The sequence below is a fragment of the Lathamus discolor genome, chromosome 4, assembly GCF_037157495.1.
Source record: "Lathamus discolor isolate bLatDis1 chromosome 4, bLatDis1.hap1, whole genome shotgun sequence".
Classification (NCBI taxonomy): domain Eukaryota; kingdom Metazoa; phylum Chordata; class Aves; order Psittaciformes; family Psittacidae; genus Lathamus; species Lathamus discolor.
Window position 1 is genome coordinate 49459685 of NC_088887.1, and position 143818 is coordinate 49603502.

Here is a 143818-nt window from a genome sequence, read left to right on the forward strand (position 1 = left end):
TGGCATACCACCTCAGCTGCTGCATGGTGGGAAGCCAAATAAATCATTATACAATTAATGTAAGTCTGACACACATGGGAGAAACTGTGTAATTAATTGTGACTAATGCAACTGTTACACTACAGAGGAGAAATTGGGATTGTTTTGCCACTTATTGTAAAGAATTGCCAGAAGGTAGCTTATTACCATACTAACTGCTGCCATTTAGTCATCAAATCACAAACTATCTGCAGTCTGGTTTAGACATTTTTCACCTTAATGCACTAATCTCACAATGCAGATGCCAAATACTGTTTTGAAATTATTTAGATTAAATTCTTCAAAACTCCACAAATGACATGGTCATTGAGAACTCAGTCCAACAACATTCTCTCAAGATGACAGAATAATTTAATGATATTTTCTCTGATTAGGAAAACTGACCAGAGTTATTAACCATTTTATAACAGGGACATATACAGATATGGGAACATTTCCTGTGCATAAGCAGGCATTACCTACATCCCAGCTTTCCTGGACTTCCTGTTACATGGATATTTAGGTGAAGATATATTTAAGCACATACCTACAGCTGTTTACTTAGATGTATCACTTTAGCCAACCTTCAAATGAAGCTTATTTGTATACACAGTAATGATAACGTGGCTGAAGATGATAGCAACTTATGAGAAATAGTACATGTCTAATAAGTGATAAGTAAAATGTGAGGTCAACACCCCAGCTATCCAAAACACCTGAGGGGAAAATAAGAGGGAGGAAAATGAGGAGGCCAGTGCATGCCAATTCGCATAAGTGGAGGTGAGAACTATGAAGTATTGCTGTGTTAATTATAGCCTGTCTGATCTCTCAGGGTCAAAGGACTTAACAATACTTTTTTGAGTTTGTATAACATCCTATCTATCTCTCAGGAATATTAAGGAGCCAGGAATGCGTGATACATTTGTCTCTCCATTCTCAAGTTTATGTAATGACTGTCTGGATTTTTTATTTTTTTCCAAGAAATAAGTATATAAACAATTAATTATGCTTAGCACTTAGATGCACAGTGATGTGATGGGCAGTGCATGAAATTTCTAATTACATTACAAATGAAATCAATTTCTTTGTTATTGCATAAAAGTGAGTCATTGACAAGTTTATTCATCTGACAAAAAGTTTCACAGAGTTTGTTCTTCTCTTTCTCTCTGTCTCTTTATCTTCAACAATGGACAAAGTTACTTGAAAGTGTTTTCACTGAAGTCATTAAGGATTTTCACAGGCCCAGTCTTGTGATGACAAAGACCTGCAGTCAAAGAACACTGCCATTGTAGTGTGTGGTCATTGTTATTTACTGTCTTTGCTGTAGGCCTGTTGAAAGCAGCCCCTAAAGTGACAGCAGATGTTGTTACAAAAGTCAGTGACATATCCCACCGGGAACTGCTTAGGAAAACTCTCCTTCTGGTCCTGTTAATATGAATCAACCTGGTAATCAATGCCAACGATGACTGTCAGATACAAACTAGCATATGTGGGAAAGAAAGTACTTAGAAAAAAAACACTGAGGTGGAAAATTTAGCTAATCTTGATACTATTCCTCAGGACAGTTATGAGCAAGTCTGAGGTCTGGCAACTTGAGTAGAAAATATTGGGAAATGAACCCTTTATTACTGGCGTCAGATCTTGTGTTTTCTTTAGGGAACAGACTGATTTTCACAGATAGAGTTAAAATGGCATGTGGGAAGCAGCAAAGGTTTTGTCTATATTACCATGGGTTATCTGATATTCTTGTTACTAGTTACATAATAAAATAATAAAGTGATATTGCTTTATTTATGTTAAGTTGTCAAGGAATAATACTCTCTAATCTTTCCGGTGTGCCTCCCAGCCTTTGTGACTAACAAAGACAATTGCCTTGTTCATTATTTGTGCAAGCATCTCACCACCTGTGTTACGAAATCTCACTCCACAAAAAATTCCATTATGAAACAGTTTCCATTAAGAAATACGTTCTCTCTCTTTTCCATAGAGATTGCACGGCTGTAATGAGCACAAGTTGGAATCTTTGTTCTGCACCTTGTGCACGGTTCCTGCTCCAGAGGGTTTTCACTTCCAGTTGTGAGCTGTTTATGGCTTGTGAGCTAGATAATGCCATAGCAGCACAGATTATCCTGACCCTTTGTCATCTCTCAAGACTATACAAATTAATACCCTGCGATAATAATAAATGCAGTTCCTTGATTTGCAATGCTGTCAAATATTGATTGTAAATCTCAGTAAACAAAGATTCATCCAGATGTAGGACAGCAGATATCTCCAAGCAACAAGGCACAAAGGGTAAAAAAAATTACAAAGAAGAAATTTTGGCATTTTTCACAATGTAGCTGATAAAGAAAGTAAAACTTTGAGCTTTGAAACTTGCAATTTTGCGCTGTTATCTGAAATCAGATGGCTGATGCTTGTATATGCTTGTATTTTCAGATTATGAGTCTTCTTTTGGGGCTGTTATTGTGCAAGATACTGAACCAATTACTTATCTGTGTAAACCATGAAAGGTAACTGCTGGCTGGTATTTAGAATAATATAGTGAACAAGACTGTAGTCTAGGAACCAGGGATCCACATGCAGGTGATTAGAGGCAGCAAATAACTACAGCTCAGTTGGCTGTGATATCTGCAAGTGTTCATCTCCTAGAGACTGTTTCTTGCCTCTTTTTTTTTTTTGATCTGGGACAAGGGATGTCACATCTGTAGGCTCATTTCCGTCCTTTTCTGTTTTGTTGCCAAGAGGGCAAGCTACATCCCGGGGTGTGTCAAATACAGTATAACCATACTCTTAAAAGGGGTGATTATCCTGCTCTGTTCATCATTGCTGTGGCCTCACCTTGAGTCCTGTGAGCAGCTCCGGGCCCCACAATTTAAGTCACAATGTGAAAGTCATTGAGTGTGTCCAGAGCAGGGCAACAAACTGGTAAAAGGGCTGGAAGAAATAGTTGAAGACTTCGGAGTTGTCTAGTTTGGAGAAAAGGATACTGAGAGGAGACCTCATCACTTCCTGCAGCTTCCTGAGGAGTGGAAGCAGAAAGAAAGGTGCTGATCACTTCTCTCTCATATCCAGCAACAGGACATGTAAGAATGGTTCAGAGCTACAACAGGGAGGTTTAGACTGGAATTCAGGAAGAATTTCTTTACTAAGAGAGTGGTCAAATCCCTGGAAGAGGATTTCTAGAGATTTGATCAGTGCCCTGAACTTGTCTATGTTTAAGAAGCATTTGTATAATACTCTTAACAACATGCTTTAACTTCTGATCAGCCCTGAACTATTCAGGCAGTTGGATTAAATGATTCCTGTAGGTCGTCTCCAACTGAAAAACTTGTCTTTCCTTGTATCTTGTCTTCTCCTCTCTTCTCTCCTCTCCTTTCCTCTCCTCTTTTTCGTAGTTGAATTATCTGAATTAGAGCCTTTTCCCAAGCAGTTTGAAGCATCTTTCATAGCCAGGTTTTCCTGTTATGTGTAAAGATACTTAATAAAGGAGAGCTGATGCTAGCTGTCTTTAATGTTTTTTACTGTGGTGCAGTAAAGTCAGTAAACCTAGATTTTACTTTCTGCCATCTTTTACTCAGTGTTTGAAGGCTGTATTATTGCTACAGTACATAATTTTGCAAAGTTACCTCATTTTGAAACTTTGAATATATTTTCATCTTAAAGATTTTACAATATAATAGAAAGACTTTGCACAACTATCATTCTCTCTTGTTTCAAGGCTAGACAGGCTTTGTGCTACTTTATCAACCCCCAGAGTCATCTACACATCCATCATGCTAACAGGACAGTGGACAAGACTGGCAGCATCAGAAAAGGTTGGGAGATTAACCTCTACTTATGCAATGAAAATGGCATTTAGCTTTAAATTATGCTCCTACCTCAAGCTTGTGAGTCTAAAAGTCACCAATGACTCATCATTAGTTGCTGGCAAATATTTTGGAGCTGCTTCTCCTCTGTACTACACAGCTGGAGACACGTACTCTTAGTATGACAAGGGAACTTATCCCCTCTGGTGCCCCATGAATTTTGGGGCCCTCCTTTAGAGAACTTGACAATTTGAAATAAACCTTTTTCTGACCATATTGACTGACTTAGCTAAATGCTCACAATTTCTTATCATGGAAAGACCTGATGTCATTGTCTCTTATGAACATATTTCCTAAAACAGAGGGTTTCTCATCAACTTTCAATCGAATAAAGTTTTGCACTTTTCAAAGGGTTTCAAAAAAGTCTAATGCCAAAGGTGATATCTGGGAAAGGTGGGAGCCAGAACACAGAGATGAAATAAACTCAGGGAGGTCTCACAGCTAGACATGGTAACAGACACAGAGGTTCCTGATGTGCAGACCACTGGCCTGATCTCTTGATGACATTGCCTTCATCTTCCTTGACCCAATATCATTTTCAAAGCACCTTATGTGTTCTTTCTCTTCTAAAATTGAAAACTATCATGTCCTACCCAAATCAATTAAAATTAAGACAGAAACACAAGGCAAAGCCTTACTGATACCCAATGTCTATTTTTCTTTTACAAGATCTGTCAGCCCATGGCCATTAAGGTTTTCCTCAGTTTCCCCTGTTTTTTTAAAAATGGTGTGTAAAACTATCCTTCTCTAAGTAGTGTTGCCCAACCTGTGATGCTGTCTGGGCTAGTAACAGCAGTTACATATTTTTATTGGCAGTTCAGGCCTCGTATCAGTGGCAGACGAGAGCCTTGTAAACCATTTCATTTCTAATCTTTCTCTAGTTCTGCATATAATTATGCATGCATAAAATGTATGGTAAATGTCTATATTTCCACACATGTAGTGTATAGTGTACCTGAACTCCTCTTTTTTACCACTTTTCATGACCACAGGGGCATTAGGTACATGTCCATGTGATAACAAGAATTTTATTCTATTGTCTCCTTTTCCTTTTTGGCATCCCTTTTTCTCATATTATTCATCTCTGGTTTTGTATTGGTTATCTGATAACTTGCATCACAACCAGTACTTTTAAAAAGCTGTGAGATGTCTGCAGCATGAGTTGTATGCATCAGGGTATGCAGTTTTCCACAAATTTAACAAAAAAAAAAAAAAAAGATAAATACATGATTTATACCACTTAACTTCTCCTGAAGCCTTTTTTAGGAGAGTGTTAATTCCTTTAGCCACTAGGTTGCTAATACCTCCTGTTGTCTGTGATTTCTGCCTGAGCAGTATATGTACACCAAAGAAACGTAATATGCTATCAAACTTAGTTGTGTAAATGTAAGTCAGAGGCTGTCAGCCAGCCAATACAAATACTGACAGATCATTAAAATTAGCATTAAATGTATCAATGCAGACAAGCTCAAGTAAGAACCACAATTAAGCCTTTATGTTAAAATTCAAGTTTAAAATATTCTTTTTATCCAATACTTTCCTTGTCCTTTTATGAATTTAATTCTTGTGGTAATGAGAAATATTTCTGAATAGAAAATTAAATACACTTATCAACATCAAATTCTGCCATATTGTAAGTAGCAGCAAGAGGCTGACTGTCCTTGTGCCCACTGCATTTGACACAGTTATCACTCTGCAGTGCTTACTCCCACCAAACACACACCTTTTATATTTCTTTTCCTTTCTTCTTTCCCCATCAACTCTGAGCCCAATGGCTGCTTTTAGCAGTGCTTTTAATGGCTCCTTTGAAGTCTGACACTCTATTACAAGAGCTAAATTGAGAGCCATTCAACTCCCCCTATTTCATTTTCACTATAAAAATAAAGAGTGTTAAATGCAGGGAAGCCTGGTGAAAGCCCTATCCAGACTCACAGGGGACTGATTGTATTGATGGCTGCTCTGTGAGGTGTCAGTTCAGTGCCCCATCTCCCTGCCAGCCAGACTAGGGGATACAGGAGGTGCCTCTGGCTGTAGTCATTGTCTTTCCACAGCTTCTGTTGTCCTAGCTGCTCTATTGGGTTTGGTCTGCATTGATAGCAAAAATATTTTCCATTTAAACTTGTCTCATCCTAAGTGGCCTAGCACATTGCTTGTGACTACTTTCCTGTCTCAGACTGCTTCCCACAGCATCCTTCTGTCTGCAGTGAAAAGTCCTCCTCCAAGGCTCTGCACCTCACTCTGACACGAGTCAAACCTGAGGAGAGACCACTGTGTTCCAGCACTACAGTGAAAACAGCTGTTCAGTTGACAGGCTTTCTGTGTTCAGTTCAAATAATTGATGCTCAGTTTTTCACAGTAAATCCTCACTTTAGGGGGTGAAATTAATGATTACTGTATAATCCTGCAACTGCCTTAACCAGATGACAATAATGGGATTGTAAATGAAAAACAAAAGCAATGCAAAAAGTATACTAAATGGTCACTAATTACACCAAAAAGTGCTATGCTGCTATGAGCCAGAACTTTATTATTGTGCAAGCAAAAGAAAAAACCTTACTGTAAAGTCATAAATATTTTTTAAAACACCAGTAAGTAGTTGCACATCTTTCAGCAGGGGCAAGATCTTCTGAAGCCTTTTTCAACAGAAAGTCTGTCTAGGAAAGATTAAAGATTTCCAGGAAGCAGCAAATAGCTGACAATGACCATAGAAGCCATTCCTAAAGAGAATGAACCTTATGCTCCTGAACTTCTAAGCGATAAAGAATCCACTAGAATGATAATGTGAAATAACTTCTAAGTATCAGTGCAAAGGACTCTGCTGTAGTTTCCTCATCCTCTGCCAAGGTTAAACAGTCATTATGCTGTTATAAACACTTCTGTTCCAGAAACAGCCTTGAACACAACTTTTAATGAAAAAATACACAGGGAGATTGAGGAAATCATAGCTTTTATTCTCTGGAATACACTCGCTTCAAAGTAAATTTGCCAACCGACATTGCAGGACAGTCAGAATAAGAAGAGTTGTATGCCTGTTTAGGCCACAGAAGCAAGGTAGTCTCAATCACACCATATCTTTCTAAATCAGGTTTGGTAAAAATACAAGTTCCTGTATCGTACTATTGAAAGATAGATTTGGGCAAACCCGCCTGATGAGAATATTCTCTAGAGAGTAAAACAACCTGCTGGATCAAGTTTCAGGCTAGAAAAATTAATGGATTTTATATTGCAAAACCCATCAGCAAAGTGCAGCTAAAATGCAGTGTATGTGATATATACATATCTACCAAGCACATGGAATCACAGGAGAAGAAAAACACATGGCCCCTTCAGCTGGAAGAAAAAAAAAAGAAGGTACACATGGCATGAATTCCAGCTTTATTCAAAATGAAAAATTACTATTGCACTTCTTCTGAGTTTCTACTTAGATCAGTAGAAATCAGTTTTTCAAATTTATTATTTCACTTCTTAGCTCACCAAAACCTTGACCTCAGATGGAGCAAACATACTAGCAAATACTATTTTTAACCTGTGCATCTAGGTACTACTAAAGGGTGTAAAATGAGCAACTGCCTTCAGAAACTGGCTTTGTAATAAACTGTGGGCTGTCTTTCCTATGCCTTCTATGTTCTGCAAAACTGTATGAGAAAAACAGTGGTCTTTACAGTCAAAAAAGGGCACTACTTTCTTTCTAACAAATTAGCATTCTTATTTTGTAAAATCTCATGTAAATTTAATAAGAAAATACTAAGAAAATATAGAATAAGAAAATCAATAGGCATCACAGAAACATGGTGGGATGGCTCCTATGACTGGAGTGTTGGAATGGAAGGTTACAGGCTCTTTAGAAAAGACAGGCCTGGCAGGCGGGGAGGGGGAGTTGCCCTTTATGTTAGGGATAGGCTGGAGAGTATGGAACTCTGTCTGGGGACACGTGAGCAGTCAACAGAGAGTTTGTGGGTCAGGGTTAAAGGGAAAACAGCCATGGGAGACATTACTGTGTAAATCTGTTGCAGACCGCCTGATCAAGGAGAACCTGTGGATGAAGCACTCTACAGACAGGTAGGAAAAGCCTCACGCTCGCAGGCCCTTGTTCTCATGGGGGATTTCAACCACCCTGACATCTGTTGGAACGATGGCACTGCACGGCACAAGCAATCCAAGAGGTTCCTCGATTGTGTGGAAGACAACTTCCTTCTGCAAGTAATAGAGGAGCCGACAAGGAGAGGTGCCATGCTTGATCTTGTGCTCACCAACAGGGAAGGGCTTGTTGAGAATGTGGTACTCCAGGGCAGCCTTGGATGCAGCGATCACGAGATGGTTGAATTTGAGATCCTCAGGACAGTGAGAAGAGTGTGTAGCAAGCTCACTGCCCTGGACTTCAAAAGAGCAGACTTTGGCCTCTTCAGGAGCCTGCTCAGTAAGGTTCCATGGGATATAGCCCTAGGGGACAGGGGGGCCCAAGACTGTTGGTTGATATTCAAGGATCACCTGCTACAAGCTCAGGAGTGCTGCATCCCAACTAGAAGGAAGTGCAGCAGGAGGGCCAGGAGACCTCCTTGGATGGATAAGGAGCTGCTGAGGAAAATTCAAAGGCAAAAAGAGGCTTATAAAAAATGGAAGCAAGGACAGGCAGCCTGGGTAGAGTACAGGGATGTTGTCTGGGAAGCTAGGGACCAGGTTAGGAAGGCTAAGGCCCAGTTAGAATTAAACCTAGCCAGGGATGTTAAGGATAACAGGAAGTGATTCTACAGGTACGTAGCAAACAAAAAACAAACTAGGGACAAAATAGGCCCCCTGAGGAAGCTCTCAGGAGAACTGGCTACACAGGATTTGGAGAAGGCTGAGGTTCTGAATGACTTCTTTGCCTCGGTCTTCACTGGCAAAGGCTCTGACTGCACCCAGGTCTTAGAAGGTAGACGCAGGGACTGTGAGAATGAAGACCTTGGGCCCACTGTAGGAGAGGATCTGGTTCGAGACCATCTTAAAAATCTGAATGCACACAAGTCCGTGGGACCTGATGGAATCCATCCGCGGGTCCTGAAGGAGCTGGCGAATGAAGTTGCTAAGCCACTGGCCAGGACCATCATGATTCAGCATTGAAGTTCAACCACAACAAGTGCAAGGTCCTACACCTGGGTCGGAGCAATCCCAGGCACAGCTACAGATTGGGCAAAGAAGAGATTCAGAGCGGCCCTGCAGAGAAGGACTTGGGGGTGCTGGTCGATGAGAAAATGAACATGAGCCGGCTTCAGTGTGCACTCGCAGCCCAGAAAGCCAACCGTATCCTGGGCTGCATCAAAAGGAGCGTGACCAGCAGGTCGAAGGAGGTGATCCTGCCCCTCTACTCTGCTCTTGTGAGACCTCACCTGGAGTATTGTGTGCAGTTCTGGTGTCCTCAACATAAAAAGGACATGGAACTGCTGGAACAAGTCCAGAGGAGGGCCACGAGGATGATCAGGGGACTGGAGCACCTCCCGTATGAAGACAGGCTGAGAAAGTTGGGGCTGTTCAGCCTGGAGAAGAGAAGGCTGCGTGGGGACCTCATAGCAGCCTTCCAGTACCTGAAGGGGGCCTATAGGGGTGCTGGGGAGGGACTATTCGTCAGGGACTGTAGTGACAGGACGAGGGGTAACGGGTTAAAACTTAAACAGGGGAAGTTTAAATTGGATATAAGGAGGAAATTCTTTCCTGTTAGGGTGGTGAGATACTGGAATGGGTTGCCCAGGGAGGTTGTGAGTGCTCCGTCCCTGGCGGTGTTCAAGGCCAGGTTGGATGAAACCTTGTGTGGGATGATTTAGTGTGAGGTGTCCCTGCCCATGGCAGGGGGGTTGGAACTAGATGATCTTGAGGTCCTTTCCAACCCTAACTATTCTATGATTCTATGAATGTGCTTTTCTAATGATCTACTAGATGTCATATTAACTCCTGAGCTACAGATCATGGGAAAACCAGGTTGGTTTTCTTTGCACGGTTGCCTGGTTTATATATGTTTGCAGTTACTGCTTGGAGCCACCTGTGTCTGATTAGGACTGTCAAGTAACCATAGCATCCAAATACATTCAGATAATAGGATGTTCATGGTTTTGTAAATAAAGATGTCGGGTTTTCAGAGAAGAGATCATAACCCCTAGAACTGTAATATTGCCCTTTCTCAATGTTTTGGTTTTTATTTTGCCTCCACACTGTTATTAAATTCATATGAACTTGAATGATACTTCTATTTGATGAAAACTTGAAATATAAATGAATTCATGCAGCTGGGAAGAAATCCTCTCATGAGTGTCACATCTGAAGTATTAAAATATGGGAATTTGACCTCCCTCTCAAATGAGACAAAATTATTGAGAGGTGTTCAATAGTATTTGTAATACATACTAATGCAGAGAGAAAAGACTCACTGTAGCTCAGGCCTTTCTTCATATGGTATTTGAACTTGCTGCTCCTTTATCCTCCAGCCAGCTGAAGAGCTGCTGGTGTCAGGCTGCATACCTGTGTTTGAAAGGGCTTCGCCATCGACTGCTCGCTTGGCTGGACTCCTTGGCTACTGCTCCTGACATGATTCCCTCCCCCCAGCCTGTCCACCGTCTCATCCTTTGAAGAGAAAGTGTTTTCACCTTCACTTAAATGCCCTCATTGCCTTTGAGCTTGTCTCATTGCTAAAACTGTCCTAATAACAGCATTTCTCCTCACTGTGCTCATATGGTCCTTGTTGCCTCTTGAAATAGCAGGTCACACAATATAAGGCTTCAACAGCAGGCTTAAGCACATTATGAGTGGACAATTGTGGCTGTCTCCAGACATCATTCAACCCCATCATAACTGCAACCCTCTTACAGCTAAAATGCTGAAGTGAACCATTCCCACCAGCCTAGGAACGGGCTCCAAGGGGAAACACTGAGCACAGACACAGCAGAAATCTGCTGAAGGTGGTGACTTGGGTTTTTGAGCTGATCTGCAAAGCTCCCCAGCTGCTTGGGGAGAAGCTGGTTTGCCTCTGACAAGAGCAAGAAAAGGTCATGTTTTGTGTCTGTTGCACTTTGTATGTTTCTGCACCTCTCAGAAGCAAGCCAAAATGGGTCTCAATTACAAGTCTCTTGAAGAGGGATTTGAATGCTTTTCTCATATAATAACAGCAGAACTAGAGAGTGGTGTCATGGGAAAAGCATATACAGATAGACTGCTGTTCCCAACTTTTCTTTCTCTGATGAAAGACAATGCCAGAAATCACTGACATTTATGCTGCAGAGTCTGGGTAAATGGGTAAAAAAAGAGTACTTATGCAAACAAAAGTGTATAGGTAAATAGAGAGAAACAGAAAGAAACAAAGAGACAGACAGATGTATGCATGTGTGCATGTATAGTCTTGAACAGCATGTATGAAACAGACAGATGTTAATCTTGATTTCTAGAAAGCTGAGTTGATGAGAGAATGGCGTTTTTTTTTTTTCAGGGTTTGTGTAGAGGGTACTCCCTATATGCCAAATGTAAGACAGGCTAAGCAGGATTACTCAGAGGTGCTGAGCACCCCATCTTCAGCAGTGACAAAGAGTGCTGTGGTGTATCAGCCCCTGTCCTGTGCCTGAAGACCTCCATGCACTGCTCTGTCCTGGCATAGGCACCTGGTCATAGGTGATGCTGTTTGCAGAAGTCGGAGATCCCTCTTGATTCCTGCCTCCATTGGGAGCACAGGGGATGTCTGACAAGGGAAGAGGTGTGGGACCTCCTGTGAGTTTGCAGCGGGATGCATACATGGTACCTGGCCATCAGGGACATCTCCAACAGCACATCCAAGCATGATGGGAAAAACACTGCCTTTCGGTGTCAGCCGTTCAACAGCTGCATCCCTCTGTTGCTAGTCCTCCTCCCCAGTGAGCCCCTGACAGAACCTCTGGCAGAGACCAAGGCTGTTTCTGCCATTTGAAGGCACCATGAAGGGAGCACAGCCTTAGGTTTGCACAACATAGCAATAGTCTAATACAAAAGTTGATGCATCTGTACCATGGAGCATCCAGCTCTGCTTATGTATACAAGTCTCCTAAAGACAAACAGGTGTTTTCTTACAGTAATGCAATTTCATTTTCTAATCAACTGCAGCAAGTTAGTATTTTCTGATCAACTGAAGTTTGTTGATGATACAAAACTTCATTCACTTGAGTCGACCCAAATTCCGCAGCAGCAAAAGTCCAGGTAATGCCATATGGGCCTTGTCACTGTGTGCAGAGACATAACATTACGGCCAAGCATGGTGGAAGTAAGCATGCTAAAGAAAATAAATCATGCTATTTCTACCCCTGTTAAAACATGGGAATTAATTGACTGTGAAAAGCTATCTTGCATGGGCTATATTTTACCCTCATCTTCTGCTCTCTGAATCTTAAACACCTGTGCTCTCTAGCACCTCCTAAAATAAGATTGATCGATAGTCTCAAACACTTAGCTTACACGAGCAGAGTACCCAGTTCTAAACTTATCCTAAGGAGAGACAGATTCCTACAGATACTAACTGCACTGCTTGCAAGGATTTGTTTGTTGTGGATGCCTAAGTCAGGTATAAAAACTGTACAAATGTGTACACAATGAAAAGAAGAAACAAGAAGTGGAGCAGTTACTTCAGAAATCCGAAAATTCTTCTCTCAGGAAGAAAAAGGAGCCTATGGGTAAGGGCATGTAGAATTCCAAAAAGCTGAAATCGCACAAAAGCACCCCAAAGATGCTTTCCCTGGAGCAGACTCCATGGCACAGAAGATAAAAGTTGTTGCACAACACACAGCACCAGGAAAGGAGGGGGAATCTCCATCACCCTGTGCTTCCTGTGCTGCTGCTCCAGGGTGGATGGAAGGGTACAGCTGGGACATGAGTCCTGTGTGTCCCCATTGTGCAAGGGCCAGCAGGGTCCATGCTATACTCATATGCAGCCCCCCAAAAGGGTGTTTATTCTTTCTCACTTATTTGCAGCCAGATTTCTGCACTTCAACATCCCCATGTAGCTATGAGTAAGCCCTTTATCACATCTCAGTCTTTATGTATTAATCCCCCCAGCTCCTGCAATAAGGAATGTCTAGTGTCACCTCTTAGTGGATGCACAGAAAGGCTAGGGGAACTGTAGACCCTCTGAGAGAATCATGGATCCTAATCTGGTCTCCATAAACAAAAGACCAGTGCCTTTGCTGATGGGCCAGCTTTCCATGCAGTAAAGCTACATATACTCACTCCTGACGCTGTGACCCCAGCTCTCAGGGATGGCTACGCTGGATCAGAAGGGTGGTTCCTCCATCCCAACACCCTCCATTTGTCAGCATCTGCATCTGAGGCAGTGGACAGAAATTGTTGTTTTCTGCCTCAAAGTCCTCAGGCTTGGAACTACATGAATTACAGAGAGAAAAAGTTCAATTTCCTGCAGTTTCTGCCTGCTGTCGTTACCTGTTGTAAAAAATGAAAGTGGTTTATATTGCTTTGTGGAAGTCTACATGTTTTTTACAAGAGAAGAAACTACCTTACGCAGCATGGCAAAAGGCAGTCTTTCACCTAGAAAATCATACTAAGCTCACAAAGAAAAATACAAATATCTGTGAGGAAAGCCAGCTTGTTTATCTACTCTTCACCTTGAAACAGCTTATAGCCTTCAGTGCGCTCACTCTCCAGCAGAAACTTTAGCACTGTTTTTCTTAGGTTCTAGACTTTTAGAGGGCCTTTTTGTCTGACAGTCAACAAGCATTGCAAATAAACACTCTCTTCCTCAGCTTGTCATTTTTACAAATCTCTCTCAAATGAAATGCCTTCACACAGACTTTGTTGATACAGAAAAGAGCAATACTTAAAACACACGCGAAACTCATTTGACGCAGAGTCTCCTGGTGGATCTTGCAAAAGTACTATTTCATTTTGGGTTTCAAACATCTCCAGTAAAGCAAAAGAGTCATTTTTGCCAGTGACACTGGGTGTCCCATCTGTGCAGATCCTATCTGTCTTATTTAGATCACACAACCTAATATTACTCGCTGCCATGCCTTTCAGTTATTTTCCCTGTTCTTCAAAACTTTCAGAGCCCACTGTCAGAGCGCTGAGCAATGGGAGACCCAAAATCTCTTCCATCATACCAGAGTTTTCAGTGTGACACTGAAGAATAAAGAGGTCTGCATTCAGTAGCATCACAATTGTCATAAATTGTGAACAGCAGAGTGTCATGGTATAACCCCAGCCAGCATCACCCAGCCACACACTCACTCCACCCCAATAGGAAAAGTGAGAAAACTTGTGGGTTGAGATAACAAAAGTTTAATAGGTAAGAAAAAGCTGCACACACAAGCAAATCAAATCAAGGAATTCATTTACCACTCCCCATGGGAAGGCAGGTGTTCAGCCATCTCCAGGAAAGCAAGGCTCCATCACACGTAATGGTGACTTGGGAAGACAAACACCATCATTCCAAACATCCCCCCTTTTCTTCTTCTTCCACAGCTTTTATTGAATAAATATAAAATATATAATATTTTTTATAATGGAGCATGACACCATAAGGTGTAGAATCTCCCTTTGGTCAGTTGGGGTCAGATGTTCTGGCTGTGTCCCCTTCCAACTCCTTTTGCACCTACAACCTACTCACTGGTGGGTGGGGTGAGGAGCAGGAGAGGCCTTGTCACTGTGCAAGCACTGCTCAGCAATAGCTAAAATATCCTTGTGTTATCAACACGGTTTCCAGCACAAATCCAAAACACAGCCCCATATTCGCTGCCTGAAGGAAATCAACTATTTCAGCCAAAACCAGCACACCAAGAAATCTCTGATTTGTGCTGAGAGATTACTCAACTTTACATTGTATTGCTAGTATCCATGCAAGTGTAATCCTAGTTCTTTTCCAGGCTTGTGGGAAGGGGAGCTGAGAAGCACTAAACCTAGGACGTTCTACTGCACTGCTTGAAAATTTCATCACCTGCAAAAATATTTTCCCTTTTGTGGTAGTAAAATGACTATTATATGCAATATCTACATGTAATGTTAATAGATACGGTATCTGTAGAGCTCAAACCTGTCTTTTTTTTTTGTTGCATTTTTTAAGACTTATGCCTTTTGCCTGTTTGCTTTTCCCGTACAATCAGGTTGCAAAGCAGATCTGATAACACAGTCCAAATTTGCTTCAGCATGTATTTGGGAAAATTGCTGTTTTTTTCACTACAGCAGCAATGTTAGGTGCAATGTAACTGCCTGGAACTACTCTCTTCTTGCAACAGGCACCAGCTTACCAGGCAGAGTAAGCCACTTCCTTGTAATGTCAGCCTTGTATTTTTAAGCTGATATGTTCGAAGATTATCATAACTAGCAATAACAGTGCAATTTACATAAGCCTGATGGAGAGCTGTTAGAAAAAAAGATTGCAGGCAAACCCCTGCCTGGTTTCTGCAGTGCTCCTTGTCCCACGCAGCCTCCTGCCTCTTGAGTTACAGACATGGTCAGCAAAGATGTACATGATGCAATTTGCCCCTGTCCTCCATGGCAGCCTGCAGTGTGTGTGCCAGCCCTTTACTTCAGCATTTAGTGGCTACATACAAGCATCCCGTGGCTGAGCAGCATGCAATAGAAGTGCTTATTATTTTTGTTTCAGGTACTAGACAATTTAAGTCCATTACATTCAAGAGCCTACAATTATTTCCCACCCCTCCAGAACTCCAGAGTACCCCCTTTACCCAGGGCCCTTCAGGTCTAAATCCTAGCAAGGTACTGACTTACACCAATCAAATATTTTCTCTAACTCAATAATATTTTGACTCCATTATCCTCCAGCATTATGTAGCAAACTATATTGGGAATTGTCTGTCAGTTTCTTCCACAGCTTCTGGAAGAGTGTGCCGTGAGGTTTCTGATACATTCCGGAAGGAAACTCCATGATAAATAACAGCACAATATATCCCTAGCCTTGAAGAAGATACACATTCCTACTGCAAAGGAGTATGTTTCTAGGTACAGAGTTTGCAACTCATTTTTGATGTTCCAGGACTCTCTACATTTTTCCTAGAGGAGAAATACACTCAGAAATTTAACTCAACAAATTTAAACTAAAAAGTATTTAATCTAATGCTTCAATATAGAATAAAAAACTTGAAATATCATTTGCTTACAGCTTTGGTCATTGGTGCAAAGAATATGGTTGAGATCACTTTTTGGTACCAAGTTCTTCACTCATGAAGAGCATTGGTTTCAGGCATACATCTCTTTCAACAATTGAGGCTATTTTGTATTATATTTATTTAAAAACGGAAAACTCTCATTCATATCAGTAGTTGGACATAAATAACATTAGTGTAGGCACAACCAGTTCTGATAGCTACTAGTACTTACTACTATTTTCTTTTTAGCTGAGATAGGTAGAAGACTCCTGTATCAATTCAATACTTATAGTTTTTGTGTGACTTGGTTTTCCTTATACACTGCAACCAAAATTGTAGCAGGTTTTGTATCTAGTCAGTCTTTTCATTGATATCAGGGAAATACTGCCAAAACTGGTGATTTGATGACTAAATATTCCCCTATTTCTCTTTTTACTTCTCTTGAGTTCAAGTCACTATTCAGCTTAAAAATTTCCAGTGTTATAAATGTATCAATGCCATTTTTGCTGGCATGACAGAGCTTTATTTGAAGCACCATTGCACTTCCAGGCTGAAATTTGTTTTGGGAGTCAATACAAAAGCAGCTATCCCTCTGTTTAACCCAGGCCGTGTTTTCAGAGCAGCACAAGCCAGGTGTCCTATTTGCTGGCCCAGACAGGTTGGCAAGAACAACCCTGGCATTTATGAACATGACTGAAAACACCTAACATGTATTTTGATTTGAGAGCTGTCAAATCTGCGTCAGAGGGCATTCACATGTACATCTGGCCATCATTATATTCAGGTGACTGACGGGTAACTTAGCTAGTCAAGACAACATCTGCACAGCATGGTTCAAAGCAATTTTCAATTTGGCGACCAAAGCAATTCCCACATTCCCAGCATTGTGACTGCTGTTTTCTGGAGGGTGTTTCATTTGCCCCAGGAGGACAGTGAACTCATTTATGCTGGTACACAGCAAATTAGAAGGTGTCTGTCACTCCTGTGCCCCACTTGTGTGAATTTGAAGGCCTCTGCCTCAGTCCTGCATGAGGCCATCAGACACATGGTGCATACTCCCTGCACAGGAGGCAAACTAGCACATCTGCTATGGGGTATTTTTTAGATGGAAATTTCACACATGCGGGCAAAACAGTACTTGGAAAAATACCTGTAGACTCGAAGGAAAGTAGGAGTCTCTCTTGCACTATGCTTAAATCCTCCCACATGTCATTACCTACCAATCACTCGGAGCCTTGCACTATGCTGCTGGAAATGATAAGAAATGGAATCATGTTTCATTTGAGATTTGAAATAATGCATAATTTCACTTAATATCAGTAACTTCTTATAGGAGAAAGAACTTAAAGTACTATCACAGGGAAGGTATTAAAATCTGAGTGCCCTGACATTCCCCTCCTGCATCTTTTCAAAGCATGCTGAGCACAGCAAGAAAGGAAAGGATTCATTACTCCAGACAGCTACCTGCAGTCTGCCCTCAGGAAGAAGGATGCATTGTAGGCATATTTCAAACACCTACCCTAAAGAGTCTGCTATTACAAACTGAGTTAGCATTTTATTTTCTTTGGAGGCTTATCTGTGCACCTCTCCCATTCCTGATGATTCATACACAGCAACGTAATGCAAAAGACAAGCACATTTCATTAGCAAAAGACTGTAATCCTATTTTGCTAAAGCATGACTCAGATCTAGAAAACTCTACCAAAGAAACAGGTGCTTTGGCAAGAAGATACACAACTCCTGAATTTCAGCAGTGGGAACACTTCAAAAAGAAACTCTGGAAATTTATTTTCTCCTGGTTGTGTAGGCTGTAAGCTAGCCATGAAGTTTTCACCCAAGATACAGCATCTAATCCAACTGGAAGATGACTGTATTTCTTTATTCTTTGCAAGTTTAGAAGTACTTAAAAAGAGAAGTTAAAAGGACCTGAACCACAGCATTGAGTCCTACCAATAAATCTGGCCACTATTCAACAAAGCTGGGAATGCTGAGTCACCACCTTGTATAAAACCATTTGCTTTGATTCTTAATTCTGCCTGCAAAATTAAAAATCATGTCAATCTGCAATATTTCCTAGAGTGCCAGGGAGCTGAGGGCTGAGAATGGATTTGCTGAGGAACGGCACATGATTGACTAGAAATAGCCAAACTAGAGGGTGCTTTTTTGCTGCAAAGTTGGTAATAGGTTTATCAAGATCTTAAAACTCCTCTGTATTTTTGCAACTGTAAGAGTTCTAAAAATTCTATGCTCAATTAACAGGGTCCCTTCCAACTGAAGATGCTCTATAATATCATGCTTCTTGTCTTCGAATCTCCTGCAAACACAGGGTGGCTTTTGCACGCATTCTTCAGTTTTCTAGGGATTGACAAAATCAACATTGTATTTCCAATTGCAGTGAATAATTGTAAGGAGAACTATTAATAGGAGGCATATTCCTGTTTTAACATTGCATATCTGCAAGCTTTGCCATCCATTGGGCCAGACTGCTATGAGACAGTATCCGCATGATGAAGGAACTCCATGTATGTTTCCAAAGTGTAACAGCTAATGGAAGGCAAATCTCACTGAAAATGTAGAGAGCACAACATCTATTTGTCTACTTTGTTTTTAGAATGTACAGCTTAGAGCAGACAAAACCAAGGTACATCTCTTTCCTTGGCTACCCTTTTATTTATCATGGAAAACACTTCCAGCAGATGCATCTGCCCAGAGTACTGAAGAGAATTAGATGCTCTTCCTCTGATGCTTTTGCAGTTTCTCCTCAATTTGGGAAATTGCTGGATTAAATCTGTGCTCTCTCTGAAGTCTCAGAGCTCCCCATTTTCCCCACCCATATACCAGTATGGGACAGCCAGCACAGGTCTATTGGAGTATTTTAGTATGGGCTAGAAATAAATGACTTAGCACCTAATCCAAACTCCAACACACATCCAGCATGAGGGGGGTGAAGAAATGTCATATCAATCACAACGTCTGCTAGAATAGCAAGATCTAGGATTACATATACATCAACATGTATTTGGTCAGGATTGTATTTAGAATTTGCAACACACCAGCATGAATCCTAGACTGGTTTGGGCTGGAAGGGACCTTACAGATCATTTAGCTCCAAACCCCCTGCCATGGGCAGGGACACCTTCCACTAGACCATTGCTCCCAGCCCCATCCAGCCTGGCCTTGAACACTGCCAGGGATGGGGCAGGCACAGCTTCTCTGTTCCAACGTCTCACCACTCCCCTAGTGAACAAGCATTGTTTTTTCTGAGGTTTCCCACCTAATACCAGACTGGACTGAGAAGCTATGCTTTCACATCCACTTTGGAGAACAAAGCCCACTAAACTGAATTCCAGAAGAAAATGCTACTTTCTTTCAGAAAGCACTATAAAATCTTTTTGTGAGTCATCACCATCAGCTGCAAGTTTAAATTAAATAAAAAAAAAAAGAAAAAAGAAAAAATAAAATATGATAAATGCTACTTGTGTACAAGAAAATTCACTTCAGGGCATGGGGTTTATAGAAATGAAGGTGCCAGTAGGTTAAGTATCAATCTGTAAGTGTTAGTGTACCAGATTAATGAAGCATCTGTGGTGTTTGCCCAGATTTGCCTTTCCTGTCAGCAATTTATCCAGTTTAGCATTCTAGAAAATTAAATCTTAACAAATGCTGTTATACTTCTTTTTCACACTACTGTTGCAATCTATATTTATTTAAACGGTGTTCCTAATTTCTGACATTTTCCCTGGGGCCTGAAGAACAGGTGTTCAGATACAGCTAAAAGCTGTCAAAAAATGGAGCTGGCAGTGATTTTAACAGATACAGGGCTAGGGAAATACAAGAAAGTTGTAATTTTAAATAATTAAACACCACATGGAATTTGTAAAACTACCTCATGTTACTCAGAGGATATCTTGATTCAGATTTCATTGTAAATTCAAAATGGGATGTTAGCCATGGTGGGACTGATACTGGAGGCTTGAATTTGAGTTCTCTTGAATCATCTCTTTGCTAAACTGAGGAATGGATCTGAATCAAAACCTGTCAAGATTCCTTTTGTTTCCACTCCTGGGCCCAGAATTAGGGGAACACTTTTGCTAGAGACTGCTTAGCCTGTGGTAGGAAGAGTGGTTCATTATGTAGCATTGTTTCTCCTTACCCTCCTGACTTTCTGGACACAACCGGTATGTGGGAGGAATCTTTATCACCAATTTTCTCATCAGGTAGCAACGCCAGTTTGTTGTGTGGCTAATTCACAGCATACACATGCATACTGGAATAACACGAGTAGCTGCAACCTGTTATTGGTAGTTGGGTCTGTAACAGAAGATACGTATTCAACTATCTGTTCCTTGTGGTAAATTTCAATATGCCAAGACTTTTGCTCCTCAGTTAGGTAAGTTTGTGAAGATTTATCTACTGCAGAGCAAGGTCTGCTCAAAACCATAGGAAAAAAAGAGGGACAGTGAGTTCATGCTTTTGAAAAATGGAAAAAAAAAAAAATAAATCCTTGAATACTTTCAAGGAAATCACTGCTTCTCGCCAGCTGAATCACCATCAAGTGTTGGCATATCTCATGGGCTAATCAAGATGAATGAACGCATAATTCAACATCCTTCCAAAAAGATATTTTTAACAGGATGCAAACCCTCCAAAAATATTTTTGGGAAAACCACCAAGTGACAGTAAAGTAATGAATACATTCTACTGCTGATCAATGAAAATAAAAGATAAATAAACAGGAGTTATCTTTTTCATATTCTGGTTTTCTGACATTTCAACCAGTTCTAGTACACTGCTAATATAGCACAACTGATATTAAGAGAATTACACTAGAACAGAGAGATTATTACCAACAAATCAAGAGACCCTGAACTGGTGTTAGGGAGAATGTAGCAGTCCCTTGGTTGGACTACTGCTATACTTTGGATCATGGTGAAGACTACAATGACTGGCAACTGATACACGGTTGGGCCTTTTGTTTTCCCCTAAAGGGCTTTGGTTTTGGACATCACTATTAACTTCAGCAATACTTGCAGTAGGCAATTCATTCTGACATCTAAAAAACAAGTGCTCTCAGCTGCAGTCATACCTCGGTAATAAAGCACTCTTCAGCTGTTAGCCCAGTACTTCTTTCATTGGTCAGGAAAACAGAAGTGATTTGGAGCATGCCAAATAGGTAGGCTGATGCACCAGCCTTGCAAATGAAGTAAACCAGGAGCTGAGACACCTGGTGGAAAAAATCTGGGAGGCTGCTCTTTGCTCATACAGCTCTGGAACTCCAGTATTTCTATGTGGAATTTCACACACTTCTTCTGCAAAGAAGGAAAACCTCTCACCACTGCCATGCTTCTGGAGAGGTGGGCTTTCTGTACTTTCTGTTTTTCAAGTTGCGTCTATGTGCACTAGTGTACACATAGGAGTGTAGAATGTTTAGCACTGTAAACATTCACCATATGACTGTTAAAAGCAAGAACAGTGAGGTTTGAATTGAAAAGTGGGACTGAAATAATCAAGAAAACAGAGAATAAGGTTACACTTCTTACCAGCTACAGGAAATACAGAGCTAGAAGCTGCTGGTGCTGAAGTGTGCCCAATAGGCATACTGTAAAGCAGCTAATTTGAATCATTAACCTATCATAAGAAGAGCATAGAACTGCTGGAACAAGTCCAGAGGAAGGCCACGAGGATGATCAGGGGACTGGAGCACCTCCCGTATGAAGATGATAGGTTGAGAAAGTTGGGGCTGTTCCGCCTGGAGAAGAGAAGGCTGAGTGGAGACCTCAGAGCAGCTTCCAGTATCTGAAGGGGGCCTGTAGGGATGCTGGAGAGGGACTCCTCATTAGGGACCGTAGTGATAGGAAAAGGAGTAATGGGTTAAAACTTAAACAAGATAAGTTTAGATTGGATATAAGGTGGAAGTTCTTTACTGTGAGGGTGGTGAGGCACTGGAATGGGTCGGCCAAGGAAGCTGTGAATGCTCCGTTCCTGGCAGTGTTCAAGATCAGGTTGGACAGAGCCTTGTGTGGGATGGTTTAGTGTGAGGTGTCCCTGACCATGGCAGGGGGGGGTGGAACTAGATGATCTTAAGGTCCTTTCCAACCTTAACTATTCTATGATTCTATCATCACTTACCTGTGTTAACATACACACGTGCATAGCAACTGCTGTAATACTGAGCCAGTAATTCCTCAGTGAGCCATCTTCCAGGGAACAGTAAGCCATGCACTTCAGAAACTGACTTAAGATGCTGTCTTTGATCTCAGAAAAGAGCACTCAACCTGCTCTTCCTGGCTAATTAGAAGTGATGAGCTGCTCCTAAACTGCTCCTAAACTAATACATATATTGCAAATAGACACATCGTGTCTCAAACACAACACCCTACAGAACTACTACAAGGTCTAAACCAAAGAACTCTTAGAGCCACCTGTGCTTAGAGCTTTACAGGACAGTGCTGTTTGGTCAATTTTCAAATTTGTTCTATTATTCTGACTGAATGTCCATTTTCACAGCAAAGCCATAGAAAATGAAATAACACTGCCCTTTCTTAACAGAACAGCACTATATAGCCTTATGCTGCCAGACCAAGTACACCAAAGTACAAAGATCCCCAAGACAGCACAGCCACTTAAAATGCTTTCTCCAAAACCCATGGAGTCAACAAAAGCCATATAAAATAACATCCTGAAGCAGGGACAAATGTTTGAGATAACTTGAATGCAAACATTAGAGAAAAATCAGTTACAGCAGGGAATCAGTGATGAAGTAGAAAGACAATTAAACCCTCCTGCTCTTGGTCTTATTCGATGGATCAAAATGCTATAATCAAGATTTCCCCCTCCTCAAATTAGACTAATCCCACATTTTTTCCTTAAAATACCTAGGCTTTGCATCTAATTAAAAAAACCCCAATATGACTGCATCCTTATGTGAAAACTGCTGTCACTATTAAAAAATGAAATCTTCTGGTGTAAAATATGCTTTTATCATAGAATTACAGGATAGCTTGGGTTGGAAGGGACCTTTAGTTCATCTAGTTCCAACCCCCCTGCCATGGGCAGGGATACCTTCCACTAGACAAGGCTGCTCAAAACTCCATCCAACCTGGCCTTGAACAGGGAAGGGGCTCATCAGGCATTCAAACACACTGTAACATTAAATCACAGAGTAAATCATTTCAGGATGAATATGAGAGCCAATGTGAATGATGCCACTGGAATGCCTACGGTTCAGAGCTATCCCATAGTAAGACTCTGGAAGTAGAGGAAGAGATTATGAACAAGGAGTCTTTAATCTTTTGCTTAAATAAAGTAAAAATCTCAACCCAAGAATTAGGCACAAAAATTGCTTGCTAGGAAAAGTGTATGTGCTCTTTTGGAGCAGAAATAACTAATATTTAAGATTATAGTCATTGCTGTCTCTTAATTGTAAAAGCCAAGATTAACTGCCAATCTACAATGAGGGAAAGGACAATTAAATCTTGTATCTTGATACTGTAATCAAACCCTATTTTGTGAGTTGCTAAAGTTCTAAAATGTCCCAGATTTATAAACTAAGTCTCATGTTTTGTGAAAAAAAAAAAAAAAAAACCAAAAACTGGAAAGCAATCTTCTGTTTATTCTCTTAATTTTGGGTATCATATCACACGAATGCTGTGCACTCCACAACGTCAGTGTGTTAAGACACAAAACCTTCCAAAATGGACTAGCTGAAATCTGTGCTTCTAAAGGCTGGCAAACAAAACCTGCAACTACTAACAAGTGAAAACTGGGAAAATACTGATGGATCACCATATGGTTTAGGTGACAGAAAAAATTACACTCTCAGAGAAGAAAAATAAAAAGTAGACTACTGTCAATTTCTATTCAAAGTTACTTTGCCATTCCTTTTCTTTTCCTTACATGTATTTTTTTCCATTTACTGTGTGATGTTACATAATAGTTTTACCAAGATATTTATATATATTTATATTGTGCATCATCTGTGCCATGGTGGTGCTCACCTGCCAATATCATGTGCCATGTTATTATGTTAGGCACTCTGTGTAAGAATTCATGGACCATCTCTTTTACAGCTGTCTAACAAGTATCACCACAATTTCTACTATGGGTCATCACCAGGTTGACCCATCCTTCATCTTAAGTATCTGCAGACTAACAAGAAAACCAAAAGCCTCAGGGCATGCAGCCATTTTTAAAAGACTAAACATTCAAGACTACATATTTCCTTATATTTATTTTGTAACTGTATTTTTCTGAAACATATTAAAATAGAAAAGATGTTCATTTGATTCATCATACAAAGAAAATACCAGCATAGTAATAAAATACTGAAAATATATGAAAGCACCAAAACATTAAAATATTCATATTGGCAAAGACTGTAAGAATATATTTCTGGCAATTTTACAGTAAAGTGCTATTCAATCCACTCAAATTAAGGAATCGACATTTTAATAGCATGGTCACTATTATTTTAAGGTTACAAATTACTTTGTTACCTTTCTCAACAAGATAACAACCCATTTCGTGGGAAGCTAAGCATGTGTGAGTTGCATGCACATGAAAATAATTTAAATAACAGCTTCAGAGTAAGCAGTGAACAATATAAGCTGCCAACTCATTAAGAAAACAAAATACTGAGAAGCAAACTGAACAGAAATGACAACAGTGACAAATTAAAATGTGGTAAAATGTTGTAGAAAAGAAGTGTGTGCACCAAGCACTTCTGTAGCCTTGCCTTTTACATGGTAACTTTTTTAGTAAGTGTATCATTGCTTTATTAATGTGCTAATTAATGCATTTTTTTAAACTGCCCTTTGCTCTAGAAATAATACTACATCTACAATGCACCGGAGAGATACTGTAAGCAAAACCAGAAGCAGAGCATGACCTTTATTTTTCCTCAATGATCTCTTCATCTGTTGAAACCAGCAGACAAAACTAAACAATCTGTTACAAAGTCAATTTGTAGCAAAAATTAATTCTAGTAAAGAAATTATTTTAAATATTTAAACATCATCAAGAGTGAAAATTTTAAATGTATGAAAGATACCATCAGTCTCTTTTTAGGTGTTTATCATTTTAATATATGTATTTACAGCAATGAGTACAAAGAATCCTTGTTAGTAGTTCTCACTAGCTTCATACACCACTTCCACCACTTTCTGAGAAATGGCAGATATAACACTTTTATGTTGCCTTCAGCAGTATTTAATCTTCCTTGCTTTTTGACTTGACTTGCTTTTTCATAAATTCATTTGTAATTTAAGCATATTGCACATCTCAGGATAAGTTCGTACACTGACTGCTATTAGCCTTTTATGAACCAATAATAGGTCATCAGAAGTCAACTCTCACACTCCTTCCACAATTTGACTAAGAGTTGCTTTCAAATGAACAAAAAATAGGAATTGTGTTTTATCATGATAATTTCATTAATATCTTTGGAATCAAACAAGGGTTATTCCTGGTCAATATGACTGTATGTTATTTGGTAGGAAATACTTACAGGAACTCTGCATCCAGAAAAAGCACAAAAATAAGGAATTTAACCAGTGAAACAAATAAGCCTGAATTACGAAAATAATCAGTAACAGCAAATATCTTCTTTTATATATGCATGTACACAGATTATATTAAAAATCTACCTGTGCAACATCATTTCTGTAAATTTTCTTGAACAGGTTAACCTTTAGAATACAGTAAGTTGACTGCACCTTTTGTGAGAGAAATTCTGAACGTACGAATGAATATGATGAAAAAAATTAAATACTGTATTTAAAGTAGTTAAGAGAAAAAAACAAATCCTAAATAGTCTTAAATTATGTTGTATTTGGTTTTCTCCTTCCAGTTCAGTAGTATTTATTGAGTTGTATAGTGAAAACAGGTCGTAGCTCTAGCATCTTCCTAGTGCCATGTTCCAACTTTCAGTAATTTCCTTTGCTGGTCATTCATTTCTTCTTTTTTTTTTTTTTTTTTTCATTCAGCAAATTGTACCATCATTCATTGTTGTGGGCTCACAACCCTCATTTTGGCAGTTCCAGAATTTGAGTGCAGCACTGCAATCTCTTCCACTCCAACCAGTCATGACAGGCAAGCACATCCAGTGCACAGGAGTTCTTTTTAGCTTCTCTGGGTATGCATCAGGTAGAAGCAGAAGGCAACAACAGTAATTGAGAGTAATGATAAAACAATTGACAACTGCTGGAACCAGAGGCAGCGATCAATCTGCTCTTGAAGTCTTTTATTAATTTGTAGCAGATGAGTTAGCTGAAAACAGAAATAGTTTCACTTAATTAGAATTACTGCACATGAAAGTACTCGTTAGTTATTTAGCCAGTAACTATAAACAGGGGGAGGGGAGAGGGAACACACACACATGTGGCCACAAGAAGACTTCTCTTAGTGATCACTTCATGATACCTTTTTTATCACTACATATTTCAGGAATCAATTCCACTATAGGAACTTCAAATTCTAAGTAATGGATAGTCCCTACTGCCTACATCAAGTAGGTGACATTGTTATACTAGGAACCAAAACATACCACTGAGGTTCACTGATACCCCAGAACTGTAATATACACAAGAGGAATGAGCAAACTGCACTAAAAGTAGTGTTTTATTAAAACATAACCAATCACAAAATTATTAAATTATTATCACAGCATCAGCTACTTCCTGTTGCTGAGCTTTTAAAATAGTATAACATACATAGTACCAAAGAGGTTTAGTACAAATTCTTTTATCTCTATCCTATTTTATAATTTTGTTCAATACTCAAGACAAAGGAATACACTATTACCTGTATATGTAAATCTTCATTGGTTTTTGCTGGAATACTAAATGCATTCTCTTTTAACGTTAGGGAAAAAGGCTTACTACTTTCTACAACATGACACCTGAGCCTGCGAAGAGGGAAAAAAAATATGCAACAAACATAAATTTAATGTAACATTGTATAATTAATAGTAAACAGTCCATCTCACAGTTACTGTATGTCGTCTGTTCTGGTTGATTAGTTTTCTAAATGACTATTGCAATGATGGTCTGAAAAGAATTCCTCAGTCCACAATTACATTTTGACAGCTTTTGATACAGAAAGCAAGATCAAAATTATCTGCATGCTCAGTTACAATGTATTATTTTAAATTCATAGCACAGGATGTACTGGGCTAGTCAATAATATATTTACTACCAATTTATCCAAACCAAAAAAATTTAAGCAAACAAAATCTAAAGGTTTTCTTTCCATTTTAAACCTCACCATCAATGTTTTTTAATAGAGTCCACCTTTTCCACAACTGAAAATGCAGGAACAAAACTTCAAGCCACAGTTGAAGGTAGCGGAGTCCTACACAACTTATAAAATACAGCAGAAGCTCCTCTAATAACGTGCAAGTCAATCAGTGTGGGAATGAATTTATTTGCTAAAGAAACTGTTAAATTGAGGCTGTGGCGTTTTTCTATTTTCAGGAAAGACAAAAGCTAAGATTTCCCAGCATGACAAACAAAAAAGGGAGAAATACGCATAATACAATCTAAGTAGACTCTTCAGATAAAGTACTTGCACATGCAATATTAAAGAGACAAGAATTATATTCTCCACTACTTTTAATCTATGCTTAATCAGCTAAAACAGAGCAGAAGCCTCAGCAATATACTTCAGTCTGTAAACACACAACTGGGTTTGGAGAATCTTCCACTGATTATGATATGCAAATGCTATAAATCAGCCAAATGATACTGGCAAAAATGAAATTGCTGCCAGTAGAAAACCGTATGCTCACCTATGTTCCATCACTTTGGTCCTAGGGACTTCTTTCCAAAACTGTGTCAGTTCTGGTACACCTGCTCCAGAAGACTGGTCCATTTCTGCTGCCATTATAAGGAAACGATCCTGCAGAGAAGCTGCAAAACCTGCCCTCAAGGAAAGCAAAAGTGTCCTTAGATAAAATGACATTATTACAAAGCTTATAGAAGCATTTTGGGGAAAAACAAATGAACAAGCAAACAACAAACGAAAAATCCAACAAAATGTTTATTGCAGGACGTAAGACACTGGACAGAAGTAAAAATAAATCATTATGTTAAGCTCAACAATTTTGATTAGTTTCCCCAAATTCTAGTTTAACAGAATCAGTTTCATCTGAATGATTCAAGCATAACTCAGAATTCTGTAAAAAACACTTTCTCCAGCAAATTCACCCAAACTTGCAACAATTCAAGGAACTGGTTTATAACAGATAAACTCCCAGTATAACAGAGCCCAAGTGAGACACTTGCCACTGTGCCTTTTTTTTTTTGAAGACAAGAAGCAGAATGGGCTGCCGACAACAGCCGCTTACGCATAAGTGGAGCAGCAAATCAGTACAGGCAGTTACTCAAACGCTGTCTGACACCCATCTTTTTTTTACAAATAGGAACATTCCCAGGCAACAGGCAAGGAAACACAGGTGCCTGTCAGCCTTAAACCCCAGCAAGCACATACAAATGGTAGTATCTAGGGCATCAGCCTATTAAAACTCGCCTGGACTTCTGAAAAAGTCTATTACAAGCTTTTACTTACCACCATGAAGAGAGACTATTATATCCAATGATGTGCCAGGTTCACAGCTGCTGTTACTGGGTTTAACTCTGTATTTTTCAGGAGCAGTTGTTCTCACCTGTAAACAAGAAATACTAAGCAAGCATACAGTAAATGCATGTACAAAGTATGACTGTTTCATAACCTCATTCACTCTGCAACAACTAAAATCCCCAAAAGCTTAAATATTAAGACAAATATTAAGACAAATCTTTAAAATACTTTCTTTTGTAGGAGTAATCAGATACTAAAATTTCACTTTTTCCTCTCTCAACCACTTCTATCTTTTCTTTTCTGGCATATACCATTTTTTTTCCTCTTATATATGTACTTATAAAGAGCCAAGAATATTAAATGCACTATCAGTTAAAATTTTTGATATGAAAGTACGGAAACTTTAGTTATTTGTTTGTGCAGAGAACACAAATGGTGTGGTGGAAAAACAAATTAAGATGCAAGTCAACTCAGTACTTCTGAAGCAAACAAAACCGCATCGATTCCTTTGATGGTGACATCTGCAGATTGTGTTGCATTGTTTCGGAGCTTAGACTCTTAGGTTACTAAAGAAGTAACCATTGCCACAGCTCTTTTTCAGTCAGTGCTACAAAGATTTGTATTACTGATTACCCACTTCAGGGTGCTACATAATAGGCATAAATTCAGCCAGATTTCTTTGATCTGCTCCAAACATCGCAACAGAATAAATCGAGTTTAATAGTATTTTGTCCTCCTTACTCAAAACAAGTTACACATTTAGTGAAGTAAATGAGGCCACATATAAAATACTTACCTTAAAAGCCACTACGTTTTTAGTGACATTTGTGAGAACTATTAAACATTTTTTCTCTCCCGTTTCTTTGGATCCAAAATATAGCTCTTCTGCTGGGCTAATAAGAAATTGAAGAAGAGTTAGTTTCTTCAAATTATCTATACGATATACCATAGATAAAATATGACCACAGTGGAAAATAAAACACTTTCAATCCTGCAGCTACAGTCACTATGAACAGTTTTTCATCAAGAAAGCTGTGAAAATAAAATGCAGAAATTCTGTAGTGAAGCTCAGGGTTGACTCATGAGCACTAGCAGATCTGGCTGCCTCATCTGATTGCTGTCCCTTGATTTCTTCCATCTGGATGAGCTGTGACCACCTGCAACACCAAGAATAGCTAACAGATATAAACAGTCAATTCAGCCACTGCATCTTAGAGTGGCACATTAAGGGAAAGCATCATTAATTTTAATTCATGCTAATATTAAAGAGTACAAGGTGTCACACCCTGGGAGTAATTACCATCTCATATATCTATCCTTGTAAGGGATATAGCGCACACATCGGAGGAGCAGGCAGATAGATGTGAGTGGCAGTCATTTCAACCACTAACGCTAAATCCACTTGCACTCATGAGTCAATCTCCACATACTTCTGGTGACACATGCATAAATAAAAGTTATCGCTTGCTTTTAATATTCTTGTGCAATTAGGAGAGTCATGCATGAAATCTTTTAAACCACATCAAACTAACACAACTCATTTTGGTATAAGCATTCAAATGAATACTATTAGGCAGAAAGTAAGGCATGCTCATATACTACAAGTTCAGAGGAAACTCAAGTAACAACTGAAAAACTGTTTTTTTCCATGTCACATTAAGAGTACACAAAGAACTGCCATACCACACAGTATGAGAACTGCATATTCTTTTGACAGAAAGCTTTGTCAAAAAAATGTTTTTTTTTTCCCCTTCTCCCCTTTCTAGAACGCCAATTTCACATTAGTTTGACCTCCTCCTCAAAAAGCCTCATTTTATGGTACCAATTCTTCTTTTCTCTCACTTAAAGCAGTGCATTACCTAAGAAGAAAAACTGTTGGTGATATAGGGCAAGCCTGAAAGCCCATGCTAGAAGCAGAATCTGGTGGTGATTATACGGGGAGGTTAAAAGGGGTTGGGGGGGGTGGTGTCTGTGCCTGTGTTTTACAATGCATTAGACAGTCCACAAGATTTTTTTTTCTTCTTGGTGTGGAAGAAAGTGTGCAGAGTCAAAAAGCAGAAACTGATGGGTTTAAAACAGATTAATAGCGTAACTGTATCCCCTTCTCTCAGGTTTGATGGGGCTTTTTTTTTTGTTTGTTTTTTTTTCTTCTTCATTCCCAAATTCTCAACTTAAGCAAGCAACTTCAGTAAGGAAATAAAGAATCGTTGTTACAAAGTACTTTGGATACCTTATTACTGCGCTACTGCAGTTGCGTGTTACAGCAATTGCAAGATCATCAAAAAATGAGGCAGGAAAGTGTAACTAACATAAAAACAGGCCAGAAAAAGAGCTCCAGGAAAGGAACGTTCCACCAGAGCCTGATCTTTCTTGTTCCACCACTACCTGCGGCTATTGACAAACAAACCAAACCAGTGAGGCTTGGGGCCACTGCTGTATGCCTGATGTTTATGCAGACAACCAGTCCCATGGCATTGGAGGTGGGTGGGATGTTTAAACTTAAATGAACACTGAAGCTTTTTAATTTGTCTAGAAATTCTACTTTTTTCACTTTGATGTGTTTGGAGTAACCATTCCAGCTTGTACTAGAAATTCTTGTCTCAAAATACACACACGACATGAGCTACTCTTTTGCCAGACAGTGCAAGTAGACTGCTGCTTTTTTTGTCTTACCAAATAAATTCATTTATTGAGGAGGAAAGCCAATAAAGACCAGTCTTTTATAGTAACGTATGCAAGGCAAATACAGTAGTGGTCTAAATTAGGTAGCCAGCTGATTAGTATGGCTACAAATACAAGAAAAAGGAGACCACAAGTGCCACACAGCGATAGGTAAGGAATATTCCTGCAAGGGGTTCTAAGGAGGCCTCACTGCGTCTTCAGCTAGTCACAGAAAGGCTTGCTGGTGATTTCATGGTGCCAGAGCTGCTGTGCCTCAGCTTCCTGGTCATGCTCTAGGCTGCTCCCTTCACAGGGCCACGCTGCTTTCAGCAAGGATACAAGCTAATTATACTGGCAAGGCTTACAGTCTCCAATAGAGGTGCATATGACTAGTTACAAATCATCTGGTCAATAAACTTTGGTTCAGTGACCTGAAAAAGACTGAAGGGAAATAAAAAACTAGTTCTAGCTTCTACACAGAGTATTAATAAAGAGCAATGACTGCACATAATTTCAAGCGCTTACTTAAGAAAAAATCAACACACCAAACAGCAAGGAAAATGGACACACCAGTATTTTATTTTCCATGATAGCAAGACTATAAATATTAGCACCTCTAAAATTGACCAAGTTTACTTTTTCATATAATTTATATGAACTCCAACACTTCCATTTCAATGGTAGAACTTGAAATATTCTGACAGAAAAAAAAGGTACAGTTCATGTTGTAGTTTGGGGTGTTTATGTTTGGGGTTTTGTTGGTGGTGTTGGTTGGTCATGGGTTTTTTGGGGTTGTTTGGTTTATGCTTGTTTGGGTTTTTCAGAAGTGGATGGAAGATCAGGGATGCTTTTGGCTTTAAACATTCTTTTAAAGACCACAATTATGCAGTCTATGCCTTTGTCCTGCCATAGGAGAAACTAAGTCTACACAGAGGAGGTTTTCTGCATAAAGGGGTATAAAGTTTTAGTTTCAGATTCAGGAAAATTTGTCTTTTTTTAATGCTAATGAGCATGTCATTATTCAAATTCATTCCAAAACTAAGTCAGTACAGCATTTAGAAAATTAGCTAAGGAATTACCTATAAATTAGATATTTTCTTCATTCATCTAATAGAAAACTGGAAGTGAAAATGAAAGTTAACACCTGTATTAATCTCTAAAAAAGCATTTTACCCCGAAAGGCAGTGAAAAGAAAAAGTGAAATTGTTTAATCGATTATCCCCCCCCCCCATTTAATGATAAAAGGCAGATAAACTGCAAGATGTAAGCGCCTTGAATGATAAAATCTTCTGAACAGATACGTCATTTATATAGAGCACTTCCCAGGCAAGATAAATTGGACCCTTTCATTAACTTTAATTGGTGCAAACTACTAGAGTACACATTAAAAGAATTCAAAGGAGATTTAACAGTGGTTTTTGTTAAGCCAATGCAATAAATGTCAAACCACTGCTCTCATTACAGCTAAGCACAAGTTCAACTAAATCCAACAACAAAAAATTTCTCAATATAAATGAAACCATGAAATGTTTCTATGATTGTATGAAATGCACACCTACTGAGCATGCCAACGATGACACCAAAAGATTCACTAAAAACATGTAAACCCAAAAATACTCTTTGAGCTTTGTAAAAATAATTAAAATAATTCTTAAATAATTATTTGAAGGATGCTTGTAACTTGTTTTCCTCTAGTAGCCTGAAAAAAAGTTTATTTTGAAAAACCAACTAGTTCAGTACTCAAGTGTCCAAGGTACATTAAAAAAAAAATAATTATTATTACCTGATATGCAATAAAGATCCTTTAAAAGTAGTTAATGCTTTCTTTGCATTTTTTGGTTTGATCTCTGTTTTGTCAGTTTCCTCTGATTTGGAAATTTGTTCTACAGAATTCATCTGAGTAAAAATGATAGTTATAATGATTAACTAGAAACCTGGATTATACAGGTTACAGTATCATGCAGGTATTTCAGAGAATATAAGGAGGCTTATCTCAACAATTTATATACTGCAGACCAAGCTTAATATGTATTCATTCCCTGAAGCTGTTTGAAGTCTGCTAAATAAAATGATTTGCTATAGAAGTTACATAACGTATTAAACATGCATGAAACAAAACTACAGTTATGTTTTTCCATGTATTTTTCTGATGTTCACATTGGTTATTTTTGAGAACTCCAGACACATTAAATTACTAGTACTTCAAATATTTAAGATTACAAAGCACTGATGTTATCCCACTGCAAAACTTTTCAATTAAAGCAAAAACGCCTGTACAATCACTGCAACACTGAACAGAAAACACAGTAACAATTACGGCCTTCATTGCATTGCAGAATTGCTAAACATATCTTCACAGCTTTTAGATGGAATTCTGAAGTACTGAAGAACTTGTAAGAAATAATGCTGATTGAAGTGGTGCATCCAAAATTGCAGATATTTACATTCTGAGATTTTTCCTCTATTACACTAAGAAAATAGATGTCAGCAGGCCTGGACATCTTATTATAAAAAAAATTAAAGAAGTCTGGAATTAAGTGCAAACAGGGCCAGGAAGGAAGAAATACAGGAGACTGAAAAAATTAGTGACATCATGACTGAAAATGAGCTAGCTGCACAGTTTGCTTAGCTTTGGTTTTATTGCACTTAAAATAGAAAGAGAAGACATGAAGAGAATTCCATTTATGTAAATTAGAAGTATGAGAATGACAGGAACAGAAAATTTTATAGAAAATAGATTTTATAAAAAGAAACCACACAGCAATTTGATTTCCTTTTTATATATCTATAATTATAGTAAAAAGTTCGTGTGTAAATACACTGCACTAGTTACATGTTGGGTTTAATTCTATATAAATCTAATCAAAATTATCAGAAAAAATACTCCTATAGCCGCCAACATGTTAAAGTTGGAGGCATTACAGGACAGGCACTTATTAACAAAGTTTATCACTCATGGTTCCCTCTACTCTGTGGAAAGAAAAAGGCACTTCTGTGGGATATGAGGAAGTACATATATATATGTGCATGCACATGCACACATATGTATTTATATAGATATATATGAACATATCTAAAATAAAACAGATTAATTCTTAGCGAGGACAAGAGTCTGCATATAAAGACTGGTAGGGTAGTAAATAATGAAGACAATGATGTATCACAGATCACTTTAAATCGGCTAGTTTGGAAGCTGGCCTTATTAAACAGTATTTGAATGTTTATATTTAGACACAGTGAAGTAAAAAATAATTAACTTAGAAATAAGAAATGCCAACCATTCAGTGACAATAAGGGAGTACTTCTGAAAACAATTTAAAAATAGTAAAAAAAAAAAAACACAAACCAACAAACAGCGTAGGGCCTTAAGTGTGCCTTATGATAGCTACATGATAAGCATAAACGGCAATCTTAGTTCATTGAAAAGATGATTAGCAGTTTGATTACACTATATAAAAAAAGAAAATACCATAAACTAAATCAGATGGGTTTTTTACATTTTCACTCTTAAAAATAATTATGTAGAAAGCTGAAGTCAGCCGAGCAAATTAAAAGGCATACTGAGGTTATTAAGCACCAAAGCCAACTTAAACACTGAAAAGGGATTTTCCACACTTCCGTATCTCAGAATCAAAGCTTGGAAGATGTGCTACAATCAAAACAAACAGTCTAATTGTCAGGAAGTTGCCATGGTTATGCAATGCTTCATTTTTACCCTAAGGTCAGTGAAATTATCTTATTTTGGACTGCTGGCCAAGTTGCAAAGAACAACTGGACTACTTAAAGTGAGCTCTGCGTTTCAAAGTATTCTACTCCATTAAACAGAAGTTTTGCAATGCATATTCCAAAATTAATTATGGCACTAAAGTAGTGTATTTCAGATTTTTCCTACTATTTTCAAGAGTGATATCCTCAGTGACTATGATTACGTAGTCCTAAATAAAACTTCATATGGACTTGTGTAAAATAATGCCTTTATATTTCTGGACAAACACCACTGCAGGAAGATTATGCTATAAAACAGAACTGATGGATTGGGGACACAATTTCTCCTGGGACTAAATGAAAACTTTTATATGCTGAGGTTTTATCAATAATTTAAGAGAACAAATTAATATCCAGTATAGTATAAATATTTAAACTGTTAATATTTTCTCATGGCCATACTGACTTCAGCTTCTAAGAAAGCTAGATGTATTTTAAGATTTACCACTAGATAACCCAAAATTAAAAATAAATTTATTAGACAAACTTTGAAAACAAATCACAGAAAACTTTTAAATTTTACTGAACAATTTCTTGTATTCTAGAGGTACACTAAATACTTGGTATACATTTTGCTCAGTCAGAAGCATGAAAACAAAACAAGCAAGGTTGAAACTGCAAAGAATAATCTTCAGTTTTAATGGGTTCTTTTGTCAAACTGAAGAGCAGAAAAAATGAAGAAAAAAATTCAACACACCAAAGCCAGACAAGAAACAAAATTTGTATGACCCCTGTGCCACTTTGTAACCATTCAAATAGGCTTGCCTCAGCCTTCAGAGTTAGATACCTTTTTCTGATTAAGGTTTTGTGTTTCATTCACCTCCCCAGTCTCCTTGGTGTCCGCATCTATCTCTTCTTTACTTTCATGCTCATCTTCACTAGTAATGGGCCCATTTTCACATAAAGGAGTTTGAAAATCATCATCAACCAATGGAGGATAACTGTACTTGAAAGAATCCTAAAACATATGGAGATTTTTAAAGGACCAGTTATTTGGGAGGATGAGAAGTACCTTCTATAGTATTTTTTATATGAAAATACTATAATTTTTTTTTTCCCTTCACATGACTTGTATGTTTCATTTATGCATTCTAAGTTGGGCTCCTGTGTAGAAAGGTGACACTACCAATAGTTTTTATTTTGTCATCATTAATAGACAAATAGTCACCCAATGAAGCCACTAAATTTTAACTACTGTTATTTACAGTCACAGCACAACTGCAGAATCTGGTCTTATCAAGGATCAGCATTCAGAGTCACAACACTCAAGTTTTTTTTTTAGTTGTAGGAAACATGGTTTAAATATGACAGCTATTTCTAAAGAAGGTTCCAAAAGTGATAAAAAACTTTCTTTGTACTGTAATTTTGTAATAACCACAAGAAAAAAAAAAGGAATAAAAAACCAAAAATAAAACCCAAAACCCCCCAAACCACAAAACAACCCCAAACAATCCCTCCATTTTAACCTAGTGTTTGGACCCTTAACATATCCTGTAAGCCAGACCTCAGCCTTTGGAATACTGCATCAATTTAAAGAAAATATTCAAGACACCTGAGTAATGCAGAAGCAGCATACTTTAAGTTCTCAGTGCTCCTACAGTAAAGGACATCTTTTCCACTGGAAGACCAGTAAACAGGTTTTTGCCAACTAGAAATTCCCCTAACAGTCTCCTAATAGTTTAATTACATCTAATATTAGAAACTGCTTAAGCAGGGATCTTGATTCCTACTGCATTTTCAAACAGTTTTTAACCCCAAGTAAACTGAATTTTTCTGTCAGCTCTTCCAGTGAAAGAGGAATGTAGCCTTCCAGTACCTGAAGGGGGCCTATAGGAATGCCAGGGAGGGACTCTTCGTCAGGGACTGTAGTGACAGGACAAGGAGTAACAGGTTAAAACTTAAACAGGGGAAGTTTAGATTGGATATAAGGAGGAAATTCTTTCCTGTTAGGGTGGTGAGGCACTGGAATCGGTTGCCCAGGGAGGTTGTGAGCGCTCCATCCCTGGCGGTGTTCAAGGCCAGGCTGGATGAAGCCTTGTGTGGGATGGTTTAGTGTGAGGTGTCCCTGTCCATGGCAGGGGGGTTGGAGCTAGATGATCTTGAGTTCCTTTCCAACCCTAACTATTCTATGATTCTATGATTCTATAGCTTTGACTTGTGCGAGGCAGACTTTACCCACATCCACAGTTCCCAAGCTATGCTAACCAGCAAGGAGTTAAAAAAATATTTGTTTTAAGAGAGGTCTCCACAAGCATGTTTTTCTCAAAACAAAGACTAACATGATGTTAGGAAAAACGGAAAAACCTTAGATGGGAAAGTTGTTAACGCTCTTAGAAGATGGGTAACATGGAGCCAACATGGTCAACAATCACTAACTGGCAACGAGACCAAGGCAGGATAAAGAATAACTAAGACTATACTCAGCCAGACACTTCAGGACGATATTTAGCAATGCCACAAGTTCTTTCTTTAAAGATGCAATTACCTATGAGGCAAGCTCGTGTAAAAAGCTGACAGGAAATACTCAGCTCTAAGAAGGAGGAAAAGAAACTTCCCCTCTGTTGCAACAGGAGTACAGTACTGTAGGAGCTAGTCCCAGAACCACTACTATACCCCATTCAAATCCTTTCTGAAGCCACATCGGACATCATCAGCCCTTTCTTCAATTCCCAGTCCTGAAGCTCAGCAATTTCAGCTTTCTTTAACGTGAGAAAGTTCTTATGTGAGGCTGGGGAGTTTGGGCAGCAATTTTCCATGGAGAAAGAGGGTATCTCTTCTTCAAGAGTCTCATACAAAAGCACTTTTTAAAGGCTGATATTTTCAGTAGCAACTTAGGTACTTAAGACAACTTAGTTCTTTATGTTCTCAAAACAAGTTTCATATTCTGGCTACCCCGAGTTTATACACAAATGAACATGGCCTCTCCTATTATTGCTATTCTATTCTGATGCTCCCTATTATTCTATTAAATTATGAAGATTATGCGAAGTGATTTACCAGCTTTGTGAAAAGTTAAACCTGATGTACAAGATGCTTGTGCTGTTTTGCTATTTAGATTGCACTGGAATAGGATTCAGGTTCTGTTAGTGGGATACTGGATTGTGGCATAGTCTTTGCAGCTCTATTATACCCTTTTAAAAAGGATCTTCTACAGCCATGTCTTAAAATGCAGCCCTAGAGACAGCAAAGACAAAATAATAGCAATATAATTATCTTTAATGAATAGCAGCTTTGGAGCAGGATCAAAACTGAGGGCCACGAAGCCTATTTTCTGTTCACAGAAAATATTTTATTAAGCAACACAATCTCAAATTCATCAGGTGGGAGGGAAAAAAAAAAAGAATAGGAGGAAGAATGACAGTTAAAATGGATTTTTTTTTTTTTTAAGGTCTAAAAAGCTACGTGGTTTCCAGTGACTTAGAAGTGGGTAAGTGATTCAGAAAGTTATTTCTGTACTTAAGACTGCCAGATACAAAATTGTCATTAATCTACTTTATATTAATATGATTTACAAATTATCATTGGCAGAACAACTTCAAGAAACTTCACATCCATGAAGTGCCAACTCTCGACCCCACATATATCATTTGTATAGGTGTCTCAGTCTATCACAAAAGGACCATGAAATGTTAATATACTTACAGTTCCACCCATGTGAGGTGGGAGATACTCTCCACTAATGTATTCCTGTACATCACTCTTGTTTGTGAACTTTAACATGCTTATTGCATCTGGGCCAAGCCAACCCTTCACAATTTTAAAAGCAGCTTTAAAACAAACAGACAAACAAAAAGGAACACATAAGTTGTCAGGAAGGGTTTTTTTCAGTTTTTTTTTTTTTCCAGTGCATTGGTAGACCTTACTGAACACAAGTGAGCTACATCCCATAAGATATGGCAGGACCTGCTGTGAAACTATCTATTAGAATAGGGATACACAGTGCAAGGAAAAGAGCATTTATTATTTACAGAGAAAATATTTTATTGACATATACTTTTCCATAGATGAATGCAGTTAGATCACAGGCCCTCACAGAAAGAATATCTCAGTCAGTAACTTGTCTTAGAATTTAGCCCAGAAAGTACTGAGGGAGCAAAACCAATTATATTTCCAAATCTGAGGGACAAGAGGTTGAGAGCGATAGGTATACACTCTTCTTTGCGGAGATGTTTTGCTGCTTTAAAGGACAACTCTTTATGTCTACAGAGGATTTGCAAGCACCACAGTTATTTCAGTGATGGTAAAACATGAATATACAGAAATATATAAGGCCAGCACTTAAATATGTATTCATATAGTAAAAATACAGGAATAACATGTTTCTCATATACATTATAATTGAAGATAGTTATTGAAGTATACACATAAAAACATATGTACTAGTATCTGTACCCCGCCTCAGGCATCTATCTTAAATTGTGTATTCTACTTTTTGGCTGGTTACAAGTGTCCATCATTTGTTGATGACAGTATTCCTAGATTATGAACAGACCTAGCTTTGAAAAGAAACAGTTTGAAACATTCAAGGAGTAGACTAAATATCAAGATTTCCCAAGCTTTACAGATAACAGGTTGAATACAGACTCCATTTGAAGTATGATGCAAAATACAATGCTAGAAGGAAAAACAAAAAAAAGTATGCAATCCACTAACTGAAAAATTTAAAGGCGTTTAACAATTCTCATAATTTGGTGGTATCTATGCAGAGCAGAAAAGTGCTTCCTATCTATGCAGTAGCATAAAAAAAAAAAAAAAGAATAAATAAAAAAATCATCAGCATCTAAAAAAGAAAACCCCCAAAACCACAAAACCAAACAACTCACCATTCATTATCCATGGCATTTCAAAGATAACTATCTTTGCTGAAAAGACAAAAAGAAGAAACAGTCTTTAATGCCAAGTGTTACATATTTTTCTGTTTAAGAGAAAGCACAGCAATAATGGTAATGTAAAAAGTGAATACTCATTTTTAGAAACTTCCATGTTCACCTCCCAGTAGAAGCAATTTTGTATAACTGTATAGATCTATTTCTATTATAATATAAAAACACCTTCTAAGGAAACAGCTAACACTTAGAAAAGTAGTATCCCAGAGAAGTGTATAAACTGTGTATAATACAGAATTTTGCTGACATACTGTTACTTATAATTAATCTTCCCAAATAAGGCAGAGAGCGGTAGGATTCAGCCTGCCCTTGAAAAGCAACTATTGAATGGAAAAGGAAGTTTGACTCATATATTCAGCACCCCTTCTTCTAAACAAATAGCAAGTGTCTTTGTAAATCTACATTTTTTTCTAAGCTTGCTTTGTTTTAGCAGAAGTCTGAAAAGTCCTTTGACTCAAGTGAAATTTCTCCTGAATGTCAAAAAAACATGATGTTGCACTTGTCTTTAAATTTGGTATATGATAAAAGTTTTGAACTTTGATCAGCAAGGTGAAATCTAATATTCAGACTTTAAGCAGCTGCTATACAGATTTTCAAAATTTACAGACATATTTTCACCTAAAATTTATGACTCATTTAAGAAGAGCTAGCAAGAGCTATTTGGTGTTTGCCTATCCACTAAAATAAATAAATAAATAAATAAATAAATAATAGCAGGCAAGTATGCAAGTTTTTCCAAGCACACACACGAACTTGCCTAATTCCTGTCAAGAGTAAACAATTGCTCCCTAAAATCTTCTATAGCTATTCATTCTTTGTCCCCTGAAGACTCATAAAGGATATAAACTGTCACACAAGTTTGCGAAGCTTCTAACCAAGTAACAAGTAGCAAACGAAAAAACAGGCCAGATAAGTTCTATTAGATTTTTAATCCTTAAAAACATGTCTTAGATTATTACTTCATGAAAAGAGACAGTTGATTTTTTATGAATATGTTTATTTACAATACAAATTTGTGTTGACTCATGAGCACAAAAATACTCTGAATCTGTAACGTCCATGTATTTTATGTAGTTACCACATAAAGCACATGCAAAAAGATGACACCCCCCCCCCCAAGACTTAGTTTTTCCCCATCATCTGTGATATTATGAAATGCTATTATTACACAAGTCTCCAGTGCTTAAGAGCTAATACATGTTACTTACTTAGAAAGTTTGGGTAATAATCTGTAAAACAGTTGACAATAAACCGAACAAAATCCAAGTCCTAAAATAAATGCAGAGAGTGAATGCAATGTAAATCAGAACATGAAAAATGCAGGCTTAGTTAAACTAAGGCATTTACTGAATAGCATAAAATACTTATCTCGTAATCTATATTCAAATTGTACACATACTACAAACATCACCCTAACTCAATGCAATGCTTTTCACTTCATTAAAACGCAAAGAAGTTAACAGACCTATTCTCAGTGGGGTAAGTTAGGTATCTAAAGTACTGCAATAGTATCAGTGGGATTTAAGCTGTACAGGAAAGATAAAGGAAAAATAAACCATTAGTACTAGAGAAGCCTAACAGATTATCTCAAAGCCTTACACGAGAGAGCATTAAACATTTCCCTTCAATAACTTATCTTACATATTGTTTAATATACTACTGCATTAGTTTGTGGTATGCAGAAAAATTGTGGCCAGAGGCAGCTCTCAAAAGAGCTGCTTGTATACCACCGATTTTCAGGGTGATTCCATCCAATGAGCAGCAGCACTGAAAGAGTACAGCCAAGTCTCCATCACAAAATCCAGTTATAATAGAACTGACTACACAATGAAGGGCAAAAAAAAGGAATTTTATGAAACAGATATAAAGAGATGCTTTACCACAGTAAGGTACTTTGGTTAGGTGGGAAGCCTGCCATGAATACTCATACTTTCCCCAGTGCTTCTAACAGGAGTGACCACTACTATTACTTTAAGAAACAGTACAAAATATATTGTTGACAGAGGATCCAAAGCCTGTCATAACAGTAAAAAATGCTATGGAGAACAGGCTCCTAAAGTGATACAAACAGGCTATTACAACATTTGCAGACAGAGAGGAAAAAAAGAAGTAAAAACAAAATAATCACAACACCCTGCATAAAAGCATTACCCACAACCTGAAAGCTTTATTAGTAGCTTCAGTAACGGAACACTAGCTGAAAGCTTATCTTTAGAGACAGAAGGTAGCCTTAATACAAGTATTTATCTCAACTGGCTGTTGCTTTTACTAAATACAGTATCTTTCATTTAACAGCATAAACACAGTGATAGATTCCCAAGAATTGATTAGAATCTCCTGTGCATTAAGAAGAATGCTGCTCTTTATTCCACTGCCTATCCAAAAGCAGCACTATCAGATTTTAGGAGGCTGGATCCATTACTGTGATCAAGGTCTGGAATTAGAAGTACAGATTTCAGCAAACCATTCAATAACTGCATCTATTCTAGTTACCTGAACTGGTGCAACAAGTCATAAGCTATTAGAATTACCTGGCTGCAGACCAGTGATAAAAGCTGACATAGATGTGTATAGAGATCTATGGAACAAACAAATGAAGCATGCTCTGGAAAAGAACTCACAAATCCAAGTTCTTTTAGGATAAATTTTTTCAACTCTCTACATGGGTACAAACAGCCATTAAAAATATATTTCTGTTCTGTAAGACATGTTCTAACTACACAGCAACACTGTACAATGGGACACTTACGGACAGCACTTGCTGTCTCAGTGTTATCTCTGGGAGTCCCAAAGACATTAGAAAAAAGTTGCTTCAAGATATGCCCCATAAAACCCAAACTAAGTTGCTTTTTCACATCAAGGAAACTATTAAAATCCTCTATTCTTGCTATAGAAAAACATGGCTCCTGTATCATCTTTAGGATTTTGGATAGTACAGATAAGAGCACCAATCCTGCCTTGCAAAACTGAATTAAACCATATTTATTTGTTAAAATATCTTCTCAAAAGCTTGCGGCCCTGTATTGCATAGCTGCAAGGTCCTAATGCAACATTAATCTTTTCTGAAAAAGGCAGAAAGGAAGTTTGTTTTTTTTTTTTTTTATATTTAAATGCATTCCCACTACACTACAAAGAAGGAACAACAAACAAGTTTTAGCCATTGCTGTAAAAACGGCAGGATAGCATGACAAGAAATTTTTCAAGATTCTGTGGAAATAAGACTACTTCTTTTTTAATCTACAGACAATCTGGGAGACTTTTAGTTATTAGATGAGATCTATAAATGTATCATGATAGGAAAGATCTTCATCTCGCAGTCTAAACCAGCTTAGATTCTTCTTGTTAAAGTGAGTGCTAAAAATGTACTTCTCTATTGAACTCTGCTGAAGAAAATGACAGAGAACTCTGTAGATTTTTACCTATCTACATTAAAATTACTCAAATGTCACCTCCTGCACTGTTCCTCCAAGTTACAACGTTCACATAGGGTGCAAGAAGCACTGAAGCAAAAGCAAATACTGAGTGTCCTCAAACGCTACAAAATTCCAGATGTTATATAAAACCAGATACTTATATGCTTTGTAAAAGCTTTAGAGAAAATGAAAAGATACTCAACTACTGGTTTTCCAAAGTAAGAATATTCCATGGAGAGGAGTTTGGAGGAAATTTTAACATTTCACAGCATTTTTTTCAGGATCAGTTTATGAAATATTATGGCCAAAGAAACAATAAATAACGGTTTTGAAAATTCAAAACCCCATAAATCACATTCTTTAAATCTTCCACTTTTCCATACAGGCACAGAACTTAACAGTTCTTAAGACTATCAAGTCAGGAACCATTCTTAAATGCATTTTTAAGTTTCGGGTAACATACATGAACATTTTCTGAATTCCAATGAGCATCTAAACTTAGGTATTCTCTGAAGTTTACCTCAGGAAAGGAATTACCCAAACCTGTGTGTAACTACAATAAATCTCTAAGTAATTCCCAAAGCAGACTACTGACTTGACATATGACTAATTGGTAAGAAATTATTTTTTAAATACTTATTCCAAATACCTAGAAAATGGAATTTCAAGTTGGTGGAGTTGCATGCAGGGACTTTAGAAATGACCACAATTTAAATAACCAGGGAGAGCATACATAGCACGGAGGACAGAGAGGCAGGACCAGGATCAGAACTGTCAACTGAAGATGCTGACTTATCAGAACAGATTATCATTCTCAAAAATTTCAGCCACTGCGTCTTTCACCACTATTCCCTTTTTCCATCCTTCACTCGACTGACTGGTTTATCCAAAAAAGAGGATGACAATGAAAACAAAGCTGTTGAAGAAGCAGCAGCAGCTGTACTCACAATAAAAGATGGCTCAGCCTATTGCGTTTTGGGTGCTTAAAAACTAAGTTCTGCCACTATCATATATGACAACTGACAAACCAAGCTGGTGAACTACTATATATAGTTATTTTGGCCTAGCCTCCAAACTAAAGGCAATTTTGTGCTGCACAAGACTTAAAGTTTAATATATAAACAAATGATTTTGGAAATTGCTCATGTCATGGGAAAAAGCCCTATGTACCACTGATGTAAGCAACTGTTATGTCAAGGACTGCACAGGGACTTCTATTTTTCTAGAGACATAGGTTACATAATTCAGAAAGCAATAAGAAAAGCACAATAAAAGTACTTACTATGTGACTGATACCAGTTTCAGACATATCAAATACCACTGTTAAGGGCTTTCCATGATCTCTCTTGGCATAATGTTCTAACCAAAAAGCTACCAGTTTCTTTTTCTCAAGCTGCTGTTTTGGATCTCTTATATGATGCTTCACTCTGAACCAAACTTGTGAGAAGAAAAACACATAAAAATTGAAAAAACAGATCCATATTAACAGAAAACACTATGCAATTAACTATACAAGATGCACTGAAATTTATTAACTCCTCCGAGTTTGCAGTCCGCACTTCTACTGATTCTATGGCCACTGAACAGCCAGAGAAGCAATTGCATTTTCACCACCTTTTCCTTGCTCACATTTTAATAACAGAAATTTTTAAAAATTGAAAATACAAAGAATTACAGCACAAACAGTAGAGTAGAAAAATACTTGTCATGTCTATAAAGGCTACTTTTTTCTGGATCATAATTTCATTATTTCAAATTAAATCATGTAGTCCTAATATCATGTTCTGCATATATTCTAAGTATTGTTGTGGTTGTGAAATCATGCAGCATATTAAGTAGATACTGTGAGTTCAGAATTTCAAAACAATTTCAAACCAATTTCAAACACAGGGCTCTTGTGAAAGTTATCAATAGTTCTTGAAAAACTTCTTTATACTTTGAAATGTCTGTTTTACATAGCAGAATAAGAATGGAGAATGCAGACTCAAATGTTAACTAACAAGGAACTCTTCATTATGACAGAATCTGAATTTGCACACCAAGTCAGATATTCTGACCCAAGTAACATTCACAGAAGAAACACTTCAGGTATGGCAAATTGAGACATTAGTCATGTTGCAGTGAAAATAAAATCAAATTATTTATCCAGCTTTCACACTCTTGTCATGAAATGATTGCATAATTTTCTCAGTCCAAGCACTGATGCAAGGAACTAATGGTTTTTCCTACTTCCCTCCCTATCTCACCAATTGGAACCACCCAGTATAATCACACGCAGATTTCTAAGTGCTATAAAAAAAGGTATCACTACCACTTACCCTTGAATACCCTGGAAGACAAAAGAAAACCATGAAGCGTAACAGAGCAGCAATTTTTCATACAGCACTGATAACTTATAATGATAAGAAAAGGGACAGTTTGACAAAACACAGTTATAGAATAAAACCTGCATTTTTTCTGATTTTTTTTTTTAATAGAAAATTGTATTGGTGTTTAAAACATAGTAATTTCTGTAGAAAACTGGGCTGTTAGACTATTTCTGGAAGTACAAACTAGCCCATGGAAACCAAGGAAAAGCAGAATTTCATATTTAAATTTTTGGTCTTTTTCAAGGTTCAAGATCACTGCTTGGAAAGCCTCATGAGACATTTGCTTAAAAAGCCACTTTTGCTTCACAGGATTTAAGCTTAATTAAAAGTAAATATGTAACATATTTTCTATGAATTAATCTGCTGTCACAATATTGACCATCTATATTAGATTATTAAATAAATTTGGGAGTATTTCGGGCAATATTTACTGGTTCCCCATAAATCTAATTCTTTAACTACTAGAAATTAATCATACAACTTGAGACTTCAACAATTGTGAGCTGTCCATGCTGTTACTGAACATTTCAAGGACATCAGAAAAACTGAAAAAAACCAAAGCCACTGCAAGTATGTGGGCTGCTAGAAAAGCAATGACAATGCACTGTAATGAACACTTATACTAGTCACATACTCACCACAGTAGGTACAGAAACCATGTAAAGGAAAGTTAAAGGTTGCATTATAATTAGGACAGAGTTTTATGATTTTTGAAAACTGCTAATGAAGTTGCCTCATTCCACTTCTGTGATCCAAAGACATACTAAAAATTACCATTCTCATTTTTAGTAAAAACTGGTTGCCAGTTTGTACCTTCTTCTATTTTTAAAACATTTATTTTTCAGAATAGATGGTAATCTGGAAACAAAAATAATGATCGGTGACTGAAAATATTATATTTTGTGTAACTTACATAATTTATAGCCCTCTTTATCATATCCATGCAGAAAGAGAGAACCGTTTTCAAATAACCATTTTGGAATGACAGATTCTGTCAAGTCTGCAAAACCAAACGAAATATTATCTCAGTAGCCATATTAGTAATCACATTGTAATTTAACAGATGTCACTAAAAATGCAGACATCTAGCAACAAAACAGAAAAATGTTTTTATAACCCACTTTCCAAGGCCTTTACTAAACTAATACAAATACTGAACTCTCTTGAAATCTTTACTATCTTCTTCCTCTCATGCTGTAGAGTAGGATCTATTTAGGAAGAAGGATAAAAAAACCTGACGTAAAACAAAAGTACTGCAAATGTATATTTTTGCTCATATCTGAAGCCCCTCTTGCTCTAACATTTAATTCAGATTGTGAAGTCCTGTAGAGAGAGCTCACCTTCAAAACGTAACAATATAAAACTCAGACCTATTCTACTTAGGGTGCCAGACCAGTGCTACTATGACAACAATAGAACCCTGGTTTCTCTGAGGGGTTTTGTTGTTATCTGCTTTTTTTTTTTTTTTAAGGACTCCATTCAGTGCTGATAAACATAAAAAGCAATAGTTCTAATTCCCACCCCCCGCACACACACCCTGTGGTACTTACATAACTTTAAAAGGCACATTATGAAACTACATACAGAAATCAGTTGTTGCTCATTAGAAAAGCAATGTACACCATCAAAATCGTTATTTAGCATAGCTTACCATTAACTGTATACTCCTTCCTCCACTGAAAGCTTTCATCAATCATCTTTAATGTATCATCCACAACATCATGACGCCAAATCAGATAATTTTCAATCCATTTATCATCTTGCTGAAGCCTTTCCACATCTCTAGAATCGTATTTATCTGATTTATCTACAAATAAATCAATTATTGTAAGAATATAGCATTTGCTATGAAAACATTAAAGGATTTGTCAAGTTTCAATATGAGCATCTGGCATGTATACAGATTCTTTTGCAGTCTCAAACTTAAGCAAAGCACAGCACAAGAAATGGATTAAAAATGTCTGTCTACTGTTGGTGACATCTAGGAACAACTACAAGATTATTTTCACTAGAAAAATATTTTCTGCGATTCTTTAAAAAAAAAAAAGAAAATAAGAAGGGAAAATATAATTTTTCAAAAAAAAACCCAGGTTTCTATAATTAACATAAAATTAATATACAGTCTAAGAATCTGTGTACTGATGAATGTATATTGTATACACTAAGCATCATTAGTTCAAGCTTGACTTCTCAAACTTACAGGCATCAGAAAGCCAGACGAGATGTTAAAATGACTACTTTTGATCACACACTATACAACACTGCATTAAATAAAATTGTTTTCTTTAACAGGACTACACATTCTACACTTGTTAGAAATTGTTACCTTATGAACACAAATTACATGCGATGCTAGAGCAGTACAAAACTCCCAAGGTTCAAATTCTTCTTGTATCAGGTTAGCAGCAGGGTACTAGGTTAACATGCTTTAGGAAGTACTTTGGATGAAATAGTGCTGCTGCTCCTTACTTCATTTTCTTCTTCTTAACTATTTTTCAAACATAAAAGTTTGTAAAATCAAATGCCTAACTGGTCCTATTTTTTATTGTACGTATCTTTAAACAAAGGCTAAGCTTTTAGATCAATGTTCCTCTCTGTCAGAGAAATCTGCATAATTGAAATGTAAATCAAGTAAGCTCCCATGATAGAAACAGACTTCTGAAAGCAGAAGACACTGGTAGAAATCTCTTTCCTAGCTACTAAAAACCACATAAGCTCTTAAGCTATTCACTTAAAATTATTGCTATTAGCATTGAAAAAGTTAAGACTGGTTGCTAATAAAAGAGATGTTAATTTTAACATACTGGAAAGACTGTTCCTCTGTCAGTAGCAATAAATCCAAAGTAGCTATTTTCAGGAAATCAAAGTAGCTGCTTTCAGGACCATCATAATCTAACTATTTAGAACCGTGACCTGACACTTGTAGGGATGTGTATTTCAGACTTTGTAACTCTCGAGAAAGATGTTAAGAAAAGGACACCATTAAGTTTTACCACTATTTTTAGTTTTACTGGCCTACATGCAAAGGTATGACCTATTTTACTTGTCTTTCTATTTATACTGTTGCCTGGCACAAATTAGCTAATATAACTGTAAGAATACACCCAGTTTAAATGCATCCATCCACTAGGAGTTATTATAGTTGCACTCCCCCAGTGCATTTCTTCCCATCCAATTGCTTCTCATATATGTTATCTACTCGGTTCCTTCTTCATCGGGTCTCTTATTTCTCCTTCCCTGGATCCCATCCTACTACCCTACCTTGTACCTTAGCCAAGCCTACAGTCAAATCCCACTTTCCCTTATTTTAGAGTCCTACTTTCTCCTCTCTGCCCCAAAACCTCCAACCCACTAAAACCTTTCACTATTTCAGTTCCTTCTCTCATAATTTCCATATGAGAAATGTCTGTTGCCCCAGACAGATCATTCCCTATATTCTGACAAAGCCCATTAAAGTGAACACTCAGCATAAGATTGAAATGCTGTTTTTCTGTGGCTCTAAGTCAACCACAGATAGAACAAGTTGCAAAGATTCTGAGTGTTAAATTTTGTAAAGTCTCAACTGCTCATTTGAAATTTGATTATCCCCCTTTGAAATTTCATTTACTATCCCCCCACCCCCCCCAGGGATTTACTATTTGGACATTTCTGCCTGAGAAATGCTAGGAGTACCTAGTTTCAAGTTGGAATTATTAAAAAATAAAATTGGAGAGTATTTCCGCAGGTCATATCAGTCCCAACTCCTGCCCACAGCAAGGCTAACTGACAAATTCAAACAGGTTGCTAAGTACCTTTTTCAGTCAAGTTTTGAAAACACAAAAGGGCAGAAAGATTCTACAGCCTCTCCTCATGTAACATGCATTCCAACCTAAATCCTCTTCAAAGATTTTGTCATATACAACTAACTGGCACATTCACAGTCAATTAAAGGAAGAGAAGCACTTGCTTCTCTTAGCCATGGTATACTGGCTGTTCTATACTATGTATTATTCAATATGGTATATTGACTATTAAAGCCACATATTGCTACCCATAGCCACAGTAAACTAGGGCTTTGCAAGAACAAAGATTTACTTTAACATCAGTATTGTATAACTTCAGTGCCTGAGCTACCTTACTCTGACTTGGTTTAATAAAATCTAACACACACTAGCTTCCCGCTAAGAGGGACTGCAGTTAATCGATCAGCCAAGTATTTTTCTGATATTAGTTCCATGTATACCCTATTTGTATAAGGGCTTTAGGTTCTGTGTAATTAAAAAGCCACGCACCAACAGGTAAAAACTAAGAGGATAATATTTCTGGACATTTTCTTTGCTCCCAGTATCTCTTTGAGCAGAGCAGTCAAAATGACAAAGTAGTAGACTTTATATCAAACAATAACTTAAAAACATTCACACATCATTACATGGAACGTGCCTCAGAACACACGTACCTGGGCCCCCAACAAATGTTCCCAAACTCTGAACTTAGATAATATTAAAAAATAATAGAAATATAACCTTGTGAATATTTGAAGAAAATTAAAGTGAAAGCTGAACAGAGAAAGCGTTTTATCCAAACTTTCAGCATCAATGATACGTAAGCTGTATCCACACATAGGAACAGCTGAAAAAAATTTAAATATTTTTCCTCTATTCAGTAACTAAATTCTCAACAAGATGACACATATAATCTAAATTTACATATATACTACAACACACACAAAGTCAGGAACAACTAGTCAAAATCTGCCTCCTAAAAGAAAGGTGTTTTATCTCACACATATAAAGCAGAGTGACATGAAATTGTTGGAGTCCTACCAATAATCCAGTCATTGAAAATACATTAATTCAGAGCAGGAATTCCTCTTCAAAATTGTGCATTTCCCATCATTCTGTAGGCATCTGGAAACTTTTTTTTCGAACAATGAAAATTTGAGTGAGCAAGAAGACTGACCAGATCTCAGGCATAATTTTAGATGTTTCAAAGTTCATAGTTTTATTTAACCTTAATTTAAAAACAGCTACTTAAAGTTACTTTCATTTCCTCATTAAACATTTGAGGTCAAGGGTGAAGACTAGGAGAAGACAAAAAAAGTTTGGTTTGAATGCAGCTTCTTCCTGTTAGCTGCCTGCCTTCTTTCTTGCTTAAGTGAGAAGTTCAGTTCTTTCTATGACCACATTCTCCCCTTTCAGTAGTTGTCTTCAAGCTGAGAAACTTACAGTGGAACTCTACAACTTAATTACTATCTTCCAACATAAAGTATCCTGTATAACACAAGACAACAGCTCTGAAAAGAACTACAGAATCATGCAGAACTAAATTAAAACAAATTTCACTGCCACAGCTTCACTGGAAGAATTAATTAAATTCTTTGACACACAAGTCGTAACATCCCCTCTCTTCACATCTTTTTTTAAGTGCCGTCTACATTACAAGAAGACCAATGCTGCACAGCTGTGCTTTCTTCTGGCACGCATGCTTTAGGAAAGCTAAGAGAAATTTGAAAATATTCAACAAGAATAGAAGAAAGATTACAAGACTGAAAAGCTGACAGCACAGCTAAGTCCCACGCTAAATTAATCCAGAGAAGTTCAGAATTCACAACCTGTAGGAATGACTCCTCCCTTCAGAAACAACTCTTATCTAGAAAAGAAATGTTATAGAATAAGTCATACACAAAGCTGAGATGGGATAGCAACTCCATACCTTTGAACAGAGGAAAAAAAAAAACCAAAAACTTCATTGTATAAAAAATTAGAGAAAAAGCAAATTAACAAAGAATATCAAGTGTTTCCATTACACAAAGCCTCTCAATTTAACTACTGCCTTAAGCTATTTCAACCAACAAGTCTCGGGTTTGAAACAGTCATAATTATTCCTCTGACCTTGACTAGAGATGAGAAACCCATTTTAATTTGCTGTACATGCTTAATATGTTAAGTTAAGTACTACAGCCATTCAGGTATGCGCCTCCAAGTGTTAGATGAGGAAATCAAGAAAGCAACTTAGAGGTCAGCAGCCATACAAGCACAGGGAGGAAGAAAACATAAGTATTTCCCTCAATAAGGAGTTATTTCAACAAAATCAAGCAGCAATAAAGAAGTAAAATATCTCCCTCCACAAAATATGATAAATTTAAACTTTTAGCAAGACTGAACACTCTCAGTGACACTCAAGACTAATTTCGTTAGCAAGCTCAAGCATAATATCACATAGCTTTCTACAAAAGTATGGGGTTTATTCTATCCATGTTTCCTGTTTTATCCTTCAAGTAGTTCTTATCTTGAAAGCCAGGAACTGGGGAAAACAAGATTTTTTTCAGAGCATAAATAGACATAACGAGGTATCAAAAACATACCACTATATCATATATGAAAGTCATATCACTATGCTTTTTCAGGATACCCCATGTCTAAAACTTTATTGGCAACCAGCCAATATGATTAACAAAGCACATTTTGCTACCAGCTTAAAGGAAGTCATGATGAAATTTAATCTTTTAAATTGGAGTTTGAAACCTCTCTTGCAAAAACTTTTTCTTTTCAATTAAGCTTTGCCTACAAGAGAAAGGAAAAGGATACAAATGGCAAGGGGCAGGGAATATAGGCAATGCAATATGGTAAATATGCAAATGGATGTACAGAAAAGACTTCCTGAATGGAAAAAAATCTACCAAGATTTAATTATAAATAATTTCCACCATAACACTAAAATGGAAAGCCATAAGCCAGAAATAAATGCTAATTTTAGAAATCCTCTAAGGAATGAAAATGCACTAAAAGACAAGACTGTTTGCTAGAAAACACAGTACCAGTCAGTACTAGAAAATAAACCTTTTGTTTTCATTGTTCCTGTCACCACCCAAATCATTTACATCACCAACTCTCACAAAGAATCCAAACAGACAAAACAGAAATTAGGCCCCCAGACTGCAAAGATAAAATGCTGTCCACCTACCCTATCAGACAACATTTGCTGGTCTACTGGACTAACAGGAACTTTTCAGTATTGGAAATATGCCTTTTAAATAAATGCAACAAGTTTCATTACTAGGGATTCCTCACCTGAACTAGAGCTGTCTTTCAAATACTGCTAGACGATTAACTGAAGAGGAAAAAACTACCACCACAAGATCTCAGTTAACATTAAACACTACTTTGCAGTTAAGATCTCACAGTGGCCAAGTGTTCCTTCTAGAACTCCTCAATGGCCACACTTGCTGAACAACTTACACAAGAAAGTTCTCATGAAAACTTTGTGGAAATGAACCATAAGGTTCTCTGACTCCATGTTTTTCAAACTGTATCTATTGAAACAATTCTTTGATTTAGTCACATAAATGAAACAACTGTATAATTCAGAAAACATTTTTGGTGCTTTCAACTCCTTAAACTTTTCAGATCCTACGTTGAAAACAGTCAAAACTAATGTATTATTTGTTCTAACTTGTATACTAAATATTCCAACATGTATTAGATGCGGCATTAGATGTGATTTAATACTAGACTTTCCTTAACCAGTTATACATATTTCTGTATATTCTACTTCAATCTGAAACATTGTATTCTGCCAGTAAATATCCTGAATCAAAAAATCAGGATTTCAAAGGCCCTCTAAGTTTTCATTTCACAACAAAATAAACATTATTGAAAGACCATCATAGCATTTGTGATCATCTGCAACCCTTTCTTATGGGAGGGAAACCAGTAACTATATATATATGGAAGAATCGCTTCATAAGACAAATGTAAAGTTTCTAGAATAATCAGGAACACTATTTCCCTCAGAAGGAAAATAAAACAGTGACAGCTGCAGCCCCCAGAAACAAAAATTACTGAAAATTTTACTCAAATTTTAATACTCGCAGCTCACCCATAAATGGAATTAGGTTCATTCTGCAGAGGCCTAGTTCTATGACCACACTAAACTCTCACAGAAAGTATCAGTTTCTCAGAGTGCCTCAATCAGTGGCCCTAGTTTTTGAAGCAAATTAAAATTGCTGGAGATTAAGCATTTGTACCTTTACAACACAAAGTCACATGCTTGGGAGTGTCTATCTCCACATCATTTTTCAAGTAAGAGGAAGCATAAAAGAACAGATGTTAGAAGATACACAGCAAAGGCCAAAGGACCACATTAAACTAAAATCATGTGTTTTTCATACTTGGATTGCGCACAACAATGTTAAATTGCTTGAGGCATTCCTAAATTCGAGGGAGGGACTTCAGAATGTAAACTCACAAAAGTCCTAATCCTATTTTCTTGAAAGGGCTAAGAGTCCTAAATCATGACCCAAAAATGGGCTTACTGAGAAAATACATTCAAAATACTGCAAACAGGATTACAGTTTCCTTGCAACAGTATTCAATTATTTTAAAGGCTGTAACAAGCAGCCCAACAGAGGCTTCACTGCAACTAAAGAAACTTGTGGAACTATAAGACTGTAAGGGACAATTCAATTTAAAAGGTAATAAATACTCCCTTTTAGCAGCAACTGTCCCAAAGAACTTCTAGGCTTTCTGAAGCTATTGTTTACAAGTTCAACTCTCGGATAATAGAATACAAAACAAGATGAATCACCTACCATAGGAAAATATACACATTAACTGAAAACATGAACAGCCAAAATAATTTATCATTTAAGATGATCCTCCACTCTGCTAAGCATCAGCCAAAGACATCTTTATTCACACAGAAATATCAAATGGTGAAATAAGCTCTCTCTCCTTCAAGGTATTATTCTAGCAACTTTGTCATCTTGCTAGACATATAGGTCATCTCTAACTGAGACCAAAGAGGTTTCCTTTACAGAAGTTGGCAGAGCAACCATATGAAATAAAGTTGTACCAACCTCAAGATCCTCAAAGTTAGCAAGAAAAATACTACAGCCAATTACTAATAAGTCATAGAAGCATGTAACCCTTACATAAAAGGGATAGCTAGGTAACCTCAACAATTCTGATGAGGAACATCAAAGCAAAGTATGTGCTTGCAGGACCGGGGCTTATATTAAAGGAGATGTATGCAACTCCTAAACTACTGGGTTCTTACTGTATTTGCATTAAAAATTGGATAAAAGCATGTTATTAATAGATAGCCTCTGGACAGGCATAATGAAGTGTACTGCTTACTGCAGTTGTTAGCATACTCTACTACTCTTCTATCATAAACAATGCAAATAAACCTTGAAATGAAGGAACCCTCCCCCGGCTTAGCCAGGTGTTACCTTTCCCCCAGGCATACCCAGCAACCTCCCTACCTTCATTTACAAGTTTAAAAGCATTTGCACTTGCGAGCTGGATACGCAGTATATTTTAATTAAGGTAATCACGAATGTGAAGTAAAACTTACTCTTTCCTTGACAAACTGGCCGTAGTCAGAATTCTTTCCCTCACTTCCCCCCTGCTCCAACACCTCATGTTTTATGCTCGAAAAGCCCAAGCATTGCAGCGTCCCATACCCCACACTACAGCCAAGCAAACATGAATCAAGAGGACCCAGACCTTTGCCCTGGCATGTCTTGTTGCCCAAGACGGCGATCCAGCAGACAGCACCAAGAGCCCCAAAAGAAAACCTCGGCTTTATGCACCATCCCCACCCGGCCACCTGAAGAAAAGGCTGAAACATCCACTCACTGGGGAAATACGCGATACAGGAAGCATACAGGGGAAAAGCAGCGACACCGGGCGAGCCCCTGAGACCAGAGCCACAGAGCTCCCATCCCACCCCGACCTCCCCCGCCACGGCCGAGGGGCTTACCTAGCAGGTACTCCGCCTCGAAACGCCGCCGAGTCTCGCTCACCAGAGCGGCCTTATCCTGTCGCTGCTGAAGAGACACACGAGACAGGAGGGGTGTAAAAGGACGAGAAAGGCAGAGGCCCGACACAACCCCGGCCCCTCCAGTGTATGGCCCTCACTATCCGACCTCCACCCCTTCCTCTTCACCCCTCAACCTGCTACCGGCTGGGGAGGGGAGGCCCGGCGGGCTGGCAGCCGTTAATGGGTATCGGAGAGCAGGTACCCACCTCCGCCATGGCCCAGCAAAGGCACCACACCACGGCAGCAAGGCCTACGACTGCCGGGGAAACAGAGAAACAGGGATCGAGGCGCTGCGTGACACCGGTAAGGGCAGGGCAAGGGGAAGTACCAGCACCGCCAACCACCCAGGAGCCTCACTCCGCCGGCCCCACTCCCTTCCCGGGGCTGAGCCGCTGGCCCCGCCCACTACCCCTCCCGTCATGCTTCCCGCGGCGGGAGTTTTGGCGCGCGCGCGCTCACCCTTTGGCTCCTCCCGCTCCCCGTTTCTCCGTCCCCCGGCAGGGCCCGCGGGCGGCGGGAGCGGGGTGGCCTTGGCGGCCTTGCCGGCGCAGGGCTTGCGGCCGCCCTTCCTCTCCGGCTCGGCTTCCTCCGGTAGGAGATTGTGTGGGCCCTGTTGGGCTGGGCAGCTGTCGGTGGCTTTCGGGGACGGAAGCTAGGCCGGGGCCCGCTGCTGCCTCGGCCCGGCTGCGGCTGTGGCTGTGAGGGCTGGTGGGTGGCCCCTGTGGTGCCTTAGCTGTCCGGGTCCCCTTAGGGAGGTGCCCTTTGCACCCCTGAAGCTGGTGAAACGTAGTGAGGCGGCTGCGGGGCGCTCTGGGTTCCGGGGTCTTGTCAGGGGAGAGATTGAAGGGGGAGAAGAAAAGGGAGGGAGCCAAGTTGGCAGCAGAGTGGCTGGACTCTTCAGAGAACTTTTCTGTTTGAAAAGACTTCATGATTTTAACTAAGAATGAATTGTGCTTATTAATGAAGCCTATACCTGAGTGAAAGCTCTTAAATTTAAGAATTCAAAGCACCATTAATTTCCATTCTGCTCTGTATATCTCTGGAGCTGACACCTTCAATTCAGTCACACAAACAGTGCATGCATGGATTGGTGTGGTTTCTTTCAACTTATAGTATGTTGTGTACCTATTGAGAGTGAATTCACACTGTGGTAAATAAATTTATTTATTTATTATATATATGTCAGAAATGTTTCTGCCACTTAAATCTCTCAGTATAAAGTTGCGTAACTTCAAGATTAAAGCGCATACTGGACTCATGTACTCATGTTCTCAAATTAGTCTGTCATTGCTTTGCAATGTGTAGTTTTTCTAATTCTTAAGGATCTGTTCAACTCTTCACAAAATTATGGTTTTTTTTTTCCTCTTCATTTTTGTAGGTGGAAAACACTCAGATAACTTTTTTTTTTCAGAGAGAAATAATCCTGACAAACATGGAGGTGCATACAATCCTCTTATAGAGGAATATACATAAGTAAAGATGCTTCTAGGTGACCAAGAGCAAATCTTGTCCTACAATGGTGAAGTCCTTCTGTTTCAGCTGTCAAACACAAAACATGTGGAGGGAGCTGCTGATAAAACAACAAGCTTGTGTGTCAGGAGAATGGCATTCAACAGAGACACTAAGCTGTTTGTTCAGAAGTCTTCTGGAGCATTCAGCATGCATGCCAGTCATTTAAAAATTGAAATAATTTGTTGTAGCTGCACAACGGATTCCAGAACAGGGATTATTCTTCCCTGCATTTTGATCAAAAAGAAAAAACGGAACAATGCTATCAAGTACCTTTTGTTGTTGCTTCACAGCTCAAATCAATTTGAGCAGTCCTTTTATTTTAAATTGGATTATGAGCTGAAAGAAGACATCAGGTTGTTTACTGGCCCTTCAGTGTTGTGGAGACATGCCAACAAGCTGTTCTACGTCTCTTCTGACACCTGCACAGTTCTAAGTGCTCCTGTTCAGCTTTCTTCTGTTGTGTGGACAGGTGAAATGGAGGATAAAGGCACAGTTGTCTTAGGGATAAGAACTGTCTGCCTGCCAGGCAATGAAGATGAGGATGAGTTTTCCACTTCAGACAGAGCCATCTGGGGTAGTGAGTTCTTTGGCTATGCAATAGAAACACAAAAAATGCTAACTGGCACATGCTTTATGCCTCATGCATACAGCAGAGTGGTATCTTCTGTCTATATCTACAAGAATGAGATAATGAAAAAACAGCTCCGAATATCGCTTGTTGCAATAACCCACAAGAATCAGCTTATTTGGTTCCAGGATGGTCTCCCTAAAGGTGTTTGTGAGCTTCCTTATGAGAAACCATGTTCAGTAAAAGCAGCTGTAACCAGTAGCAATGATGTGCTATTTATTGTGTCTTTTGCCTCCGGAAATGTCTGTGTTGTACAGAGGAGAGACAGCTTACAGGTATTTGTGGCTTTAAGCAGCTCCCTTTTACTACTGTGTCTTTATTTGTATGTATTCTGTTATTAGAAGTTTCTGCAACCAAAAAGCTGCATGTTTTAAGTTTTATACATTTTTTTTCTTATGGTTGTTTCTGTTAAAATAACCTACCTAAAGTATGAGATTGTTTTGCTTTCACTGTTTGCTTACATGTCTGACAACAAACCCTGGATTCTATTATTTAATAACACATTTCATGAATCTGAGCCAAAGCTTGTTTCTAATTGAAATATTCCATAGTATTAGAACCTGAAGTTGTAAGATACTTGTGAGTGTGACTGCATAATTTGTGTTAAAGTGAAAGTAAACTAGCACCATTGCAGAGCCTAAACTTCTTGCTGAAATTTAAAAGCATTTTGAATCTCACTTCCTATTGATACACAGACAGACTCCACAACTCGTTGAAGCTGTGAAGTAGGTAGCCTTTATTCAGCGCTGAGGCGCATGGGGGATCGCTCCTCCAAAGGCATGCGCACCTTTCCTTTGCCACTCGGTTTGTTTATATTACATATAATGATTACATAAACATGAGATTGCTTCAGGCCTAATACATAAGCAAAACCTATTCCCATCTAGTATTATAATTAGTTTTCTGGCATTCGTCCCATTGATGCGCTTGTGCAGTGTCTCCTGGTGATGGTTGTTAGAGGGTCATGAGGATGAAGTCCTGTAGTTCCTCTTCATCACCGCGAGTAACCTCTTGTTTTCACGCAGACTCAATAGGGTTTCGGCTTCTATCCAAACCTCAGGTTCAGTACAAGCTGGTTTTATGTATCTTAAAGCAGAAACTTGTCAAGCTTGCAAATTTTGTTACTCTGGTTATCTTTTGTTCCTTTTCTGTCTATGGATACTATTTAAACAAGAATGTCTTAAATGTTCATCACACGCTATGAATCTTATCTACTCCAATTCTGCCTAGCATCTGTAACTCCTACAATTCTGCTTCACAATTCTAGCAACTTTTAACTCCTAGGGTCCTGCTTCACCAAGCACAATGACTGCTTAAGCAAGCAGGCACAATGTTAACCCTTTATTCCCAGGTATCACTAGTAACAAGAAGTATTGTTTCACGAAACCGACAAGAGGCCTCTCTTATGTTTAATAAAGTCAGGACAGACAAAGTTAACTGTTAGGCCTTTGTAATACTCTTATCAAGATGACTTGCATAACTGAAGAAATGTCTTTAGTCATATTTAGACCTCAGCATTATTGTACATATTTGTCTTTACCTTTAAAACATATTTAAGTGCTTAATGCAACAAAGGTACTTTTGAATACCAAAGGTTATCATGTCTTTAACAGATCTGCAAACATTATTGGTTCTAAATAGTGTTACAGCATTCAGCTATTCAGCTGTTTGAGTGCACTGAAAAGTTATAATCTTCCCTGTGTTCTGGAAAGTAGCTAATTTTTTCTGAAGTTACGTAGTCTCTAAATGATGGAGTTAGAGCTTGAAGCTTCTTAACATTATTATATGCCACACACCTGAACTGGCTGCTTCTTTATAAAAAGCACACTTCACCAAAATTAAATTTCAAATTGAAGATTTATTAAAACCTATGTATTTTAAAACCTCTTCTACTGTAGGTGGCTTCCAAATGGCAAAAAGTGAAGTCTGTTCTGGTGGATGATTTCATTGGGTCTGGAAGTGAGCAACTGTTACTGTTTTTTAAGGATGACTGCAATACAGATGTGTTAAGTACATTCAAAATAACAGATCTTGCGGAGGTCGACTATGCAGTAAGTTCAACTTGCTGTTTCTCAGCTGCTCAGTCTGTGCTTACTAAATTAACAAAACCACATAAAATCACTGAAGGATTGATGCAAAGTGAAATTTGATGTGTTGTGAAATGCTCTGAATTTTGAATCTAACATCCCCTGCTGCAAACATAAAATAATTTATCTGAAGAGATTATTCTATTTCTTTGATAACATCAGCCTAATTTGGGGAAATTAAACTAATACAGTTGCAAATGCTTGACATATGTATGCTACAATGCTTACCTTTTGGCGAAGAACTCTTAATTAAGGCCATAGCGCTTGTTAATTATCTTCTTATAGTTGATTCTTTCCATTATGTGCAATCACACTGTAACTGAATTAAGAAGATAAGATTTTTCTTGTAAAATGCACACTGTGATTCTGCTATTTTTTCTATTTTCCCTAGATTTTTATAATGCTTTGTAATAGCCTATACCTTACCTTTAGCTTTTTAATTAATTCAGGGGTTTGTTTCTTTTTTTTTTTTTTTTTTTAGAGTGGAATTAATTATAAACATGATGCTCCTGCTGCAGAAGGATTGCAAGAGAATGGTTTGCTTACTGTCCAAGCCCTTGAAACACGATTACAGGTGTGTACTTGATAGTTCCACCTCTGCATTTTCTCCAAATTGCTTTTCTGTATCATTACATTAGCTAAAAGGAGAGGTTAATGATACAGGTTTTATTGGAGAACTGTTTCAGGGAGAAGACAACATTGTTAAGTATCCATTCTTGAATCAATGATAGTTTGTGTTTCGGTTCTCTCAGTTGTTACAAATGCATTTGGGTAATTGGAAGTGTCTAACTGACTTTTAATCAAAATTTTGCAATTATGCTGAAGCTATCCTATCAAAGATTCATAATACTCATTTTACAGATATTTAACTATCAGTTTAGTAAAACCAGAACATTTACTACTTTTGCTCCACGTTACATACTTTGAGATAGTGTAGAGCGATCGCCAGTGAGTGCCAATGAGAGTGCCAGTCAATCCCGAAAATAATGAGTGTTATGGTCTGTTTCGGTGTCCACAGACTTCAATCAAATTGGCTTTTACTTTTGCCTCAATTAGTGACCATGGTTATTTCACCACCTGCTGATGTTTTTCCTCCTGTTACTAGCAATTTTATAAGCATAATTTGCAAGGATAATTTTGTTAAGTACAGTAGGTAAAGCTAAAATGTATCCTTCTTTTAATTAGCATCATTTATAAAACAAGCTGGGGGGGGGGAACTTGCCATAGTCAAAGTGATCAATGGGAATATGTCATTGCCTGCCTTTCTTTCTACCTTTCATCCTGATAGTAAACACACAGCATGCTCTCAGAGATGTTCTTCTGCAGTGTTGTGTGATGGCCTCTACCAAATAGGTAATAATTGACAAAGTTGAAAGATTGATTAAAAAAAATATAAAAAGTTTTAGGAGGTTACTGTTAATCTCAAATTGAGTCAATGATGTGAGGCCATTGTTAAGTTTGCTAACAGTACTTATATCTGAGATAGGAGGTAATTATTCCTGTGATTTTAGAATTAGTGAAACCTTAAGTAGGGTATTGTGGCAGTTTTATCTACAGCCTTTAAAAGCGAAGCAAATAAATTGGCAGCAGTTTATTACTGGAAGAAAAGGAGGACTAAAACATATTAGGAAAAGTCTAAAAAAGAAAATATTTTTCTATGTTTAATTACAAACAAGATGTCTAGATATTATACAACTTCTAAAAGATAAAAACTGTTGTTTGGAGAGCACTGGATAATAGTTTCTGGTTTTGTTTTCTTTTTATTTTCCTTCTTTTTTTTTTTTTTTTCAGAAATTGGAAGGTGTAAGAAAGCAGAAGTTGGTTGAATTTTGGGGACCTCTTGAGGTCCCTTCCAGCCCTGCATTTTTACAGTTGATCAGTTTGCATGTTGTTTTAGTTGTTTCTGGATTCTTTTAGGTAATTGTCTATTTTAAAACAGCTGCATTCTTTCCCTACTCATTACATTATTTTCCTTCTCTACAACACAGAAATTAGTTTGTCTCTCATTTGTTGTTGCTTCCACTGTTGTAAGGAAGATTTGCCATTGCAATTGACAGCTGTATATTCTGTGCAACTATGTTCTGTGACTGTTCTTTTAATACACCAACTGGCTTTCAGCAGTACAGCTCTGTGAGTCTGTGTTAAGATCAAATGAATAGCCTGTTTTGTGCATTCTACTGGTTCTGCCAGAAACAAGCACTGGCTGGAGATTTCATGTAGCATCTGCTGATAAAGTTCTTAGACTCCTCTGTAAGACTTTCGTTTGTTTAGAGATATTTTTGATCTCTAATTTTCAAGCCATGTGCTAGCACAAGCATTGTAAGCAAGTTGGAAATCTTCCTATGTTTTAGTGCTGTAAATCTTTGCTATTGTCATGCTGATGAATTTCAAAGTATATGCAGATGTCTCTTTTTGGACCTTACTGTTGCTTCGTTGTTGAGATCTCCATTGTTCTGTATGTTCCCCTGAATGATGAAATACTCTTGCTGTTTTTTTGTCATCTGATATATAATTGAATGTCAGTGATGGTTGTTTTGATGCCATAGTGCATGGATCCTGCTTAGCTTCCAAAGATTTTATCATTAAAATTTAGGTCTTCCAGAAATTAGCAATCAAAACATGTTTTGACGGTCTCTATGGTATCTTTTAGGGCAAAAAGAAATAGTAGATGCAGTCCTTTTTCATATTTTATTGCTTATCCCTTATTTCACATTTGTATAGCTGTTTTCTAGCCACGTGAGAACTTCAACAAGACTGAATTACGGTCCACTGCATTATAAGGAGGTTGCATTTAAAGTTGTATACAGTAATATAGGGAGGTTGCATTTTGCAGTAGGGAAATTTAAAAATATATCAGCCTGTGCATTTTTTAATTGTCCTATGTCTGCATCCAGCCTTTTCTCCTCTGAAGAGTTTATTTCTTTAACACTTGTTTTAGCACCCCCTGAAGACAACTTCCTTTGATAGAGTACTGCAGTTATGTTACAAAGGCTGAGGTTACAGGGTTGCTTGTGGGTTTGGTTGTTCTGGTAGTCATACCATAAGTCAGAAGTGTCTTTTTATGTCCACTGGCCTGTTCCCCCCACAAGTATTTAACAGTTGTGTATGGATTGTAATGCCAAATTCTTTTTCCTGTGATTAACTTGTTTCTTTTGACTTGGTTTGCCTGGGTTTGGGCAGGTATTTTTCCAGTCCTTATTGGTGATACATTGAATTGCTGCATTGCCAGGTTGTTCTGTGCTCATTCTGATAATGCTGATTTAGTGGTGGGTAGAAAGTTATTTAAGAAATGTTCTACGATTTAATTTTTATTACTATTTTTAGTGTAAGTTTTAAGTATTTTTCCATCTGTTCTAGATCGGCCTGTTTTTTTTGGTGTTTCTACATAAGGGATTTTAGTCACTTGAAAAACACAGACCCAGTTATTTAGTGCATGAGCTGCTTCAGCCTGTAGATTTCTGAATTGCTTCCCTCTGGCTTTTTTTTTTTTTTCCACTTTTTCCATGTTACCTTTGTTTTTCTCAATATTTTTTAGTCTTAACAATCATGAATGTTCCCTTCTGTTTTCTTTGCTTTCTAGAAGTGCCACAGTTCTTGGCTCAGTGGTTTTAGCTTTGTATGTATGGGCATTAATTTATTTATTTATGAATGCTGCAACTTTAAATGGAATGTGTCAAAACACTTAGCTGTTCTGCTTACTACTAAGCCTCTGCCTTAATTTGCTTTGCTTTTGGCAGTGATTCATCTCTTCTGCTGTTCATGCTGGATTTATTACAGCTGTATTGTGTTTGGCTCTAGACTGCTTTATTTTTATGCTTATATTTATTTTATATTTTAAGGTGATCTAGTTTTATTTTCTTAGTTTCCCTGTGCAAAGATTGTGACTTCTACTGGTGCTTGTTGCATAATACATCATGGCATATGGCAGAAAGGATGTGCCAGAGGGAGCTGATGGAGGGCACTACCCAGTCTAGGTTTGCCATGTGGTAGATTTGGGGTCTTTTTCTTGTTTGCTTTGTGAGGAAAAAGGGCTAGCAAATGTCAGACGGATCAGCAGGCGTACCTCAGTGAATCTTTGGCCATTTTGACCTCTTCCATCTGTGATTCGCCATTTGCTTTTTGTTTCTCAGTTATTTATTCAGGAGTTGCTCACCAATGGCAGTAAGAAAATAGTTCGGTATCCTGATGACCTTGATTAGGAAGGTGTTGTAAAAGCATCCTTGTTCTTAAATCTCCCTTTTCTTCTCTCTCAAGTCTGGCACTGTATTATTGCTTGGAATCTGGTACTTGCAATGCATGATTAGATAGGTAGCAAATTAAATTTTTTACAGAACTTATGAATGCTACTTGCTCTAAATGGTCTTTACCATTGCACCTTGAGCAGAAGGCATCTCTTTGCTTACATGAAGTGGTCTTTATTCAGGCTTGTCAGATGCTTATGATTGATCCTGATTATTTGTTTGAGGTTTTTTCAGGGGGGAGAAGTTTGGGTTTGCATTCCAGTGGTGAGCTTTGTTCGCTCCTTGGCAGCATAGGACTTCTCAGGATCTTGCTTTCCTGATACAGCTTTTGAGAGCTTTCTTAAAATCTAAGCAGCTGGTGCTGGCATGCTGCTTTCTTGCTATTTTTTTGTTTGGGTGTATTTTGTGTGTGTGTGTGTGTGTGTGTGTGTGTGTCTGTTTGTAAAACTGCCGACTGTTCAATATATTTAGTTGACCAGTAATCAATATGAATCTTGAGAAGAAACTGAAACTCATATCAGTGGAAACTGTATCCCGGGCTGCGTCAAAAGGAGCATGACCAGCAGGTGAAAGGAGGTGATCCTGCCCCTCTACTCTGCTCTTGTGAGACCTCACCTGGAGTATTGTGTGCAGTTCTGGTGTCCTCAACATAAAAAGGACATGGAACTGCTGGAACAAGTCCAGAGGAGGGCCACGAGGATGATCAGGGGACTGGAGCACCTCCCGTATGAAGACAGGCTGAGAAAGTTGGGGCTGTTCAGCCTGGAGAAGAGAAGGCTGCGTGGGGACCTCATAGCAGCCTTCCAGTATCTGAAGGGGGACTAATAGGGACGCTGGGGAGGGACTCTTCATCAGGGACTGTAGTGATAGGACAAGGGGTAATGGGTTAAAACTTAAACAGGGGAAGTTTAGATTGGATATAAGGAGGAAATTCTTTACTGTTAGGGTGGTGAGTCACTGGAATGGGTTGCCCAGGGAGACTGTGAGTGCTCCATCCCTGACAGTGTTCAAGGCCAGTTTGGACGAAGCCTTGGGTGGGATGGTTTAGTGTGAGGTGTCCCTGCCCATGGCAGGGGGGTTGGAACTAGATGATCTTGAGTTCCTTTCCAACCCTAACTATTCTATGATTCTGTGAAAAGAGAAGTAGGAGTAATAATGAAAGTGCTGAATATCTACATAATTAAATAAAATTGACCTTAAAAGTTCATATTAAACTTGAGGTTTCATATCAAGAGGCCAAGATACTCTAATATTTTGCATCTTGATTGCATAAAAGTAGAAAGCTGAAGAAATATATTGGTACCTTCAATATTGGTTCTTATTTTCAGTAGACCTAAGCGTAAGCGTAATGATAATTTTTATCTTTTGCAGGCTGGTTACACTTCTGTTCGAGAGCTACAGCAGCATTTAAGACTCAAAAAGAAGGTTATTCTTGAATCTTGCAGAGCATTAATAGATCTTGTTGAAGAAAGAACCCATATCCTACCAACTGCAAAAGAGGTAAATTTCAGAAGAGATATGTTCTGAATTCTGCCCAGCCATTTGTAGAGGGTGCTTCTCTCAACCACTAATTACTTTCACCAGTAGTATTGTCACTATCAAAACTCATTAATCTGCTTTTTAAGTCTGGTTCATTACCTTAACCTGCCAGTGTATGTACATAAGCGTAAATTTGGGTTTCTTTACTTGGAATTGATTTGCACAATACCACCTGACAACTGGGTTGCATGGGGGAGTAACATCTAACATTTCCTGTTAGGGTGGTGAAGCACTGGAACAGGTTGCCCACAGAGGTTGTGAGTGCTCCATCCCTGGCAGTGTTCAAGGCCAGGTTGGACGAAGCCTTGGGTGGGATGGTTTAGTGTGAGGTGTCCCTGCCCATGGCAGGGGGGTTGGAACTAGATGATCTTGAGGTCTTTTCCAACCCTAACTATTCTATGATTCTATCTATGATTCTAACACGGAAGTGGGTTGTGCAATCTTAACTGGCACAGTTGCCTAGATATTGAATACCTATCATCTATGGCTGAACATGTTAGGAAAATTGAGCTGTCATAGATATGTATAAGCAAAATTTATTTTATAGTGGGAGCAGAGTGAACTGTGCGCTGGGAAGGCGGTGGAGCTTGGGAAAATGTTATCTTAATGTGTTGCTCGAAAGAAGCCTCCTAATTTACTTGAAATGGAGTTGATCTTGTTTACAAGGAGAGAATGAGTTGTACTTTTCATGGTATCGTGTTTTAAGAAAATGCAATTCTGTCTTTTGAATCTATTGTAGAGAATAAAGTAGTGTATATAGACTTCATTTAGGTATTTTAAAAGCACTTCCAGCGATCATTTGTGGTAAAACGAGAAGTAATGCAGTTTAAAAAGAAATAATATCTCCACTTTATCTAAAGACCCAACGTTTTTCTGTAAGGAAGGTCTTGTCTCTCTCTGGGATGATGTAGAAAATCCTCCTCATTCTCTTAGTAAAGAGACCTCGTTGGCATCTAAAGACCCAGAGCACTTCACAGAGAAATTGTGGCAGCGTGTTGTTGGTGACAGCTTGATAGTTGGAGTAAAACTAACTGAATCATTTCACTTGTAAGTATATAAATCTATCTCATATTTTTGAGTAGTTTTATAGAAGCTGAATTTGCAGGTTAAGCTGTGCAGTAGCAAGAATGCACTTTTGAGCTTTGAACTTTCTTATTTTGAACATCTGTATATAAAATGTTTCAAGTGTGTCTTTGTCAGTATTGTGGCTGCTGCTTATATCTCTCCAGCTCTGCACAAAAAAAACAAACCAGACGTTGTATAGCAAAAAATCAATTGTGTCAGTATAACCACATCATTACTGGAGGCTTTTACGGAATAGTTTTCTTCATAGTCCATATTGACTGATACAGCTATGTTGATACCAGTATGTGGTGTAGATAAAGCTCTGTCTTAGCTATATAGTTCTTGATGCCTTACTGTTAATATCTTGCCATTCCTGAAGAGTGATTTGCTTAAAGAAGCACAAAGGAAAACATTTTAAATTCATTGATCAACTTAATAAATACTCAGCTTTTGAACTGAAGTATGCTACAGCCAACTGTCCATTCAAATAAATGTTTGCTAGGCTTATATACTGTGTAACATGTGGAACAATCAGACATACAATACTTAAACCTTCAAAGTTATTTGTTTATTCTTATTATTGTCTTCAAATGTATTCATTTATTCTCTTAATTTTAATTGCTCAGTTGTAGATGTTAATACTACTTATGTAATTTCCTCCTTGCAGGGAGGAAACTAATTTGGAACAAAGTTCAGCAAACCAGGATTACATTACACAATGCACATTGTAAATTTTGGTTTTAATGTAAACTGTGGTGGAGTCAGAACTTTCCTTTCGACCTGTAACTCCACAAGTAGTGTAGCTGATACTGTGTTAGGGTAAGCTTAAAGACTACTGATGCCACTGAAAATCATTCAAGTGGTGGTGAGAGAGCTGACCTGTTACGCCCTTTGGCCATTCTGCTGGAGCTGTGGGTATATTATTTCTCAACTGCCAGATTGCTATAACTTTACAAGAAAGTTGACTTCATCTTTCTGACAGCTTCTGTTAAGAGCCACTGAGGCAAGAGATTGTTTTTGCCTTTCCAGTATTCATTCTTTTAGCTTTGATGATGATGACTTTGTTTTTGAAAATGAAATACTTCATTCCTGTATAACTTCAGAAATTCTCAGAAGGTTTGGAACCACTCCTTATAAACTAGCAGCAATATTGCTCTCGCCCCCATTTTTATGGTTGAAAAAAGATTTGTGAAGATGAAGTCATTTGTCAAGGGTTTCCTGTTAGGCTAGCAGCAGAACCTAGGTCTGCTGGGCTCCAGTTCAGTACTGTTCACAAAGACCTGTGTTTGGGGGGAAAAGGGCTTGCTGTCTCTCCATCCCAACACTGTAAGTCTTAATTGATTACTTTTGTGCTTCCTAATAAGGCAAGATTGCAGTGAAGCTTTAGATTGCATTATGAGGTGGTGATACTTCTCCCTAAAGAAAAAGTCAGAAGACTTTCAAATGGCATCTTGAGACTGAATCGATTGACAGAATAAAATATTCATTAAGAGAGTATCTGAAATAGTAATATTTGCATTTCATTGAAAGAACCCTGTGTTAAATAAATAAAGTACTTTGTGTATTTCAGGAAATTACTGCATTTTTAAGGTAATAGTATTTAAAACCTTTTATTTCACTTTCTGCCTTCAGTTTTATTTGGGTATCTATAAAATAACACAGAACATCAGAAAAGCTTCTAGTCCTCAAAGAGGGCAGAAGATAATTTCTGTAATTTTTGTTAGTAAAAGAAAGTTAAGTCTTTAAAAATAAATTATAAATGTCATAGAGTATCTGCTGGGCTATGTGGAATTTTCAACATTTTCTGGGTGAATTAGAAATCCAAATTCTTTCAGTTGAAATGAGGCATCTAGCTCCTAGAAGCCTTTTAAAAAATTCAGTCCACGTTTTGAAAATCTCTATACTAAGCTTAGGTGAAATAGTCATTTGAAGGACTTACACTCTTTGCACAGTCTATGTCTTAACCTGGAATGATACTGGAGTTTGTGGTAGTCTTAAATGTCTGTGCGTGTGTGTATATATATGTATCTATCTCTCTCTATATATGCACATATATATATTTCTGCAAAGTTCTGGTTATTTGTCAAAAAACAAAATACAAACTGGGGGTGCAGTCATCTTATATGGATTTTCACAGGTCACTGAGTGATGCGAGTTTATCTTTAGTGGTGGATCAAAACTTCTCTTCGATTTCTCCAATTATTGAGTGTCGAAATAAGATCATTAAGCTGAACAAAGCCTTCTCAGCATTGGCTGTCTCCTCCTGTCAAATTGAGCCTCCTCCAAAAAAGATGAAACTGGACTTGCATGGCAAGTATGATATGAAAAAAGAGTTTCCTCAGCTGAATGAATCAAAGTCAGTCATTGCTGTTACCAGCCTTTCACCATTGCTGGCATTTCACCGTGTATGTTGCGTAGTTCTTCTACACGCGAAGAAACAAAAACGTCAGACTGATAATTTACAGGAGAGCAAAAAGATTACTGTACTCTGTGGGAAAATTTCATTAAGTTTGGAAGATGTTTCAAATGGAAAATATTCAGTAAAGATGCTAAAGGATAATAATTACTGTACAGGTAAATGGATTGATACATTTTGGATTCATAAATACATGGTTGATTCTTCTGTTCACTGTAAGTGATGCCAAGCTGTTTTGAAGATGTAACCCCATCTCTGTCTTTGAACATGAACTGCATAGACCTGTTGGGAATTAAAAGCTGGGTGGAGCACAAGACAGAACATTTTTCAAAATGGAAAAAATGCTCAGTGATTTCCTGTAGGGTTTTTGTGCTTTTATTGGTGCTGAAATGTCTCTGGATAGGTTAATTCTGAAGATAAGTCTTGAGTACAAGTTGCTGAAGGCTGGGGTTTTTTTTCCTACAAGAAAGATACTTAACTATTTAGTAGATACAGGAATATGTTCTTTTCTTCTATAGTATTACCTCTTAAGTAATACCAAAGTAATTGAAGCTTTTCCTCATCTACATATCTATTAAGGTCATTTATTTTCATTTCTTTTAGTATTCCTGATTGAATTGATTTTGAATTGTGCTTCTGCTCATGTAGTGAAATACCCTTTGGATCATTTGTAATGAATTTTAATTTCTTTCTTCGTTTAATGCTGTATCATGGGCTAAAGCCAACATGTCATCTTACTATCTACAGAAGGCTATTAATAGTCTTTGGCAAAGTGGCATTTATCTTTAGAGCTTTCATTAAATAGATGGGGCTTTGTTAATCAGCTAACTCATTTGCTTGACAGAAGTAGGTATAAGAATTTAGGTGAAAACTCCCCGAAAATGCCTGTATGCAGGTGTAAACTCTACCTAAAACTAGGGCCGTAAACCCAGGCTTTTGCATAAGCAAAGCTTAATGCATGCTACATGATCAAAATGTTCAGGCCAAATATTTTGTTACTGTATTTTCTTGCAGGTTCCTTGGAAGATATACTTGCTGTCCTTGCAGTATCTGTCAGATTCTCCTTTCAGATTGTGTCTTCTGATTGCACATTGACTCCAGTAAATTCATGGTTACTGGGAGAAATGGAGTGCACACCATTTAAGGAATGCCATGACAACATATTCTGTCATAAAGCAGGAATTGTACACGGTACAGTTTTTAAATGGACCCTGAAAAATCCATTTGAAGGGCTTCTAATTTTATTTTGCAGGTAAAATTGCTTAAAAAGAGTTGAGTATATTCATTTTGCATGCACACTTTTTTATCTTTACAGTATTTCTTACAGGTACCATGAACAACAGCCAAACCCATAATTAATAGGCTTCTAATATGGACAATATGACAATCACCAGCAATAACAGATTAATTTCAAATCAGAGCTATAACTGAACATGAATTGTATCGTTTAATTTTGTCTAGGCTAGAACATCGAATTACAGATAAATCTAGTCTCCATTAATATCTGCTTGGTACTATTTCTTTTGTTCATTTTGCTGCACATGAATTTTATATGCTTTTTTCTTACATTTTTCTTAGTATAACAATTTTTCTTCAATATGTGTTGATTTTAAAAAAATATCTTAAGGGAATATTAAAAGCAAATAAGAAAAACCCTAAACAAACAGCAACAAACCTGAAGTTATATTAAATTTTAATTTATTGCTATGTCATTTTTTAGTACAGCAACATAAATTTAGTCCAATTTTGTATGTGTTTCTGGAGTATTTCTACCTACAATGTTTTTGAAAAGTAAATAATTTGAAGAGCCTCAGTGGTTTGTTTTTCTTATGTAGATTCTTGGACGTATGTCTATAAAATTTCCTAAAGTAGGCTATACAAGTTAGTTATACTGCCATGATATATCATTTAGCTGGATATGGCTCACAACATAAAAAGTATGTCGTACTGACGAATGTTGCCTGTCCTGGAGACTTCAAGCTAAAAAATAAAAGAAAGGGAAGGTATATCTTTCAACAGTTTCTAACTTATAATGAGTTTGAATCTTTTACTCAATGTAGGAGTTGATTTCCCTCTTTTATCTATGAGGAAAGGCTAAATTGTTGAAGAAATCAACCAGTAAAATTTTAAGCCTAAAGGCTTTTGATTCCTTTTAAAATGTTATTTGATACTATACACTTTTGATCCAACTTAGTATTAATAGTGAACTGCATGTTTATGGTGTACCTATGATTGTATTTGCTATGTCTTTGTTTCCCATCTTTGGATTAATCTTTTATCCAGCTGGGATGTTTCTGTGATTGGTGGGAACTACAGACTAGTTATTTTTTTTTTTTTTTCACAGCATTTCAGAACTAACATAAACTACTATAGCTGTTATAAGTAGTGGAACATTCAAGATAAGTAAATTGAATAGGCATTTTTCCTGAAACTACTTCTTTCTGAGAAAACTAGGTACCTAAGGGTGCTTGTAGGGTTTTGGGGGATGGTTTCTTTTTGTTGGTTGGTTTTATTATTGTGGATGTTTTTTGTTTTTTGGTGGGTTTGGTTTGTTTTGGTTTTTTTTCCTGGGTTTGTTTTGTTTTTTTTTCCTCCATCAAAAGATATCATGGCAAACACTGGAAATAAGACTTTGGACAAGCGCTACATTCCTCTTAGAATAAGGACTATGTCATTGTGTCATATGCTACACTGGTGTCCAGGAGAGTAGGTTCCTGATGACTACAAGCACTATTTTATCTTGCTTTCTTAATAATTTTGAATGTCTGATTTTTAAGTGCAACTCTCCCTCTATAATGACCATTTAAATAGGAGCTGTGGGCCACCTAATAGCCATGCTGTGAGTTGATTGTGACAATCTATGAATAAAAGTGACTTTTTACTGCCCCTTAGTGTAGACTAAATAATGCATTTCCTTTGTATTATTATATGTAGCCTTCATATACAATGACGTGCTGTTTAAAGAAACAAGTAATGCTCATGAAACCTTAATCATGCACATATATTTTAGCATAGAATAGCTATGTTCCTGAGGTTTGCTTAGTGTCAAAGTGGTGGCTAGTGTACCATTAGAAAACCTTTGCTGACTCTTGTATGTACAGTATACGTAATACTTAAAAGCGTAATCAGCATACGTGTTTCGCTGTTTCATTTTAAGTAATTTTATTTTATTTTCCATGATAGAATTTTGAAGATACAAAGTAGTTCTAAGAATAATAATAATCGTCATCATCTTCTTTTACAGAAATCTGACTGTTTTGTTCCAGTGCCTTTATAGCCTTACTAGAGTTCTCCCACCAAGCTGTGATGTAAAACTCCTGAAATGTGGAAGCAAAGGTATACTGACTGAACAGTTAGCACTGGCTTTGGAAAAAGAAATGCTCACCTCTAGGAATTCTTTCTTCTCAAAAGAAAGTAAAGCTGAAAACAGTTTGACATGGGGGAATGAGCCTGTCAAGACAATCACTGATGCTCCGGTGGCTTCATTACTGGACAGTGAGGAAGGGGTTCAGCAATTCAGAAAAAAGCTTCAGAATGAAGGGGAAGAGAGTATGCTGAGTATGAATCAAACAATGAGTGGTGCCCTTTACCAGGAAATTTCTTTGAAAATAGCAGCTGCTCAGTGCAGTTCAGATATGATTGCGTGGAGACTGAGCAAGTTCTAGAAACTATTTACTGTTTATCTTGAAGAATATTTTGTTAAAATTATAGTATTAAATAATATTTATATTTCCATGGTTGCTTACTTTTTATTGTATAGCTCAGTTATTTCTACAGATAAACACTGGTAGTTTGGTTGATGACTTGTAGCTGATTTGGCAAGAATTTAATATTAAAGGTAGCTGAGTTGTTACTTTGTTACATAATTTGAAAATATTATTTCAAAAGTATTTTCTAATAATTCCTATTCCAAAATTATACTTCATGAATCACGAGTGAACTGTATTGGAAGAAAGATAACAAGTATGTACAGTTTAAAATAGTCCTTTTAAACTTGAAAGATGACCATTTACACAGGTAAAACTTCAGTCTTAAGACAGCTATAGAAACTATCCAAGTTGAGTAACAAAAATTAATAATTTGACTATGGGGTTTGGCAAATTTAAAGGAGAGGGATATTATCTTTGTGATATATCAAATAACTTGTCATGATACTACTTGAGGAAGAAAATTCTGGTTGTACCTTGCAGCCCTGTCTTCTAGAGTCCACCCTTAGGTCTGAGTGATTTTGGAGTTTTGGAGCTGGAGAACTAGATCAGGCCTTTTACAAAATTTCAAGAACTTGCAAAGTTTCACTCTGTAATAAAACACCTTCAGATCTTGAGAGGTCCATTCCCTCTAGTGGAATCTAGAGGATCTAGTGCTACGACTCATCTTGGAGGAAGCTATCTTTCCTTGGATGTTAACCTAGCTTCAATGTCAGAAGATTTGTTTGCTCATTCCCTAAGTCATAAATGACTCATTCCCTGAGTCATAAATGGTCATCTGCTCATACTAGCTGCTCACTGGTTTTGGCCTATCTCAAATATTTTAAATAATAGGCAACTCTTTGTCTATTATTCCTCCCTTCTCTGGTTTAACCAAGATACTGCCTATGCATCCAAGAAGACAACTGCCTGTGATCTTGCAGATACTACTTGCTGAGGTACTTGCTTTTTAATCATTTTTTTCCCCACCATTTTTCAGCTTTGTGAGGGACAGAAAGCTTAAAGAATCCCAAATCACAATAATTTGCTTCCCTTTATCTCTGCTTTATGTAAGCAAACATTTCTTATGTTTGTCACTATTTTTCTAAAGTTGTCAATATTTTGCTTTTCAGTTTTCCTGTAAACACAGTTTTTAATAGTTAATGCCTGCAGCATGCACTCTGGCAATAAAAGATACTTAAAAGATATTTATTGACTCAAAGGAACACTGGCATTTCATCGGAAAGTTCAAGTTCTGTATTTATGTCTTCTAGAAGCATTAGTGATGTCTTCCAGTCCAAGGTGTTCTCTCATATTGGCAACAGGAGTAAAACAGTGTGCATCTAAACGCAAAACACTAGCTAGAACAACAGTAAAGAAGAGAACACTGCTTTATAAGTTCAGCCCAGTTTAGTGATGCAGTCTGGCTTTTGAGATACTCAAAGTATTAAATGTCTCTTTTTGGGCTACTTAGAAATGAAATTTTGCATTAATATGTCTAGAATGCTTTGAGAAATTGTCATAGGTATTTGAAACTTAGTATTTATTGGATGAGAAAGACAATTGTGGTTTTTTTAAAACAATTCTTTGTTAAGCTGCAGTTCTTTTCAGCCAATTGTCAAAGCTTAAGAGCTTATTGTCAGGGCCTGGCAGTCAGTTGTCACTGGAATTTCCAGAAGAAAGTGCCTGATTATAAACACTTTAGTGAAACAAAAAAAATCTCCCAAGTGCAGTTCTGTAGCTTGCAGCTAAGGGCAGGACCTTGGTGAACCAGCTGAGCAGAAACTTTCAGAGCAGCAAAGCTACTATTTAGCTCAGGGCACTTGGAGTTTACACAAAGCAGTAAACAGTGCAGCAGCTGACTTTTATTAGCACTACTGTAGCAGCCTGGTCTGGTGTGGTAACTAACCATCATATGTATGTCTTTAAAGAGACAATTTGACCTGTGTTTCCATCCCGTTATTGAGCTAGTAGAGTGGGACAAATGAAGAGAGGTTGCGAAAGACAGAAGTTGCCAGTTTTTGATTTCTACTTAAGCAAACAGTGAACTCACAGAGGTGTTATAAGTGAAATTATTTGAATAGAATAAGATATACAACAGCATATTCCTACTAAACAGTCTTTCCAGAAGCATGAATATTTAATTTTCATACGTCCTGGGTTTAGCAGTAGCAGTCAGTTTTTCTCCTTCTTAGTAGCTGGGGCAGTGCTGTGTTTTGACTTTCAGCTTGTGAACAGAGCTGATAACACCGATGTTTTTAGTTGTTGCTAACTATTGTTTTCTCTGACCAAGGACTTTGTGAGTCTCATGCTCTGCCAGGGAGGAGGGGAGGCCGGGAGGAAGCAGAGACAGGACACCTGACCCAAGCTAGCCAAAGAGGTATTCCATACCACAGCACGTCGTGCCCAGTTTGGTAACTGGGAGTTACCCAGAAGGGCACGGGCTCTCTTCAGGGGGTCGGACTCATTCGGCGGGTGGTATCGTATTCTCTTCCCTTGTTATTTTCTCTTATCATTATTATCATTGGTGGTAGCAATATTGGTTTGTGTTATACCTTAGTTACTGGGCTGTTCTTATCTCAACTCGTGGGAGTTACATTCTCGATTCTCCTCCCTGTCCCTCCGGGAGCAGGGGTGGGGGGGGAAGGAAAGAAAGAGGGAGAAAAGGGAGGGAGTGAGTGAACAAGCTGTGTGGCTGGGTTTAAACCATGACAGCATATCACTAGGTAAGATCTCTGAAAGCTGTCCTAACAGCTCTAAGATTTGTGGGAGTAGTTACATAGCTGACTAGTAATGCATAATGACATGGCACAACTTTCAGTGGTAGTGATGCAATTGGTAGATGTATTGCATATGCATGGGAGATATTCTTATGTGCCAAAATCTAAAAGGTCTGCTGGAAACACTTGGAAGCTTTGTGCTGGTATAGGTGTTTTTTGGAGAGGATTAATGAAAAAATGGAGCAGGATTGAACAAAGGTTCAGGCTCTCTAGAATCTTATCTTCAAATGGCAGCAGCAGGAACTTTGTTTAGAGATACTTGCTTTCCTAAACTTGCCTTTCAGAGGTAAAAGCAACTAGTTTCACAGTTTCAGAATGCTGTACATTACTTAGAGCCGGTATTCCCTGTGTTAGTATTTATCAAGTGTGGGGCTTGGTCTAAGGTTCCTGTCTCACTGTACTTTATGGCAATGACTTGCAATACGGGCAGGCGGGCTCCAGCAGCAGGGCGGGACAGATGTAGCCGTGGACTTGTACCTGGCCGTCCCGCTGCTCTTCACCGTCCTGGCCCTTGTCCTTGCCTCCATCTTCGTGAGGCTGCGGGAGCCGAGGGGGAGCGGCCCCAGGAGCCGCCAGTGGCCAGAGCGACCTGAGAGAGCAGCCCTGGGGACCGGGCAGCGGCGGGAGCTGGGCCGGAGGCTGTGAAGGAGGCAGCTGCCGAGCAGCAGGAGGCGACTGTGGAGGAGCCGAGCCCCGTGGCCGAGCCCAACCCCACGGCGTCCGAGAGCATCTCCCAGAAGCTGCCTGCCGAGCCCCAGGAAGATGCAGGAGTCCACACAGCATTTCCCAGCAAGGCAGAGGAGGAAGATCTGCACTCAGGAAAAGAGAAGCTGGTGGTGGGAGAGCCGGCAAGCACAGCAGCTACACCAGCCCCAGTGACAAGTACAGCAGCGTCATTGGAGAGTTCTGAAGGGTTTGAATGGCCTCTGGGTACCCTTGGGACCTGCCTGCTGATTGTGATGGGGATCAGCATGTTGGCCCACACACAGAGTGTGTTCTACCCACAACCATTTTGTCTGATCTCAAAAGTTAAGCAGAGTCTGGTTTGGGTCTTGTCTAGAGTTAGCCAACGATACAGCAGGACCAGGAGTTTTTCCCCAAGGCTGGACAATCATGAGTGGCAGGGTGTGTGGGACAGTATGAGCCAGTATTTAGTCCACTGGGCCCCTCCAGTGCTTTGGAAGCATCAGAGATGGAAGGCAGCTGTATGGAATCCCCAGCAACAAGCTGCAGAAACTGCTGAAGGGGTCAGTGAATTATTTTGAACCTGGTGGGCCCATGACACTTCAGGCCATCAGGGCAGAGATGCAACATAGAGATGGACTCATGATCTAGGGTGGACTTAGCAATGGACACTATTGCCCAGGTTATTCACAAATGTGAACACTGCACACAGCCTCTCCTGCTCTGAGAGACTGTTACAAGAGATGGAGCCTGACATCATGGATCAGATGGACTCAGCAGCTTTATAGGGACTGGTCCATGCACTAAGAGTGCACTGAGATAAGAGAGATGGTATATTGAAAATGTGGGATTTGAGCATGATGTGAATGGTATGGAATAAGGGGTGGATACTGTCCTGGGTTTAGCAGTAGCAGTTGTTTTTCTCCTTCTTGGTAGCTGGTGCAGTGCTGTGTTTTGACTTTTGACCTGGGAACAGAGCTGGTAACACTCTTTTTAGTTACCGCTCAAATGTTTTAGTCTGACCAAGGACTTTCTGAGCCTCATGCTCTGCCAGGGAGGAGGGGAAGCTGGGAGGAAGCAGGGACAGGACACCTGATCCAAACTAGCCAAAGAGGTATTCCATACCACAGCACGTCATGCCCAGGATGTAACGGAGGGTTACCCGGAAGGGCTGGTTCACTGCAGGGTTGGACAAGGTATCGGTTGGTGCTTGGTTGGGGGGGGGCGAGTTATCGGTTGGCTGGTGGTGAGGTGTTGTATTCTCTTCCCTTGTTATTTCCCTTATCATTATTATTATTGGTGGTAGCAGTAGTGATTTGTGTTATACCTTGATTACTAAACTGTTCTTATCTCAACCCGTGGGAGTTGCGTTCTTTTCGATTCTCCTCTCCATCCCTCCAGTAGAGGGAGGGAAAGAAGCGGGGGAGTGAGTGAGCGAGCTGTGCGACTTTGTTTAAACCACGACAAGGTGTTAGCTTTCAGTTTATTTGGTCTGTCATGATGATTAATCTCAGCACATGCTGGTGTTCAAATGGAGAGTGAAAATTACATTGACTAGGCAAACAGGTTAGGTTGGTTCACTAGGTTTCTGTCATGAACAGTTGCAGTCACATTTTCTGGACTTCCAAGAAGGTCTTGGTAGTGAGTTCTTGCACAGAGTGAGTTCTGCAAGTAATTTTTTTTTTTACTTTTTTATTTTTTTTTTAGCAAGCAATTTGAGAAACTTAATCAGTGGTAACAGCAGCAGTCCTGCTTGCTGATTAGTATTGCCAAGAAATAACTGATAAAATAGTTGGGTGCTTGATTCTTTAAATTCCCTTTTCAATGATAGCAGATCAAACTGGTAGAGATACAGATCACAAACCAACAGAAGGCTTTTTGTTACTAAAACTATTACTGGTAGCAGGTAACTATTCACACAATATATTCACTTAATGCATACTTGTAATTACTCTGTAAGAGGAACAACTGGGAGGCCAGTCCTAACCCCTGGGTTCTTCAGCTCCTAGGTAGGTAGCTTACAAAGCATCTCAAAGAACCCTTTGCTTCATCAGGTGTGAGTATGTAATCCTGTAGATTTTTTGTCTGTGTGTATCAACCCTTATCTTCTTGTACATGATCTAAACTAATGCAACCCATCGGTGATACTAATGTGGGGAGTGGCTTTGTACATAGCCAGCAGGCTCTTGTTCTGAATTTGTCACTTCTAGCAGTTTTAATAGAGCCAGTCTCCAGAGCTTACCTGAGAGATTTTGCCATACTGCTGCTCAGCATATAATCTGCTTAGCTGTAGAACCCCTTCACACAAACTCACACAGAAGGGACCTTTATCACATATAAACTTTTAACAACATGATAAAATTATGCCCAAAGCCAATTTGTCTTGACTGCAAAGGGTCAAGTAATTGTACTTTTGAATTCTGAAAACTAGCAGATGTCAGTGGTTTCTGTCAGGTATCTAGAGGAATAGCTTCAGTCCTCTGGCCAGGGCAGTGATCAGCATGTAGATGTGTACTTTGTCATGGCCCTGTTTGCACCTGCTTTGAAAGACTGGGGTGCAGAAGGGAAGTCTGGCATAGGAAGCATGAGCTGTCATGCCTAAATGCACTCATGTCTGTCTTGGCCCTTTTGAAGTCAACATGATTTAAGGACCTAAGAAGTGGGATTTGGTGTCGAAGAACTCTGGGTTTCCAGCCAATTTGGTATAATAAATAAATTTACTTGTAGTGACTTTTTTTCTGTTGTTTTCAAGCAGGAGAAACCTGTCTGCTCCAGAACAGTCTCTTGCTTAGCAATCGACAGTTAAGTTTGTGTGGGTACTTGCATATTTCGGATCAACCAATGGGCTGCTAAGTTGCTTATGATAATGAGAGTTAAGCCGTCTCCCTCAGCTACTGAGTTTCGTTTTCCCACAGCGTTTGGCAGTTTGGGGACTGTGACAGTCTTATGACTGCTCTCTTCTGAATCATGCTGGCTTTGCTAAGACAAAATAATAACGCAAGCATGTTTGAGTTATTCTTTAGATACTATGAGCAAAGATGATAGGGTAAGCAAAAGGAGTATCCAAATAGTCATAGTTTCCTTCTCTCCCCTTCTCTGCTTCCCTGAGAGAGATGAAGTTGTAAACAAGTGGAAGGTAAGTGTTGATGTAAAGATTTTAAATCTTGAATAGATGTAAAAGTTTAAGCATTATTTTGTTGCTGGGTTTAGTTTCTTTCAGATTTTGCTTAGGGTGTTTTTTTTCAGTACTCTTTTCTCTGCACTCTAGGCATGCCATTGGGTAGGAACAAGGTGATCACCTTGGTCAATACATAGCAGGGGTTTCTAGCCAAGAGAAAAGCTGAATGAAGCCCTCCCAGGGAAAAGGCAAAAGAGTAGGAGGTTTAAGGCTGATGTTTAGTCACACTAATTATTACTTAGAAGAGGTGATACTACTATGGCCTTTCCTGTGACCTCGGGTTTCTGGAATGTGACTTACCCCTTGACTGCATTGAGAAATTCATAATTTGTAGGCGCAAGATGACAGTGGCACATCCATAAATCATTTGGTTAGAACAAAGACTGCCAAAGTGTCAGGTTTGTAGCAATCCAGTTCATGCTCAAAGCCCTACGTTCATAAAACTTTGTTGCTTAACTGTGGTATTTAGATCAGATGCACAGGTCAGTTAAGCAGTGTGAGGCCAACAAATTCCTCTTCTTATTGTCTGAGTGGAGAGGTGGGGAATCATTTGCCAGCTGCAATTCTTACCTATGCAGAGAGGTATAAAGGTAAGTGCTTTGTAGTAAGTCCTTCAAAACAGTATGTGCTGCCTTGAAACTTGCCCCCTTTCCTCTCAGAGCGCCAGTTATGATTTTGAACTGAACATGTGATGTCTTCTTTTGTAATCCTGTCTTTGAAATGTTCTCAAGCATGAGGGGAAAAGTGGAAGCTGCCAAAATCTTCCAAAATTCATGGTTAATGGGAATCTGCTGTTTCTGTACAGCCTGTGCTATTCCCTCCTCACAGGCACTAGGGATGGTGCACTTTGAGAGCCTTCATGTTTCCCTCCCCCTCTCATCCCAGTGATTAAAATGCTGAAGACCAAAAAGGCAGTAACTTCTAAATGAAAAAAGTAACTTTGCTGTTCTTTATAGTGTCAGAAACAAGTATAGTTTCTTTTCCAAGGGATATAGCTCTGCTAAATCAGATGATCTACAGAGAAGTCATGTCCCTGATGCAGAGCATACCTTGATGAAGCTTTCAAGTGCTTCAGGCACTCTAGCAAGTAATTGTGACATACCGGGGGGAAAAAAACCCCAAACATTTCCTCCCCACGCCCTTCATGAGTACTTCATCACTGATTGTGAATATGTTCGCTTATTTTTTTTCCAAGATTTCTGCAATTAAGGTTCATTCTTAATTCAACTCTACTTATTGGCAATGGATTTTAATGCTGCCTGCAACATTTTAAGCCTCTGTTCAAGCTTTGACTCTTCTCACCCTCATTTAAGAAAATTCAGCACTCATTAGATATGTTAGTATACTACTACAATTTTTAATCTAGATTTGAATGTGAATTTTTAGTACATAAGCTTTGTAAACATACAGATGGGGCAAATTTTGGGGGGGGGTGGGGGTGGCAAAATCTCTCTTTTTCCAAAGTAGAATGAAATTTCCTAATGATCAGATCATACAGGTGTGTCCAAATGCAAGTAATATGTGCTGGCTTCTTTAATCACCCCAAATCAGTTGTATAAGTTAAATTAACAACAGAGAAAATCATGTAACATTGTAGGTATGTACATTTTTCAACACAATTGCAAGAAGAAATGGTATGAGATAGACCAGCACTCTTCCATGTTTGTCAGGGTTCTTTTTTTGTTTGTTTATCACCACAGTCTGATATAATCACCGAGAGCAACTTCTGGATTTGAAGACCCCATGCCTCTTTTTGAAAATATGCATTATGGGTATAAATTCACATTTGTGATCACTTACATTAGATTATGAATTCTTATCTAGGCTGGAGAGTCTGTGTGGCTGTCAGGTTGGATGTAGGAATGGGGCTGTCTTTCACTGTTCCATCCAAAGTCTGCCCATGAATTGACAGAAGATAAGTACGATCACCATCCTATGAATGACAGTAATTACGACTTCAGCAGGAATAGAGCTGAAATCACAGGTTCCCATGGGCATTAATCATGTATCACCTAATGCTGATGGTTTCACTGGGGTTATTTTCCCACAATGATGTCCCTACTTTTCTCCAAGTACATGATTTATATTTAGTTATCCAAACACAGTGTTTCAGTTGTGATTATTTAACCAAAATGCTGAAGAATATATGATTTCAGTTTTTATCTTACGGTTTTAAGTCATGCGTATTGCAGCATATTTTGCCTGCCACTTGACCAGGGGAGTACCTGTGTAAATGCAGAAATCAAAAGAATTCTGTTCCTGAAGTAGTATCTTACTATTTTCATCTCAATGCAAAACAAAGTGAACTATTCTAATGCAAAGTACCTCAGTAATGCACACTACCTTCTCAGTAAGCATGGTATTTTTTTAGCTAGAGGTCAGCTTTTAGTAATTTTATTGAAAGAATCTGTGACTTATACTCTTTCCCTAGTAGCTTGATTTTTAGAAAGAAGCTCTGAATGCTCATATTGACCTTATTGTACACTTGGCTTAATAACAGACACAGAACATAAAAAATACAATATAGAATAATAGAATACGTAGGGTTGGAAAGGAACTTAAGATCATATACTTCCAACCCCCTGCCATGGGCAGGGACATTTCACACTAAACCATCCCACCCAAAGCTCTGTCCAACCTGTCCTTGAAGGCTGCCAGGGATGGAGCACTCACAACTTGACTGTGCAACCCATTCCAGTGCCCGGGACTTGCTGCTGTCCTCTGTAGCACTGAGCACCACCCCTTGTCAGGTCTTCCCTGGCCCTTTCTGGCTGGGTTCTTCTTGCACTGCTCTCGCACCACCACGGCACCGCTCCTGCCCCAGCTTGCCTTTGTTGGGCTGCAAGGGAGGTTTTTTCCACCTAAACTGAAGGGTCTAAACTAAGCCAGGCTAAAATTAACTAAACTAAGCTAAACTAAACTAAACCAAGACAATTGAAATAATAACTTCATTTCTAAATAAATACTCATTCTACCTGTAACCACTCTGATATGTGTCTTTGAGAGTGTTTTGGTGCTGAAATTCCCTTGGCATTTCAGGTAAATAATGTTCTCCTCATTGTACAACTCATTGTGAGTGCAGGGAATGGAATGGAATGGAATAAGCCAGGAAGAAGCCGAGACAAGGACACCTGACCCAAACTAAGCAAAGGGCTATTCCATACCACAGCACGGCATGCCCGCCACAGGAACTGGGGGGAGTTACCCGCAATGGCAAGATCGCTGCTCGGGTCGGGCTGGGTATCGGTCGGCGGGTGCTGAGCAGTTGTATCCTCTCCCCTTTCTATCTCTCTTCTCCTTATTATTATTGGCGGTAGCAGCAGTGGTTTTGTGTTATACCTGAGTTACTGGACTGCTCCTATCTCGACCCGTGGGAGTTACATTCTTTCCATTCTCCTCCCCATCCCTCTGGGAGCAGGGGGAGGAAGAGGCAGGGAAGGGAGGGAGCGGCTGCCCGGTTCTGAGTTACCGGCTGGGCTTAAAGCAGGACACAAAACCAGAAGAGATTCCTTAAATTCTTCTTTCCAAGAAGAGGACCTCACCATAAGCAGTGTAGTAGCAAATGCCGCTTGGCGTATTGATAAGGAGTGGTGAGGAAATGCTGCATGCTCTCTCCGTTTCTGCAAAGTTCGTGCAGAGGGAACCCAAATCCCTTTCTTTCACCTCTGGGATGGCCACAGTCAAATGACTGTACGTGCTATAAAAGCCTTTATTGATACGGTCTGAACATACAGATCGATTTACAGGGACAGCTCAGTGCGTGGCCATCATGGGCAGGGACATTGCCTGGGCCTCCTGGGCACGGGCACTGCCACAGGGCCGGCAGCCCAAAAGCCTTTCTCCAAGGGATGCTGGGCGAAGGGGCAGCAGCAGCAGCAGGGCTGCAGTGGGCAGGGCTGCGGGGGCCCCGTCACTGCCACGTCATAGTGCCACCACCCGGCAACGCAGCATCACAATGCTCTGGGGCACTATAAGTCCAGCGCCCTCCCCTGTCCCACTGCCAGAGTGGCCGGCGCTGCCACCACGACAGAGCTGCCAGCCTGGGGGCATCCGAGAGGAAGCCCTGGAGGCAGCGGGGGAATTCCTGGGAGGGGGACGGGGTTGATGGGGGGAGCACTTGAAGACGCACGAAGCTGCGGGAGCTTCGGGGCTGCGGTTCCAGCTCCTGGAGGGGCAACGCTCAACGCTCATCGGATGGATGGAAAGAAGGAAAGGAAGGAAAGAAAGGAAAGGAAGGAAGGAAAGGAAGGAAAATAAGGAAAAGAAGGAAGGAAAAGAAGGCAAGGAAGGCAAGGAAGGCAAGGAATGAAGGAAATCCTGCTTCTGTCGTCGGGGAGCTTGCCGTCCTCATCTCCTGGGGAGAGAGTGGCAGCAAGCAGAAGAAAAAGGATGCAGAGATGGCCCAGCGCCCTCCGCCAGTGCTCTGGAGCTCCCAGTGCCAAACACGGGAAGGATTCTTGCTCCAAGGAGTCATCAGAAGAATGGCATTTTGGTGTTGCTGGAAGCCCCTGAGATGGCTGCAGGTGGAGGCAGAAAAGGCAGTGCCAGCGTCCCCTTGTCCCCTTAGAGCCATAACCAGCCCGTGGACCAGGAGCAGGTCTTGCTCACATGCTCAGGGAGTAGCCGATCGCCAGCACTGGGGTCAGGAAGGAATTTTCCCCCGGGGCAGATTGGCACCGGTCCCTGGGGGTTTTTTGCCTTCCTCTGAGCACTGAGCAGGACCACTTGTCAGGGCTCCCCGGTCCATTCTGGCTGTGTTATCGCCTGGTGCTCGTGCTCCACGAAGGTGGCCCCTCGTGTCCTGCAGCTGGGGGGGGAAGGCTTTTTTCCCCCCAGGCTGGACTCGCAAGCGTCCCCGGGGTTTTTTGCCTTCCTCCGCAGCCGAGCACAGCCCCTTCATGGGGCTCCTTTGGCTTACTGTGGCCCAAAGGCAGCTGCTCGTGCTCCACGCAGGTGGCCCTCGTGCCCCGCATCCGGGGGGAGGCAGCCCTCTGCACTCCCAGGGTGGCCCCAGCGTGGCCCCGGGACTCCCAGGCTGGCCCCAGCGTGGCCCCGGGACTTGCTGCTGTCCTCTGTAGCACTGAGCACCACCCCTTGTCAGGTCTTCCCTGGCCCTTTCTGGCTGGGTTCTTCTTGCACTGCTCTCGCACCACCACGGCACCGCTCCTGCCCCGGCTTGCCTTTGTCGGGCTGCAAGGGAGGTTTTTTCCACCTAAACTGAAGGGTCTAAACTAAGCCAGGCTAAAATTAACTAAACTAAGCTAAACTAAACTAAACCAAGACAATTGAAATAATAACTTCATTTCTAAATAAATACTCATTCCACCTGTAACCACTCTGATATGTGTCTTTGAGTGTTTTGGTGCTGAAATTCCCTTGGCATTTCAGGTAAATAATGTTCTCCTCATTGTACAACTCATTGTGAGTGCAGGGAATGGAATGGAATGGAATGGAATAAAATGGAATGGAACGGAATAAAATGGAACGGAACAGAATACAACAGAAAGCTATGATATGTTACGCATATAGAACCACAGAATAGCTAGGGTTGCAAAGAACCTTAAGCTCATCTAGTTCCAAGCCCTTGCCATGAGCAGGGACACCTCACACTAGACCATGTCTCCCAAGGCTCTGTCCAAGCTGGCCTTGAACTCCGCCACGGATGGAGCATTCACAGCTTCCCCGCGCAACCCATTCCAGTGCCTCACCAGCCTTACAGTAACGAACTTCTTCCTTATGTCTAACCGAAATTTCTCCCATTTAAGTTTAAACCTATCAACCCTTGCGCTGTCGCTGCAGTCCCTGATGGAGACTTCCTCGCCACTACCCCTGCAGGCCCCCTTCAGGTACTGGAACCTGTCTGAGGTCTCCACGCGGCCATCTCTCCTCCAGGCGGAACAGCTCCAACTTTCTCAGCCTAGCTGCATACGGGCGGTGCTCCAGCCCCTCATCATCCTCATGGCCCTCCTCTGCACTTGTTCCAACAGCTCCATGTTCTTCTTACGTGATGCTTAACTGAGGGCTTTAAAACTGGTCTGCACAACTGAGTCACTTGCTTGTGTCTCGTGAGTGTTGCAGGGAAAACCTGCTCGGTCCAGACGGTTCAGACCAAATAGGGATCAAAACACTCGGAGCTTTCAAGAAGGTGCAATTAGGCAGCAGTCAGTGAAGTGTTGCATTCAAGTGGTAATACAAGAGGTAAAGCCCCACACTAGGTACATGAATGCTAATAAACACGAGCAAATGTCTAAACAGCCTGTACAAGAAACATTAGCCTGTGTAACAAACTGTCCCGGCTTCAGCAGTAGCAGTCATTTTTCTCCTTCTTAGCAGCGGGCGCAGTGCTGTGGTTTTCACTTTCAGCCTGGGAACAACGCTGATGACGCCGATGTTTTCAGTTGCTGCTCAGTAGCACTTACTGCGACCAAGGACCTTCTGAGCCTCATGCTCCGCCAGGGAGGAGGGGAAGCCAGGAAGAAGCCGAGACAAGGACACCTGACCCAAACTAAGCAAAGGGCTATTCCATACCACAGCACGGCATGCCCGCCACAGGAACTGGGGGGAGTTACCCGCAATGGCAAGATCGCTGCTCGGGTCGGGCTGGGTATCGGTCGGCGGGTGCTGAGCAGTTGTATCCTCTCCCCTTTCTATCTCTCTTCTCCTTATTATTATTGGCGGTAGCAGCAGTGGTTTTGTGTTATACCTGAGTTACTGGACTGCTCCTATCTCGACCCGTGGGAGTTACATTCTTTCCATTCTCCTCCCCATCCCTCTGGGAGCAGGGGGAGGAAGAGGCAGGGAAGGGAGGGAGCGGCTGCCCGGTTCTGAGTTACCGGCTGGGCTTAAAGCAGGACACAAAACCAGAAGAGATTCCTTAAATTCTTCTTTCCAAGAAGAGGACCTCACCATAAGCAGTGTAGTAGCAAATGCCGCTTGGCGTATTGATAAGGAGTGGTGAGGAAATGCTGCATGCTCTCTCCGTTTCTGCAAAGTTCGTGCAGAGGGAACCCAAATCCCTTTCTTTCACCTCTGGGATGGCCACAGTCAAATGACTGTACGTGCTATAAAAGCCTTTATTGATACGGTCTGAACATACAGATCGATTTACAGGGACAGCTCAGTGCGTGGCCATCATGGGCAGGGACATTGCCTGGGCCTCCTGGGCACGGGCACTGCCGCAGGGCCGGCAGCCCAAAAGCCTTTCTCCAAGGGATGCTGGGCGAAGGGGCAGCAGCAGCAGCAGGGCTGCAGTGGGCAGGGCTGCGGGGGCCCCGTCACTGCCACGTCATAGTGCCACCACCCGGCAACGCAGCATCACAATGCTCTGGGGCACTGTAAGTCCAGCGCCCTCCCCTGTCCCACTGCCAGAGTGGCCGGCGCTGCCACCACGACAGAGCTGCCAGCCTGGGGGCATCCGAGAGGAAGCCCTGGAGGCAGCGGGGGAATTCCTGGGAGGGGGACGGGGTTGATGGGGGGAGCACTTGAAGACGCACGAAGCTGCGGGAGCTTCGGGGCTGCGGTTCCAGCTCCTGGAGGGGCAACGCTCAACGCTCATCGGATGGATGGAAAGAAGGAAAGGAAGGAAAGAAAGGAAAGGAAGGAAGGAAAGGAAGGAAAATAAGGAAAAGAAGGAAGGAAAAGAAGGCAAGGAAGGCAAGGAAGGCAGGGAATGAAGGAAATCCTGCTTCTGTCGTCTGGGAGCTTGCCGTCCTCATCTCCTGGGGAGAGAGTGGCAGCAAGCAGAAGAAAAAGGATGCAGAGATGGCCCAGCGCCCTCCGCCAGTGCTCTGGAGCTCCCAGTGCCAAACACGGGAAGGATTCTTGCTCCAAGGAGTCATCAGAAGAATGGCATTTTGGTGTTGCTGGAAGCCCCTGAGATGGCTGCAGGTGGAGGCAGAAAAGGCAGTGCCAGTGTCCCCTTGTCCCCTTAGAGCCATAACCAGCCCGTGGACCAGGAGCAGGTCTTGCTCGCATGCTCAGGGAGTAGCCGATCGCCAGCACTGGGGTCAGGAAGGAATTTTCCCCCGGGGCAGATTGGCACCGGTTCCCCGGGGGTTTTTTGCCTTCCTCTGAGCACTGAGCAGGACCACTTGTCAGGGCTCCCCGGTCCATTCTGGCTGTGTTATCGCCTGGTGCTCGTGCTCCACGAAGGTGGCCCCTCGTGTCCTGCAGCTGGGGGGGGAAGGCTTTTTTCCCCCCAGGCTGGACTCGCAAGCGTCCCCGGGGTTTTTTGCCTTCCTCCGCAGCCGAGCACAGCCCCTTCATGGGGCTCCTTTGGCTTACTGTGGCCCAAAGGCAGCTGCTCGTGCTCCACGCAGGTGGCCCTCGTGCCCCGCATCCGGGGGGAGGCAGCCCTCTGCACTCCCAGGGTGGCCCCAGCGTGGCCCCGGGACTCCCAGGCTGGCCCCAGCGTGGCCCCGGGACTTGCTGCTGTCCTCTGTAGCACTGAGCACCACCCCTTGTCAGGTCTTCCCTGGCCCTTTCTGGCTGGGTTCTTCTTGCACTGCTCTTGCACCACCACGGCACCGCTCCTGCCCCGGCTTGCCTTTGTCGGGCTGCAAGGGAGGTTTTTTCCACCTAAACTGAAGGGTCTAAACTAAGCCAGGCTAAAATTAACTAAACTAAGCTAAACTAAACTAAACCAAGACAATTGAAATAATAACTTCATTTCTAAATAAATACTCATTCCACCTGTAACCACTCTGATATGTGTCTTTGAGTGTTTTGGTGCTGAAATTCCCTTGGCATTTCAGGTAAATAATGTTCTCCTCATTGTACAACTCATTGTGAGTGCAGGGAATGGAATGGAATGGAATGGAATAAAATGGAATGGAACGGAATAAAATGGAACGGAACAGAATACAACAGAAAGCTATGATATGTTACGCATATAGAACCACAGAATAGCTAGGGTTGCAAAGAACCTTAAGCTCATCTAGTTCCAAGCCCTTGCCATGAGCAGGGACACCTCACACTAGACCATGTCTCCCAAGGCTCTGTCCAAGCTGGCCTTGAACTCCGCCACGGATGGAGCATTCACAGCTTCCCCGCGCAACCCATTCCAGTGCCTCACCAGCCTTACAGTAACGAACTTCTTCCTTATGTCTAACCGAAATTTCTCCCATTTAAGTTTAAACCTATCAACCCTTGCGCTGTCGCTGCAGTCCCTGATGGAGACTTCCTCGCCACTACCCCTGCAGGCCCCCTTCAGGTACTGGAACCTGTCTGAGGTCTCCACGCGGCCATCTCTCCTCCAGGCGGAACAGCTCCAACTTTCTCAGCCTAGCTGCATACGGGCGGTGCTCCAGCCCCTCATCATCCTCATGGCCCTCCTCTGCACTTGTTCCAACAGCTCCATGTTCTTCTTACGTGATGCTTAACTGAGGGCTTTAAAACTGGTCTGCACAACTGAGTCACTTGCTTGTGTCTCGTGAGTGTTGCAGGGAAAACCTGCTCGGTCCAGACGGTTCAGACCAAATAGGGATCAAAACACTCGGAGCTTTCAAGAAGGTGCAATTAGGCAGCAGTCAGTGAAGTGTTGCATTCAAGTGGTAATACAAGAGGTAAAGCCCCACACTAGGTACATGAATGCTAATAAACACGAGCAAATGTCTAAACAGCCTGTACAAGAAACATTAGCCTGTGTAACAAACTGTCCCGGCTTCAGCAGTAGCAGTCATTTTTCTCCTTCTTAGCAGCGGGCGCAGTGCTGTGGTTTTCACTTTCAGCCTGGGAACAACGCTGATGACGCCGATGTTTTCAGTTGCTGCTCAGTAGCACTTACTGCGACCAAGGACCTTCTGAGCCTCATGCTCCGCCAGGGAGGAGGGGAAGCCAGGAGGAAGCCGAGACAAGGACACCTGACCCAAACTAAGCAAAGGGCTATTCCATACCACAGCACGGCATGCCCGCCACAGGAACTGGGGGGAGTTACCCGCAATGGCAAGATCGCTGCTCGGGTCGGGCTGGGTATCGGTCGGCGGGTGCTGAGCAGTTGTATCCTCTCCCCTTTCTATCTCTCTTCTCCTTATTATTATTGGCGGTAGCAGCAGTGGTTTTGTGTTATACCTGAGTTACTGGACTGCTCCTATCTCGACCCGTGGGAGTTACATTCTTTCCATTCTCCTCCCCATCCCTCTGGGAGCAGGGGGAGGAAGAGGCAGGGAAGGGAGGGAGCGGCTGCCCGGTTCTGAGTTACCGGCTGGGCTTAAAGCAGGACACAAAACCAGAAGAGATTCCTTAAATTCTTCTTTCCAAGAAGAGGACCTCACCATAAGCAGTGTAGTAGCAAATGCCGCTTGGCGTATTGATAAGGAGTGGTGAGGAAATGCTGCATGCTCTCTCCGTTTCTGCAAAGTTCGTGCAGAGGGAACCCAAATCCCTTTCTTTCACCTCTGGGATGGCCACAGTCAAATGACTGTACGTGCTATAAAAGCCTTTATTGATACGGTCTGAACATACAGATCGATTTACAGGGACAGCTCAGTGCGTGGCCATCATGGGCAGGGACATTGCCTGGGCCTCCTGGGCACGGGCACTGCCGCAGGGCCGGCAGCCCAAAAGCCTTTCTCCAAGGGATGCTGGGCGAAGGGGCAGCAGCAGCAGCAGGGCTGCAGTGGGCAGGGCTGCGGGGGCCCCGTCACTGCCACGTCACAGTGCCACCACCCGGCAACGCAGCATCACAATGCTCTGGGGCACTGTAAGTCCAGCGCCCTCCCCTGTCCCACTGCCAGAGTGGCCGGCGCTGCCACCACGACAGAGCTGCCAGCCTGGGGGCATCCGAGAGGAAGCCCTGGAGGCAGCGGGGGAATTCCTGGGAGGGGGACGGGGTTGATGGGGGGAGCACTTGAAGACGCACGAAGCTGCGGGAGCTTCGGGGCTGCGGTTCCAGCTCCTGGAGGGGCAACGCTCAACGCTCATCGGATGGATGGAAAGAAGGAAAGGAAGGAAAGAAAGGAAAGGAAGGAAGGAAAGGAAGGAAAATAAGGAAAAGAAGGAAGGAAAAGAAGGCAAGGAAGGCAAGGAAGGCAAGGAATGAAGGAAATCCTGCTTCTGTCGTCGGGGAGCTTGCCGTCCTCATCTCCTGGGGAGAGAGTGGCAGCAAGCAGAAGAAAAAGGATGCAGAGATGGCCCAGCGCCCTCCGCCAGTGCTCTGGAGCTCCCAGTGCCAAACACGGGAAGGATTCTTGCTCCAAGGAGTCATCAGAAGAATGGCATTTTGGTGTTGCTGGAAGCCCCTGAGATGGCTGCAGGTGGAGGCAGAAAAGGCAGTGCCAGTGTCCCCTTGTCCCCTTAGAGCCATAACCAGCCCGTGGACCAGGAGCAGGTCTTGCTCGCATGCTCAGGGAGTAGCCGATCGCCAGCACTGGGGTCAGGAAGGAATTTTCCCCCGGGGCAGATTGGCACCGGTTCCCCGGGGGTTTTTTGCCTTCCTCTGAGCACTGAGCAGGACCACTTGTCAGGGCTCCCCGGTCCATTCTGGCTGTGTTATCGCCTGGTGCTCGTGCTCCACGAAGGTGGCCCCTCGTGTCCTGCAGCTGGGGGGGGAAGGCTTTTTTCCCCCCAGGCTGGACTCGCAAGCGTCCCCGGGGTTTTTTGCCTTCCTCCGCAGCCGAGCACAGCCCCTTCATGGGGCTCCTTTGGCTTACTGTGGCCCAAAGGCAGCTGCTCGTGCTCCACGCAGGTGGCCCTCGTGCCCCGCATCCGGGGGGAGGCAGCCCTCTGCACTCCCAGGGTGGCCCCAGCGTGGCCCCGGGACTCCCAGGCTGGCCCCAGCGTGGCCCCGGGACTTGCTGCTGTCCTCTGTAGCACTGAGCACCACCCCTTGTCAGGTCTTCCCTGGCCCTTTCTGGCTGGGTTCTTCTTGCACTGCTCTCGCACCACCACGGCACCGCTCCTGCCCCGGCTTGCCTTTGTCGGGCTGCAAGGGAGGTTTTTTCCACCTAAACTGAAGGGTCTAAACTAAGCCAGGCTAAAATTAACTAAACTAAGCTAAACTAAACTAAACCAAGACAATTGAAATAATAACTTCATTTCTAAATAAATACTCATTCCACCTGTAACCACTCTGATATGTGTCTTTGAGTGTTTTGGTGCTGAAATTCCCTTGGCATTTCAGGTAAATAATGTTCTCCTCATTGTACAACTCATTGTGAGTGCAGGGAATGGAATGGAATGGAATAAAATGGAATGGAACGGAATAAAATGGAACGGAACAGAATACAACAGAAAGCTATGATATGTTACGCATATAGAACCACAGAATAGCTAGGGTTGCAAAGAACCTTAAGCTCATCTAGTTCCAAGCCCTTGCCATGAGCAGGGACACCTCACACTAGACCATGTCTCCCAAGGCTCTGTCCAAGCTGGCCTTGAACTCCGCCACGGATGGAGCATTCACAGCTTCCCCGCGCAACCCATTCCAGTGCCTCACCAGCCTTACAGTAACGAACTTCTTCCTTATGTCTAACCGAAATTTCTCCCATTTAAGTTTAAACCTATCAACCCTTGCGCTGTCGCTGCAGTCCCTGATGGAGACTTCCTCGCCACTACCCCTGCAGGCCCCCTTCAGGTACTGGAACCTGTCTGAGGTCTCCACGCGGCCATCTCTCCTCCAGGCGGAACAGCTCCAACTTTCTCAGCCTAGCTGCATACGGGCGGTGCTCCAGCCCCTCATCATCCTCATGGCCCTCCTCTGCACTTGTTCCAACAGCTCCATGTTCTTCTTACGTGATGCTTAACTGAGGGCTTTAAAACTGGTCTGCACAACTGAGTCACTTGCTTGTGTCTCGTGAGTGTTGCAGGGAAAACCTGCTCGGTCCAGACGGTTCAGACCAAATAGGGATCAAAACACTCGGAGCTTTCAAGAAGGTGCAATTAGGCAGCAGTCAGTGAAGTGTTGCATTCAAGTGGTAATACAAGAGGTAAAGCCCCACACTAGGTACATGAATGCTAATAAACACGAGCAAATGTCTAAACAGCCTGTACAAGAAACATTAGCCTGTGTAACAAACTGTCCCGGCTTCAGCAGTAGCAGTCATTTTTCTCCTTCTTAGCAGCGGGCGCAGTGCTGTGGTTTTCACTTTCAGCCTGGGAACAACGCTGATGACGCCGATGTTTTCAGTTGCTGCTCAGTAGCACTTACTGCGACCAAGGACCTTCTGAGCCTCATGCTCCGCCAGGGAGGAGGGGAAGCCAGGAGGAAGCCGAGACAAGGACACCTGACCCAAACTAAGCAAAGGGCTATTCCATACCACAGCACGGCATGCCCGCCACAGGAACTGGGGGGAGTTACCCGCAATGGCAAGATCGCTGCTCGGGTCGGGCTGGGTATCGGTCGGCGGGTGCTGAGCAGTTGTATCCTCTCCCCTTTCTATCTCTCTTCTCCTTATTATTATTGGCGGTAGCAGCAGTGGTTTTGTGTTATACCTGAGTTACTGGACTGCTCCTATCTCGACCCGTGGGAGTTACATTCTTTCCATTCTCCTCCCCATCCCTCTGGGAGCAGGGGGAGGAAGAGGCAGGGAAGGGAGGGAGCAGCTGCCCGGTTCTGAGTTACCGGCTGGGCTTAAAGCAGGACACAAAACCAGAAGAGATTCCTTAAATTCTTCTTTCCAAGAAGAGGACCTCACCATAAGCAGTGTAGTAGCAAATACCGCTTGGCGTATTGATAAGGAGTGGTGAGGAAATGCTGCATGCTCTCTCCGTTTCTGCAAAGTTCGTGCAGAGGGAACCCAAATCCCTTTCTTTCACCTCTGGGATGGCCACAGTCAAATGACTGTACGTGCTATAAAAGCCTTTATTGATACGGTCTGAACATACAGATCGATTTACAGGGACAGCTCAGTGCGTGGCCATCATGGGCAGGGACATTGCCTGGGCCTCCTGGGCACGGGCACTGCCGCAGGGCCGGCAGCCCAAAAGCCTTTCTCCAAGGGATGCTGGGCGAAGGGGCAGCAGCAGCAGCAGGGCTGCAGTGGGCAGGGCTGCGGGGGCCCCGTCACTGCCACGTCACAGTGCCACCACCCGGCAACGCAGCATCACAATGCTCTGGGGCACTATAAGTCCAGCGCCCTCCCCTGACCCACTGCCAGAGTGGCCGGCGCTGCCACCACGACAGAGCTGCCAGCCTGGGGGCATCCGAGAGGAAGCCCTGGAGGCAGCGGGGGAATTCCTGGGAGGGGGACGGGGTTGATGGGGGGAGCACTTGAAGACGCACGAAGCTGCGGGAGCTTCGGGGCTGCGGTTCCAGCTCCTGGAGGGGCAACGCTCAACGCTCATCGGATGGATGGAAAGAAGGAAAGGAAGGAAAGAAAGGAAAGGAAGGAAGGAAAGGAAGGAAAATAAGGAAAAGAAGGAAGGAAAAGAAGGCAAGGAAGGCAAGGAAGGCAAGGAATGAAGGAAATCCTGCTTCTGTCGTCGGGGAGCTTGCCGTCCTCATCTCCTGGGGAGAGAGTGGCAGCAAGCAGAAGAAAAAGGATGCAGAGATGGCCCAGCGCCCTCCGCCAGTGCTCTGGAGCTCCCAGTGCCAAACACGGGAAGGATTCTTGCTCCAAGGAGTCATCAGAAGAATGGCATTTTGGTGTTGCTGGAAGCCCCTGAGATGGCTGCAGGTGGAGGCAGAAAAGGCAGTGCCAGCGTCCCCTTGTCCCCTTAGAGCCATAACCAGCCCGTGGACCAGGAACAGGTCTTGCTCACATGCTCAGGGAGTAGCCGATCGCCAGCACTGGGGTCAGGAAGGAATTTTCCCCCGGGGCAGATTGGCACTGGTCCCTGGGGGTTTTTTGCCTTCCTCTGAGCACTGAGCAGGACCACTTGTCAGGGCTCCCCGGTCCATTCTGGCTGTGTTATCGCCTGGTGCTCGTGCTCCACGAAGGTGGCCCCTCGTGTCCTGCAGCTGGGGGGGGAAGGCTTTTTTCCCCCCAGGCTGGACTCGCAAGCGTCCCCGGGGTTTTTTGCCTTCCTCCGCAGCCGAGCACAGCCCCTTCATGGGGCTCCTTTGGCTTACTGTGGCCCAAAGGCAGCTGCTCGTGCTCCACGCAGGTGGCCCTCGTGCCCCGCATCCGGGGGGAGGCAGCCCTCTGCACTCCCAGGGTGGCCCCAGCGTGGCCCCGGGACTCCCAGGCTGGCCCCAGCGTGGCCCCGGGACTTGCTGCTGTCCTCTGTAGCACTGAGCACCACCCCTTGTCAGGTCTTCCCTGGCCCTTTCTGGCTGGGTTCTTCTTGCACTGCTCTTGCACCACCACGGCACCGCTCCTGCCCCGGCTTGCCTTTGTCGGGCTGCAAGGGAGGTTTTTTCCACCTAAACTGAAGGGTCTAAACTAAGCCAGGCTAAAATTAACTAAACTAAGCTAAACTAAACTAAACCAAGACAATTGAAATAATAACTTCATTTCTAAATAAATACTCATTCCACCTGTAACCACTCTGATATGTGTCTTTGAGTGTTTTGGTGCTGAAATTCCCTTGGCATTTCAGGTAAATAATGTTCTCCTCATTGTACAACTCATTGTGAGTGCAGGGAATGGAATGGAATGGAATAAAATGGAATGGAACGGAATAAAATGGAACGGAACAGAATACAACAGAAAGCTATGATATGTTACGCATATAGAACCACAGAATAGCTAGGGTTGCAAAGAACCTTAAGCTCATCTAGTTCCAAGCCCTTGCCATGAGCAGGGACACCTCACACTAGACCATGTCTCCCAAGGCTCTGTCCAAGCTGGCCTTGAACTCCGCCACGGATGGAGCATTCACAGCTTCCCCGCGCAACCCATTCCAGTGCCTCACCAGCCTTACAGTAACGAACTTCTTCCTTATGTCTAACCGAAATTTCTCCCATTTAAGTTTAAACCTATCAACCCTTGCGCTGTCGCTGCAGTCCCTGATGGAGACTTCCTCGCCACTACCCCTGCAGGCCCCCTTCAGGTACTGGAACCTGTCTGAGGTCTCCACGCGGCCATCTCTCCTCCAGGCGGAACAGCTCCAACTTTCTCAGCCTAGCTGCATACGGGCGGTGCTCCAGCCCCTCATCATCCTCATGGCCCTCCTCTGCACTTGTTCCAACAGCTCCATGTTCTTCTTACGTGATGCTTAACTGAGGGCTTTAAAACTGGTCTGCACAACTGAGTCACTTGCTTGTGTCTCGTGAGTGTTGCAGGGAAAACCTGCTCGGTCCAGACGGTTCAGACCAAATAGGGATCAAAACACTCGGAGCTTTCAAGAAGGTGCAATTAGGCAGCAGTCAGTGAAGTGTTGCATTCAAGTGGTAATACAAGAGGTAAAGCCCCACACTAGGTACATGAATGCTAATAAACACGAGTAAATGTCTAAACAGCCTGTACAAGAAACATTAGCCTGTGTAACAAACTGTCCCGGCTTCAGCAGTAGCAGTCATTTTTCTCCTTCTTAGCAGCGGGCGCAGTGCTGTGGTTTTCACTTTCAGCCTGGGAACAACGCTGATGACGCCGATGTTTTCAGTTGCTGCTCAGTAGCACTTACTGCGACCAAGGACCTTCTGAGCCTCATGCTCCGCCAGGGAGGAGGGGAAGCCAGGAAGAAGCCGAGACAAGGACACCTGACCCAAACTAAGCAAAGGGCTATTCCATACCACAGCACGGCATGCCCGCCACAGGAACTGGGGGGAGTTACCCGCAATGGCAAGATCGCTGCTCGGGTCGGGCTGGGTATCGGTCGGCGGGTGCTGAGCAGTTGTATCCTCTCCCCTTTCTATCTCTCTTCTCCTTATTATTATTGGCGGTAGCAGCAGTGGTTTTGTGTTATACCTGAGTTACTGGACTGCTCCTATCTCGACCCGTGGGAGTTACATTCTTTCCATTCTCCTCCCCATCCCTCTGGGAGCAGGGGGAGGAAGAGGCAGGGAAGGGAGGGAGCGGCTGCCCGGTTCTGAGTTACCGGCTGGGCTTAAAGCAGGACACAAAACCAGAAGAGATTCCTTAAATTCTTCTTTCCAAGAAGAGGACCTCACCATAAGCAGTGTAGTAGCAAATGCCGCTTGGCGTATTGATAAGGAGTGGTGAGGAAATGCTGCATGCTCTCTCCGTTTCTGCAAAGTTCGTGCAGAGGGAACCCAAATCCCTTTCTTTCACCTCTGGGATGGCCACAGTCAAATGACTGTACGTGCTATAAAAGCCTTTATTGATACGGTCTGAACATACAGATCGATTTACAGGGACAGCTCAGTGCGTGGCCATCATGGGCAGGGACATTGCCTGGGCCTCCTGGGCACGGGCACTGCCGCAGGGCCGGCAGCCCAAAAGCCTTTCTCCAAGGGATGCTGGGCGAAGGGGCAGCAGCAGCAGCAGGGCTGCAGTGGGCAGGGCTGCGGGGGCCCCGTCACTGCCACGTCATAGTGCCACCACCCGGCAACGCAGCATCACAATGCTCTGGGGCACTGTAAGTCCAGCGCCCTCCCCTGTCCCACTGCCAGAGTGGCCGGCGCTGCCACCACGACAGAGCTGCCAGCCTGGGGGCATCCGAGAGGAAGCCCTGGAGGCAGCGGGGGAATTCCTGGGAGGGGGACGGGGTTGATGGGGGGAGCACTTGAAGACGCACGAAGCTGCGGGAGCTTCGGGGCTGCGGTTCCAGCTCCTGGAGGGGCAACGCTCAACGCTCATCGGATGGATGGAAAGAAGGAAAGGAAGGAAAGAAAGGAAAGGAAGGAAGGAAAGGAAGGAAAATAAGGAAAAGAAGGAAGGAAAAGAAGGCAAGGAAGGCAAGGAAGGCAAGGAATGAAGGAAATCCTGCTTCTGTCGTCGGGGAGCTTGCCGTCCTCATCTCCTGGGGAGAGAGTGGCAGCAAGCAGAAGAAAAAGGATGCAGAGATGGCCCAGCGCCCTCTGCCAGTGCTCTGGAGCTCCCAGTGCCAAACACGGGAAGGATTCTTGCTCCAAGGAGTCATCAGAAGAATGGCATTTTGGTGTTGCTGGAAGCCCCTGAGATGGCTGCAGGTGGAGGCAGAAAAGGCAGTGCCAGTGTCCCCTTGTCCCCTTAGAGCCATAACCAGCCCGTGGACCAGGAGCAGGTCTTGCTCGCATGCTCAGGGAGTAGCCGATCGCCAGCACTGGGGTCAGGAAGGAATTTTCCCCCGGGGCAGATTGGCACCGGTTCCCCGGGGGTTTTTTGCCTTCCTCTGAGCACTGAGCAGGACCACTTGTCAGGGCTCCCCGGTCCATTCTGGCTGTGTTATCGCCTGGTGCTCGTGCTCCACGAAGGTGGCCCCTCGTGTCCTGCAGCTGGGGGGGGAAGGCTTTTTTCCCCCCAGGCTGGACTCGCAAGCGTCCCCGGGGTTTTTTGCCTTCCTCCGCAGCCGAGCACAGCCCCTTCATGGGGCTCCTTTGGCTTACTGTGGCCCAAAGGCAGCTGCTCGTGCTCCACGCAGGTGGCCCTCGTGCCCCGCATCCGGGGGGAGGCAGCCCTCTGCACTCCCAGGGTGGCCCCAGCGTGGCCCCGGGACTCCCAGGCTGGCCCCAGCGTGGCCCCGGGACTTGCTGCTGTCCTCTGTAGCACTGAGCACCACCCCTTGTCAGGTCTTCCCTGGCCCTTTCTGGCTGGGTTCTTCTTGCACTGCTCTTGCACCACCACGGCACCGCTCCTGCCCCGGCTTGCCTTTGTCGGGCTGCAAGGGAGGTTTTTTCCACCTAAACTGAAGGGTCTAAACTAAGCCAGGCTAAAATTAACTAAACTAAGCTAAACTAAACTAAACCAAGACAATTGAAATAATAACTTCATTTCTAAATAAATACTCATTCCACCTGTAACCACTCTGATATGTGTCTTTGAGTGTTTTGGTGCTGAAATTCCCTTGGCATTTCAGGTAAATAATGTTCTCCTCATTGTACAACTCATTGTGAGTGCAGGGAATGGAATGGAATGGAATAAAATGGAATGGAACGGAATAAAATGGAACGGAACAGAATACAACAGAAAGCTATGATATGTTACGCATATAGAACCACAGAATAGCTAGGGTTGCAAAGAACCTTAAGCTCATCTAGTTCCAAGCCCTTGCCATGAGCAGGGACACCTCACACTAGACCATGTCTCCCAAGGCTCTGTCCAAGCTGGCCTTGAACTCCGCCACGGATGGAGCATTCACAGCTTCCCCGCGCAACCCATTCCAGTGCCTCACCAGCCTTACAGTAACGAACTTCTTCCTTATGTCTAACCGAAATTTCTCCCATTTAAGTTTAAACCTATCAACCCTTGCGCTGTCGCTGCAGTCCCTGATGGAGACTTCCTCGCCACTACCCCTGCAGGCCCCCTTCAGGTACTGGAACCTGTCTGAGGTCTCCACGCGGCCATCTCTCCTCCAGGCGGAACAGCTCCAACTTTCTCAGCCTAGCTGCATACGGGCGGTGCTCCAGCCCCTCATCATCCTCATGGCCCTCCTCTGCACTTGTTCCAACACCTCCATGTTCTTCTTACGTGATGCTTAACTGAGGGCTTTAAAACTGGTCTGCACAACTGAGTCACTTGCTTGTGTCTCGTGAGTGTTGCAGGGAAAACCTGCTCGGTCCAGACGGTTCAGACCAAATAGGGATCAAAACACTCGGAGCTTTCAAGAAGGTGCAATTAGGCAGCAGTCAGTGAAGTGTTGCATTCAAGTGGTAATACAAGAGGTAAAGCCCCACACTAGGTACATGAATGCTAATAAACACGAGCAAATGTCTAAACAGCCTGTACAAGAAACATTAGCCTGTGTAACAAACTGTCCCGGCTTCAGCAGTAGCAGTCATTTTTCTCCTTCTTAGCAGCGGGCGCAGTGCTGTGGTTTTCACTTTCAGCCTGGGAACAACGCTGATGACGCCGATGTTTTCAGTTGCTGCTCAGTAGCACTTACTGCGACCAAGGACCTTCTGAGCCTCATGCTCCGCCAGGGAGGAGGGGAAGCCAGGAAGAAGCCGAGACAAGGACACCTGACCCAAACTAAGCAAAGGGCTATTCCATACCACAGCACGGCATGCCCGCCACAGGAACTGGGGGGAGTTACCCGCAATGGCAAGATCGCTGCTCGGGTCGGGCTGGGTATCGGTCGGCGGGTGCTGAGCAGTTGTATCCTCTCCCCTTTCTATCTCTCTTCTCCTTATTATTATTGGCGGTAGCAGCAGTGGTTTTGTGTTATACCTGAGTTACTGGACTGCTCCTATCTCGACCCGTGGGAGTTACATTCTTTCCATTCTCCTCCCCATCCCTCTGGGAGCAGGGGGAGGAAGAGGCAGGGAAGGGAGGGAGCGGCTGCCCGGTTCTGAGTTACCGGCTGGGCTTAAAGCAGGACACAAAACCAGAAGAGATTCCTTAAATTCTTCTTTCCAAGAAGAGGACCTCACCATAAGCAGTGTAGTAGCAAATACCGCTTGGCGTATTGATAAGGAGTGGTGAGGAAATGCTGCATGCTCTCTCCGTTTCTGCAAAGTTCGTGCAGAGGGAACCCAAATCCCTTTCTTTCACCTCTGGGATGGCCACAGTCAAATGACTGTACGTGCTATAAAAGCCTTTATTGATACGGTCTGAACATACAGATCGATTTACAGGGACAGCTCAGTGCGTGGCCATCATGGGCAGGGACATTGCCTGGGCCTCCTGGGCACGGGCACTGCCGCAGGGCCGGCAGCCCAAAAGCCTTTCTCCAAGGGATGCTGGGCGAAGGGGCAGCAGCAGCAGCAGGGCTGCAGTGGGCAGGGCTGCGGGGGCCCCGTCACTGCCACGTCACAGTGCCACCACCCGGCAACGCAGCATCACAATGCTCTGGGGCACTATAAGTCCAGCGCCCTCCCCTGACCCACTGCCAGAGTGGCCGGCGCTGCCACCACGACAGAGCTGCCAGCCTGGGGGCATCCGAGAGGAAGCCCTGGAGGCAGCGGGGGAATTCCTGGGAGGGGGACGGGGTTGATGGGGGGAGCACTTGAAGACGCACGAAGCTGCGGGAGCTTCGGGGCTGCGGTTCCAGCTCCTGGAGGGGCAACGCTCAACGCTCATCGGATGGATGGAAAGAAGGAAAGGAAGGAAAGAAAGGAAAGGAAGGAAGGAAAGGAAGGAAAATAAGGAAAAGAAGGAAGGAAAAGAAGGCAAGGAAGGCAAGGAAGGCAAGGAATGAAGGAAATCCTGCTTCTGTCGTCGGGGAGCTTGCCGTCCTCATCTCCTGGGGAGAGAGTGGCAGCAAGCAGAAGAAAAAGGATGCAGAGATGGCCCAGCGCCCTCCGCCAGTGCTCTGGAGCTCCCAGTGCCAAACACGGGAAGGATTCTTGCTCCAAGGAGTCATCAGAAGAATGGCATTTTGGTGTTGCTGGAAGCCCCTGAGATGGCTGCAGGTGGAGGCAGAAAAGGCAGTGCCAGCGTCCCCTTGTCCCCTTAGAGCCATAACCAGCCCGTGGACCAGGAGCAGGTCTTGCTCACATGCTCAGGGAGTAGCCGATCGCCAGCACTGGGGTCAGGAAGGAATTTTCCCCCGGGGCAGATTGGCACCGGTTCCCCGGGGGTTTTTTGCCTTCCTCTGAGCACTGAGCAGGACCACTTGTCAGGGCTCCCCGGTCCATTCTGGCTGTGTTATCGCCTGGTGCTCGTGCTCCACGAAGGTGGCCCCTCGTGTCCTGCAGCTGGGGGGGGAAGGCTTTTTTCCCCCCAGGCTGGACTCGCAAGCGTCCCCGGGGTTTTTTGCCTTCCTCCGCAGCCGAGCACAGCCCCTTCATGGGGCTCCTTTGGCTTACTGTGGCCCAAAGGCAGCTGCTCGTGCTCCACGCAGGTGGCCCTCGTGCCCCGCATCCGGGGGGAGGCAGCCCTCTGCACTCCCAGGGTGGCCCCAGCGTGGCCCCGGGACTCCCAGGCTGGCCCCAGCGTGGCCCCGGGACTTGCTGCTGTCCTCTGTAGCACTGAGCACCACCCCTTGTCAGGTCTTCCCTGGCCCTTTCTGGCTGGGTTCTTCTTGCACTGCTCTTGCACCACCACGGCACCGCTCCTGCCCCGGCTTGCCTTTGTCGGGCTGCAAGGGAGGTTTTTTCCACCTAAACTGAAGGGTCTAAACTAAGCCAGGCTAAAATTAACTAAACTAAGCTAAACTAAACTAAACCAAGACAATTGAAATAATAACTTCATTTCTAAATAAATACTCATTCCACCTGTAACCACTCTGATATGTGTCTTTGAGTGTTTTGGTGCTGAAATTCCCTTGGCATTTCAGGTAAATAATGTTCTCCTCATTGTACAACTCATTGTGAGTGCAGGGAATGGAATGGAATGGAATAAAATGGAATGGAACGGAATAAAATGGAACGGAACAGAATACAACAGAAAGCTATGATATGTTACGCATATAGAACCACAGAATAGCTAGGGTTGCAAAGAACCTTAAGCTCATCTAGTTCCAAGCCCTTGCCATGAGCAGGGACACCTCACACTAGACCATGTCTCCCAAGGCTCTGTCCAAGCTGGCCTTGAACTCCGCCACGGATGGAGCATTCACAGCTTCCCCGCGCAACCCATTCCAGTGCCTCACCAGCCTTACAGTAACGAACTTCTTCCTTATGTCTAACCGAAATTTCTCCCATTTAAGTTTAAACCTATCAACCCTTGCGCTGTCGCTGCAGTCCCTGATGGAGACTTCCTCGCCACTACCCCTGCAGGCCCCCTTCAGGTACTGGAACCTGTCTGAGGTCTCCACGCGGCCATCTCTCCTCCAGGCGGAACAGCTCCAACTTTCTCAGCCTAGCTGCATACGGGCGGTGCTCCAGCCCCTCATCATCCTCATGGCCCTCCTCTGCACTTGTTCCAACAGCTCCATGTTCTTCTTACGTGATGCTTAACTGAGGGCTTTAAAACTGGTCTGCACAACTGAGTCACTTGCTTGTGTCTCGTGAGTGTTGCAGGGAAAACCTGCTCGGTCCAGACGGTTCAGACCAAATAGGGATCAAAACACTCGGAGCTTTCAAGAAGGTGCAATTAGGCAGCAGTCAGTGAAGTGTTGCATTCAAGTGGTAATACAAGAGGTAAAGCCCCACACTAGGTACATGAATGCTAATAAACACGAGCAAATGTCTAAACAGCCTGTACAAGAAACATTAGCCTGTGTAACAAACTGTCCCGGCTTCAGCAGTAGCAGTCATTTTTCTCCTTCTTAGCAGCGGGCGCAGTGCTGTGGTTTTCACTTTCAGCCTGGGAACAACGCTGATGACGCCGATGTTTTCAGTTGCTGCTCAGTAGCACTTACTGCGACCAAGGACCTTCTGAGCCTCATGCTCCGCCAGGGAGGAGGGGAAGCCAGGAGGAAGCCGAGACAAGGACACCTGACCCACACTAAGCAAAGGGCTATTCCATACCACAGCACGGCATGCCCGCCACAGGAACTGGGGGGAGTTACCCGCAATGGCAAGATCGCGGCTCGGGTCGGGCTGGGTATCGGTCGGCGGGTGCTGAGCAGTTGTATCCTCTCCCCTTTCTATCTCTCTTCTCCTTATTATTATTGGCGGTAGCAGCAGTGGTTTTGTGTTATACCTGAGTTACTGGACTGCTCCTATCTCGACCCGTGGGAGTTACATTCTTTCCATTCTCCTCCCCATCCCTCTGGGAGCAGGGGGAGGAAGAGGCAGGGAAGGGAGGGAGCGGCTGCCCGGTTCTGAGTTACCGGCTGGGCTTAAAGCAGGACACAAAACCAGAAGAGATTCCTTAAATTCTTCTTTCCAAGAAGAGGACCTCACCATAAGCAGTGTAGTAGCAAATGCCGCTTGGCGTATTGATAAGGAGTGGTGAGGAAATGCTGCATGCTCTCTCCGTTTCTGCAAAGTTCGTGCAGAGGGAACCCAAATCCCTTTCTTTCACCTCTGGGATGGCCACAGTCAAATGACTGTACGTGCTATAAAAGCCTTTATTGATACGGTCTGAACATACAGATCGATTTACAGGGACAGCTCAGTGCGTGGCCATCATGGGCAGGGACATTGCCTGGGCCTCCTGGGCACGGGCACTGCCGCAGGGCCGGCAGCCCAAAAGCCTTTCTCCAAGGGATGCTGGGCGAAGGGGCAGCAGCAGCAGCAGGGCTGCAGTGGGCAGGGCTGCGGGGGCCCCGTCACTGCCACGTCATGGTGCCACCACCCGGCAACGCAGCATCACAATGCTCTGGGGCACTGTAAGTCCAGCGCCCTCCCCTGTCCCACTGCCAGAGTGGCCGGCGCTGCCACCACGACAGAGCTGCCAGCCTGGGGGCATCCGAGAGGAAGCCCTGGAGGCAGCGGGGGAATTCCTGGGAGGGGGACGGGGTTGATGGGGGGAGCACTTGAAGACGCACGAAGCTGCGGGAGCTTCGGGGCTGCGGTTCCAGCTCCTGGAGGGGCAACGCTCAACGCTCATCGGATGGATGGAAAGAAGGAAAGGAAGGAAAGAAAGGAAAGGAAGGAAGGAAAGGAAGGAAAATAAGGAAAAGAAGGAAGGAAAAGAAGGCAAGGAAGGCAAGGAAGGCAAGGAATGAAGGAAATCCTGCTTCTGTCGTCGGGGAGCTTGCCGTCCTCATCTCCTGGGGAGAGAGTGGCAGCAAGCAGAAGAAAAAGGATGCAGAGATGGCCCAGCGCCCTCCGCCAGTGCTCTGGAGCTCCCAGTGCCAAACACGGGAAGGATTCTTGCTCCAAGGAGTCATCAGAAGAATGGCATTTTGGTGTTGCTGGAAGCCCCTGAGATGGCTGCAGGTGGAGGCAGAAAAGGCAGTGCCAGCGTCCCCTTGTCCCCTTAGAGCCATAACCAGCCCGTGGACCAGGAGCAGGTCTTGCTCGCATGCTCAGGGAGTAGCCGATCGCCAGCACTGGGGTCAGGAAGGAATTTTCCCCCGGGGCAGATTGGCACCGGTTCCCCGGGGGTTTTTTGCCTTCCTCTGAGCACTGAGCAGGACCACTTGTCAGGGCTCCCCGGTCCATTCTGGCTGTGTTATCGCCTGGTGCTCGTGCTCCACGAAGGTGGCCCCTCGTGTCCTGCAGCTGGGGGGGGAAGGCTTTTTTCCCCCCAGGCTGGACTCGCAAGCGTCCCCGGGGTTTTTTGCCTTCCTCCGCAGCCGAGCACAGCCCCTTCATGGGGCTCCTTTGGCTTACTGTGGCCCAAAGGCAGCTGCTCGTGCTCCACGCAGGTGGCCCTCGTGCCCCGCATCCGGGGGGAGGCAGCCCTCTGCACTCCCAGGGTGGCCCCAGCGTGGCCCCGGGACTCCCAGGCTGGCCCCAGCGTGGCCCCGGGACTTGCTGCTGTCCTCTGTAGCACTGAGCACCACCCCTTGTCAGGTCTTCCCTGGCCCTTTCTGGCTGGGTTCTTCTTGCACTGCTCTCGCACCACCACGGCACCGCTCCTGCCCCGGCTTGCCTTTGTCGGGCTGCAAGGGAGGTTTTTTCCACCTAAACTGAAGGGTCTAAACTAAGCCAGGCTAAAATTAACTAAACTAAGCTAAACTAAACTAAACCAAGACAATTGAAATAATAACTTCATTTCTAAATAAATACTCATTCCACCTGTAACCACTCTGATATGTGTCTTTGAGTGTTTTGGTGCTGAAATTCCCTTGGCATTTCAGGTAAATAATGTTCTCCTCATTGTACAACTCATTGTGAGTGCAGGGAATGGAATGGAATGGAATAAAATGGAATGGAACGGAATAAAATGGAACGGAACAGAATACAACAGAAAGCTATGATATGTTACGCATATAGAACCACAGAATAGCTAGGGTTGCAAAGAACCTTAAGCTCATCTAGTTCCAAGCCCTTGCCATGAGCAGGGACACCTCACACTAGACCATGTCTCCCAAGGCTCTGTCCAAGCTGGCCTTGAACTCCGCCACGGATGGAGCATTCACAGCTTCCCCGCGCAACCCATTCCAGTGCCTCACCAGCCTTACAGTAACGAACTTCTTCCTTATGTCTAACCGAAATTTCTCCCATTTAAGTTTAAACCTATCAACCCTTGCGCTGTCGCTGCAGTCCCTGATGGAGACTTCCTCGCCACTACCCCTGCAGGCCCCCTTCAGGTACTGGAACCTGTCTGAGGTCTCCACGCGGCCATCTCTCCTCCAGGCGGAACAGCTCCAACTTTCTCAGCCTAGCTGCATACGGGCGGTGCTCCAGCCCCTCATCATCCTCATGGCCCTCCTCTGCACTTGTTCCAACAGCTCCATGTTCTTCTTACGTGATGCTTAACTGAGGGCTTTAAAACTGGTCTGCACAACTGAGTCACTTGCTTGTGTCTCGTGAGTGTTGCAGGGAAAACCTGCTCGGTCCAGACGGTTCAGACCAAATAGGGATCAAAACACTCGGAGCTTTCAAGAAGGTGCAATTAGGCAGCAGTCAGTGAAGTGTTGCATTCAAGTGGTAATACAAGAGGTAAAGCCCCACACTAGGTACATGAATGCTAATAAACACGAGCAAATGTCTAAACAGCCTGTACAAGAAACATTAGCCTGTGTAACAAACTGTCCCGGCTTCAGCAGTAGCAGTCATTTTTCTCCTTCTTAGCAGCGGGCGCAGTGCTGTGGTTTTCACTTTCAGCCTGGGAACAACGCTGATGACGCCGATGTTTTCAGTTGCTGCTCAGTAGCACTTACTGCGACCAAGGACCTTCTGAGCCTCATGCTCCGCCAGGGAGGAGGGGAAGCCAGGAGGAAGCCGAGACAAGGACACCTGACCCACACTAAGCAAAGGGCTATTCCATACCACAGCACGGCATGCCCGCCACAGGAACTGGGGGGAGTTACCCGCAATGGCAAGATCGCTGCTCGGGTCGGGCTGGGTATCGGTCGGCGGGTGCTGAGCAGTTGTATCCTCTCCCCTTTCTATCTCTCTTCTCCTTATTATTATTGGCGGTAGCAGCAGTGGTTTTGTGTTATACCTGAGTTACTGGACTGCTCCTATCTCGACCCGTGGGAGTTACATTCTTTCCATTCTCCTCCCCATCCCTCTGGGAGCAGGGGGAGGAAGAGGCAGGGAAGGGAGGGAGCGGCTGCCCGGTTCTGAGTTACCGGCTGGGCTTAAAGCAGGACACAAAACCAGAAGAGATTCCTTAAATTCTTCTTTCCAAGAAGAGGACCTCACCATAAGCAGTGTAGTAGCAAATGCCGCTTGGCGTATTGATAAGGAGTGGTGAGGAAATGCTGCATGCTCTCTCCGTTTCTGCAAAGTTCGTGCAGAGGGAACCCAAATCCCTTTCTTTCACCTCTGGGATGGCCACAGTCAAATGACTGTACGTGCTATAAAAGCCTTTATTGATACGGTCTGAACATACAGATCGATTTACAGGGACAGCTCAGTGCGTGGCCATCATGGGCAGGGACATTGCCTGGGCCTCCTGGGCACGGGCACTGCCGCAGGGCCGGCAGCCCAAAAGCCTTTCTCCAAGGGATGCTGGGCGAAGGGGCAGCAGCAGCAGCAGGGCTGCAGTGGGCAGGGCTGCGGGGGCCCCGTCACTGCCACGTCATGGTGCCACCACCCGGCAACGCAGCATCACAATGCTCTGGGGCACTGTAAGTCCAGCGCCCTCCCCTGTCCCACTGCCAGAGTGGCCGGCGCTGCCACCACGACAGAGCTGCCAGCCTGGGGGCATCCGAGAGGAAGCCCTGGAGGCAGCGGGGGAATTCCTGGGAGGGGGACGGGGTTGATGGGGGGAGCACTTGAAGACGCACGAAGCTGCGGGAGCTTCGGGGCTGCGGTTCCAGCTCCTGGAGGGGCAACGCTCAACGCTCATCGGATGGATGGAAAGAAGGAAAGGAAGGAAAGAAAGGAAAGGAAGGAAGGAAAGGAAGGAAAATAAGGAAAAGAAGGAAGGAAAAGAAGGCAAGGAAGGCAAGGAAGGCAAGGAATGAAGGAAATCCTGCTTCTGTCGTCGGGGAGCTTGCCGTCCTCATCTCCTGGGGAGAGAGTGGCAGCAAGCAGAAGAAAAAGGATGCAGAGATGGCCCAGCGCCCTCCGCCAGTGCTCTGGAGCTCCCAGTGCCAAACACGGGAAGGATTCTTGCTCCAAGGAGTCATCAGAAGAATGGCATTTTGGTGTTGCTGGAAGCCCCTGAGATGGCTGCAGGTGGAGGCAGAAAAGGCAGTGCCAGTGTCCCCTTGTCCCCTTAGAGCCATAACCAGCCCGTGGACCAGGAGCAGGTCTTGCTCGCATGCTCAGGGAGTAGCCGATCGCCAGCACTGGGGTCAGGAAGGAATTTTCCCCCGGGGCAGATTGGCACCGGTTCCCCGGGGGTTTTTTGCCTTCCTCTGAGCACTGAGCAGGACCACTTGTCAGGGCTCCCCGGTCCATTCTGGCTGTGTTATCGCCTGGTGCTCGTGCTCCACGAAGGTGGCCCCTCGTGTCCTGCAGCTGGGGGGGGAAGGCTTTTTTCCCCCCAGGCTGGACTCGCAAGCGTCCCCGGGGTTTTTTGCCTTCCTCCGCAGCCGAGCACAGCCCCTTCATGGGGCTCCTTTGGCTTACTGTGGCCCAAAGGCAGCTGCTCGTGCTCCACGCAGGTGGCCCTCGTGCCCCGCATCCGGGGGGAGGCAGCCCTCTGCACTCCCAGGGTGGCCCCAGCGTGGCCCCGGGACTCCCAGGCTGGCCCCAGCGTGGCCCCGGGACTTGCTGCTGTCCTCTGTAGCACTGAGCACCACCCCTTGTCAGGTCTTCCCTGGCCCTTTCTGGCTGGGTTCTTCTTGCACTGCTCTCGCACCACCACGGCACCGCTCCTGCCCCGGCTTGCCTTTGTCGGGCTGCAAGGGAGGTTTTTTCCACCTAAACTGAAGGGTCTAAACTAAGCCAGGCTAAAATTAACTAAACTAAGCTAAACTAAACTAAACCAAGACAATTGAAATAATAACTTCATTTCTAAATAAATACTCATTCCACCTGTAACCACTCTGATATGTGTCTTTGAGTGTTTTGGTGCTGAAATTCCCTTGGCATTTCAGGTAAATAATGTTCTCCTCATTGTACAACTCATTGTGAGTGCAGGGAATGGAATGGAATGGAATGGAATAAAATGGAATGGAACGGAATAAAATGGAACGGAACAGAATACAACAGAAAGCTATGATATGTTACGCATATAGAACCACAGAATAGCTAGGGTTGCAAAGAACCTTAAGCTCATCTAGTTCCAAGCCCTTGCCATGAGCAGGGACACCTCACACTAGACCATGTCTCCCAAGGCTCTGTCCAAGCTGGCCTTGAACTCCGCCACGGATGGAGCATTCACAGCTTCCCCGCGCAACCCATTCCAGTGCCTCACCAGCCTTACAGTAACGAACTTCTTCCTTATGTCTAACCGAAATTTCTTCCATTTAAGTTTAAACCTATCAACCCTTGCGCTGTCGCTGCAGTCCCTGATGGAGACTTCCTCGCCACTACCCCTGCAGGCCCCCTTCAGGTACTGGAACCTGTCTGAGGTCTCCATGCGGCCATCTCTCCTCCAGGCGGAACAGCTCCAACTTTCTCAGCCTAGCTGCATACGGGCGGTGCTCCAGCCCCTCATCATCCTCATGGCCCTCCTCTGCACTTGTTCCAACAGCTCCATGTTCTTCTTACGTGATGCTTAACTGAGGGCTTTAAAACTGGTCTGCACAACTGAGTCACTTGCTTGTGTCTCGTGAGTGTTGCAGGGAAAACCTGCTCGGTCCAGACGGTTCAGACCAAATAGGGATCAAAACACTCGGAGCTTTCAAGAAGGTGCAATTAGGCAGCAGTCAGTGAAGTGTTGCATTCAAGTGGTAATACAAGAGGTAAAGCCCCACACTAGGTACATGAATGCTAATAAACACGAGCAAATGTCTAAACAGCCTGTACAAGAAACATTAGCCTGTGTAACAAACTGTCCCGGCTTCAGCAGTAGCAGTCATTTTTCTCCTTCTTAGCAGCGGGCGCAGTGCTGTGGTTTTCACTTTCAGCCTGGGAACAACGCTGATGACGCCGATGTTTTCAGTTGCTGCTCAGTAGCACTTACTGCGACCAAGGACCTTCTGAGCCTCATGCTCCGCCAGGGAGGAGGGGAAGCCAGGAAGAAGCCGAGACAAGGACACCTGACCCAAACTAAGCAAAGGGCTATTCCATACCACAGCACGGCATGCCCGCCACAGGAACTGGGGGGAGTTACCCGCAATGGCAAGATCGCTGCTCGGGTCGGGCTGGGTATCGGTCGGCGGGTGCTGAGCAGTTGTATCCTCTCCCCTTTCTATCTCTCTTCTCCTTATTATTATTGGCGGTAGCAGCAGTGGTTTTGTGTTATACCTGAGTTACTGGACTGCTCCTATCTCGACCCGTGGGAGTTACATTCTTTCCATTCTCCTCCCCATCCCTCTGGGAGCAGGGGGAGGAAGAGGCAGGGAAGGGAGGGAGCGGCTGCCCGGTTCTGAGTTACCGGCTGGGCTTAAAGCAGGACACAAAACCAGAAGAGATTCCTTAAATTCTTCTTTCCAAGAAGAGGACCTCACCATAAGCAGTGTAGTAGCAAATACCGCTTGGCGTATTGATAAGGAGTGGTGAGGAAATGCTGCATGCTCTCTCCGTTTCTGCAAAGTTCGTGCAGAGGGAACCCAAATCCCTTTCTTTCACCTCTGGGATGGCCACAGTCAAATGACTGTACGTGCTATAAAAGCCTTTATTGATACGGTCTGAACATACAGATCGATTTACAGGGACAGCTCAGTGCGTGGCCATCATGGGCAGGGACATTGCCTGGGCCTCCTGGGCACGGGCACTGCCGCAGGGCCGGCAGCCCAAAAGCCTTTCTCCAAGGGATGCTGGGCGAAGGGGCAGCAGCAGCAGCAGGGCTGCAGTGGGCAGGGCTGCGGGGGCCCCGTCACTGCCACGTCACAGTGCCACCACCCGGCAACGCAGCATCACAATGCTCTGGGGCACTATAAGTCCAGCGCCCTCCCCTGACCCACTGCCAGAGTGGCCGGCGCTGCCACCACGACAGAGCTGCCAGCCTGGGGGCATCCGAGAGGAAGCCCTGGAGGCAGCGGGGGAATTCCTGGGAGGGGGACGGGGTTGATGGGGGGAGCACTTGAAGACGCACGAAGCTGCGGGAGCTTCGGGGCTGCGGTTCCAGCTCCTGGAGGGGCAACGCTCAACGCTCATCGGATGGATGGAAAGAAGGAAAGGAAGGAAAGAAAGGAAAGGAAGGAAGGAAAGGAAGGAAAATAAGGAAAAGAAGGAAGGAAAAGAAGGCAAGGAAGGCAAGGAAGGCAAGGAATGAAGGAAATCCTGCTTCTGTCGTCGGGGAGCTTGCCGTCCTCATCTCCTGGGGAGAGAGTGGCAGCAAGCAGAAGAAAAAGGATGCAGAGATGGCCCAGCGCCCTCCGCCAGTGCTCTGGAGCTCCCAGTGCCAAACACGGGAAGGATTCTTGCTCCAAGGAGTCATCAGAAGAATGGCATTTTGGTGTTGCTGGAAGCCCCTGAGATGGCTGCAGGTGGAGGCAGAAAAGGCAGTGCCAGCGTCCCCTTGTCCCCTTAGAGCCATAACCAGCCCGTGGACCAGGAGCAGGTCTTGCTCACATGCTCAGGGAGTAGCCGATCGCCAGCACTGGGGTCAGGAAGGAATTTTCCCCCGGGGCAGATTGGCACCGGTTCCCCGGGGGTTTTTTGCCTTCCTCTGAGCACTGAGCAGGACCACTTGTCAGGGCTCCCCGGTCCATTCTGGCTGTGTTATCGCCTGGTGCTCGTGCTCCACGAAGGTGGCCCCTCGTGTCCTGCAGCTGGGGGGGGAAGGCTTTTTTCCCCCCAGGCTGGACTCGCAAGCGTCCCCGGGGTTTTTTGCCTTCCTCCGCAGCCGAGCACAGCCCCTTCATGGGGCTCCTTTGGCTTACTGTGGCCCAAAGGCAGCTGCTCGTGCTCCACGCAGGTGGCCCTCGTGCCCCGCATCCGGGGGGAGGCAGCCCTCTGCACTCCCAGGGTGGCCCCAGCGTGGCCCCGGGACTCCCAGGCTGGCCCCAGCGTGGCCCCGGGACTTGCTGCTGTCCTCTGTAGCACTGAGCACCACCCCTTGTCAGGTCTTCCCTGGCCCTTTCTGGCTGGGTTCTTCTTGCACTGCTCTTGCACCACCACGGCACCGCTCCTGCCCCGGCTTGCCTTTGTCGGGCTGCAAGGGAGGTTTTTTCCACCTAAACTGAAGGGTCTAAACTAAGCCAGGCTAAAATTAACTAAACTAAGCTAAACTAAACTAAACCAAGACAATTGAAATAATAACTTCATTTCTAAATAAATACTCATTCCACCTGTAACCACTCTGATATGTGTCTTTGAGTGTTTTGGTGCTGAAATTCCCTTGGCATTTCAGGTAAATAATGTTCTCCTCATTGTACAACTCATTGTGAGTGCAGGGAATGGAATGGAATGGAATAAAATGGAATGGAACGGAATAAAATGGAACGGAACAGAATACAACAGAAAGCTATGATATGTTACGCATATAGAACCACAGAATAGCTAGGGTTGCAAAGAACCTTAAGCTCATCTAGTTCCAAGCCCTTGCCATGAGCAGGGACACCTCACACTAGACCATGTCTCCCAAGGCTCTGTCCAAGCTGGCCTTGAACTCCGCCACGGATGGAGCATTCACAGCTTCCCCGCGCAACCCATTCCAGTGCCTCACCAGCCTTACAGTAACGAACTTCTTCCTTATGTCTAACCGAAATTTCTTCCATTTAAGTTTAAACCTATCAACCCTTGCGCTGTCGCTGCAGTCCCTGATGGAGACTTCCTCGCCACTACCCCTGCAGGCCCCCTTCAGGTACTGGAACCTGTCTGAGGTCTCCATGCGGCCATCTCTCCTCCAGGCGGAACAGCTCCAACTTTCTCAGCCTAGCTGCATACGGGCGGTGCTCCAGCCCCTCATCATCCTCATGGCCCTCCTCTGCACTTGTTCCAACAGCTCCATGTTCTTCTTACGTGATGCTTAACTGAGGGCTTTAAAACTGGTCTGCACAACTGAGTCACTTGCTTGTGTCTCGTGAGTGTTGCAGGGAAAACCTGCTCGGTCCAGACGGTTCAGACCAAATAGGGATCAAAACACTCGGAGCTTTCAAGAAGGTGCAATTAGGCAGCAGTCAGTGAAGTGTTGCATTCAAGTGGTAATACAAGAGGTAAAGCCCCACACTAGGTACATGAATGCTAATAAACACGAGCAAATGTCTAAACAGCCTGTACAAGAAACATTAGCCTGTGTAACAAACTGTCCCGGCTTCAGCAGTAGCAGTCATTTTTCTCCTTCTTAGCAGCGGGCGCAGTGCTGTGGTTTTCACTTTCAGCCTGGGAACAACGCTGATGACGCCGATGTTTTCAGTTGCTGCTCAGTAGCACTTACTGCGACCAAGGACCTTCTGAGCCTCATGCTCCGCCAGGGAGGAGGGGAAGCCAGGAAGAAGCCGAGACAAGGACACCTGACCCAAACTAAGCAAAGGGCTATTCCATACCACAGCACGGCATGCCCGCCACAGGAACTGGGGGGAGTTACCCGCAATGGCAAGATCGCTGCTCGGGTCGGGCTGGGTATCGGTCGGCGGGTGCTGAGCAGTTGTATCCTCTCCCCTTTCTATCTCTCTTCTCCTTATTATTATTGGCGGTAGCAGCAGTGGTTTTGTGTTATACCTGAGTTACTGGACTGCTCCTATCTCGACCCGTGGGAGTTACATTCTTTCCATTCTCCTCCCCATCCCTCTGGGAGCAGGGGGAGGAAGAGGCAGGGAAGGGAGGGAGCGGCTGCCCGGTTCTGAGTTACCGGCTGGGCTTAAAGCAGGACACAAAACCAGAAGAGATTCCTTAAATTCTTCTTTCCAAGAAGAGGACCTCACCATAAGCAGTGTAGTAGCAAATACCGCTTGGCGTATTGATAAGGAGTGGTGAGGAAATGCTGCATGCTCTCTCCGTTTCTGCAAAGTTCGTGCAGAGGGAACCCAAATCCCTTTCTTTCACCTCTGGGATGGCCACAGTCAAATGACTGTACGTGCTATAAAAGCCTTTATTGATACGGTCTGAACATACAGATCGATTTACAGGGACAGCTCAGTGCGTGGCCATCATGGGCAGGGACATTGCCTGGGCCTCCTGGGCACGGGCACTGCCGCAGGGCCGGCAGCCCAAAAGCCTTTCTCCAAGGGATGCTGGGCGAAGGGGCAGCAGCAGCAGCAGGGCTGCAGTGGGCAGGGCTGCGGGGGCCCCGTCACTGCCACGTCACAGTGCCACCACCCGGCAACGCAGCATCACAATGCTCTGGGGCACTATAAGTCCAGCGCCCTCCCCTGACCCACTGCCAGAGTGGCCGGCGCTGCCACCACGACAGAGCTGCCAGCCTGGGGGCATCCGAGAGGAAGCCCTGGAGGCAGCGGGGGAATTCCTGGGAGGGGGACGGGGTTGATGGGGGGAGCACTTGAAGACGCACGAAGCTGCGGGAGCTTCGGGGCTGCGGTTCCAGCTCCTGGAGGGGCAACGCTCAACGCTCATCGGATGGATGGAAAGAAGGAAAGGAAGGAAAGAAAGGAAAGGAAGGAAGGAAAGGAAGGAAAATAAGGAAAAGAAGGAAGGAAAAGAAGGCAAGGAAGGCAAGGAAGGCAAGGAATGAAGGAAATCCTGCTTCTGTCGTCGGGGAGCTTGCCGTCCTCATCTCCTGGGGAGAGAGTGGCAGCAAGCAGAAGAAAAAGGATGCAGAGATGGCCCAGCGCCCTCCGCCAGTGCTCTGGAGCTCCCAGTGCCAAACACGGGAAGGATTCTTGCTCCAAGGAGTCATCAGAAGAATGGCATTTTGGTGTTGCTGGAAGCCCCTGAGATGGCTGCAGGTGGAGGCAGAAAAGGCAGTGCCAGCGTCCCGTTGTCCCCTTAGAGCCATAACCAGCCCGTGGACCAGGAGCAGGTCTTGCTCACATGCTCAGGGAGTAGCCGATCGCCAGCACTGGGGTCAGGAAGGAATTTTCCCCCGGGGCAGATTGGCACCGGTTCCCCGGGGGTTTTTTGCCTTCCTCTGAGCACTGAGCAGGACCACTTGTCAGGGCTCCCCGGTCCATTCTGGCTGTGTTATCGCCTGGTGCTCGTGCTCCACGAAGGTGGCCCCTCGTGTCCTGCAGCTGGGGGGGGAAGGCTTTTTTCCCCCCAGGCTGGACTCGCAAGCGTCCCCGGGGTTTTTTGCCTTCCTCCGCAGCCGAGCACAGCCCCTTCATGGGGCTCCTTTGGCTTACTGTGGCCCAAAGGCAGCTGCTCGTGCTCCACGCAGGTGGCCCTCGTGCCCCGCATCCGGGGGGAGGCAGCCCTCTGCACTCCCAGGGTGGCCCCAGCGTGGCCCCGGGACTCCCAGGCTGGCCCCAGCGTGGCCCCGGGACTTGCTGCTGTCCTCTGTAGCACTGAGCACCACCCCTTGTCAGGTCTTCCCTGGCCCTTTCTGGCTGGGTTCTTCTTGCACTGCTCTCGCACCACCACGGCACCGCTCCTGCCCCGGCTTGCCTTTGTCGGGCTGCAAGGGAGGTTTTTTCCACCTAAACTGAAGGGTCTAAACTAAGCCAGGCTAAAATTAACTAAACTAAGCTAAACTAAACTAAACCAAGACAATTGAAATAATAACTTCATTTCTAAATAAATACTCATTCCACCTGTAACCACTCTGATATGTGTCTTTGAGTGTTTTGGTGCTGAAATTCCCTTGGCATTTCAGGTAAATAATGTTCTCCTCATTGTACAACTCATTGTGAGTGCAGGGAATGGAATGGAATGGAATAAAATGGAATGGAACGGAATAAAATGGAACGGAACAGAATACAACAGAAAGCTATGATATGTTACGCATATAGAACCACAGAATAGCTAGGGTTGCAAAGAACCTTAAGCTCATCTAGTTCCAAGCCCTTGCCATGAGCAGGGACACCTCACACTAGACCATGTCTCCCAAGGCTCTGTCCAAGCTGGCCTTGAACTCCGCCACGGATGGAGCATTCACAGCTTCCCCGCGCAACCCATTCCAGTGCCTCACCAGCCTTACAGTAACGAACTTCTTCCTTATGTCTAACCGAAATTTCTTCCATTTAAGTTTAAACCTATCAACCCTTGCGCTGTCGCTGCAGTCCCTGATGGAGACTTCCTCGCCACTACCCCTGCAGGCCCCCTTCAGGTACTGGAACCTGTCTGAGGTCTCCATGCGGCCATCTCTCCTCCAGGCGGAACAGCTCCAACTTTCTCAGCCTAGCTGCATACGGGCGGTGCTCCAGCCCCTCATCATCCTCATGGCCCTCCTCTGCACTTGTTCCAACAGCTCCATGTTCTTCTTACGTGATGCTTAACTGAGGGCTTTAAAACTGGTCTGCACAACTGAGTCACTTGCTTGTGTCTCGTGAGTGTTGCAGGGAAAACCTGCTCGGTCCAGACGGTTCAGACCAAATAGGGATCAAAACACTCGGAGCTTTCAAGAAGGTGCAATTAGGCAGCAGTCAGTGAAGTGTTGCATTCAAGTGGTAATACAAGAGGTAAAGCCCCACACTAGGTACATGAATGCTAATAAACACGAGCAAATGTCTAAACAGCCTGTACAAGAAACATTAGCCTGTGTAACAAACTGTCCCGGCTTCAGCAGTAGCAGTCATTTTTCTCCTTCTTAGCAGCGGGCGCAGTGCTGTGGTTTTCACTTTCAGCCTGGGAACAACGCTGATGACGCCGATGTTTTCAGTTGCTGCTCAGTAGCACTTACTGCGACCAAGGACCTTCTGAGCCTCATGCTCCGCCAGGGAGGAGGGGAAGCCAGGAAGAAGCCGAGACAAGGACACCTGACCCAAACTAAGCAAAGGGCTATTCCATACCACAGCACGGCATGCCCGCCACAGGAACTGGGGGGAGTTACCCGCAATGGCAAGATCGCTGCTCGGGTCGGGCTGGGTATCGGTCGGCGGGTGCTGAGCAGTTGTATCCTCTCCCCTTTCTATCTCTCTTCTCCTTATTATTATTGGCGGTAGCAGCAGTGGTTTTGTGTTATACCTGAGTTACTGGACTGCTCCTATCTCGACCCGTGGGAGTTACATTCTTTCCATTCTCCTCCCCATCCCTCTGGGAGCAGGGGGAGGAAGAGGCAGGGAAGGGAGGGAGCGGCTGCCCGGTTCTGAGTTACCGGCTGGGCTTAAAGCAGGACACAAAACCAGAAGAGATTCCTTAAATTCTTCTTTCCAAGAAGAGGACCTCACCATAAGCAGTGTAGTAGCAAATACCGCTTGGCGTATTGATAAGGAGTGGTGAGGAAATGCTGCATGCTCTCTCCGTTTCTGCAAAGTTCGTGCAGAGGGAACCCAAATCCCTTTCTTTCACCTCTGGGATGGCCACAGTCAAATGACTGTACGTGCTATAAAAGCCTTTATTGATACGGTCTGAACATACAGATCGATTTACAGGGACAGCTCAGTGCGTGGCCATCATGGGCAGGGACATTGCCTGGGCCTCCTGGGCACGGGCACTGCCGCAGGGCCGGCAGCCCAAAAGCCTTTCTCCAAGGGATGCTGGGCGAAGGGGCAGCAGCAGCAGCAGGGCTGCAGTGGGCAGGGCTGCGGGGGCCCCGTCACTGCCACGTCACAGTGCCACCACCCGGCAACGCAGCATCACAATGCTCTGGGGCACTATAAGTCCAGCGCCCTCCCCTGACCCACTGCCAGAGTGGCCGGCGCTGCCACCACGACAGAGCTGCCAGCCTGGGGGCATCCGAGAGGAAGCCCTGGAGGCAGCGGGGGAATTCCTGGGAGGGGGACGGGGTTGATGGGGGGAGCACTTGAAGACGCACGAAGCTGCGGGAGCTTCGGGGCTGCGGTTCCAGCTCCTGGAGGGGCAACGCTCAACGCTCATCGGATGGATGGAAAGAAGGAAAGGAAGGAAAGAAAGGAAAGGAAGGAAGGAAAGGAAGGAAAATAAGGAAAAGAAGGAAGGAAAAGAAGGCAAGGAAGGCAAGGAAGGCAAGGAATGAAGGAAATCCTGCTTCTGTCGTCGGGGAGCTTGCCGTCCTCATCTCCTGGGGAGAGAGTGGCAGCAAGCAGAAGAAAAAGGATGCAGAGATGGCCCAGCGCCCTCCGCCAGTGCTCTGGAGCTCCCAGTGCCAAACACGGGAAGGATTCTTGCTCCAAGGAGTCATCAGAAGAATGGCATTTTGGTGTTGCTGGAAGCCCCTGAGATGGCTGCAGGTGGAGGCAGAAAAGGCAGTGCCAGCGTCCCCTTGTCCCCTTAGAGCCATAACCAGCCCGTGGACCAGGAGCAGGTCTTGCTCACATGCTCAGGGAGTAGCCGATCGCCAGCACTGGGGTCAGGAAGGAATTTTCCCCCGGGGCAGATTGGCACCGGTTCCCCGGGGGTTTTTTGCCTTCCTCTGAGCACTGAGCAGGACCACTTGTCAGGGCTCCCCGGTCCATTCTGGCTGTGTTATCGCCTGGTGCTCGTGCTCCACGAAGGTGGCCCCTCGTGTCCTGCAGCTGGGGGGGGAAGGCTTTTTTCCCCCCAGGCTGGACTCGCAAGCGTCCCCGGGGTTTTTTGCCTTCCTCCGCAGCCGAGCACAGCCCCTTCATGGGGCTCCTTTGGCTTACTGTGGCCCAAAGGCAGCTGCTCGTGCTCCACGCAGGTGGCCCTCGTGCCCCGCATCCGGGGGGAGGCAGCCCTCTGCACTCCCAGGGTGGCCCCAGCGTGGCCCCGGGACTCCCAGGCTGGCCCCAGCGTGGCCCCGGGACTTGCTGCTGTCCTCTGTAGCACTGAGCACCACCCCTTGTCAGGTCTTCCCTGGCCCTTTCTGGCTGGGTTCTTCTTGCACTGCTCTCGCACCACCACGGCACCGCTCCTGCCCCGGCTTGCCTTTGTCGGGCTGCAAGGGAGGTTTTTTCCACCTAAACTGAAGGGTCTAAACTAAGCCAGGCTAAAATTAACTAAACTAAGCTAAACTAAACTAAACCAAGACAATTGAAATAATAACTTCATTTCTAAATAAATACTCATTCCACCTGTAACCACTCTGATATGTGTCTTTGAGTGTTTTGGTGCTGAAATTCCCTTGGCATTTCAGGTAAATAATGTTCTCCTCATTGTACAACTCATTGTGAGTGCAGGGAATGGAATGGAATGGAATAAAATGGAATGGAACGGAATAAAATGGAACGGAACAGAATACAACAGAAAGCTATGATATGTTACGCATATAGAACCACAGAATAGCTAGGGTTGCAAAGAACCTTAAGCTCATCTAGTTCCAAGCCCTTGCCATGAGCAGGGACACCTCACACTAGACCATGTCTCCCAAGGCTCTGTCCAAGCTGGCCTTGAACTCCGCCACGGATGGAGCATTCACAGCTTCCCCGCGCAACCCATTCCAGTGCCTCACCAGCCTTACAGTAACGAACTTCTTCCTTATGTCTAACCGAAATTTCTTCCATTTAAGTTTAAACCTATCAACCCTTGCGCTGTCGCTGCAGTCCCTGATGGAGACTTCCTCGCCACTACCCCTGCAGGCCCCCTTCAGGTACTGGAACCTGTCTGAGGTCTCCATGCGGCCATCTCTCCTCCAGGCGGAACAGCTCCAACTTTCTCAGCCTAGCTGCATACGGGCGGTGCTCCAGCCCCTCATCATCCTCATGGCCCTCCTCTGCACTTGTTCCAACAGCTCCATGTTCTTCTTACGTGATGCTTAACTGAGGGCTTTAAAACTGGTCTGCACAACTGAGTCACTTGCTTGTGTCTCGTGAGTGTTGCAGGGAAAACCTGCTCGGTCCAGACGGTTCAGACCAAATAGGGATCAAAACACTCGGAGCTTTCAAGAAGGTGCAATTAGGCAGCAGTCAGTGAAGTGTTGCATTCAAGTGGTAATACAAGAGGTAAAGCCCCACACTAGGTACATGAATGCTAATAAACACGAGCAAATGTCTAAACAGCCTGTACAAGAAACATTAGCCTGTGTAACAAACTGTCCCGGCTTCAGCAGTAGCAGTCATTTTTCTCCTTCTTAGCAGCGGGCGCAGTGCTGTGGTTTTCACTTTCAGCCTGGGAACAACGCTGATGACGCCGATGTTTTCAGTTGCTGCTCAGTAGCACTTACTGCGACCAAGGACCTTCTGAGCCTCATGCTCCGCCAGGGAGGAGGGGAAGCCAGGAAGAAGCCGAGACAAGGACACCTGACCCAAACTAAGCAAAGGGCTATTCCATACCACAGCACGGCATGCCCGCCACAGGAACTGGGGGGAGTTACCCGCAATGGCAAGATCGCTGCTCGGGTCGGGCTGGGTATCGGTCGGCGGGTGCTGAGCAGTTGTATCCTCTCCCCTTTCTATCTCTCTTCTCCTTATTATTATTGGCGGTAGCAGCAGTGGTTTTGTGTTATACCTGAGTTACTGGACTGCTCCTATCTCGACCCGTGGGAGTTACATTCTTTCCATTCTCCTCCCCATCCCTCTGGGAGCAGGGGGAGGAAGAGGCAGGGAAGGGAGGGAGCGGCTGCCCGGTTCTGAGTTACCGGCTGGGCTTAAAGCAGGACACAAAACCAGAAGAGATTCCTTAAATTCTTCTTTCCAAGAAGAGGACCTCACCATAAGCAGTGTAGTAGCAAATACCGCTTGGCGTATTGATAAGGAGTGGTGAGGAAATGCTGCATGCTCTCTCCGTTTCTGCAAAGTTCGTGCAGAGGGAACCCAAATCCCTTTCTTTCACCTCTGGGATGGCCACAGTCAAATGACTGTACGTGCTATAAAAGCCTTTATTGATACGGTCTGAACATACAGATCGATTTACAGGGACAGCTCAGTGCGTGGCCATCATGGGCAGGGACATTGCCTGGGCCTCCTGGGCACGGGCACTGCCGCAGGGCCGGCAGCCCAAAAGCCTTTCTCCAAGGGATGCTGGGCGAAGGGGCAGCAGCAGCAGCAGGGCTGCAGTGGGCAGGGCTGCGGGGGCCCCGTCACTGCCACGTCACAGTGCCACCACCCGGCAACGCAGCATCACAATGCTCTGGGGCACTATAAGTCCAGCGCCCTCCCCTGACCCACTGCCAGAGTGGCCGGCGCTGCCACCACGACAGAGCTGCCAGCCTGGGGGCATCCGAGAGGAAGCCCTGGAGGCAGCGGGGGAATTCCTGGGAGGGGGACGGGGTTGATGGGGGGAGCACTTGAAGACGCACGAAGCTGCGGGAGCTTCGGGGCTGCGGTTCCAGCTCCTGGAGGGGCAACGCTCAACGCTCATCGGATGGATGGAAAGAAGGAAAGGAAGGAAAGAAAGGAAAGGAAGGAAGGAAAGGAAGGAAAATAAGGAAAAGAAGGAAGGAAAAGAAGGCAAGGAAGGCAAGGAAGGCAAGGAATGAAGGAAATCCTGCTTCTGTCGTCGGGGAGCTTGCCGTCCTCATCTCCTGGGGAGAGAGTGGCAGCAAGCAGAAGAAAAAGGATGCAGAGATGGCCCAGCGCCCTCCGCCAGTGCTCTGGAGCTCCCAGTGCCAAACACGGGAAGGATTCTTGCTCCAAGGAGTCATCAGAAGAATGGCATTTTGGTGTTGCTGGAAGCCCCTGAGATGGCTGCAGGTGGAGGCAGAAAAGGCAGTGCCAGCGTCCCCTTGTCCCCTTAGAGCCATAACCAGCCCGTGGACCAGGAGCAGGTCTTGCTCACATGCTCAGGGAGTAGCCGATCGCCAGCACTGGGGTCAGGAAGGAATTTTCCCCCGGGGCAGATTGGCACCGGTTCCCCGGGGGTTTTTTGCCTTCCTCTGAGCACTGAGCAGGACCACTTGTCAGGGCTCCCCGGTCCATTCTGGCTGTGTTATCGCCTGGTGCTCGTGCTCCACGAAGGTGGCCCCTCGTGTCCTGCAGCTGGGGGGGGAAGGCTTTTTTCCCCCCAGGCTGGACTCGCAAGCGTCCCCGGGGTTTTTTGCCTTCCTCCGCAGCCGAGCACAGCCCCTTCATGGGGCTCCTTTGGCTTACTGTGGCCCAAAGGCAGCTGCTCGTGCTCCACGCAGGTGGCCCTCGTGCCCCGCATCCGGGGGGAGGCAGCCCTCTGCACTCCCAGGGTGGCCCCAGCGTGGCCCCGGGACTCCCAGGCTGGCCCCAGCGTGGCCCCGGGACTTGCTGCTGTCCTCTGTAGCACTGAGCACCACCCCTTGTCAGGTCTTCCCTGGCCCTTTCTGGCTGGGTTCTTCTTGCACTGCTCTCGCACCACCACGGCACCGCTCCTGCCCCGGCTTGCCTTTGTCGGGCTGCAAGGGAGGTTTTTTCCACCTAAACTGAAGGGTCTAAACTAAGCCAGGCTAAAATTAACTAAACTAAGCTAAACTAAACTAAACCAAGACAATTGAAATAATAACTTCATTTCTAAATAAATACTCATTCCACCTGTAACCACTCTGATATGTGTCTTTGAGTGTTTTGGTGCTGAAATTCCCTTGGCATTTCAGGTAAATAATGTTCTCCTCATTGTACAACTCATTGTGAGTGCAGGGAATGGAATGGAATGGAATAAAATGGAATGGAACGGAATAAAATGGAACGGAACAGAATACAACAGAAAGCTATGATATGTTACGCATATAGAACCACAGAATAGCTAGGGTTGCAAAGAACCTTAAGCTCATCTAGTTCCAAGCCCTTGCCATGAGCAGGGACACCTCACACTAGACCATGTCTCCCAAGGCTCTGTCCAAGCTGGCCTTGAACTCCGCCACGGATGGAGCATTCACAGCTTCCCCGCGCAACCCATTCCAGTGCCTCACCAGCCTTACAGTAACGAACTTCTTCCTTATGTCTAACCGAAATTTCTCCCATTTAAGTTTAAACCTATCAACCCTTGCGCTGTCGCTGCAGTCCCTGATGGAGACTTCCTCGCCACTACCCCTGCAGGCCCCCTTCAGGTACTGGAACCTGTCTGAGGTCTCCATGCGGCCATCTCTCCTCCAGGCGGAACAGCTCCAACTTTCTCAGCCTAGCTGCATACGGGCGGTGCTCCAGCCCCTCATCATCCTCATGGCCCTCCTCTGCACTTGTTCCAACAGCTCCATGTTCTTCTTACGTGATGCTTAACTGAGGGCTTTAAAACTGGTCTGCACAACTGAGTCACTTGCTTGTGTCTCGTGAGTGTTGCAGGGAAAACCTGCTCGGTCCAGACGGTTCAGACCAAATAGGGATCAAAACACTCGGAGCTTTCAAGAAGGTGCAATTAGGCAGCAGTCAGTGAAGTGTTGCATTCAAGTGGTAATACAAGAGGTAAAGCCCCACACTAGGTACATGAATGCTAATAAACACGAGCAAATGTCTAAACAGCCTGTACAAGAAACATTAGCCTGTGTAACAAACTGTCCCGGCTTCAGCAGTAGCAGTCATTTTTCTCCTTCTTAGCAGCGGGCGCAGTGCTGTGGTTTTCACTTTCAGCCTGGGAACAACGCTGATGACGCCGATGTTTTCAGTTGCTGCTCAGTAGCACTTACTGCGACCAAGGACCTTCTGAGCCTCATGCTCCGCCAGGGAGGAGGGGAAGCCAGGAAGAAGCCGAGACAAGGACACCTGACCCAAACTAAGCAAAGGGCTATTCCATACCACAGCACGGCATGCCCGCCACAGGAACTGGGGGGAGTTACCCGCAATGGCAAGATCGCTGCTCGGGTCGGGCTGGGTATCGGTCGGCGGGTGCTGAGCAGTTGTATCCTCTCCCCTTTCTATCTCTCTTCTCCTTATTATTATTGGCGGTAGCAGCAGTGGTTTTGTGTTATACCTGAGTTACTGGACTGCTCCTATCTCGACCCGTGGGAGTTACATTCTTTCCATTCTCCTCCCCATCCCTCTGGGAGCAGGGGGAGGAAGAGGCAGGGAAGGGAGGGAGCGGCTGCCCGGTTCTGAGTTACCGGCTGGGCTTAAAGCAGGACACAAAACCAGAAGAGATTCCTTAAATTCTTCTTTCCAAGAAGAGGACCTCACCATAAGCAGTGTAGTAGCAAATACCGCTTGGCGTATTGATAAGGAGTGGTGAGGAAATGCTGCATGCTCTCTCCGTTTCTGCAAAGTTCGTGCAGAGGGAACCCAAATCCCTTTCTTTCACCTCTGGGATGGCCACAGTCAAATGACTGTACGTGCTATAAAAGCCTTTATTGATACGGTCTGAACATACAGATCGATTTACAGGGACAGCTCAGTGCGTGGCCATCATGGGCAGGGACATTGCCTGGGCCTCCTGGGCACGGGCACTGCCGCAGGGCCGGCAGCCCAAAAGCCTTTCTCCAAGGGATGCTGGGCGAAGGGGCAGCAGCAGCAGCAGGGCTGCAGTGGGCAGGGCTGCGGGGGCCCCGTCACTGCCACGTCACAGTGCCACCACCCGGCAACGCAGCATCACAATGCTCTGGGGCACTATAAGTCCAGCGCCCTCCCCTGACCCACTGCCAGAGTGGCCGGCGCTGCCACCACGACAGAGCTGCCAGCCTGGGGGCATCCGAGAGGAAGCCCTGGAGGCAGCGGGGGAATTCCTGGGAGGGGGACGGGGTTGATGGGGGGAGCACTTGAAGACGCACGAAGCTGCGGGAGCTTCGGGGCTGCGGTTCCAGCTCCTGGAGGGGCAACGCTCAACGCTCATCGGATGGATGGAAAGAAGGAAAGGAAGGAAAGAAAGGAAAGGAAGGAAGGAAAGGAAGGAAAATAAGGAAAAGAAGGAAGGAAAAGAAGGCAAGGAAGGCAAGGAAGGCAAGGAATGAAGGAAATCCTGCTTCTGTCGTCGGGGAGCTTGCCGTCCTCATCTCCTGGGGAGAGAGTGGCAGCAAGCAGAAGAAAAAGGATGCAGAGATGGCCCAGCGCCCTCCGCCAGTGCTCTGGAGCTCCCAGTGCCAAACACGGGAAGGATTCTTGCTCCAAGGAGTCATCAGAAGAATGGCATTTTGGTGTTGCTGGAAGCCCCTGAGATGGCTGCAGGTGGAGGCAGAAAAGGCAGTGCCAGCGTCCCCTTGTCCCCTTAGAGCCATAACCAGCCCGTGGACCAGGAGCAGGTCTTGCTCACATGCTCAGGGAGTAGCCGATCGCCAGCACTGGGGTCAGGAAGGAATTTTCCCCCGGGGCAGATTGGCACCGGTTCCCCGGGGGTTTTTTGCCTTCCTCTGAGCACTGAGCAGGACCACTTGTCAGGGCTCCCCGGTCCATTCTGGCTGTGTTATCGCCTGGTGCTCGTGCTCCACGAAGGTGGCCCCTCGTGTCCTGCAGCTGGGGGGGGAAGGCTTTTTTCCCCCCAGGCTGGACTCGCAAGCGTCCCCGGGGTTTTTTGCCTTCCTCCGCAGCCGAGCACAGCCCCTTCATGGGGCTCCTTTGGCTTACTGTGGCCCAAAGGCAGCTGCTCGTGCTCCACGCAGGTGGCCCTCGTGCCCCGCATCCGGGGGGAGGCAGCCCTCTGCACTCCCAGGGTGGCCCCAGCGTGGCCCCGGGACTCCCAGGCTGGCCCCAGCGTGGCCCCGGGACTTGCTGCTGTCCTCTGTAGCACTGAGCACCACCCCTTGTCAGGTCTTCCCTGGCCCTTTCTGGCTGGGTTCTTCTTGCACTGCTCTCGCACCACCACGGCACCGCTCCTGCCCCGGCTTGCCTTTGTCGGGCTGCAAGGGAGGTTTTTTCCACCTAAACTGAAGGGTCTAAACTAAGCCAGGCTAAAATTAACTAAACTAAGCTAAACTAAACTAAACCAAGACAATTGAAATAATAACTTCATTTCTAAATAAATACTCATTCCACCTGTAACCACTCTGATATGTGTCTTTGAGTGTTTTGGTGCTGAAATTCCCTTGGCATTTCAGGTAAATAATGTTCTCCTCATTGTACAACTCATTGTGAGTGCAGGGAATGGAATGGAATGGAATAAAATGGAATGGAACGGAATAAAATGGAACGGAACAGAATACAACAGAAAGCTATGATATGTTACGCATATAGAACCACAGAATAGCTAGGGTTGCAAAGAACCTTAAGCTCATCTAGTTCCAAGCCCTTGCCATGAGCAGGGACACCTCACACTAGACCATGTCTCCCAAGGCTCTGTCCAAGCTGGCCTTGAACTCCGCCACGGATGGAGCATTCACAGCTTCCCCGCGCAACCCATTCCAGTGCCTCACCAGCCTTACAGTAACGAACTTCTTCCTTATGTCTAACCGAAATTTCTTCCATTTAAGTTTAAACCTATCAACCCTTGCGCTGTCGCTGCAGTCCCTGATGGAGACTTCCTCGCCACTACCCCTGCAGGCCCCCTTCAGGTACTGGAACCTGTCTGAGGTCTCCACGCGGCCATCTCTCCTCCAGGCGGAACAGCTCCAACTTTCTCAGCCTAGCTGCATACGGGCGGTGCTCCAGCCCCTCATCATCCTCATGGCCCTCCTCTGCACTTGTTCCAACAGCTCCATGTTCTTCTTACGTGATGCTTAACTGAGGGCTTTAAAACTGGTCTGCACAACTGAGTCACTTGCTTGTGTCTCGTGAGTGTTGCAGGGAAAACCTGCTCGGTCCAGACGGTTCAGACCAAATAGGGATCAAAACACTCGGAGCTTTCAAGAAGGTGCAATTAGGCAGCAGTCAGTGAAGTGTTGCATTCAAGTGGTAATACAAGAGGTAAAGCCCCACACTAGGTACATGAATGCTAATAAACACGAGCAAATGTCTAAACAGCCTGTACAAGAAACATTAGCCTGTGTAACAAACTGTCCCGGCTTCAGCAGTAGCAGTCATTTTTCTCCTTCTTAGCAGCGGGCGCAGTGCTGTGGTTTTCACTTTCAGCCTGGGAACAACGCTGATGACGCCGATGTTTTCAGTTGCTGCTCAGTAGCACTTACTGCGACCAAGGACCTTCTGAGCCTCATGCTCCGCCAGGGAGGAGGGGAAGCCAGGAAGAAGCCGAGACAAGGACACCTGACCCAAACTAAGCAAAGGGCTATTCCATACCACAGCACGGCATGCCCGCCACAGGAACTGGGGGGAGTTACCCGCAATGGCAAGATCGCTGCTCGGGTCGGGCTGGGTATCGGTCGGCGGGTGCTGAGCAGTTGTATCCTCTCCCCTTTCTATCTCTCTTCTCCTTATTATTATTGGCGGTAGCAGCAGTGGTTTTGTGTTATACCTGAGTTACTGGACTGCTCCTATCTCGACCCGTGGGAGTTACATTCTTTCCATTCTCCTCCCCATCCCTCTGGGAGCAGGGGGAGGAAGAGGCAGGGAAGGGAGGGAGCGGCTGCCCGGTTCTGAGTTACCGGCTGGGCTTAAAGCAGGACACAAAACCAGAAGAGATTCCTTAAATTCTTCTTTCCAAGAAGAGGACCTCACCATAAGCAGTGTAGTAGCAAATACCGCTTGGCGTATTGATAAGGAGTGGTGAGGAAATGCTGCATGCTCTCTCCGTTTCTGCAAAGTTCGTGCAGAGGGAACCCAAATCCCTTTCTTTCACCTCTGGGATGGCCACAGTCAAATGACTGTACGTGCTATAAAAGCCTTTATTGATACGGTCTGAACATACAGATCGATTTACAGGGACAGCTCAGTGCGTGGCCATCATGGGCAGGGACATTGCCTGGGCCTCCTGGGCACGGGCACTGCCGCAGGGCCGGCAGCCCAAAAGCCTTTCTCCAAGGGATGCTGGGCGAAGGGGCAGCAGCAGCAGCAGGGCTGCAGTGGGCAGGGCTGCGGGGGCCCCGTCACTGCCACGTCACAGTGCCACCACCCGGCAACGCAGCATCACAATGCTCTGGGGCACTATAAGTCCAGCGCCCTCCCCTGACCCACTGCCAGAGTGGCCGGCGCTGCCACCACGACAGAGCTGCCAGCCTGGGGGCATCCGAGAGGAAGCCCTGGAGGCAGCGGGGGAATTCCTGGGAGGGGGACGGGGTTGATGGGGGGAGCACTTGAAGACGCACGAAGCTGCGGGAGCTTCGGGGCTGCGGTTCCAGCTCCTGGAGGGGCAACGCTCAACGCTCATCGGATGGATGGAAAGAAGGAAAGGAAGGAAAGAAAGGAAAGGAAGGAAGGAAAGGAAGGAAAATAAGGAAAAGAAGGAAGGAAAAGAAGGCAAGGAAGGCAAGGAAGGCAAGGAATGAAGGAAATCCTGCTTCTGTCGTCGGGGAGCTTGCCGTCCTCATCTCCTGGGGAGAGAGTGGCAGCAAGCAGAAGAAAAAGGATGCAGAGATGGCCCAGCGCCCTCCGCCAGTGCTCTGGAGCTCCCAGTGCCAAACACGGGAAGGATTCTTGCTCCAAGGAGTCATCAGAAGAATGGCATTTTGGTGTTGCTGGAAGCCCCTGAGATGGCTGCAGGTGGAGGCAGAAAAGGCAGTGCCAGCGTCCCCTTGTCCCCTTAGAGCCATAACCAGCCCGTGGACCAGGAGCAGGTCTTGCTCACATGCTCAGGGAGTAGCCGATCGCCAGCACTGGGGTCAGGAAGGAATTTTCCCCCGGGGCAGATTGGCACCGGTTCCCCGGGGGTTTTTTGCCTTCCTCTGAGCACTGAGCAGGACCACTTGTCAGGGCTCCCCGGTCCATTCTGGCTGTGTTATCGCCTGGTGCTCGTGCTCCACGAAGGTGGCCCCTCGTGTCCTGCAGCTGGGGGGGGAAGGCTTTTTTCCCCCCAGGCTGGACTCGCAAGCGTCCCCGGGGTTTTTTGCCTTCCTCCGCAGCCGAGCACAGCCCCTTCATGGGGCTCCTTTGGCTTACTGTGGCCCAAAGGCAGCTGCTCGTGCTCCACGCAGGTGGCCCTCGTGCCCCGCATCCGGGGGGAGGCAGCCCTCTGCACTCCCAGGGTGGCCCCAGCGTGGCCCCGGGACTCCCAGGCTGGCCCCAGCGTGGCCCCGGGACTTGCTGCTGTCCTCTGTAGCACTGAGCACCACCCCTTGTCAGGTCTTCCCTGGCCCTTTCTGGCTGGGTTCTTCTTGCACTGCTCTCGCACCACCACGGCACCGCTCCTGCCCCGGCTTGCCTTTGTCGGGCTGCAAGGGAGGTTTTTTCCACCTAAACTGAAGGGTCTAAACTAAGCCAGGCTAAAATTAACTAAACTAAGCTAAACTAAACTAAACCAAGACAATTGAAATAATAACTTCATTTCTAAATAAATACTCATTCCACCTGTAACCACTCTGATATGTGTCTTTGAGTGTTTTGGTGCTGAAATTCCCTTGGCATTTCAGGTAAATAATGTTCTCCTCATTGTACAACTCATTGTGAGTGCAGGGAATGGAATGGAATGGAATAAAATGGAATGGAACGGAATAAAATGGAACGGAACAGAATACAACAGAAAGCTATGATATGTTACGCATATAGAACCACAGAATAGCTAGGGTTGCAAAGAACCTTAAGCTCATCTAGTTCCAAGCCCTTGCCATGAGCAGGGACACCTCACACTAGACCATGTCTCCCAAGGCTCTGTCCAAGCTGGCCTTGAACTCCGCCACGGATGGAGCATTCACAGCTTCCCCGCGCAACCCATTCCAGTGCCTCACCAGCCTTACAGTAACGAACTTCTTCCTTATGTCTAACCGAAATTTCTCCCATTTAAGTTTAAACCTATCAACCCTTGCGCTGTCGCTGCAGTCCCTGATGGAGACTTCCTCGCCACTACCCCTGCAGGCCCCCTTCAGGTACTGGAACCTGTCTGAGGTCTCCACGCGGCCATCTCTCCTCCAGGCGGAACAGCTCCAACTTTCTCAGCCTAGCTGCATACGGGCGGTGCTCCAGCCCCTCATCATCCTCATGGCCCTCCTCTGCACTTGTTCCAACAGCTCCATGTTCTTCTTACGTGATGCTTAACTGAGGGCTTTAAAACTGGTCTGCACAACTGAGTCACTTGCTTGTGTCTCGTGAGTGTTGCAGGGAAAACCTGCTCGGTCCAGACGGTTCAGACCAAATAGGGATCAAAACACTCGGAGCTTTCAAGAAGGTGCAATTAGGCAGCAGTCAGTGAAGTGTTGCATTCAAGTGGTAATACAAGAGGTAAAGCCCCACACTAGGTACATGAATGCTAATAAACACGAGCAAATGTCTAAACAGCCTGTACAAGAAACATTAGCCTGTGTAACAAACTGTCCCGGCTTCAGCAGTAGCAGTCATTTTTCTCCTTCTTAGCAGCGGGCGCAGTGCTGTGGTTTTCACTTTCAGCCTGGGAACAACGCTGATGACGCCGATGTTTTCAGTTGCTGCTCAGTAGCACTTACTGCGACCAAGGACCTTCTGAGCCTCATGCTCCGCCAGGGAGGAGGGGAAGCCAGGAAGAAGCCGAGACAAGGACACCTGACCCAAACTAAGCAAAGGGCTATTCCATACCACAGCACGGCACGCCCGCCACAGGAACTGGGGGGAGTTACCCGCAATGGCAAGATCGCTGCTCGGGTCGGGCTGGGTATCGGTCGGCGGGTGCTGAGCAGTTGTATCCTCTCCCCTTTCTATCTCTCTTCTCCTTATTATTATTGGCGGTAGCAGCAGTGGTTTTGTGTTATACCTGAGTTACTGGACTGCTCCTATCTCGACCCGTGGGAGTTACATTCTTTCCATTCTCCTCCCCATCCCTCTGGGAGCAGGGGGAGGAAGAGGCAGGGAAGGGAGGGAGCGGCTGCCCGGTTCTGAGTTACCGGCTGGGCTTAAAGCAGGACACAAAACCAGAAGAGATTCCTTAAATTCTTCTTTCCAAGAAGAGGACCTCACCATAAGCAGTGTAGTAGCAAATGCCGCTTGGCGTATTGATAAGGAGTGGTGAGGAAATGCTGCATGCTCTCTCCGTTTCTGCAAAGTTCGTGCAGAGGGAACCCAAATCCCTTTCTTTCACCTCTGGGATGGCCACAGTCAAATGACTGTACGTGCTATAAAAGCCTTTATTGATACGGTCTGAACATACAGATCGATTTACAGGGACAGCTCAGTGCGTGGCCATCATGGGCAGGGACATTGCCTGGGCCTCCTGGGCACGGGCACTGCCGCAGGGCCGGCAGCCCAAAAGCCTTTCTCCAAGGGATGCTGGGCGAAGGGGCAGCAGCAGCAGCAGGGCTGCAGTGGGCAGGGCTGCGGGGGCCCCGTCACTGCCACGTCACAGTGCCACCACCCGGCAACGCAGCATCACAATGCTCTGGGGCACTATAAGTCCAGCGCCCTCCCCTGACCCACTGCCAGAGTGGCCGGCGCTGCCACCACGACAGAGCTGCCAGCCTGGGGGCATCCGAGAGGAAGCCCTGGAGGCAGCGGGGGAATTCCTGGGAGGGGGACGGGGTTGATGGGGGGAGCACTTGAAGACGCACGAAGCTGCAGGAGCTTCGGGGCTGCGGTTCCAGCTCCTGGAGGGGCAACGCTCAACGCTCATCGGATGGATGGAAAGAAGGAAAGGAAGGAAAGAAAGGAAAGGAAGGAAGGAAAGGAAGGCAAGGAAGGCAAGGAAGGCAAGGAATGAAGGAAATCCTGCTTCTGTCGTCGGGGAGCTTGCCGTCCTCATCTCCTGGGGAGAGAGTGGCAGCAAGCAGAAGAAAAAGGATGCAGAGATGGCCCAGCGCCCTCCGCCAGTGCTCTGGAGCTCCCAGTGCCAAACACGGGAAGGATTCTTGCTCCAAGGAGTCATCAGAAGAATGGCATTTTGGTGTTGCTGGAAGCCCCTGAGATGGCTGCAGGTGGAGGCAGAAAAGGCAGTGCCAGCGTCCCCTTGTCCCCTTAGAGCCATAACCAGCCCGTGGACCAGGAGCAGGTCTTGCTCACATGCTCAGGGAGTAGCCGATCGCTAGCACTGGGGTCAGGAAGGAATTTTCCCCCGGGGCAGATTGGCACCGGTCCCTGGGGGTTTTTTGCCTTCCTCTGAGCACTGAGCAGGACCACTTGTCAGGGCTCCCCGGTCCATTCTGGCTGTGTTATCGCCTGGTGCTCGTGCTCCACGAAGGTGGCCCCTCGTGTCCTGCAGCTGGGGGGGGAAGGCTTTTTTCCCCCCAGGCTGGACTCGCAAGCGTCCCCGGGGTTTTTTGCCTTCCTCCGCAGCCGAGCACAGCCCCTTCATGGGGCTCCTTTGGCTTACTGTGGCCCAAAGGCAGCTGCTCGTGCTCCACGCAGGTGGCCCTCGTGCCCCGCATCCGGGGGGAGGCAGCCCTCTGCACTCCCAGGGTGGCCCCAGCGTGGCCCCGGGACTCCCAGGCTGGCCCCAGCGTGGCCCCGGGACTTGCTGCTGTCCTCTGTAGCACTGAGCACCACCCCTTGTCAGGTCTTCCCTGGCCCTTTCTGGCTGGGTTCTTCTTGCACTGCTCTCGCACCACCACGGCACCGCTCCTGCCCCGGCTTGCCTTTGTCGGGCTGCAAGGGAGGTTTTTTCCACCTAAACTGAAGGGTCTAAACTAAGCCAGGCTAAAATTAACTAAACTAAGCTAAACTAAACTAAACCAAGACAATTGAAATAATAACTTCATTTCTAAATAAATACTCATTCCACCTGTAACCACTCTGATATGTGTCTTTGAGTGTTTTGGTGCTGAAATTCCCTTGGCATTTCAGGTAAATAATGTTCTCCTCATTGTACAACTCATTGTGAGTGCAGGGAATGGAATGGAATGGAATAAAATGGAATGGAACGGAATAAAATGGAACGGAACAGAATACAACAGAAAGCTATGATATGTTACGCATATAGAACCACAGAATAGCTAGGGTTGCAAAGAACCTTAAGCTCATCTAGTTCCAAGCCCTTGCCATGAGCAGGGACACCTCACACTAGACCATGTCTCCCAAGGCTCTGTCCAAGCTGGCCTTGAACTCCGCCACGGATGGAGCATTCACAGCTTCCCCGCGCAACCCATTCCAGTGCCTCACCAGCCTTACAGTAACGAACTTCTTCCTTATGTCTAACCGAAATTTCTCCCATTTAAGTTTAAACCTATCAACCCTTGCGCTGTCGCTGCAGTCCCTGATGGAGACTTCCTCGCCACTACCCCTGCAGGCCCCCTTCAGGTACTGGAACCTGTCTGAGGTCTCCACGCGGCCATCTCTCCTCCAGGCGGAACAGCTCCAACTTTCTCAGCCTAGCTGCATACGGGCGGTGCTCCAGCCCCTCATCATCCTCATGGCCCTCCTCTGCACTTGTTCCAACACCTCCATGTTCTTCTTACGTGATGCTTAACTGAGGGCTTTAAAACTGGTCTGCACAACTGAGTCACTTGCTTGTGTCTCGTGAGTGTTGCAGGGAAAACCTGCTCGGTCCAGACGGTTCAGACCAAATAGGGATCAAAACACTCGGAGCTTTCAAGAAGGTGCAATTAGGCAGCAGTCAGTGAAGTGTTGCATTCAAGTGGTAATACAAGAGGTAAAGCCCCACACTAGGTACATGAATGCTAATAAACACGAGCAAATGTCTAAACAGCCTGTACAAGAAACATTAGCCTGTGTAACAAACTGTCCCGGCTTCAGCAGTAGCAGTCATTTTTCTCCTTCTTAGCAGCGGGCGCAGTGCTGTGGTTTTCACTTTCAGCCTGGGAACAACGCTGATGACGCCGATGTTTTCAGTTGCTGCTCAGTAGCACTTACTGCGACCAAGGACCTTCTGAGCCTCATGCTCCGCCAGGGAGGAGGGGAAGCCAGGAAGAAGCCGAGACAAGGACACCTGACCCAAACTAAGCAAAGGGCTATTCCATACCACAGCACGGCATGCCCGCCACAGGAACTGGGGGGAGTTACCCGCAATGGCAAGATCGCTGCTCGGGTCGGGCTGGGTATCGGTCGGCGGGTGCTGAGCAGTTGTATCCTCTCCCCTTTCTATCTCTCTTCTCCTTATTATTATTGGCGGTAGCAGCAGTGGTTTTGTGTTATACCTGAGTTACTGGACTGCTCCTATCTCGACCCGTGGGAGTTACATTCTTTCCATTCTCCTCCCCATCCCTCTGGGAGCAGGGGGAGGAAGAGGCAGGGAAGGGAGGGAGCGGCTGCCCGGTTCTGAGTTACCGGCTGGGCTTAAAGCAGGACACAAAACCAGAAGAGATTCCTTAAATTCTTCTTTCCAAGAAGAGGACCTCACCATAAGCAGTGTAGTAGCAAATGCCGCTTGGCGTATTGATAAGGAGTGGTGAGGAAATGCTGCATGCTCTCTCCGTTTCTGCAAAGTTCGTGCAGAGGGAACCCAAATCCCTTTCTTTCACCTCTGGGATGGCCACAGTCAAATGACTGTACGTGCTATAAAAGCCTTTATTGATACGGTCTGAACATACAGATCGATTTACAGGGACAGCTCAGTGCGTGGCCATCATGGGCAGGGACATTGCCTGGGCCTCCTGGGCACGGGCACTGCCGCAGGGCCGGCAGCCCAAAAGCCTTTCTCCAAGGGATGCTGGGCGAAGGGGCAGCAGCAGCAGCAGGGCTGCAGTGGGCAGGGCTGCGGGGGCCCCGTCACTGCCACGTCACAGTGCCACCACCCGGCAACGCAGCATCACAATGCTCTGGGGCACTGTAAGTCCAGCGCCCTCCCCTGTCCCACTGCCAGAGTGGCCGGCGCTGCCACCACGACAGAGCTGCCAGCCTGGGGGCATCCGAGAGGAAGCCCTGGAGGCAGCGGGGGAATTCCTGGGAGGGGGACGGGGTTGATGGGGGGAGCACTTGAAGACGCACGAAGCTGCGGGAGCTTCGGGGCTGCGGTTCCAGCTCCTGGAGGGGCAACGCTCAACGCTCATCGGATGGATGGAAAGAAGGAAAGGAAGGAAAGAAAGGAAAGGAAGGAAGGAAAGGAAGGAAAATAAGGAAAAGAAGGAAGGAAAAGAAGGCAAGGAAGGCAAGGAAGGCAAGGAATGAAGGAAATCCTGCTTCTGTCGTCGGGGAGCTTGCCGTCCTCATCTCCTGGGGAGAGAGTGGCAGCAAGCAGAAGAAAAAGGATGCAGAGATGGCCCAGCGCCCTCCGCCAGTGCTCTGGAGCTCCCAGTGCCAAACACGGGAAGGATTCTTGCTCCAAGGAGTCATCAGAAGAATGGCATTTTGGTGTTGCTGGAAGCCCCTGAGATGGCTGCAGGTGGAGGCAGAAAAGGCAGTGCCAGCGTCCCCTTGTCCCCTTAGAGCCATAACCAGCCCGTGGACCAGGAGCAGGTCTTGCTCACATGCTCAGGGAGTAGCCGATCGCCAGCACTGGGGTCAGGAAGGAATTTTCCCCCGGGGCAGATTGGCACCGGTTCCCCGGGGGTTTTTTGCCTTCCTCTGAGCACTGAGCAGGACCACTTGTCAGGGCTCCCCGGTCCATTCTGGCTGTGTTATCGCCTGGTGCTCGTGCTCCACGAAGGTGGCCCCTCGTGTCCTGCAGCTGGGGGGGGAAGGCTTTTTTCCCCCCAGGCTGGACTCGCAAGCGTCCCCGGGGTTTTTTGCCTTCCTCCGCAGCCGAGCACAGCCCCTTCATGGGGCTCCTTTGGCTTACTGTGGCCCAAAGGCAGCTGCTCGTGCTCCACGCAGGTGGCCCTCGTGCCCCGCATCCGGGGGGAGGCAGCCCTCTGCACTCCCAGGGTGGCCCCAGCGTGGCCCCGGGACTCCCAGGCTGGCCCCAGCGTGGCCCCGGGACTTGCTGCTGTCCTCTGTAGCACTGAGCACCACCCCTTGTCAGGTCTTCCCTGGCCCTTTCTGGCTGGGTTCTTCTTGCACTGCTCTTGCACCACCACGGCACCGCTCCTGCCCCGGCTTGCCTTTGTCGGGCTGCAAGGGAGGTTTTTTCCACCTAAACTGAAGGGTCTAAACTAAGCCAGGCTAAAATTAACTAAACTAAGCTAAACTAAACTAAACCAAGACAATTGAAATAATAACTTCATTTCTAAATAAATACTCATTCCACCTGTAACCACTCTGATATGTGTCTTTGAGTGTTTTGGTGCTGAAATTCCCTTGGCATTTCAGGTAAATAATGTTCTCCTCATTGTACAACTCATTGTGAGTGCAGGGAATGGAATGGAATGGAATAAAATGGAATGGAACGGAATAAAATGGAACGGAACAGAATACAACAGAAAGCTATGATATGTTACGCATATAGAACCACAGAATAGCTAGGGTTGCAAAGAACCTTAAGCTCATCTAGTTCCAAGCCCTTGCCATGAGCAGGGACACCTCACACTAGACCATGTCTCCCAAGGCTCTGTCCAAGCTGGCCTTGAACTCCGCCACGGATGGAGCATTCACAGCTTCCCCGCGCAACCCATTCCAGTGCCTCACCAGCCTTACAGTAACGAACTTCTTCCTTATGTCTAACCGAAATTTCTCCCATTTAAGTTTAAACCTATCAACCCTTGCGCTGTCGCTGCAGTCCCTGATGGAGACTTCCTCGCCACTACCCCTGCAGGCCCCCTTCAGGTACTGGAACCTGTCTGAGGTCTCCACGCGGCCATCTCTCCTCCAGGCGGAACAGCTCCAACTTTCTCAGCCTAGCTGCATACGGGCGGTGCTCCAGCCCCTCATCATCCTCATGGCACTCCTCTGCACTTGTTCCAACAGCTCCATGTTCTTCTTACGTGATGCTTAACTGAGGGCTTTAAAACTGGTCTGCACAACTGAGTCACTTGCTTGTGTCTCGTGAGTGTTGCAGGGAAAACCTGCTCGGTCCAGACGGTTCAGACCAAATAGGGATCAAAACACTCGGAGCTTTCAAGAAGGTGCAATTAGGCAGCAGTCAGTGAAGTGTTGCATTCAAGTGGTAATACAAGAGGTAAAGCCCCACACTAGGTACATGAATGCTAATAAACACGAGCAAATGTCTAAACAGCCTGTACAAGAAACATTAGCCTGTGTAACAAACTGTCCCGGCTTCAGCAGTAGCAGTCATTTTTCTCCTTCTTAGCAGCGGGCGCAGTGCTGTGGTTTTCACTTTCAGCCTGGGAACAACGCTGATGACGCCGATGTTTTCAGTTGCTGCTCAGTAGCACTTACTGCGACCAAGGACCTTCTGAGCCTCATGCTCCGCCAGGGAGGAGGGGAAGCCAGGAAGAAGCCGAGACAAGGACACCTGACCCAAACTAAGCAAAGGGCTATTCCATACCACAGCACGGCATGCCCGCCACAGGAACTGGGGGGAGTTACCCGCAATGGCAAGATCGCTGCTCGGGTCGGGCTGGGTATCGGTCGGCGGGTGCTGAGCAGTTGTATCCTCTCCCCTTTCTATCTCTCTTCTCCTTATTATTATTGGCGGTAGCAGCAGTGGTTTTGTGTTATACCTGAGTTACTGGACTGCTCCTATCTCGACCCGTGGGAGTTACATTCTTTCCATTCTCCTCCCCATCCCTCTGGGAGCAGGGGGAGGAAGAGGCAGGGAAGGGAGGGAGCGGCTGCCCGGTTCTGAGTTACCGGCTGGGCTTAAAGCAGGACACAAAACCAGAAGAGATTCCTTAAATTCTTCTTTCCAAGAAGAGGACCTCACCATAAGCAGTGTAGTAGCAAATGCCGCTTGGCGTATTGATAAGGAGTGGTGAGGAAATGCTGCATGCTCTCTCCGTTTCTGCAAAGTTCGTGCAGAGGGAACCCAAATCCCTTTCTTTCACCTCTGGGATGGCCACAGTCAAATGACTGTACGTGCTATAAAAGCCTTTATTGATACGGTCTGAACATACAGATCGATTTACAGGGACAGCTCAGTGCGTGGCCATCATGGGCAGGGACATTGCCTGGGCCTCCTGGGCACGGGCACTGCCGCAGGGCCGGCAGCCCAAAAGCCTTTCTCCAAGGGATGCTGGGCGAAGGGGCAGCAGCAGCAGCAGGGCTGCAGTGGGCAGGGCTGCGGGGGCCCCGTCACTGCCACGTCACAGTGCCACCACCCGGCAACGCAGCATCACAATGCTCTGGGGCACTGTAAGTCCAGCGCCCTCCCCTGTCCCACTGCCAGAGTGGCCGGCGCTGCCACCACGACAGAGCTGCCAGCCTGGGGGCATCCGAGAGGAAGCCCTGGAGGCAGCGGGGGAATTCCTGGGAGGGGGACGGGGTTGATGGGGGGAGCACTTGAAGACGCACGAAGCTGCGGGAGCTTCGGGGCTGCGGTTCCAGCTCCTGGAGGGGCAACGCTCAACGCTCATCGGATGGATGGAAAGAAGGAAAGGAAGGAAAGAAAGGAAAGGAAGGAAGGAAAGGAAGGAAAATAAGGAAAAGAAGGAAGGAAAAGAAGGCAAGGAAGGCAAGGAAGGCAAGGAATGAAGGAAATCCTGCTTCTGTCGTCGGGGAGCTTGCCGTCCTCATCTCCTGGGGAGAGAGTGGCAGCAAGCAGAAGAAAAAGGATGCAGAGATGGCCCAGCGCCCTCCGCCAGTGCTCTGGAGCTCCCAGTGCCAAACACGGGAAGGATTCTTGCTCCAAGGAGTCATCAGAAGAATGGCATTTTGGTGTTGCTGGAAGCCCCTGAGATGGCTGCAGGTGGAGGCAGAAAAGGCAGTGCCAGTGTCCCCTTGTCCCCTTAGAGCCATAACCAGCCCGTGGACCAGGAGCAGGTCTTGCTCGCATGCTCAGGGAGTAGCCGATCGCCAGCACTGGGGTCAGGAAGGAATTTTCCCCCGGGGCAGATTGGCGCCGGTTCCCCGGGGGTTTTTTGCCTTCCTCTGAGCACTGAGCAGGACCACTTGTCAGGGCTCCCCGGTCCATTCTGGCTGTGTTATCGCCTGGTGCTCGTGCTCCACGAAGGTGGCCCCTCGTGTCCTGCAGCTGGGGGGGGAAGGCTTTTTTCCCCCCAGGCTGGACTCGCAAGCGTCCCCGGGGTTTTTTGCCTTCCTCCGCAGCCGTGCACAGCCCCTTCATGGGGCTCCTTTGGCTTACTGTGGCCCAAAGGCAGCTGCTCGTGCTCCACGCAGGTGGCCCTCGTGCCCCGCATCCGGGGGGAGGCAGCCCTCTGCACTCCCAGGGTGGCCCCAGCGTGGCCCCGGGACTCCCAGGCTGGCCCCAGCGTGGCCCCGGGACTTGCTGCTGTCCTCTGTAGCACTGAGCACCACCCCTTGTCAGGTCTTCCCTGGCCCTTTCTGGCTGGGTTCTTCTTGCACTGCTCTCGCACCACCACGGCACCGCTCCTGCCCTGGCTTGCCTTTGTCAGGCTGCAAGGGAGGTTTTTTCCACCTAAACTGAAGGGTCTAAACTAAGCCAGGCTAAAATTAACTAAACTAAGCTAAACTAAACTAAACCAAGACAATTGAAATAATAACTTCATTTCTAAATAAATACTCATTCCACCTGTAACCACTCTGATATGTGTCTTTGAGTGTTTTGGTGCTGAAATTCCCTTGGCATTTCAGGTAAATAATGTTCTCCTCATTGTACAACTCATTGTGAGTGCAGGGAATGGAATGGAATGGAATAAAATGGAATGGAACGGAATAAAATGGAACGGAACAGAATACAACAGAAAGCTATGATATGTTACGCATATAGAACCACAGAATAGCTAGGGTTGCAAAGAACCTTAAGCTCATCTAGTTCCAAGCCCTTGCCATGAGCAGGGACACCTCACACTAGACCATGTCTCCCAAGGCTCTGTCCAAGCTGGCCTTGAACTCCGCCACGGATGGAGCATTCACAGCTTCCCCGCGCAACCCATTCCAGTGCCTCACCAGCCTTACAGTAACGAACTTCTTCCTTATGTCTAACCGAAATTTCTCCCATTTAAGTTTAAACCTATCAACCCTTGCGCTGTCGCTGCAGTCCCTGATGGAGACTTCCTCGCCACTACCCCTGCAGGCCCCCTTCAGGTACTGGAACCTGTCTGAGGTCTCCACGCGGCCATCTCTCCTCCAGGCGGAACAGCTCCAACTTTCTCAGCCTAGCTGCATACGGGCGGTGCTCCAGCCCCTCATCATCCTCATGGCCCTCCTCTGCACTTGTTCCAACAGCTCCATGTTCTTCTTACGTGATGCTTAACTGAGGGCTTTAAAACTGGTCTGCACAACTGAGTCACTTGCTTGTGTCTCGTGAGTGTTGCAGGGAAAACCTGCTCGGTCCAGACGGTTCAGACCAAATAGGGATCAAAACACTCGGAGCTTTCAAGAAGGTGCAATTAGGCAGCAGTCAGTGAAGTGTTGCATTCAAGTGGTAATACAAGAGGTAAAGCCCCACACTAGGTACATGAATGCTAATAAACACGAGCAAATGTCTAAACAGCCTGTACAAGAAACATTAGCCTGTGTAACAAACTGTCCCGGCTTCAGCAGCAGCAGTCATTTTTCTCCTTCTTAGCAGCGGGCGCAGTGCTGTGGTTTTCACTTTCAGCCTGGGAACAACGCTGATGACGCCGATGTTTTCAGTTGCTGCTCAGTAGCACTTACTGCGACCAAGGACCTTCTGAGCCTCATGCTCCGCCAGGGAGGAGGGGAAGCCAGGAAGAAGCCGAGACAAGGACACCTGACCCAAACTAAGCAAAGGGCTATTCCATACCACAGCACGGCATGCCCGCCACAGGAACTGGGGGGAGTTACCCGCAATGGCAAGATCGCTGCTCGGGTCGGGCTGGGTATCGGTCGGCGGGTGCTGAGCAGTTGTATCCTCTCCCCTTTCTATCTCTCTTCTCCTTATTATTATTGGCGGTAGCAGCAGTGGTTTTGTGTTATACCTGAGTTACTGGACTGCTCCTATCTCGACCCGTGGGAGTTACATTCTTTCCATTCTCCTCCCCATCCCTCTGGGAGCAGGGGGAGGAAGAGGCAGGGAAGGGAGGGAGCGGCTGCCCGGTTCTGAGTTACCGGCTGGGCTTAAAGCAGGACACAAAACCAGAAGAGATTCCTTAAATTCTTCTTTCCAAGAAGAGGACCTCACCATAAGCAGTGTAGTAGCAAATGCCGCTTGGCGTATTGATAAGGAGTGGTGAGGAAATGCTGCATGCTCTCTCCGTTTCTGCAAAGTTCGTGCAGAGGGAACCCAAATCCCTTTCTTTCACCTCTGGGATGGCCACAGTCAAATGACTGTACGTGCTATAAAAGCCTTTATTGATACGGTCTGAACATACAGATCGATTTACAGGGACAGCTCAGTGCGTGGCCATCATGGGCAGGGACATTGCCTGGGCCTCCTGGGCACGGGCACTGCCGCAGGGCCGGCAGCCCAAAAGCCTTTCTCCAAGGGATGCTGGGCGAAGGGGCAGCAGCAGCAGCAGGGCTGCAGTGGGCAGGGCTGCGGGGGCCCCGTCACTGCCACGTCATAGTGCCACCACCCGGCAACGCAGCATCACAATGCTCTGGGGCACTGTAAGTCCAGCGCCCTCCCCTGTCCCACTGCCAGAGTGGCCGGCGCTGCCACCACGACAGAGCTGCCAGCCTGGGGGCATCCGAGAGGAAGCCCTGGAAGCAGCGGGGGAATTCCTGGGAGGGGGACGGGGTTGATGGGGGGAGCACTTGAAGACGCACGAAGCTGCGGGAGCTTCGGGGCTGCGGTTCCAGCTCCTGGAGGGGCAACGCTCAACGCTCATCGGATGGATGGAAAGAAGGAAAGGAAGGAAAGAAAGGAAAGAAAGGAAAGGAAGGAAGGAAAGGAAGGAAAATAAGGAAAAGAAGGAAGGAAAAGAAGGCAAGGAAGGCAAGGAAGGCAAGGAATGAAGGAAATCCTGCTTCTGTCGTCGGGGAGCTTGCCGTCCTCATCTCCTGGGGAGAGAGTGGCAGCAAGCAGAAGAAAAAGGATGCAGAGATGGCCCAGCGCCCTCCGCCAGTGCTCTGGAGCTCCCAGTGCCAAACACGGGAAGGATTCTTGCTCCAAGGAGTCATCAGAAGAATGGCATTTTGGTGTTGCTGGAAGCCCCTGAGATGGCTGCAGGTGGAGGCAGAAAAGGCAGTGCCAGTGTCCCCTTGTCCCCTTAGAGCCATAACCAGCCCGTGGACCAGGAGCAGGTCTTGCTCGCATGCTCAGGGAGTAGCCGATCGCCAGCACTGGGGTCAGGAAGGAATTTTCCCCCGGGGCAGATTGGCACCGGTTCCCCGGGGGTTTTTTGCCTTCCTCTGAGCACTGAGCAGGACCACTTGTCAGGGCTCCCCGGTCCATTCTGGCTGTGTTATCGCCTGGTGCTCGTGCTCCACGAAGGTGGCCCCTCGTGTCCTGCAGCTGGGGGGGGAAGGCTTTTTTCCCCCCAGGCTGGACTCGCAAGCGTCCCCGGGGTTTTTTGCCTTCCTCCGCAGCCGTGCACAGCCCCTTCATGGGGCTCCTTTGGCTTACTGTGGCCCAAAGGCAGCTGCTCGTGCTCCACGCAGGTGGCCCTCGTGCCCCGCATCCGGGGGGAGGCAGCCCTCTGCACTCCCAGGGTGGCCCCAGCGTGGCCCCGGGACTCCCAGGCTGGCCCCAGCGTGGCCCCGGGACTTGCTGCTGTCCTCTGTAGCACTGAGCACCACCCCTTGTCAGGTCTTCCCTGGCCCTTTCTGGCTGGGTTCTTCTTGCACTGCTCTCGCACCACCACGGCACCGCTCCTGCCCTGGCTTGCCTTTGTCAGGCTGCAAGGGAGGTTTTTTCCACCTAAACTGAAGGGTCTAAACTAAGCCAGGCTAAAATTAACTAAACTAAGCTAAACTAAACTAAACCAAGACAATTGAAATAATAACTTCATTTCTAAATAAATACTCATTCCACCTGTAACCACTCTGATATGTGTCTTTGAGTGTTTTGGTGCTGAAATTCCCTTGGCATTTCAGGTAAATAATGTTCTCCTCATTGTACAACTCATTGTGAGTGCAGGGAATGGAATGGAATGGAATAAAATGGAATGGAACGGAATAAAATGGAACGGAACAGAATACAACAGAAAGCTATGATATGTTACGCATATAGAACCACAGAATAGCTAGGGTTGCAAAGATCCTTAAGCTCATCTAGTTCCAAGCCCTTGCCATGAGCAGGGACACCTCACACTAGACCATGTCTCCCAAGGCTCTGTCCAAGCTGGCCTTGAACTCCGCCACGGATGGAGCATTCACAGCTTCCCCGCGCAACCCATTCCAGTGCCTCACCAGCCTTACAGTAACGAACTTCTTCCTTATGTCTAACCGAAATTTCTCCCATTTAAGTTTAAACCTATCAACCCTTGCGCTGTCGCTGCAGTCCCTGATGGAGACTTCCTCGCCACTACCCCTGCAGGCCCCCTTCAGGTACTGGAACCTGTCTGAGGTCTCCACGCGGCCATCTCTCCTCCAGGCGGAACAGCTCCAACTTTCTCAGCCTAGCTGCATACGGGCGGTGCTCCAGCCCCTCATCATCCTCATGGCCCTCCTCTGCACTTGTTCCAACAGCTCCATGTTCTTCTTACGTGATGCTTAACTGAGGGCTTTAAAACTGGTCTGCACAACTGAGTCACTTGCTTGTGTCTCGTGAGTGTTGCAGGGAAAACCTGCTCGGTCCAGACGGTTCAGACCAAATAGGGATCAAAACACTCGGAGCTTTCAAGAACGTGGAATTAGGCAGCAGTCAGTGAAGTGTTGCATTCAAGTGGTAATACAAGAGGTAAAGCCCCACACTAGGTACATGAATGCTAATAAACACGAGCAAATGTCTAAACAGCCTGTACAAGAAACATTAGCCTGTGTAACAAACTGTCCCGGGTTCAGCAGCAGCAGTCATTTTTCTCCTTCTTAGCAGCGGGCGCAGTGCTGTGGTTTTCACTTTCAGCCTGGGAACAACGCTGATGACACCGATGTTTTCAGTTGCTGCTCAGTAGCACTTACTGCGACCAAGGACCTTCTGAGCCTCATGCTCCGCCAGGGAGGAGGGGAAGCCAGGAAGAAGCCGAGACAAGGACACCTGACCCAAACTAAGCAAAGGGCTATTCCATACCACAGCACGGCATGCCCGCCACAGGAACTGGGGGGAGTTACCCGCAATGGCAAGATCGCTGCTCGGGTCGGGCTGGGTATCGGTCGGCGGGTGCTGAGCAGTTGTATCCTCTCCCCTTTCTATCTCTCTTCTCCTTATTATTATTGGCGGTAGCAGCAGTGGTTTTGTGTTATACCTGAGTTACTGGACTGCTCCTATCTCGACCCGTGGGAGTTACATTCTTTCCATTCTCCTCCCCATCCCTCTGGGAGCAGGGGGAGGAAGAGGCAGGGAAGGGAGGGAGCGGCTGCCCGGTTCTGAGTTACCGGCTGGGCTTAAAGCAGGACACAAAACCAGAAGAGATTCCTTAAATTCTTCTTTCCAAGAAGAGGACCTCACCATAAGCAGTGTAGTAGCAAATGCCGCTTGGCGTATTGATAAGGAGTGGTGAGGAAATGCTGCATGCTCTCTCCGTTTCTGCAAAGTTCGTGCAGAGGGAACCCAAATCCCTTTCTTTCACCTCTGGGATGGCCACAGTCAAATGACTGTACGTGCTATAAAAGCCTTTATTGATACGGTCTGAACATACAGATCGATTTACAGGGACAGCTCAGTGCGTGGCCATCATGGGCAGGGACATTGCCTGGGCCTCCTGGGCACGGGCACTGCCGCAGGGCCGGCAGCCCAAAAGCTTTTCTCCAAGGGATGCTGGGCGAAGGGGCAGCAGCAGCAGCAGGGCTGCAGTGGGCAGGGCTGCGGGGGCCCCGTCACTGCCACGTCATAGTGCCACCACCCGGCAACGCAGCATCACAATGCTCTGGGGCACTGTAAGTCCAGCGCCCTCCCCTGTCCCACTGCCAGAGTGGCCGGCGCTGCCACCACGACAGAGCTGCCAGCCTGGGGGCATCCGAGAGGAAGCCCTGGAGG

General features: G+C 45.4%; 2 protein-coding genes across 6 annotated transcripts; one reads left to right on the forward strand and one right to left on the reverse strand.

The window, feature by feature from the left end:
- Positions 1-24203: 24203 nt before the first annotated feature.
- MOSPD2 (motile sperm domain containing 2) lies at positions 24204-55860 on the reverse strand. Of its 2 annotated transcripts, none has more exons than XM_065677416.1 (15): positions 55669-55860; positions 55403-55466; positions 47310-47465; positions 46572-46658; positions 44572-44726; positions 41085-41145; positions 39814-39852; positions 38633-38757; positions 35778-35948; positions 33009-33121; positions 29361-29457; positions 28553-28649; positions 27774-27903; positions 26789-26891; positions 24204-26254 (listed from the first exon to the last, which is right to left on the reverse strand). In XM_065677416.1, exons 1-15 carry the CDS (start codon positions 55675-55677, stop codon positions 26108-26110), a joined length of 1554 nt encoding a protein of 517 aa, XP_065533488.1. In that variant the 5' UTR covers positions 55678-55860; the 3' UTR covers positions 24204-26107. The 2 variants fall into 2 exon arrangements, with proteins under 2 accessions (XP_065533488.1, XP_065533487.1); XM_065677415.1 differs by having other exon boundaries at positions 55403-55469.
- Positions 55861-55965: 105 nt separating this feature from the next.
- Positions 55966-72803, forward strand: FANCB (FA complementation group B). 4 transcript variants are annotated; one of them, XM_065677410.1, is made up of 9 exons: positions 55966-56053; positions 56874-57877; positions 59501-59653; positions 60171-60263; positions 65302-65430; positions 66350-66516; positions 68672-69108; positions 69965-70202; positions 72195-72803. In XM_065677410.1, the coding sequence occupies exons 2-9, from the start codon at positions 56942-56944 to the stop codon at positions 72613-72615; spliced, it is 2574 nt and encodes an 857-aa protein (XP_065533482.1). In that variant the 5' UTR covers positions 55966-56053; positions 56874-56941; the 3' UTR covers positions 72616-72803. The 4 variants fall into 4 exon arrangements, with proteins under 4 accessions (XP_065533482.1, XP_065533486.1, XP_065533485.1 ...); XM_065677414.1 differs by having other exon boundaries at positions 69965-70141; positions 72195-72289; XM_065677413.1 differs by having other exon boundaries at positions 69965-70141; positions 71295-72239.
- Positions 72804-143818: the final 71015 nt, after the last annotated feature.

Excerpts from the sequence above, each read along its gene's own strand:
- FANCB (XM_065677410.1), top strand. The coding sequence starts at position 56,942 with ATGCTTCTAGGTGACCAAGAGCAAATCTTGTCCTACAATGGTGAAGTC. Across the intron at positions 57,878-59,500 it reads AGAGGAGAGACAGCTTACAG|GTGGCTTCCAAATGGCAAAA; the intron begins GTATTTGTGGCT and ends CTTCTACTGTAG. Across the intron at positions 60,264-65,301 it reads CCCTTGAAACACGATTACAG|GCTGGTTACACTTCTGTTCG; the intron begins GTGTGTACTTGA and ends TATCTTTTGCAG.
- MOSPD2 (XM_065677415.1), bottom strand. Across the intron at positions 46,659-47,309 it reads GAAGGAGTATACAGTTAATG|ACTTGACAGAATCTGTCATT; the intron begins GTAAGCTATGCT and ends TTGGTTTTGCAG. Across the intron at positions 27,904-28,552 it reads AATAGTCTCTCTTCATGGTG|GTTTTGCAGCTTCTCTGCAG; the intron begins GTAAGTAAAAGC and ends CCTTGAGGGCAG.